Raw genomic sequence first — 144,179 nt, 5'->3', positions numbered from 1 at the left:
CAGGTGGCGTGGTGTATATAAACCTTTGTGAGTAAATGTATGTGTTGTTGAGCGTTAGATGTATCTAATTGTTGTAATCATATCAGTGTGATAGATGATTGTGAGTCTGTGTGATTTATATGTGGCTTGAGTTGTTGAAGCCAAGTTCGGACCAAGTAAAGATCAACAAGGTATATTCTCATAAATCCCCAATACTCCGCAAAGTGTTTGTTATGCTAGCTTGTGCCTGGGTCACCTCTGGCTGGCTATGAGGCGAGTTGAAGAGAGGTGAAGCTCACTCGTGTAATACCCAGGAATGATTTGAGGTCATAAATAATATTTGATGAATGGTACAAGTGGAATTATCAAAAGAATAAGGCTTTAGGACACACTATTGCAGTCTTAAAAGACCAAAGTGGCTTGAGGGAGTACCCCGGACCTTAGATAGCCAAGGAAAATGGTATAATATCGACAGGTGATTCGAATTATGATTTTTAGTGATGAAATAAATTGGATCAGGAAAAGTTTTCGGTACAGCTGTTGACCGGGCTGAGGAAAACCAAATCGACGTAGGAGACATCCGAAAAGTCAACGGAGCATGTTGAGGACTAATATTTTATGTATAGAACAACCCTTAAGAGATTTCGGGTTAAATTGAATAGATTTAAGGTCAAATCAATCAGTCGGGCCTAAGTGCAGTTTTCTAAATTTACCCGAGGGAGGTCAAAACAGTAATTTTTCAGAAGTTTCAAGGACCAAATGAAGAGTGCTAGTCTTGAGGGTCTTAATGGTGTAGTTGGATTTATCAGGGGTATCATGGAAAGAAGAAAAATGGCATTTGATGAAAGTAGGGGGTGGAAGTGTAATAAATCAAAAATGTAATAGTGTGAACGCAGCAAAACGGCCGCCGCAAATCTTCGCACGTGGAGGCCGAATCCGGCGATGGGACGGCCGGGGAGGAGCTGGGGGAGGTCGTATACGGCGGTGGGTTGCTTGTAGGCCAAGTTGTGGCCGGTGATTGGCCGGATTTTGGCTGGATTTCGAGTATAAAAGGAGGCCGCGGGTTTTAATTTTTGGGCTTCAAATCGATCGAGTTTTTGAATGGTTTCGGGAGAGTGAATAAGGGGCTTTTGGTCGCGAGGCATCAAGGAAGATTTTGGGAGGCTTTAGAAGCATTTTCGTCAAGTGTAGAGGCCGATTGAAGCTTGGCCGAGGGTTGGAGGCGGTCCGCCACCGTCGACCTGCAACTGGCCGTTTGGGCCACTTTCCGGTGGCCTTTCGGCCTAAAAATGGTACCATCTGGATCGATTCTCCAAGGGCTTCAAGGGGGTACCGGTTTTGCAGCCATCGGAGCAACCGCCGGTGACCGGTCTTGAGGAGGAAGACGACGCGCGTGGCTGCACGCGCCAGCTTCCACGTGCAGACACGCGCCAGGCGCGTGAGGGCGCGTGTGATAGGGGCATTTGGGTATTTTTCTTTCAGTATTTTTGTTAATTTATTTTAGGAATTATTGTGTTGAAATATTTTGGAAAATAACTAAGGAAATAATTATTTTGGAATTATTGAAGTGAAAATTGGGAGAAAATAGAGGAAATTATGAAAAATTTGAGGAAAATAGATTTTAATGCTTCCTTAATTAAATATGATGTTTAGGAAGTATCTTGGCTTGAGGTTGAGCACAAGTTCAAGTATTTGGGGTTTGGCACGCAAATCGAGGTCGTGCACAAGGATCGAGGCAATCCAAATTCGTTCAAGGTGAGTGGTTTGATTCCAACTTTTCCTTGTTTGGAAGTGTTTTTTTAGGTGCTTGTGGTGAGTTCTAGTGAGCGGTTATACCCTCCTAGACATAAATTGTTTTACAAGGCTTTGCTTATGATCATTGTGTCGATATTTGCTACATTGCATTAACTGTTTTATTTTAAAATGTTGGTGCATGGCGTGTAAATTTTCATATCATGTGGGGGTCAAGTCTAATTGCATCGTTTGGTCCATATGGGGCGGTATGGGGTCTACTTGAGATTGGGACAATGTTAATCCAGGTGAACGGGTGTCACACTGGGGCACTCGAGGGAATAATGTTAAACCAGGTGAATGGGTGTCACGACGGTGCACCCGAGGGATTAACGTTGGACCAGGTGAACGTGTGCCACAGTGGGACATTCGAGGGATTAAGTATGTCAAGGTGATATCTCGAGTTAGACGTGTCTTGCATATTGTCGTATAGTATGTCATGTTCGTATGTCTTTCATGCATTGTATATTTGTTTTATGCCGTCACTTAGATGTTTATCATCTAACGTGGGCTATGCCCCTGGAACGTTTAATGTTCCAGCCAGGAACTGCTGCAAGGGCAAGGATGTGGCCGGTTGAGGGCCAATGGTGCTTAGTTTGTTAAGTCGCTGTAACGTTTGGAGGATTTAATATGCATTTCAAGTTGTAAATGAACAGTTGTATAAAAGCGATTTTATCATTTGATCTGTATTAAGTATTTTTGCTATGGAAATACAATGGTGTTTTGGTATTAGTGTATCCGCTGCGTTGTATTAAGACTCGTTTAGTTTAAGATTATTGATCTTGATAGTTAAACGGGCAAGACTGGGGTTCGCGGGGTTTTGTTTCTGCATGTGAAGATTGTTCTTGAAATACCGCGCGTGTGTAACTTAAAGAAAAAAAAAAAGAAATCCCGGGAATACCCTTATAGTGACACGCCTGGCGAGACGGGGTGTTACAATTGGTATCAGAGCCCTAGGTTAAAACCCTAGGACGATTTGGCTAGATTGTTGAACTTAGCATGGTTAGAACTATTAAATGAGAACTTAGAATTAAATGAGAACTTAGAACGGGATTATGGATTCTAGGAGACATTCGGAACATAGTCGAAATGGTATGGAGACTCTAGAAAGGTGAAATTTGAGGTTTTCAATTTAAATATACTTTCAGCGTCAAGGGAAGACGAACAAGTTCTATTCACATCTTTTGGAAATTAGGAAGCTAGTGAAGAGGGTCGTCAAAATGAAAGAGATATATGACCCAAAACCTTTGAGGAATAAATACTTTGGTGATTCTGATACAACTTGAAGTATAGTATAAATCTCTTTTGGAAGAATCTTAGTGAATTGTCTTAGTACCCTCCCGTTTGGGACATGTTAAATAATGGTGGTGTCATACCCTGACAAGATAAGCGAAACGATGGAGATTATTAGGAGAACCTGTTAAGGTCGTGGGAAGGAAAAACGACTTGAGGATCTTAAGGTTAAGTTAGATATCCAAATTGAGGACTTAAGAAGAACGGATTCAGTTAGGGCTAACTAGTGAAAATCTCGAACGGAGACTTAGGGGAAGGGAGCCGATAGGTCATAAAGACAAAATCCCTGCTTGGAGATTTGGGGGTTTATCGGTTGAAGTCTTTGAAATTATTAATTGGAGAATACTAGATTTATCTAAGTGATGGAACGTTGGATTGGGAGTTAGCATCCAACAATATGGGTCGAATGTAAGATTGGTTCGATAAACCATAACTGAGGATTCGTAAGATTTGGAAACCGTAGGTTAGAGATCATTAGTTAAAATCAATCTCACTAAATGTTGGGATAACTGGTGGTTATTAAGAAGAAACAAGTTGCGGACGATTAGTTTGATATAACATAACCTAATTGTAAGTCAGGTTTTGATCGAATGGTATAAGGATTCAAGGGAAATAATGACTTGGTATAGATCAAGAATCCTAAGGAACGACCCGATAAGAAACCTAGGATGATTCGATAAAAGCTTTTTGAAAGTAGAATTTGAGGATTTTAGGAATCCGAAATTGTTGATGGGGATATTGAGATAGAGAAACTGAAATTGATGACAATGGAAATAAGGAAATAATACCTTAAGAAAACAACTCATAGGGACGAGTCGTATGGTTTGATATGTTATTCAAGGACAAAGAGAGTTAAGGCGTAGATTTAAGTTTTATGGAAGTTTTGGGAGATGATAGAAAAAAAAAAAAAAGAAAAAGAAACTATATCGAGAAAATTAGTTTAGGATCAGACAAGAAAAACGAATCGGAACTAATTGAGGATCAAATCCTTGTTTGAGGTGTTTAGAAGTATTTCTCGATAGTAATCTTCTTGAATAAAAGGCTCTAGGTTATAATGAGAATTTTCCTGTTGAGTGAAATCTTGGTGATTTAGGATTTTGGAATTTTGAATAGTGACTACGAGACAAAGAGGGATCGACTGTAAATCAGCTATAGTTAGGATCAAGTTACGACCGAAAGCTATTAGGATGTAAAATGTAAAGTTTCGCATGTTTCGAGGACTAGAATTTTTCCTTGGAAGCTGAAAGAATCTTTGACTTATAGGGAATTTGCAGAATAAAATCTTATGTGAATATATGGGGTTTGCAAAAGATATAAAGATCACTGATAAAATAAAGATCGGTAATTTAGGACGAATCTTGGAGACTAGAAAACTTTTGATAAGAGAATTTCAAGTTTGATTTGATGTTAAATTTATGCGTACTGTATACACTTGGAGATAAAAAGATATTTTAACTTATGAAGACGATGCTATCTTAAAGCTTGAAATGACCCTAGTCGATTTAAGAAAGTCAAACTCAGAAGAAAATAATTAGCACGAAGATTATCAACGACTAGGGCGTAATCATAAAAGTCCTAACTTGGGTTTTTAGGCACCAAGTAATGAGATAGGTTTGCTAAAGCTTGATTAATCTCGTAAAGATGTCATGAGACATGATTAGATCCTAATACATTGAAGTTAATCCTAATTGGTTCAAAGAGGGAAATAGGATTGATGAATCCATAAAGTGAGGTGTCAAGTTGAAAGTCAGTCGCGAAATATGAGCATGAGGTTCCGTCACGTGCATGATAAATTTGGAAAGTAAAAGAGATTAAATTGTGGGAAAGAAATCCGAAGTCTTAGGAATGGTTAGGATAAGGGTGCTCGATACGATTGAGTGTTACTTTGGAAAAGAACATTAGGAATCCAAAAGATCAGGGAGTTGGATTAGTACCAATAGAACCACTGTAGCTCTCAGAGATGGAATGAGGAATTCTAAGCATAACAATAACACCATTGGTGTTGGTTTGTAACAATGGATCTGAGCCTAAGGACCAAGGCAGAGGACTGGTGGTTGGCTCACGGTTTGGGGTGTGATACCTACGAGTCAGAGCAACACAGTGAACTGTGGAGACGGTCAGGTGCCAAAGTTTGGGCGACACTGAGGATGTTATGTATGGTTTAGAGTCCAAGTTCCAAGGAACCAAAGCATCGTGGCAGGATCCCTAAATCATTATGGAAAGGTTGAAGGATTGGAGGATAACCTAAGCAGGTTAATTGCTATATGGAATATGGTAGTCGATAATTAAAGGAGAATCGAAAGAAGGAAAAGTAATCTCGAGTGACGAAACAATGTTGGGCAAGCTGTTAACAGAGATTTGTAAAGGATTCTTCTAGGATAATTACATCCATGATAGAAATTCGTGTCTAGGATAATTACATCCATGATAGAAATTCGTGAAGTTAAGGTTACTAAGAAGAGAGGAGAGCACTCGGGAAGTTCAGGAGTTGTGGTGAAACAGTAATAATGCTCCTAGGTCGAAGTAACTCCTAACTGGGAATGAAGTAATCCTTGGTATAAACAAGTGTCGTGAAGTTACCTAGGAAAATGTGGAATGATAGTTTCCTAGATATCGCTTCGAGAGGAATTTAATTATTGTTATCGACTTGGCTCTTAGTTTAGTGTATTTAATATTACACACCCTAGGAATTGTTAGCAGTTGGCTGCGATTTAGTTGTTTCAAACCTTGCCTTTGGTGATATTAAAAGGTTGGAGCAATGATAAGTATACCTAGGTACCCTTGAGAACATGAGTTGATGGATTGAAAGAGATAAAATCAACATAGGGATATGGTAATTGAAAGTGTTTTTCTTCCCGAGAGACATGTTGCAATTTTGAGAAAACATATGAGTGAGTTGTTATAAAAGAAGACGTGAGTTTCCAATTCCACTAAGGAAATTTTAGTTGGGTTAAAAGACAGTAGGCCAAGCTATTAAAGTTATGCTAAGTGTTGCTAAAGACTCGGTAAGAATCAAAGGTTATTCAATAAGGTTTTCATTTAAGGAAGTAGTATGAAAAATAGATCGCCTAGGAAGAAACGAGATTAAATCTATTCTAAGAATCAAGGATAAGAGGAATCTTGTTTAACTCAATAGAAAAATTGTTTTCTCATGTGGAAGAGTATGGAAAGCACCGTTTAGTTGAAGTAAAGCATTTGGCGGTACTAGGTTGAGGAGCCACAAGTGATGGACGTATATAAAAATGGAATGTTGACAACAAATTGAAACGACACGAGAATTTTGTGTTGAGACAAATGGATTTGATTGATGGATGGTGTTTGAAAGAGAAATAGTAACATGTCAGGATGTTAGGTTCCAGTAAAAGAAATTGTGTTTGAAAGACCTAAATGGATAATTTGCATGACCAGCTGTAAGAAGCTAAGAAGTTATTTTTAAAGTTAATATGCAACCAAGGTAATGATAATTGAGAAAGATACGTTGAGTTCGTTCAATGTTATCAATTTCTGTGCAATCATGACAGCTGGGTAAGTTCAATGTTATCAATTTCTGTGCAATGATGGCAGATGGGTAGGTTCAATGTTATCAATTTCTGTGCAATGATAGCAGTTGGGTAAGTTCAATGTTATCAAATTCTGTGCAAAAATGGCATCCAAGTTAGTTCAATCTTTGCATGATCATGACATATGCATTAACATAAGAGTGGTTGGGAGAATTATTAGTCAAATAAAATAGGTTTTGAGGACCCAGTTATAAGTGATATTGGATTTTATAAATTATTTTGGGATTCGTGTAGCCGTAGGTATAGAGCTACAACGGGATATTCTGGAAGATCAGAAATGAGTCTGGTAAACCCAAACCCTATGGAGATAAAAGTTATGAATGATTACTAGGAACTAGAAATGGTATATAAGGCATTACATTTGGGAGTCATTAACACCGGTGGTGATACAATCGTCACGGACAAAATTTCGAGGACGAAATTTCCTAAAGGGGGGAGAATGTAATACCCAGGAATGATTTGAGGTCATAAATAATATTTGATGAATGGTACAAGTGGAATTATCAAAAGAATAAGGCTTTAGGACACACTATTGCAGTCTTAAAAGACCAAAGTGGCTCGAGGGAGTACCCCGGACCTTAGATAGCCAAGGAAAATGGTATAATATCGACAGGTGATTCGAATTATGATTTTTAGTGATGAAATAAATTAGATCAGGAACAGTTTTCGGTACAGCTGTTGACCGGGCTGAGGAAAACCAAATCGACGTAGGAGACATCCGAAAAGTCAACGGAGCATGTTGAGGACTAATATTTTATGTATAGAACAACCCTTAAGAGATTTCGGGTTAAATTGAATAGATTTAAGGTCAAATCAATCAGTCGGGCCTAAGTGCAGTTTTCTAAATTTACCCGAGGGAGGTCAAAACAGTAATTTTTCAGAAGTTTCAAGGACCAAATGAAGAGTGCTAGTCTTGAGGGTCTTAATGGTGTAGTTGGATTTATCAGGGGTATCATGGAAAGAAGAAAAATGGCATTTGATGAAAGTAGGGGGTGGAAGTGTAATAAATCAAAAATGTAATAGTGTGAACGTAGCAAAACGGCCGCCGCAAATCTTCGCACGTGGAGGCCGAATCCGGCGATGGGACGGCCGGGGAGGAGCTGGGGGAGGTCGTATACGGCGGTGGGTTGCTTGTAGGCCAAGTTGTGGCCGGTGATTGGCCGGATTTTGGCCGGATTTCGAGTATAAAAGGAGGCCGCGGGTTTTGATTTTTGGGCTTCAAATCGATCGAGTTTTTGAATGGTTTCGGGAGAGTGAATAAGGGGCTTTTGGTCGCGAGGCATCAAGGAAGATTTTGGGAGGCTTTAGAAGCATTTTCGTCAAGTGTAGAGGCCGATTGAAGCTTGGCCGAGGGTTGGAGGCGGTCCGCCACCGTCGACCTGCAACTGGCCGTTTGGGCCACTTTCCGGTGGCCTTTCGGCCTAAAAATGGTACCATCTGGATCGATTCTCCAAGGGCTTCAAGGGGGTACCGGTTTTGCAGCCATCGGAGCAACTGCCGGTGACCGGTCTTGAGGAGGAAGACGACGCGCGTGGCTGCACGCGCCAGCTTCCACGCGCAGACACGCGCCAGGCACGTGAGGGAGCGTGTGATAGGGGCATTTGGGTATTTTTCTTTCAGTATTTTTGTTAATTTATTTTAGGAATTATTGTGTTGAAATATTTTGGAAAATAACTAAGGAAATAATTATTTTGGAATTATTGAAGTGAAAATTGGGAGAAAATAGAGGAAATTATGAAAAATTTGAGGAAAATAGATTTTAATGCTTCCTTAATTAAATATGATGTTTAGGAAGTATCTTGGCTTGAGGTTGAGCACAAGTTCAAGTATTTGGGGTTTGGCACGCAAATCGAGGCCGTGCACAAGGATCGAGGCAATCCAAATTCGTTCAAGGTGAGTGGTTTGATTCCAACTTTTCCTTGTTTGGAAGTGTTTTTTTAGGTGCTTGTGGTGAGTTCTAGTGAGCGGTTATACCCTCCTAGACATAAATTGTTTTACAAGGCTTTGCTTATGATCATTGTGTCGATATTTGCTACATTGCATTAACTGTTTTATTTTAAAATGTTGGTGCATGGCGTGTAAATTTTCATATCATGTGGGGGTCAAGTCTAATTGCATCGTTTGGTCCATATGGGGCGGTATGGGGTCTACTTGAGATTGGGACAATGTTAATCCAGGTGAACGGGTGTCACACTGGGGCACTCGAGGGAATAATGTTAAACCAGGTGAACGGGTGTCACGACGGTGCACCCGAGGGATTAACGTTGGACCAGGTGAACGTGTGCCACAGTGGGACATTCGAGGGATTAAGTATGTCAAGGTGATATCTCGAGTTAGACGTGTCTTGCATATTGTCGTATAGTATGTCATGTTCGTATGTCTTTCATGCATTGTATATCTGTTTTATGCCGTCACTTAGATGTTTATCATCTAACGTGGGCTATGCCCCTGGAACGTTTAATGTTCCAGCCAGGAACTGCTGCGAGGGCAAGGATGTGGCCGGTTGAGGGCCAATGGTGCTTAGTTTGTTAAGTCGCTGTAACGTTTGGAGGATTTAATATGCATTTCAAGTTGTAAATGAACAGTTGTATAAAAGCGATTTTATCATTTGATCTGTATTAAGTATTTTTGCTATGGAAATACAATGGTGTTTTGGTATTAGTGTATCCGCTGCGTTGTATTAAGACTCGTTTAGTTTAAGATTATTGATCTTGATAGTTAAACGGGCAAGACTGGGGTTCGCGGGGTTTTGTTTCTACATGTGAAGATTGTTCTTGAAATACCGCGCGTGTGTAACTTAAAGAAAAAAAAAAGAAATCCCGGGAATACCCTTATAGTGACACACCTGGCGAGACGGGGTGTTACAACTCGAGTTTCGAGTCTCGGTCCACTGAGAGTTTCTTGTTTGAGTTGGGACCGATTCCTGAGTGGAGCAAAGGGAAGGACGAAGCCTAGTTCCCACCTAGGGCATTTTCTGTTGAAACATAGTCCAACCCTTCAGTTGTGGTTCGTCGGGTAAGTAATTCAGTTAATTATTTACTGGTGGCGCCCGAAAGTGGGAACGGGTCATTACACGCATAGCGCCTCTTGGGGATATCCGAATTTTGCCCTCAGCCAACAACAAATAGGTATAATAGTATGGCCACACGAATTTTATAAATGCAACAGTTAAAAAGCCAACAGCATATATTTTCTAGAAAAAAAAAATATATTTTATATATGCAACATGATTTCACGTAAGAGAATAACAAGAGTCTACGTACAAGAACTTTACAAAACATGTCTCTGCAATAGAAGTCTCTCATGAGAGAATAAAAAAATAGAATTTGGAGGATAGGAGTTTCACCTTGTTGGTTTATCTCTTGGACGGTACGATTTCATTGCAAACGGCCTAGGTTTCTGCAGAAAACACATGTTTTGGTAAATCAACATCAAATATTTTTATATAGAGTTGAGGGGAATTAAATTAGGGACAAAACTAGAAAATTTGAAGAAAAATGGGACCCTAATGCGCCCTCATGCGCCATGGAAAGGTGGGACACGCGCCTTCACACGTAGCCACTTTCCGGCGCGTGTATCTCACGCGCGACCCAGCAGATTCGGACAGCTTCGCCTCATTTTCGTATTTTGACCATAACTTTCTCATTTTAACTCTGATTTGACCCCTGTTTGAACCTACGCGACCCTTTCTTCCCCTTCTATAGAATTATCAAAAAATGGGACTTACCTCACTTTTTTTCTGATTAATTTTGGCAAATTCCGGCCAAGATCCGTAACTCCGACGAAGCTCGTTCTCTGTCGCTTCTCTGCCGCTTATTAGAGTTATGCCCCACAAGCCAATTATATTTATATGTAATTTATCATACTTTACATTTTGATTCTTTAGGAACAATCAATTATTATTGCAAGGCATTTATGTTTTTATTTGTCATTGATGGTTGTCATTATTTATTGTAATCCATTCTTGACAAAGTCCATAGATCAAATAGGCTCATGAAATATGGTCGTGTATTGAGATGACAATCATGAAACATATTCCTTACAAGCCTTGATCTTAAATGTTCCTAGTCACAAAGTTATTAGGATTTGACACTAATAACTCGGATAGACTAGCACATATGATGCATGCTCAATTAGGAGAATGTCTCGTTTCATGGACATTGGTGTGGGGACACTAGTGCATATATGTGGGTTCTTATTATAAGAATAAGTACACTGAACTGACCCGCTACAGAATTCCTAGTGGTTATTTTTTAATGTCGAATTGGAATTTCTATGTTGCAATAGTGCAAGTTGATCCTTAGACTTGAGACATCATGGTAGTCTTATATTTGACTGGTTATGCTTTGGTTCTTTTTGGATTCTAATGGAGTCATCAACAAATTATCACTGGGCGTAACCTTATCACATATGAAGGCTTGTGAATGTCGAAATAGGATTCATCACTTATCGATAAGATGAGAAGATGTCCTATGTATTCTGATGATTTCATAATTGAGAAAATCCTTGGCCAAGGTGAGGTGGAAATCAAAAGGTGTTTTGATTTCACCTATCAAGTCATAAATCTGGAATGGATACATAGTTATTGAATGATTAAGGTTTCGTCATAAAACCATACCCTAAATTCAATCGGGACATAGATTGATGAAATGGATTTTACTGCACGGTATTTGCAATTGAAAAGGTCCGTGTTTTTTCATCGTTGGCTAGGTATTCATGGCATGTTTCTAGACGTTAACCATGATATGTAGGGTTTTAGAATTAATTTGATTAATTCTAAAACTATTAATTAAAGAGTTTAATTAAGAAGCCCATGAGATGTGCTAATTAAGAAGCCCATAAGTTTAATTAAAGAGTTTAATTAATCTAATGAGTTGGGCCTTCATATAGCCCAATAGAGTTGGCCTACATCTAGCCCAATGGTGGATCTAAGGGGTCACACACCTAGGTCGAGCCCGTTCCACAATTTAAAAGAGAGTTGGCCCAATGTGATTAAGGGCTGGGCCTAAATCGTTTAGGGGTTTTCCAAAGGCACAATTAGGGTTTTTAACTCTATAAATAGGCCATTTAAGAAGCTGGAAAATAAAGGAGAAATTTGGATCTCTCAAAGGCGCCTAGGGTTACTAGCATTACTTGAGGCGTTCGTGGAAACAGTCGATCGTGTGGACTGACTTGGAGGAGTTCGTGTTTGTGACTCTACGGATCAAACAAGGCAGAATCAAAGCTTCACGGTTGGCTGGTTTCTAACACCGCTTTCTTCTCGCCTTCTTGCAGAACTTCCTCCTTTCTCTCTAGAGCAAACTCTTCCACTTAGAATCCCTCAACTCTCAAACTTCCTTGGAATGATTTGAGATCAACTCATGGCCTCTATTTATAGATTTCTTGAACCAATCACATTATGCCACTTGTTACAAGCTTAGCCATGGACTCCAAAGACTCAAACCTATAATTGAATGGCTTTTCAAATCCAAAGGTAGAATGAATTTAACTTTTGAAATCCAAGCTAATACCCCAAATTTCTTCCAAATGACATTTTGGCCCTTATTTCAAGTTCTCAACTTTAATATTTTATCACATGAGCTTATAATTTCATTCATATTTTATTTGGATAATTCTCTAATTACAATTACACCCTCAAACATCAAATTTATCAAGATACTTAAAATCTCAAAATTAAAAACTCAAAATTACTCGATATGTACGATTTTCAGGAAGCCCTTACCATCATTTGATTTTTTTTTTAGGCTACAACTTAGCTTAACCGAAAATCGTCTCTTATTTTATTTCTTTCAGTGTCATAAATCTCATCTCGAGACGCTCGTCAAAGATATACCTTTGTCCTTAGGTATCTAAGCTCCAAGGCACTTCCTGTGACTGATTCGGTCACTTGTTGCCATTTCAAGCATATTTTTCGATATTTTAAACTCACTTAAAATACTTGACATCTTCACGAAAATATAGGGTATTATATTCTCCCTGCTTAAAAGAATTCCATCCTTGAAATTTGAAACATACTCGAAATTATTGAAGGTTAAATAATTATTGCATTCTGTAATACAATTTCTGGAAGAAAATATAAAAATTTCCTACTCTATTTCTATTTTCTCGAACAAATGAGGATATTTCTTCCTAATTGTTTCCTCAAGTTCCCACATTGCCTCGTCATCCGAGTGCTTTCCCCACTGAACCTTCACTAACGAGATCTCTTTATTTTGCAACACTAGAGTCCGATCTAAAATTGCTCCAGGTGACTCTAGGTAGGTCAAGCCATTCCTTAGCTCAATTGCCTCCACCGAAACTCCGAGGGTTGGATCTGGCACATGCCTTCAAAGTTGGGAGACGTGGAACACATTATGAATCCCGGATAAGTTAGGCGGAAGCTCCAATTGATAGGCCAAAGGTCCGACTCTTTCCACAATCGAATATGGTCCATATACCTTGGCTTCAGCTTTCCTTTACCACTTCCACGCGTCACCAAATGCTGGGGTGGTACCTTGAGATACACTAGATCCCCTACCTTGAACTCTAGATCCCTTCTTCTTTGATCAGCATAGGATTTTTATCGACTTTGAGCAGTTCAGATCCTCTCTTGGATTATTCGAATCTTATTGGTAGTTTGTTGCACAAGCTTGGGCCCTACGTTCCCGTACTTCGGTCCAATAGATAGGCGACCGACACTTTGTTCCATACAAAGCCTTATAAGGAGCCATCCTGATGCTACCGTGTTAACTATTGTTATACGCGAATTCTACCAATGGCAGATGCTCATCCCAATTTCCTCCAAAATCAAGGGCACAGGATCTTAACATATCTTCAAGCGTTTGAATTGTCCTCTCTGATTGCCCATTAGTCTGGGGGTGATAAGCCGTACTCAATTTCAGCTGGGTCCCCATGCATTCTTGCAAACTCTCCCAAAACCTCGAGGTGAACCTCGGGTCTTGATCTGAAACTATATTTACCGGTGCACCATGGAGTCGTACTATTTCCTTGACGTACTGCTCTACAAATTTTCGTACCGATTTATCCATCCTCGTAGGCAGGAGATGCGTGACTTTGTCAACCTGTCTACCACCACCCAAACGGCACCATAGTCCCTTCGACTATTCGGAAATCCTGTCATGAAATCCATCGTGATATGTTCCCATTTCCACTCAGGAACTTCCAAAGGTCTCATCAACCCTGCGGGTTTCTGGTGCTCAATCTTTACCCTTTAGCATATATCACATTGTGCCACCCTCCTAGCCACACTGGCCTTCATCCCAGGCTACCAGTAATTTCCCAAAGATTTCGATACATCTTCGTGGCTCTCGAGTGCTGGTATACTTAGGTCTGTAGGTTTCATCTAAAATTTTCTGCCTCAACTCCCGAAGGTTTGGCACGTACACTCTACCCCGAAACCTGAGAATGCCATTTCGCATCTCAAAATCGAAACTCTTGGGTTGGCCTTGCTCGTCTACCCATAGACGTATACGTCGGTCACTCCCACTAGCCTTCCGTATCTCAGTCTCTAGATCAAGTCAAACCGCCAGGACAGCTAATAGGATAGAAGATTCCTTCGGCACTACACTCATCGTCATCAGGCTAAAAGCCTCAATCAGCAGCCACTCTTGGCCCATCAACCCGGCCATAACAATAGGCACAATCCTACTCAAAGTGTCAGTCACCACGTTGGCACGCCCCGGGTGATACAAGATGGTGTAGTCGTAGTCCTTCAAAAACTCCATCCATCGTCGCTGCCTCATGTTCAACTCTTTCTGCGAGAACACACCTTAGACTTTTGTGGTCCGTGAATACATCAAACGTCTCTCCATATAGGTAGTGTCTCCATAGCTGTAACGCCCCGCTCCCACTTACGGGTGTTACTCGTGAACAATTACCCGAATTGTCCACCTGCTCGGTCTTTGATGAAGGGCGGACCATGTTTCAAGAAGAAACGCCCTAGGTGGGAACTAGACTCGTCCTTCCCTTCCCTTAAACCCCAGGATTTACTAGCAGAATTAGGCTTTAAACCACACCGCATTTGGTTAAAAAGAAACCTCGCGAAGACGCCCAACCATTATTTTCTCATTTGAATTTAATTCTTTTCCGACCAAGAATTTTACCGGGCTCCAAAAATCACCATTTAAACCAATCCATTGATGGATCACCAATTTTGGAGGAAAACTCAACATTTTCAAATTTTCAAAATTTCGACATTAATCTCCAAAATGCCCGAAAAATCCCTTTATTTTGAAAATTCCTCCGAGGCCCAAATTCAATTAAGAAATGCCCCAAAATTTCCCAATTTTTCCAATTTTTTTAAAAAAATTGGCCAGCGGGGCCCGCTGGCCGCGCGCGGCCTCCAGAGCGCGTGCGCCCGAGCGGCTGGCTGCGGACACAACCGCCTTGTGGCCTGCTGCAGCAGCCAGCTGCTGGCTGCTCCTTCACTTCCTTTTCTTTTTTTTTTTTTTTTTTTTTTCTTCTTGGGCTTCCTAACCCAAATTTTCCAAAATTTAAAATAAATAAATAAAATTCACATTCCTTCCATTTTAGCCTCTTTCCTCCAAGATTAAGGCTTAAACCATGCTCTTTGAATATTACACAACATACACTATAATCTCCTTCCATTTCACACATGAGCCTTACACAATCTATTGTTGCTCACATGACATCATTCATATATGAATACCACACATGATCAACAACAACAAATAGGCTTTCCTAAGCCATAAGGCCACAAATTAAGTACCACATGTCTAGGCTTCTCAAGCCATAAATTATATCAAAACAAAAGAAAAATACACCAAGAGCTTCCAACCACAAGCTTGCACTTTCCCTTTTCTTCTCTAATATAAGAACAACCTACAAGGGGAGGATAAAACCTCATGAGCCACAAAGCTCAGTAAGGGTGCATATGCAAGGTAAGTAAAAGCATAACAAGTCTATGTAATAACAAATGCATGCAAGTATGGTTAGGTCATTCCATCCTAACAACCCAACATGGTTTGAGGCATCAACCTACCACTTCTTTCCCACCCCCATGGCCATAGGTCTCATGTACAAGTAAACCATGCAAAAATATACATAAAGATTTATGCAACCTACTTACAATGCAATCCAAGGCCTCCACCACTTGGGGCCATCTCTTACCTCATTCTTGAACCTTTAAATCTTCATTTCAAGAGAGCTTCCATCTTCTTTTCTCCCATCTAAGATGGCATTCAAACAAGAGCTCACTTTACACTCAAGCACCCTTAAATAAAGAGAAGAAAGAATGAACTTACCTTGATTTCTTCTTCTTCTTCTTCTTCACTTTTCCCTCCATGGAAGACTTCTCTTTCACTTTCTTTCCTTCTTTGAAATGGCAAAACTTCAGACAAGGGCTTACTTTCCCTTTAAATACTACTCTAGTCTTGAAATCTCCATTTCAAGACTTCATCTTAGGCTTTGATTTCCAATTGCTTTTTGAGAGAAATTCCCAACCATCCATCTCTTTGGATTAAATACATCTCTCTTGGAAGAAACACAATCCATGCCATTTCCTTCCTTTAAATCTCACCCATTGGATTTACTTTGTCTTTACAAGACTTCATCTCCACCATTAAAAGAAAGCACACCTTTAATAGGTTGGCAATCCATGCCATTTCTTCTCTTTAAATCCCCACCATAGGATTTATTCTCTAATTCAAGAATACATCTCATCCATTGAATTTATATTTATTTCCCATTTAAATTAATGGGACTAATTTCCACCATCACATGAGAGACATAATTCCCTCATTTTTCATTTATATAAATCACCATATTTTCCAAGCATTAATGGGTGACCATTTTCCCATTTTCCATTCCATTTATTTAATTCACCATAATTTCAAACATTAATGGTGACTATTTTCCCATTTCATTTGGATTTTCTTTAATCCAACACCATAATGTCTCTCATTAAATGCTTGAAAGACCAATTATCCTTTCTTTTTGCATTTAATTAAATCTCCCATTTATACTTGAACCACAAAATGCCAAGTGTCACAACATGACACTAACCTTGGCTTCCAAGTTTAATCTTATCTCTCCAAGTGGCATTACCACATTAATTCACAACTTAGGGAAAATATAATTATTCTCCTCAAATAATTTAATATCCACCATTTTCCCTATTTCCAAAATTAAATTTCCTTTATGGAATTAAATTTCAAAATTCTCAAATACTCTTTGTGAATTTATTAATCCCATATATCTCCACATAAATATCAAATTGGGATTTTTATTCACTTACACACCTAATTCCACATAGGAATTATTTTTAATTTATCAAAATACCCTTTATTGGATTTCTCTATCCAAATTACCAAAATACCCTTCTCATGGGCATTCTCAATCTCAAGGATCATCACTTCCTCAAGGGCATTTTTGGAAGTTTACTTACTTCCTTTCCTGTTCTCTTAACACTGATTACACCGGGTGTTACATTCCACCCTCCTTAAAAGAATTTCGTCCTCGAAATTCACCTTACCATAATCTCCTGCCCAAGATAATCGCATCTCGGGCTACATGGCAAATTCTCGTGCTCGAGAACCTCATAGCCTAATCATTTCTCACATTTACCTTGGGTTACACCTACCTCAAGGCTTCGCTTTAGGATTTTGATCTTCCTACTCTCGAGGACATTCACCAATCGAATACCGCTTTGGCCTCTCGCCAAACCGCACCTTTGGTCGCTGGTCTCGCTTATTGCAACGCTGTCCATCTACAGATGGATTTTCTCTGCCCCGAAGCATCACCTTGCTGTCCACTTCCCATTTTCCATCAATCAAACAACTCTCGCTAATATTGCATCACTGATCAGTCTACCACAATTTTACGTCGATCACACATGGCAACGTTTCACACTGCCAAACTCACATGGTCATGATTTTACGCTGGTCCAACCAGCAACGTCTTAGCACTGATCATCCATCGCAATGTTTCCTTTAGTGCCCATAAGACACTCGGACACCCATTCGCCATGGCATACCGCCATTAATCACACGCATGCATAGCTTAAGTTGATCCTCATGGCAACCTCTCATTACCGATCAACTTATCGTGCTAGCACTACACGGGAAGCACCCATTTGGCCCACCTCGCCAACTTCGACCATTTCATACATGGTCTTCTACCTTGACCAGCCGACCCTCATTTATCGATACGATTACACAAAATTGACATACCTAACACCATGCCAGGTACTTACACATTTTAATCGTACATGCATTAACTCGAGTTTGGCGATGCACGCACCATTTCAATCTCACCTCGAGCTTAACCATGCTCGGGCCACATCCTTCTCCCAACCAGGAGTTCTTCGCATTAAGCACACAAGGTACTTTCTAGCCGATATCACATGCCAGTAGGGGTCTCATACCCATACCAGGGAACTCTTCGTTGAGCAACCCCCCTTCGATACCTTACCCAATTCAACTTTTACAATTATGTCCCCATGTTAGGCCTTACCTTGGCTATTTACCCTACCACGAGTCCAGGATCCTACCATTGCGCTTTAGGTCGCAGGACCATTAATCGGCCCTCGTCATCACCCACGGTGCGTGGCACAAGTGAATGGCTTGTTACCATCTGCACAATCACTTATGCATCGCACCTGTAGGATGACTCGTGCCTTTGGTCCACCACAACAAGCTATCATGGTTACACCCCCACTCTTGTAGCGGTCTTCAGCCAAAATCATTCACCCAGCCTCATTTTCGTTGGGACTTACAAACCTCAACATTTCTCAATAGAGCTTTTTACTCTTGAGGTATGACACTTCCAGCCCTCCTAAATCAGGTTCATTTCCAATCCACAATAGACACCTGATTTAAACCATGCATAATGGTTCCTTTTGTCCTCCTCGGCAAGGACATCACCATAACAGCAACGAATTCTCCCCCCCATGGTCGTTGCATCTCAAACTTCATAGGCACCAGCCTTCATGGCAATTCACACTCGGCCTTGAGGTCCTACCATGCACAATGGCTACCTTTGACCTTCATGATAACATCTTTTCCCTAATCACGTCGATGACACCACCAGGTCATCTCAAAAGACTCGCTGCTCCATGAATCTCACTGGTCATCGCAACCAGCACGACCCCACTCTTAGGTCACCTTTCTCATATCACTTTCTATACTTATAGCTGCTATCTAAATCCCTAAGAGACTCTGGCGTCTCTCGAATTTCTTATACACTTTGTTACAGCCAGCTCACACCACTTGGCGAGCGACCACATGGCTCTAATACCTCAACAGCTTCACTAACCGATTTCCTTTCACAACCGTTAACCTTAGACACGAGGTTAACTCTCATCAATTGCCCACACACTAAGGCATCCCTCTAGCTGTATCACTCACAGCCATTAGGTGATTTCATCACCTTAACACCATTCCTGGAAATCAATCTCGTCCCATAAGCTCTTCCTTCAAGCTCTCGTCACCCATTGGAGACATCTTAAATTCACCCTCATCTTTCGACTAACCAACTAGATTAGCATCTGCCGGATCGCCCGACTTACAACTAGCACAACCTTTCTCCAAGCACTACTCTTGCACTAATCGACTATCGCTTCGATATAAACTACACCCATTGGAAATCACCCCTGCCACTCATGTGGAATTCACACTTCCACTTGATGCCGTAGGACTCACCTTCCTACTCAGGCACTCGCCATTACATTGGCTTTTCCCCGGGTGATCTCTCAAGATAAAATTATAGTTCCTTAAGAAGTTTATCCCACATGTTGCCTCATGCTTAACTTCTCTTAGGAGAACATCTCAAGTTCTTCCCAAGACACATTTCACACTACCATTAATAGCTCTCACTCCTAAGCCACACTCCCTTAAGCGGCACAAATTTGCCTTGACCAACCATCTTTTTTTTCACCCTGTATCTCTTTCTCAAAATTCACCTGGTCTAACCACCAGGACCCGCTGAACCTTTATGTTGCATACACGGCAACCAACAAGGCTTTACCTCATGGTCCTTGAGCCTCACGCTCCCAATCATTGTCATCAAGTGCTACCACCTGGCAACTGATCATGTGTCGTCAACTGGAAACCTTCCAGTGCCACATGAGAACACTTTCTCATTTCACATCGACACGACCCAGACTGACACCAGTCTGTGCAATTGCGAACCTTCGCAAATTTTGAATCGTGCCTTAGCCACTCGTTCATCCTGCCACAACTCACTTCACTGGATTAGAGATCCCTTTACTCGAAGCCTCCTCACGCTTCAATATTCCCGTCTCATGGTTGGCTTCCAACTTGTCTCGCCCTCCACGGCACTTACTTTACATTTCTGGAGCCGTTTACTGACTCCACCAGTCAATCTCGTCTTCATGCATTACTGCAAGATCACACTGGGTCCATCATCCCAATTTACTAGATCAACCTCGATCAAATTAAGCACAACTACGTTAGCAATCCTTTAACAAGGAGCCTTATCACACATCTTGTTATCACACTATAAGATATCAACCCCCTTAGTTCACAAACCTTCTCGCTGCCTTGACACCAAAAGCACTACCACCACACTTCAACCCTTATGGAATTTTAGGTCTGGCCCAGGCATAACCCACAGCATACCCCAAGTCTTCGGCGTCTAATCGTCTCCACCGTAGACAAGTTACTCCATATAGAGGGCTGCAGTCCCTCCTGTGAACTAACCATCTATATCCAGTGGTCCTTAGCATTAGACCCGTCAACAACAGGCATCAACCGTAGCGTTATTCCCACGTTAGACCCGTTCCTTTTCCCCGAGTTTATTTCTCGAACACCTCATAGATCTTTAGTCCCTGACCATCTGTATAGTCACTGTGTTGCCCTGTGCTTTAGGCGAGCCAACACTTGGTCATCATCCTCGTGTCACTCCCATACACTGGCCCAACACTGGTTCCCCATCGTGTTGCCCTGTGCTTCAGAGAGTCAATACCCAATCACGTGTCACTCCCATACACTGGCCCAACACTGGTTCCCCATCGTGTTGCCCTGTGCTTCAGAGAGCCAACACCCAACCATTTCACTGTGTTGCTCCCTTACACTAGCCCAACAACAGTTTCCAACAGCATGACTCAGGTCCAACTTTGATCTGTTCGCATCCTGTAGTGTGATTTTCAGCCTTTCAGTCACACCTCTGATATCGAACTTGACATGACTACCTCGCCACGCTCGCAGCCACTATTCTTACCAGGCGTCCTACTCGACAACAAATCTATCAGATCCCTAACGCGCTCCGCGATTTCTCCTTAGGACTACTCTAAATATCGTATCCTTTACAGGAGATTCTCGGTCTCACCTGACCAAATTTCCTAAGGTGCTGCTCCAGATCTTTGACATCCGACCGTCACCTGCAGTTCACTAAATCGCTCAGGCCCACGGGCCACTTGCCCTCAACACAAGCCAACTCATTAGTCCTCTGCCACACGGTCCATAGTATCAGATCCGTCACACCGAGCTTTGCACCCATAGCATCAAAGCTATTTAAAGCCTCCCGAGCTACGATGGTTCCGCCACCACCTTACCCGAGCCATCTCGCTTGGTTATCCTTGCCTTGATAACCTCAAGCTCGTACCATGAGCCCCGCTCCTCAGGATTCTACATCTCTTATCACTTAAGAGACTCTCAACCCACTTCACATCTTGAGGCCTCATGATCTTACCCCACAAGATCATACATCACAGCTCTCATTCAACCTTTGAAAGCTCCAACTTTCCATGACAATGGATCCAAACCCATCATGACTCATTTTACCACCTAACTCATTCCAAAAGCTTGGTTGTCAATGATCTCTCAGTCTGCATCCAACATGCTGAACCTACCTCAGGCTCTGGCACCCATAACCATAGAGTACCCACCATTACCCTCCAGGTAAATTGAGACCTCTCGTCTCTCCTTGTACACTCATGCACACATTCAGTCACTACGCCCGGCCTGGCTTTCCACACGCCTCGCTCGGGCTTCCTTGACTTGGAATTAAAATTCCCGGGCTTTCACCTTGCTCACATGCCCCTACCCACTTGGCATCCAAAGTTGGCATTTCTTATGCGCGCATAACCCACGGATGTCCTGTTGCCAATATTTACTACCCTCGGCCCACTCACCGTTCATACCCTTCATTGGGTGACCTCCGCGTCTCCCATCAAGGGTCTCATAACCTTAGGCGTCATCTTAACCCCAGGCATCAAAGTGAGGGTCTAATCACCTCTCATCTCTCGACTTTAGGCATCTCGCCTGACCCCACGAGTCAATGAGAGTTTAGATTGGCCCATCATCCATCAATCACATGAATGGTTACATGACCTTTCCCAATCAAGACTTTCAATCCCATGGCTTCCACACGCACATCTACGCAAGCCCAACTCCTTTATCCCAATCCTGGATTCCCCTGGATTCCAGCTCGACTGACTTGGGATTTCCATCTCATACAAACACCCATTAGGGTCCATTGCCACACACCTATCATTTCTTAGGATATATACTGTTTCCTCATGAAACCAACTAGGGTCCACTCATACCCTAGGCACATCCCAACCAGGATCTCCATAACCATACTATCACCTCGGACCATATGCATCCCTCATGCATAACACACACCCGACTCCCCTCGGAGTCTTTTAGCAAGCCATCAACATCACGCCTACTCTGGCCATGACCGGCATATATTTCACATGCTTGCTCCACTTAGAGCCTTACTGGAAGCAACCTTAGCTTACTCCCTTCCCGGATTTCGTCACACAATCCTGTTGACGACTTCTTTGTTTGGGCTTCGAGCTAATCTCAGCCTTAGTTCACCCTAGATCAAGCACACAACCCTTAGCACACCCTCTCTATGGGAACAACTTCATTTCCTTCATACCTGCTTGATCATCTTCCCCAACATAGGAATACTCCGCTAACCCCCTTCACGGATTAGCTATACTTTGGGCTCTCCTTGTCCTTTCATGACTCTTGTCATGACTCAGCTTCGTGTCCCTGCACGAGCCTCAACTCTTTAATCACAAGGAAATCTCATCCTTATAATGCCTCATATACTCCCAAATTTCTGCATTCGGGTCATCGATACCAATCCCACACTTGGGCATTTGACTCTTCTTTGCTCAACCCGTATATCTCTTACGGTATATCATCTCGACCCATGATATTTTCCTATTCCTATAGCAAGAATATCCGAGCATTCCATTCACATTGCCACAAGCCTCAATACCCCGACCCAACTCCTAGGGTCCTCGGTCATTTGTGGTCCTACTTCCAAGGCCTTTCGATCAACCTTCAACCACATTTCTCCAAGCATCCTCTACTTGATGCTCCAACCATGCTCTGATACCAATCTGTAACGCCCCGCTCCCACTTACGGGTGTTACTCGTGAACAATTACCCGAATTGTCCACCTGCCCGGTCTTTGATGAAGGGCGGACCATGTTTCAAGAAGAAACGCCCTAGGTGGGAACTAGGCTCGTCCTTCCCTTCCCTTAAACCCCAGGATTTACTAGTAGAATTGGGCTTTAAACCACACCACGTTTGGTTAAAAAGAAACCTCGCGAAGACGCCCAATCATTATTTTCTCATTTGAATTTAATTCTTTTCCGACCAAGAATTTTACCAGGCTCCAAAAATCACCATTTAAACCAATCCATTGATGGATCACCAATTTTGGAGGAAAACTCATCATTTTCAAATTTTCAAATTTTCAAAATTTCGACATTAATCTCCAAAATGCCCGAAAAATCCCTTTATTTTGAAAATTCCTCCGGGGCCCAAATTTAATTAAGAAATGCCCCAAAATTTCCCAATTTTTCCAATTTTTTTAAAAAAAATTAGCCGGTTGGGCCCGCTGGCCGCTGGCTGCGCGGGCTAGCCGCCCGCGGCCGCCCGCGCAAGAGGCTTCCCGCGCACACGGCCTCCCGCTCGCGCGCGCGTCCGCGCGGCTGGCCGCTGGCTGCTCCTTCACTTCCTTTTCTTTTCTTTTTTTTTTTTTTTTTTCTTCTTGGGCTTCCTAACCCAAATTTTCCAGAATTTAAAATAAATAAATAAAATTCACATTCCTTCCATTTTAGCCTCTTTCCTCCAAGATTAAGGCTTAAACCATGCTCTTTGAATATTACACAACATACACTATAATCTCCTTCCATTTCACACATGAGCCTTACACAATCTATTGTTTCTCACATGACATCATTCATATATGAATACCACACATGATCAACAACAACAAATAGGCTTTCCTAAGCCATAAGGCCACAAATTAAGTACCACATGTCTAGGCTTCTCAAGCCATAAATTACATCAAAACAAAAGAAAAATACACCAAGAGCTTCCAACCACAAGCTTGCACTTTCCCTTTTCTTCTCTAATATAAGAACAACCTACAAGGGGAGGATAAAACCTCATGAGCCACAAAGCTCAGTAAGGGTGCATATGCAAGGTAAGTAAAAGCATAACAAGTCTATGTAATAACAAATGCATGCAAGTATGGTTAGGTCATTCCATCCTCACAACCCAACATGGTTTGAGGCATCAACCTACCACTTCTTTCCCACCCCCATGGCCATAGGTCTCATGTACAAGTAAACCATGCAAAAAGATACATAAAGATTTATGCAACCTACTTACAATGCAATCCAAGGCCTCCACCACTTGGGGCCATCCCTTACCTCATTCTTGAACCTTTAAATCTTCATTTCAAGAGAGCTTCCATCTTCTTTTCTCCCATCTAAGATGGCATTCAAACAAGAGCTCACTTTACACTCAAGCACCCTTAAATAAAGAGAAGAAAGAATGAACTTACCTTGATTTCTTCTTCTTCTTCTTCTTCACTTTTCCCTCCATGGAAGACTTCTCTTTCACTTTCTTTCCTTCTTTGAAATGGCAAAACTTCAGACAAGGGCTTACTTTCCCTTTAAATACTACTCTAGTCTTGAAATCTCCATTTCAAGACTTCATCTTAGCCTTTGATTTCCAATTGCTTTTTGAGAGAAAATCCCAACCATCCATCTCTTTGGATTAAATACATCTCTCTTGGAAGAAACACAATCCATGCCATTTCCTAACTTTAAATCTCACCCATTGGATTTACTTTGTCTTTACAAGACTTCATCTCCACCATTAAAAGAAAGCACACCTTTAATAGGTTGGCAATCCATGCCATTTCTTCTCTTTAAATCCCCACCATAGGATTTATTCTCTAATTCAAGAATACATCTCATCCATTGAATTTATATTTATTTCCAATTTAAATTAATGGGACTAATTTCCACCATCACATGAGAGACATAATTCCCTCATTTTTCATTTATATAAATCACCATATTTTCCAAGCATTAATGGGTGACCATTTTCCCATTTTCCATTCCATTTATTTAATTCACCATAATTTCAAACATTAATGGTGACTATTTTCTCATTTCATTTGAATTTTCTTTAATCCAACACCATAATGTCTCTCATTAAATGCTTGAAAGACCAATTATCCTTTCTTTTTGCATTTAATTAAATCTCCCATTTATACTTGAACCACAAAATGCCAAGTGTCACAACATGACACTAACCTTGGCTTCCAAGTTTAATCTCATCTCTCCAAGTGGCATTACCACATTAATTCACAACTTAGGGAAAATATAATTATTCTCCTCAAATAATTTAATATCCACCATTTTCCCTATTTCCAAAATTAAATTTCCTTTATGGAATTAAATTCCAAAATTTTCAAATACTCTTTGTGAATTTATTAATCCCATATATCTCCACATAAATATCAAATTGGGATTTTTATTCACTTACACACCTAATTCCACATAGGAATTATTTTTAATTTATCAAAATACGCTTTATTGGATTTCTCTATCCAAATTACCAAAATACCCTTCTCATGGGCATTCTCAATCTCAAGGATCATCACTTCCTCAAGGGCATTTTTGAAAGTTTACTTACTTCCTTTCATGTTCTCTTAACACCGGTTACACCGGGTGTTACAATAGCTTTAGAGCATATACCACTACTGCCAGCTCCAAGTCATGAGTTGGGTAGTTCACTTCGTGCCTCTTCAACTGGCGTGATCCATATGCTATCACCCGACCATGCTGCATCAATACACAACTTAAACCAACCTTTGAGGCATCAGTGTATACAACATATCCACCGGGCCCACTAGGCATTGCCAGAATAGGTGCCGAGGTCAGTCTGCCCTTGAGCTCTTGAAAGCTTTCCTCGCACTTGGCAGTCCATTCAAACTTGACCTCCTTCCGTATGAGCTTCGTCATAGGTGCAGCTATCTTCGAAAACCCTTCCACGAATTTTTGATAGTAGCCTACCAATCCCAAAAAGCTTCGCACTTCAGTCACACACGTCGGTTGCTTCCATCTCTGAATAGCTTCAATCTTGGTTGGATCCACTGAGATTCCTTTGGCCGAGACTACATGACCAAGAAACGTAACTTGGGATAGCCAGAACTCATACTTCGAGAACTTGGCATACAATTGGTGTTTCCTAAGAGTTCCTAGCACTATTCTCAAGTGCTTCTCATGCTTACTCTCATTCGAAGAATACACCAATATATCATCTATGAAAACGATCACAAACCGATTCAGGTAGGGCTTGAACACCCTATTCATAAGATCCACAAACGCTGCTGGAGCGTTAGTTAATCTGAATGGCATTACAAAATACTCAAAATGGCCATACCTCGACCGAAATGCCGTCTTCAAAATATCATCTGGCTTAATTCTCAACTGATAATAATCAGATCTCAAATCGATCTTCGAGAACACCTTCGCTCCCTACAGTTGATCAAACAACTCATCTATCCTTAGGAGCAGATACTTATTCTTTATCGTGGCCTTATTTAGCTGACGGTAGTCAATGCACATCCTTATACTCTCGTCTTTCTTCTTTACAAATAGCACTGGTGCGCCCCATGGCGACATGCTTGGTCTAATGAACCCCTTATTAGTCAACTCCTGTAGCAAACTCTTTAATTCTTTCATCTCTGCCGGAGCCATTCGGTATGGCGAAATTGATATCGGTTGCGTTCCTAGCACTAACTCAATTGAGAACTCAATTTCCCGCGGTGGAGGTAGTCCTGGAAATTCTTTCGGAAACACGTCCTCATATTCTCGTACCACTCGCACCTCATTGAGCTTTGGTACCTCTCTTTCTTCTAACTGAGCATAAGCTATGAATCCATGAGCTCCTTGGCTCAGCAACTTCGCTGCCTTAATTGCTAAAATCATCTTTCCAATCTTGGGGTTGCCTTGCCCTTGAAATTTGGCCCACCCTCCCTTGGGTTTTCTTATGGTCATTATCTTCCTACAACAGTCTATATTGGCGTCGTGCTTGGACAAGAAGTCCATCCCTAAGATTATGTCGAAGTCATATAGTTCTAATAGAATCAGATCAGCTTGGAATCGAACATTACTCAAGTTAATTTTGCATCCCCTCACCATTTCTGAGGACTTCATACTCTTACCCATAGGTGTCGAAATCACCATCAGACACCCCATAGACTCGGTTTCTACTCTCAAACTCCCAGCCAATGCATGTGATATAAAAGAATGAGTAAACTCTGGATCTATCAATGTATGCACAAGAGTATCCAAAATGATGAGAGTACCTTGGATAATTGCAGGATTCGCCTCTACATCCTCCTTGGTCAAATTCTAGACTCGCCCTTGTTTGGTCCATTTTCCTTCTTCAATCTTTAGCGGTTGCTCTTTCTTCTTCGGGTAATTCCTCAAGATAGGCCCGTGTTGGTTGCAATTGTAGCAAATCAGGCTCACTAATGTTACTGCTATGGCCTTACCTTCTTGGACCGTTCCCTTCGAGCAATTTCTAGAAGTATGCCTGGGCTATCCATAGGTAAAATAGATAATGCTCCAGCCATCACACCTCTTGCCAGGGTGCTTTTTTTTGCATTTAAAGCATGCCTTGCCCTTTTTCACAATCTTCCTATCCCGAGGTTCCATAGTCGAGTGGGATTTCTCTAATTATCCTCCGGTTTGAATAGTCGTGGCCTTTAGTTTTGCCACCCACGTTATACTCTCCTCGGTTGTCATAGCTTTGAAAACTATATCCGCGTAAGACTCCATGTGGACCAAGCTCATCAGCTATTAAAATTCGATTCTCAAGCCTTGTAATAATTTTTGTACCTTCTCCACATCGTCCATCCCGTACAGCAGCATAAACTTGATCAACCGCAAAATTTTAGCCTCGTATTAGGCCACAGGCATATTTGGCCCATAGCGTAAGTTCATAAACTCTCAAGCTCTAGCCAACTTCCAGCAAGTGGGAAAGAATTTCCAGTTGAACAGTTCCTTAAACCCTTCCCATGACATTTGGGGTGCCTCCCCCAATTCTACGTCTGTCGTCGACCCCTAAGATCCTGTTCGGTTAGGTATCGCTCGCTACATAGACCTCCACCATTGGGCTGCTTCCTCTTCCAGCATATAAGTCGCACACTCGACCTTATCCTCATTCAAGATTCTCAATCTTTGTAGGATTTTCTCAGTCTGGTCTAACTAGTATTCACTGATTGCGGGCTCATCTGCTGGTTTTCCTCGAAACACTGGCGGGTTTTGTTGTAGATACCTCTCTAAAGAATCTACTCTTCTTTGCTCAGACTGCAACTCTAAAATTCGTCCAGTCATACCTTCTAGGATTCACTCGATCCTATCAATACGGCCTTCACCGAGGTCAACTCGTGCATCTTTTTGTCCTGCCATACCACCTCCTGGGTGCGGGTTGGTGTTGCTTTCTTCTCCATTGCCTCTCTCGGGCTTGTTCCTTCTTGTATTCACCATCTGGCAAGAAAACAAGATGATCTATTAAATCATCACGGCATGACACAATTTAATAAGCAACAAGAGTATGCCACTAAATATTTTAAAAATACTAACCTAATTCCCAAAACTTACGGTGGCTTTGCTCATCTAGCCACATACGAAATTTTCCTTAGGTTCACTCTGATACCAACTGTAACACCCCAAATTTTTTGGGGGTGTTATAACTTAGAATTTCGGGAATATAAAAATTTTTCCATATCATAATCACTGACGTACATCACCCAAATTCCCAAAAACCCTAATTTTCACCTTCTCAACCTAACAAACCCAATAATCGAATAGTTAAGACAGGTGTTAAAATTTCAAATGCGAAAGCTAGATCGAACCTGATATGATTCACAATCATAATACTTTATTTATCATAAATAAAATCGTTACGATGTCTACAAAATGCATTACATGGAACTCATCTCTAGCAAGTGATAACTGAACGTCTTAAACATATCTAAAATTACATAGGTTCGCACATAAACATAGATATGCTAAACATGCTATAGGCAGCAAATTAAGCTTATTCTTCAGCTATCTCCTTTCCCTTAGAGCTGCTTGTCGAACCTGGAATGTTTGAATATTCTAGGGACATACTCCAATTAGAAGATGAATCTTCTAGTGAGAAAATCCAAAAGAATAGTTTATATCAATGCATGAACAAGAATAAAACGTATGAGGAAAATAACGAGAACTACTCTTAAGTGCCTCATGAACATGTCAGCCTCATCCAATGAGAGTTTTCTTAATAGCGCACGCATAGCGCCTCTCGGGATGTCCCTAATCATGTCACCTTGGCCCGACCTCATAGAACTCATGCAAGCACCACATCTGTTGTCCCTTAGGCTCACGATCTTCCCCACGAGAGCTTTCTTGATGGCGCACGCATAGCGCCTCTTGGGGGATATCCGACTTTTTCCCTCAGCCAATAACAAATAGGTACAACAGTATGGCCACACGAATTTTATAAATGCAACAGTTAAAAAGTCAACACCATATATTTTCTAGAAAAAAAATACATTTTATATATGCAACATGATTTCACGTGAGAGAATAACAAGAGTCTACATACAAGAACTTCACAAAACACGTCTCATGCAATAGAAGTCTCTCATAAGAGAATAAGAAAATAGATTTTGGAGGATAGGAGTCTCACCTTGTTGTTTTATCTCTTGGACAGTATGATTTCACTGCAAACGACCTAGGTTTCTGTAGAAAACACATGTTTTGATAAATCTAACCTTAAATATTTTATATAGAGTTGAGGGGCATTAAATTAGGGACAAAACAGGAAAAGTTGAAGAAAAATGGGACCCCCACGCGCCCTCACGAGCCATGGAAAGGTGGACCACGCACCTTCATGCGCAGCCACTTTCCTGCGCGTGTAACTCACGCGCGGCCCAGCAGATTTAGATAACTTCACCTCGTTTTCATATTTCAGCCATAACTTCCTCATTTTAATTCCGATTCAACCCCCGTTTGAACCTACGAGACCCTTTCTTCCCCCTCTATAGGATTATAAAAAAAGGGGACTTACCTATCTTTTTCTTTTTTTTACTGATTTTGGGTAATTCCGGCGAAGACCCGCAACTCCAACGAAGCTCGTTCTTCGCCGCTTTCTTCCTGCCTTCTTGTAGAACTTCCTCCCCTCTCTCTAAATCAAGCTCCTCCACTTAGAATATCTCAACTCTCAAACTTCCTTGAAATGATTTTAGATAAACTCATGGCCTCTATTTATAAATTTCTTGAACCAATCACATTATGCCACTTGTCACAAGCTTAGCCATGGACTCCAAAGACTCAAGCCTATAATTGAATGGCTTTTCAAATCCAAAGGTAGAATGAATTTAACTTTTGAAATCCAAGCTAATACCCCAAACTTCTTTCAAATGACATTTTGACCCTTATTTCAAGTTCTCAACTTTAATATTTTACCACATAAGCTTATAATTTCATCCTTATTTCATTTGGATAATTCTCTAATTACAATTACACCCTCAAACATCAAATTTATCGAGATACTTAAAATCTCAAAATTAAAAACTCAAAATTACTCGATATGTACAATTTTTGGGAAGCCATTACCATCATTTGATTTTTTTTTTAGGCTACAACTTAGCTTAACCGAAAATCGTCTCTTATTTTATTTCTTTCAGTATCATAAATCTCACCTCAGGACGCTCATCAAAGATATACCTTTGTCCTTAGGTATCTAAGCTCCAAGGCACTTCCTACGACCGATTCGGTCACTTGTTGCCATTTTAAGCATATTTTTAGGTATTTTAAACTCACTTAAAATACGTGACATCTTCACGAAAATATGGGGTATTATAATGGACATATCTTGATTGATGCATTTTGGACATTATTTGGGGAAACTGCCATGATAAGGGTTCATTCGCTAGTTTGGGCATGTGTTGCAGTTGTAATTACAAGTAATGAGTTGCGTATTTTGGGTTTATTGAAAGTTATATGCATTTTCTGTACATATAAAGCAAATATAGTGGAAACCCCTTTATTTAGCTTTGGTTAAGCTTTCAGGTTCAATCTAGTGTTTCCGTTGGCAAGGGTTTTCACAATGCCTGGGGGGTGATGTTAGCTTATATTATGCATCATTGTGTAATTTAGAAAAGCGGGGCGTTACAGCGGGTGTCCCTTTCCACTACTGGTTTGGATAATGCATCAACATAATGATTAAAGGCATGATTGATTTGGACTAACTGGAAGCCATGAAAAGAATGTGCCATGTCCCGTAACTTCTGTAGGTACCGAGTAAGTGTAGGGTCTCTGGTTTCATAAGTACCTTGAAATTGTTGTACCACAAGTTGAGAATGACTATGGGCCACCACATTTTTTACTTCCAATTTTTGGGCAATGGCTAAACTAGCAATGAGGGCTTTGTACTTTGTGACATTATTTCAACTGAGGAAGGTGAATCATAGAAAGTACCTTAAAATTGTATCTTCAGGAGAGATTAATATGATACTAGCTCCACTTCCTTATACATTTGAGGCTCCATGAGGATTCCCTCTCAGGCTCGGGAGAATGAGTGCATTCTACGATAAAATCGGCTAATGCTTAACCCTTGATCACCCTTCCTGGCTCGTATTAAGATCATACTCATTAAGCTCAATGACCCATTTGGTTAATCTTCTTGAGTGTTCTGGATGTTGGAGAATTTGCCATAGGGGTTGGTAAGTGAGAAACACATTGGTATGAGCTTGGAAATAGGGTATGAGCTTCCATGCTTCCATAACCAAAGCGAATGCCACTTTCTCAACATAAGGATAACGAATTTCAACCCCACAAAGCACTCAGCTGACATAGTGCATTGACCTGTCCACATGGTCAATCTTTCTTAGGAGTACTGCACTGGTTGCGACTTGGCTGACTCCAAGGAAGAGATATAACACTTCTCCTTCCTCTAGTCGGGTAAGGAGTGGTATTTCATGGAGGTAATCTTTTAATGCTTGAAATGCTTATTCACACATATTGTCCCATTGGAAGTTCTTTCCTCCTTTTAGTATATGTAAAAATAGGTAAACTTCTTTCTGCGAACTTGTAAAGGAAGCGATTGAGGGCTACACCATGACCAGTCAGGTGTTAGACCTCCTTTAAATTAGAAAGAGATTGCATATCTAGAATGGCTTGAATCTTCTCAAGGTTAGCTTCTATGCCACGCTATCTAATGAGGTAACCTAGGAATTTTCCCAATTTGACACCAAAAGTGCATTTATTGGGATTAACATTACAAAAAAATCAGATTTTAGTGGAATTTTTTTTATCATTTTGCAGCGATTTTCAAAACCACTACAGATACAATCGTCACAAAGCATTTAGCGGCGATTTTCAACAATTGTTGGAGTAATTGCTGCAAAGTTATATTTTTTGTGGCAGTTTAAGAACTGCCACGAAATAATAGATTTTGCGATGGTTGGTAACATTTAGTGGCGATTTCAGAACCGTCGCTAAAATCAACTAAAATCATTGAACTTTAGCGGTGGCTCCAGCTCGTGCAAGTGAGCATGGCTTTCGGCCATGCCCTGTTGTGCACCCACACGAGCCATGTCGCTCGTGCGCCTATAGCTGCTCGCCACGTGGCAATGCTGGAATTTAATTCTAGCCGCTGCCTTCCCCAATTTCGATCTTAGGACCTCCCGTATGCTTGTGCGTGCGCAAAGCTAGCCGATTTACAAAGCCTCCTTATTATATACTTGCACATATTAATTATATACTAATCCAACCACCATTTCTCATAATTACATTTTATATATTTTTTTAATATAAATTAAAAAAATAAAAAAAATCAATTGATTAAATTAAAATAATGTTTTTTAAAAGAATAATGGAATAAATTAAATTAATTAAATTAAATTAGTTAATTGATTAAAAATATAAAAAGAAGAGTTAACATATTTTTTAAAATTTTATATATTTTTTATATTGAAATACCCTGAAAATTGCATCTATATCTGGTTGAGGGGTGGGTCCAAGCGTTGGAGCAGAAATGGGACCGAACTAAGAAAAAGGACAAAAGAAGACGCTCAAAGCACAAGTAGAAGAAGACCCACTCGGTCATGACCGAGTAGGTAGGGGACCAACCCCTTCTCTTTTTATTACTCACTCGGTCATCACCGACTGAGTAGGGAGACTCTTCTCCCCCTCTTGTTGCCTCATGAAGTGACCCAAGACGTGAAGCACTCACTCGGTCATGACCGAGTAAGTATCACTCGCCCCTTCTCGGATGGGCCGCAAAATCTACAGATGGGTCGCGAGACTCTTGGCGCAGTTGCCATGCATCTCCCCTCTCTCTCCTCTACAAATAGGAGGCCACACCTCCGACAAAAGGCACGCACTCTTGAGCACTCTCAGTACGTCTTTGCTCTCTTACTCTCAAGAATTGACTTAGGCATCGGAAGGTTTGCATAGGGACACCCACATGTGCCCATAACAGTGTTCTCATTTTGCAGACTCACTCGGTCATCATAATCTCTCATTCATCAGACTCTCTCGATCACCAAGACTCTCAACACATATTGGTGATGAGACTCTTAGTGGACTATTGGTGACCAGACTCTCAACGCACTCTCAGTGCATTATTAGTGACGAGACTCTCAGTGCATGTTGGTGACGAGACTCTAAGCGTACTTTAGTGACGAGACTCTCAGTGCACATTGGTGCCAAGACTCTCAAAACACTCACAAGGCTGGAACCAGATTCCCGTGATCAACCATGCACCCTGTATTCTCCCATGATTAAAAATAGATTGTGATATTTTAGCGCCAAAAAATTATCGCCTTTTGTGGAAAGAATGACAAAAGGTCAACTTAAGATATGGAAAACACCCATGGACATTGACGAACTCTCTCTCAAGGCGTAGAAACACGCCCACCTCCGCGGGACTCTCAACAACTGGGAGAACATCCATCTCCACGGGACTCTTACCAACAGGGAGCACCTTTACCTCCTCCAAACTCTCAACCATAGGTAGGTGCTCACTTTGCTTCCCCGAATTCGTAGGTGGGGTGCCAGCCAACCCTACCTCCACTTAACATTGGCTTACGAGCACCCCCCCACCAATCAAGTTGGGACTTCAGAACAGCCACCGCGTATGGTCCCGTGGGAAGAGTATGAAGCGTTGAGACAACAACATGTTGAGGGTACGCAGGCACTTCGAGACATGGCTGGGATACTCCAAGGCATGATTCCTGGAGGGACACTACCTGACACCTTAAGAAAGTTTATGCCAGAATCTATGCTGCCGCATGAATCTCATCCTAATGCGGGAGCCAATTCCTATCAGGAAGCCACTACCGATTCTCATTCTCAGTACTGTCCTCGTCAGAAAGGTAGGACGAAATCACCACCACCAAGAAAGAATCCTTACATTACTCCCAAAAGAAATAAAAACCCATGAATGGAGAACAGGGCTATAAGCCCACAAAGATAGAGGTACCATGAAACAGTGACCAGCATGCCAACAAGACAGGATAAGCAAATAGCAGCAAGTATACGTGATGACATGAAAAGGGTCGTTTAAGAGGTACTTGAACAAAATAAATTAATCTTGGTCGCAAAGGAACAACAACACAGAAAATGTCCCTTCACTGCATATATATTAGAGAAGCCGCTGCCCAAAAAATTCAAAATGCCCCAAATCACCCCTTATTCTGGCAAGGATGATCCTTATGATCACATTCAAAACTATGAGTCTTTGATGATATTGCATGGATGGGACGGCGATATAATGTGCTGGGCCTTCTCCCTAACTCTGTCGGGGCATGCTTGGACATGGTTTAAAAGTTTACCTAAAGCCTCTATTTCTTCATTTGGGTAGCTTAAAATAGAATTTGTTAAGGCCTTTGTGATTAATAATAAAAGAAAAAAGGACGCCACATACTTGCTTAGTATTCAGTAGGGGAATAAAGAAACTCTATGTCAGTTTGTGGACAGATTTCGCAATTCCACTCTCGAAGTTCCTGACTTATCGGTCTAGGTGGCAGTGTCTGCCATGCTCCAAGGGAAACGAATTGCCTCACTTTAATAGTCACTTTCCCTGGATCCTCCCACATCCCTAGAAGACTTGTTCGTTAAAGCGAATAGATATATCCTTCACATTGAGATCATGAGAAATGTCGGGGGAAACGAAGACAGGAAATGAAAGAGAAAGGAACGTGAATGAGAAGAAGATTCTATTCGACAACAGGAGAGGGTTAGGAGAGCAGATGCACCTAAACCTTAATTTAATCACTACACCAGGCTTTTACAGTCTCGATCAACCATACTCGCAACAATATAAGGGGTGGGTCTCCTCAAGCTGTCTCGAAGAGTTGATAGACCCATGGGAAAAAAACAAGAAGAGTATTGTAGGTACCACCGAGCTTTGGGACATTCTACGGATCATTGTATGGAATTGAAGAATCAGATTAAAATGCTCATTCAAGAAGGACATCTGCAAAGATATGTGCGGAATGAAGAAGAGGAAGGTTGGGAACCCCGACGAAGGGAAGACAGGCATGAAGGGCTTGAAAGACAAAACCAACGACAACAAGAGAGGGAAATGGATCATAGACAAGACCCCCCTCTAGATAACGAACTGACCCACCAAGCCATCCATGTCATTTTAGGCAGTGAAACTCTGGCTGGAGACGTTTCAGCCTCACGAAATGCCTATGCCCATCAGGCTTACCGGGTTAATTCAGTAATGGAGGTTAAAGATGATGAGGAGCCAATTATGTTCAATCCAGCTGACGGAGGTGATATGATAGTTCCACATGACTATCCAATGGTAATCTCTGCAGTTGCTGTTAAACACCCCATTAGTAGAATCTTGGTGGATAACAACAACTTTGTTAATCTAATTTATTAGAACTGCTTTGAGAAAATGCATATATCTCATGACCAATTAAGGAAAGTGTCCTCTCCCCTGTACAGTTTCACTAGGGAGGTTGTCCTAGTGGCAAGATTTATTCAGCTACCAATCACATTGGTCTCAGACCCCTAAAGTGTGACTTGACAAATGCACTTTATAGTGGTCAAAGCCCCTTCAGTAGCATACAATATGATTTTAGGCCGACCTCTACTCAATGATATGAGGGTCGTAGTGTCGTCTTGCTACCTATTGATGAAATTCCCCACACTCGCAGGAGTGGGACAGGTTCGAGGGGATCAGAAGAAGGCATGGACTTATTATGTGTCATCTATAAAGGGAAAAAGGACTGAGGAGACTCTATCTATTGTTGAGAAGGCCATACATAAATCTTTGGCAGAAGAGACCGCCCACAAACCCCAACCCGTTGAAAAGTTGGAAGCAATACACTTGAGCGAGACCGATCTCAAGAAATTGGCATATGTTGGCTCACAGCTTCCAAAACCTGTAAAAGAAGAGATTGTGAAGTGTCTTTGAGAAAAATTGGATGTCAAATGACATGCTCGGGATTAGCACAGATGTGATATGTCACCATCTGAATGTAGATTCCCACTTCAAGCCTATCCAGCAGAAGAAGCAGAATATTACCCCAAATAGGCTGTCGGCATTAGAAGAGGAAATCGATAAATTACTAAGGGCAGGGTTCATTCGAGAAGTGGTGTATCTTGAATGGCTAGCAAATGTTGTCATGGTCAAGAAACCCAATAGAAAATGGCGCGTGTGTGTGGACTTCACCAACATCAACAAGGCATGTCCCAAAGATTCTTACTTGCTACCTCGTATTGATTGTTTAATAGATGAAACATCTGGGAATCAACTATTGAGCTTCTTGGACGCATTCTCAAGGTATCATCAAATAATGATGTATCCTTCTGATCAAGAGAAAACATTGTTTATTACAAAGAAAGGGACGTATTGCTACCAAGTCATGCCCTTTGAGCTTAAGAACGTCGGGGCCACTTATCAGTGCATAGTGAATAAAGTTCTTAAGAAGTTGTTGGGTGATACAATGGAAGCATATGTTAATGACATGATTGTGAAAAGTCAGGAGAAGGAATCACACGTAAAAAAGCTAGCATAAGTGCTCGAAGTCTTCAGATAATACAAAATGCGGCTAAACCCAGCAAAATGTGCCTTTGGAGTACAGTCCAAAAAATTATTGGGGTATCAAAGTGAACCCCAAAAAAATTCAAGCAATACTGGATATGGAGCCCCCGACATCAATTAAGGACATGCAGCGACTAATGAGTCAGATGGCAGCTCTAAGACGGTTCATTTCCAAGTCAGCCGAGAGAGAACTCCCGTTTCTTTAGACACTAATGGTCGGGAAAAAGTTTGAGTGGACAGATCAATGCCAGAAGTCATTTGAAGAATTAAAGGAGTACTTGAAAGAGGTTCCCCTATTGACACGTTTGAAAATTGGGGAGACATTATATTTGTACTTGGGCATAAGCGACAAAGCAGTAAGTGCAGTATTGATTAGAAAAGAGGCACTGGTGGATCGACTAGTATACTATGTCAGCAAGGTTTTACAGGGTCCAGAGACACGTTATCCCTTCACTGAAAAGGTGTCGCTAGCTCTACTGAACGCTTCCATAAAATTGAAGCCGTACTTCCAAGCTTATTCTGTCATTATACTGGCAAACCAACCATAACAGAGTATCTTGCAGAAGCCCGAATGTTCCAGTTGCCTCACCAAATGGTCCATTGAATTGAACGAGTATGATATATAGTTTCAACCCCAACAAGCCATAAAAGGACAAGCTCTGGTGGACTTTATTGTAGAATGTACACCTTCTAGTGAGATGGGGGAAGACAAGAGGACTGAATGGCTACTATTTGTGGATTGGGCGTCTAGCTCACAAGGAAGTGGGGCCGGGACAGTACTTGTACCACCCGATAGGGAACACTAGAATACTCTCTGCTATTCGCTTTCCCAAGCTCCAACAATGTAGCAAAATATGAGGGACTGATCACTAGAATGAGGTTAACACGAAAAATGGAAATAACATAGTTGATTGCCCATAGCTATTCCCAATTGATTATTCAGCAGTTCCACGGACAGTACAAGACCAAAGAACAAGTAATGGCACAATACTTACAAAAGGTAAAAGACATGGCACAAATGTTTTAGAATTTTCAGTTGGTACAAATAAATCGATCACTCAACGGGCATGCTGATGCTTTGTTTATGTTGGAGTCGACTAAAGAAACTACAGGACGAACAATATTTGTTGAGGTGATTCATCGAACGAGCATTGAAGAGAATGAAGTGACATGTGTTGAAATAGGAGTTGATTGTCGAACGCCTTTCTATCAATATCTGACTAGCAGTGAACTACCTAATGATCCACTATAAGCAAGAAGACTTAGAATACGGGCTGTAAGGTTTACCATTATAGATGGGGTATTGTACAAGCGAGCCTTCACTATGCCACTTCTCAAGTGTTTAGGCCCTTAGGAATCCGAATACACACTAGCATAAATCCATAGTAGGGTGTGTGGTGAGCATCTGAGAGCAAGAGCCCTGACAGCTAAAGTTTTACGGGCAGGGTTCTTTTAGCCCACATTAAAGTCAGATGCATTAAAGAAAGTCAAATCATGTCATAAGAGTCAGTGACATGCTCCAATCCAGTCCGCACCAATATCTCAGTTACAACCTGTATTCTAGCCTATACCATTCGCCCAGTAGGGTCTAGACATTTTGGGTCCATTCCAATAAGCACCAGGACAAAGGAAATTCTTACTAGTAGCCACTGACTATTTCACTAAGTGGATTGAGGCTGAGGCATTAGCCACCATTATAGCTAGAAAAGTAGAAGCAATGATATGGAAAGACATCGTCACAAATCATGGAAAACAGTTTGATTGTGACTCATTCAGAAAAGTTTGTGATAACTTAGGGATTCAACTACAATTTGCTTCAGTAGCATATCCACAGGGCGATGGGCAAGCAGAGGTTAGCAACCGTACCATATTACATGGCCTAAAAACCCATCTTGAAGGAGCCAAGGGAACATGGGTTGATGAACTATCGTTCATTTTGTGAGCTTATAGAACAACTAGTCGAGTCGTTATCGGTGAAACTCCATTCAATCTGGTTTATGGAATGGAAGCCTTGATTCCCATTGAAATTTCAGCTAAATCTCCCAGGCTGATGGCGTATGAGAAAGATAATGGCTTGGGGAATTTGGAGGCGTTGCATGAGAACTTGGATTTGATCGAGAAGCAGCGAGACTACACTGCCATGAGGATGGCTGCCTATTATAGAAGAATTGCTTGTTATTATAACTCCCAAGTAAGGAATAGGCCCATGGAAGAAAGCGATCTAGTACTCAAAAGGTCCATCGTAACCAATGCGCTCAAGGATGATGGGAAGCTACGAGCCAATTGGGAGGGACCATACCACATACATAAATTGATTGGACCTAACACGTGTATTTTACAAACCCTTTTAGGGGAAACCCTCGAGAAGATGTGGAATTTGAATTTTCTCAAAATGTACATGAATGCTGCATCTGACAAAGAATTAGCAATAATATAAGCCCTAATTAGGGTCGTGAACGTAGGCACATTTGGCCGAACCACGTAAAAAATGCTTATGTGTTCATTACTCTTATTTTGTTTGCCATAAATTTGCGTGATTTACTTATAGAAAGGAAACCAAAATATATTCAAGCTCATTGCCCTACTCATGACCTAACAATGAGGGAAAAATAATTTCACTCCCGTTGCCTTGCTCACGGCCAGGCAAGAAGGGAAAAATAAATTCAAGCCTGTTGCCCTGCTCACAGCCCAACAACGAGGGAAAAATAAATTCACGACCGTTGCCTTGCTCATGGCCCGACATTGAAGGAAAAACCTAATTCAAGCCCGTTGCCCCGCATACAGCCTGACAACGAGGAAAAATAAACTCAAACTCGTTGCGCCGCCCACTACCCGGTAATGAGGAAAAAATAAACTCAAGCCCATTGCCCTGCTTACAGCCCGATAACAAGGAAAAAAATGAATTCAATCCCGTTGTCCCACTTACAGCTTGGCAATGAGGGAAAAACATATTCAACCCCGTTGCCCGACTCATGGCCCGGCAACGAGGGAAAAACAAACTCAAACCCATTATCTCACTCACAGCCCTACAATAAGGGAAAATCGAACTCAAACCCGTTGCCTCGCTTACGACCCGACAATGAGGGAAAAATAAATTCATTCCTATTGCCCTGCTAGTAGCCCGACAATGAGGAAAAAAACCCAAACTTATTGCCCAAGACAAGGCCCGACATTGAAAAATAAATCCAGACCCTTCGTCCTGCTCATAGCCAGACATTAAATATAAACCTAAGGCATGAATCCTATTAGGAAAATTGAGGAAGACGAATACCAAGAATAAAACGACACCAAAAGTAAAACTCTTATTATTGAAAGAAAAGTAAAAATGTACAAGATACATAAAAAATGGGGGGAGAAGATGGAAAAGTCTATTCACAGGAGCGGGATCTTCGAGATGAGTGCCTAGTAGACCCAAAGGACGCGGCAGGAATCTCTATAGGCCCCATTGGAAGCTCCCCTTCTTTAGCCTCAACTGTATCAGGCACACCTTTAGTAGCCTTATCGAAAGCCTCCTCAATCGCTCCAAGGTCTTGCAGAACGTCTACCGTCTCATCGCCTCATGGGCTCCCATGGGCCCGATAGATTTTCCAAATCATCCACCATGAAAGAATCCAAATATGAAGAAGGACTCATGGTAGCATCTAGTTCAAACTGATGCTAGTCCACGTGGGTAGAGTCCTCAACCTTTGGAGTAAGCAGAAGTTTGGGAAAAGTTTCCCTGGGGCGCTGGGATTCCAGATGGGTGCGGGTCATGTAAAAGCCATACTTTAAGAAGCCTGTAGCGCACCTCCCCTTCCTGTCTTGGCAGTCGGTTGAAAGGCGATACCCCTTCACTGCTTCAGCTCAAATGGTGCTGGCTTGCCTGCGATTAATCTCTAACTCAGCCAAGCGTAAGGAGTGTTCTTGCAAAAGTTCTTCATGCGTTTCCATTAGCTCGACATTCTTTTGCTCTGCAACCTCCATCTTGGAGCTCAAATCCCAAATTTCTCCTTGGAGACCCGAGGTGCCAACTTCAACCTCGGATAGCTGGGCACGCATCCCTTCTAGTTTTGCCTCGACGTTTTGCTTCCATGTGTCTGCCCAACGAGTGTGACACATTAGTTCTTGACGTTCTTCATTCCAAGCAGATTGGCAGTCCCTCCACTCCGACATCTGGGCATCCACTTGCTCATGATATGCCCAATCTCTTGCGTTAGAGGCAATGATCCCCTGCACCAGGTATTACTCGGCTTCATCCCTAGCCTGACCATGGTTACTGCAATAAATCATCACTTATGTCGAGGGAGAATGGTGGAGTAGATGACACGAGCATCGATCCCAAGTTCGGAAACATAATCTGTCGCTTACATCATGGGTTGGAATGACATCATCGCTTACACCATGGGTTGGAATGATGTTATCGCTTATATCAAGTCATGAAATTTCAAGAACTACACATTGACCCGAACTTTTTAAGTAATTAGATATTTTATTTATCTTTGTATTTTTAAATTAGGTATTTTATTTTTCTTTGTATCTTTGCATCCTTTAGCCTATAAATAGAGCACTTGTGGTGCATTTGTAACCATTCAATTTTCCTATAATGAAAGTATAGTTGTGTTCTTAAGATTTCTCTCTCAAATTTTTCACTTTAGTTTTTATATAGTTTCGTTCTTAGAATTTTCCTCTCAAATCTTCAACTTTTGTTTCCATATAGTTATATTATGTTATTCATATTGTCTTTTTATTATATACCCCCTATATGGTCGGTTGAATATTATCTTTTTATTATATACTGTCTATATGGTCGGTTGAATATTGTCTTTTTATTACATACCGCCTATATGGTCGGTTGAATATTGTCTTTTAATTATACATTGCCTATATGGTCGGTTAAAAAATTATCTTTTAATTTTCGTCATTTAAATTCCTACCAATTTATTTAAAAATAAAGATAAGTAACTAAATCCAATTTTAGGTTAAAACAAGGACAGTGTCCAACGCCAATGATTCTCAAAGAAAGCTACGCTTCAAGTATGTAATATTAATCTGATTTAATTTGAGCAGTGTGCGTATAGTGTACCTTTGAGTTTGGATTGGAGCATAAGCCTAATTTAGAATTTTCATGCCACGTATGGAGATTGCTAGACCTGGAAATGTTTTCATACCCAAGCCCAAATGATTAATCTGTATCTATAAATTCTGTCTGTGGAATATAATTCAATTTATGGTAATTGCTTAACTTAGAATTTTCATGCCATGTATGGAGATTGCTTAAACAAGAATTACCATTATCTTGAACTAAAATTACTGACAGATCTGCAAAACTCAAATCAGATGAATATTACTGATCTTTTCTATTAAATCGGGAATTAATTGGTTTTGGTACTGAAATTGTCTTGACCCAAGCTGCTTAAATTAAGTATTAGTTTAGTTTTAATTCTTACATTTAAATCATCTTAATCACCTCCTAAACTCAAATATTTTGTGATCTTTGTTTTCATCCATAAATAATCTCCCTGTGAATCGACTCGGACTCACCGAAATATAAATTTAAAATTATACTACACGCACACTAGCGAGTATAATCGCCCTACACCTGCTTTAATAAAAGGATTAACGTCTGATAAATTTGGTTGTAATTTTGATAAATAAATGTGCATGGTAGCGTAGCAGTCAGTTTTTGGCGCCGTTGCCGGGGAGATTAAATTTGGTTAAATTTTGTTGTTGTTTTAAAAAAAATAATAATTAAAAAAAAATATTTTCAAAATATATATATATATAAAATACATATTTGAAAAAAAAAACTAAAAAAATAAAATAAAATAATATAAATTAAAAAATAATTAAAAAATTAAATTTAAAAAAAAATATTTAGATAACTTTTAGTTATTAAACAGTGCAAGAGACTACGGTCAGATATGATTATTGAAACATTAATTGATTCATTAGCATCATTATCTGCCGTTGAACTGTCATTCCATATTCTCTATGTCTCAGTATTTTAGCATGTCTATGACTTCTAATGCATTTGGCTATCCCGATCCCAGTGAGGGGAGGTTTTCTTTTAACCAAAGTCAGAGGGAGAATTCTTATCTGTCGGGCTACAACCCAAATCTTTACACTGATTACCCCAGTTCCTATGATCATTGGAATTATCCTTGGAACAATGACTCTGTGTTCCAATCTCATGAGCCTTTTTCTCCACCATCTTACCAATTTGATTTAGAACAAGAGGTTAGATCTAATGCTTATCAACCTCATGATGAAAAATTTTTAAAGGACACCCTTCAGGAGTTTATGCAAAGTCAAATGAGTTTTAATGCACAAGTGGTTGAACTTCAAGAACAAACCACTAGGGCCATAAGTGACATTTTTAAACAACTAACCGAGTTTACACAGACCTTGAGCGTGAGTGAAGCTGGCGAGTTTCCAAACCAACCCAATCAAAATTTCACAGGTCAATGTCTTAGGGAGGAATCGTTATTTAATGCACCCATAGGTCAAGAGTCGGTCCAATCTATACCCATCCCTAGGAATGATGAACTAATTGAGAGACTTGATGACCCTAGAATGGTACGGGAAATCATAGAAGAAAAATTGGGCCAAAATGATGTGAGAAAAGAAGAAGCTTGGGAGAAAGAAAAGGATAAAACCCAAGAGCTCAAATGTGAAGATACCATGGGCCTAGCCAAACTTAAGCCTAAATTTATGTCTTTTAGGCTAGTCTATATTATTGGGGATCAAATTAAACCAGACATGTGTGAGGTGTTTGAGCAAATTGATGTGTCGTACTCTAATGTAATAAAACCAACACCTTCGGATGACATATTTTCAAAATATGTATGTGCATTCATGAGAAAAATCAATTTACATAATTTTGAAAATAACTTTAAAATAGGTGTAATGAAAGAGAGTTATTATACGATTAGGAGGGTAACCTCTCATTTGATCCTTAACTGGAAGAAAAGAAAAAAACTCAAAAAAAAAATAAAATATATAATAAAATAAATATTTTTTTAAATAAATATATATATATATATACAAAAAAAAAGAGAGATAGAGAAAAGAGGTAGACAGACTTATCGCTGATGGCAACCACTTTTTTGGAGCAGTGCAATCACACTTCCCTATAAAGAAAAAAGACACAATACCCTATAAAGAAAAAAAAAACGTCAAGTGTTGAAAAAGAAACGCCGAAAGTTGAAAAAAGAAACGTCAAGCGTTGAAAAAGAAATGTCAAACATTGAAAAATGAGACGCCAGATGTGACCCTACACTTGTGGCATGCCTCGAGCCAAGTGTGGTTGTTGAAATGGTGACTTCCACAGCCTTATAAGAGACCCTATATCTGCATGAGGCAAGCCACACTTCTTTGAGCTTAGTCGTCTCTCCTTTGTGTTGTTCTCCGATCAGGTACTCTCGTCCCTTTTGTAAGATTTATAGTTTTGTTTTACTTTTCTTTTACTATAATTGTGTTTTAAAAAAATGGATCTTCAGCTCTCGAAAATTCACAAGTACTATCCATCTCTCCCACAAAATGACTTAAAAAAGATTTATGCCACTATGTGTGAAAGACTTAGGATGTTGATGTATAAAAATATCCCTGAGGATATTCACTGGTTGATTGAAGCAAAAGTTCGATTTCTTGGCAAAACTTCATCTAGTTTTAAGCACTTTTCAGGATTGGGAAAGAGTAGTTTTTTGAAAAAATGAAGAGCAAAAAGATTAAATGGTTGTCACAAATGTGCTCAATGAATTTGTAACACACGATGCAAATCTATGGGGTTTACTTCCATAAATCGAGATGATAAAATTAGTTTCATAAAGGATGGGCTGAGTAAGGAGTCTTTGGATGATATTCGATTGACTCTTGAGAGGCATCCATGTGGAACAGTGCAACGAGAAATTCTTGCTTTATGGACCTAGTTTAGAAGTGACCACCAACGCTATAATCTTAGGAATTTGACTATAATTGACCCTGTTTGCCAATCTATAAGAAAATTGGATGGGAAGGCTATCCCCACTTCATAGAAGGTGTTTAAGCCATTTCTGGACGTAAAACCAGTTGAAGATGTGAGCCACAATCACAACTACTTGTATATACGCATGATTTTTGTTTATGTTTATTTATTGTTGAATTTCTATGTAGTTACTTTTGATTGCCAAACCTCTTTAACCAGTTTTACTTTTAGGGCATACATAAAGAACTAACATAAATGGAAGGCCAGCCAGTTCGTCGAATCAATACCATATGTGTACTATGTGGCTCACAACTTGGGAGCGATATTTGTTACACACTTGCAACAAGCGAACTTGGTATAAAATTGGGAGAGAGGAAAATTAATTTGGTCTATGGAGGGGGAAGTCATGGATTGAATGGATGTGTTTCACAAGCTACACATCTTGGGCAATCATATGTGGTAGGTGTTATGCCAATCCCTTTGGCTAATCCACAAATTTCTGGGTATACACGAGGTCAACTTATAAGAACGACTTCTATGTCTAAGCGCATGGCTTGTAAGATTTATTAGTCAGACGCCTTCATTGCTTTGCCGGGAGGTTTTGGTATACTTGAAGAAATCTTTTGTATAATCTCTTGGGCTAAAAGCAATCTCTATACCAAACCCATTGGACTTTTAAATATTAACCATTTTTTTAATGGGTTGCTTTCTTTTCTTGATCAGGCTGTGGAACAAAAGTTCATTTCTCTTTCAACAAGAAAGATTCTCATTTCCGTATCCACTATTGAGGAGCTGCTAGAGAAATTACACGCTTATGTTCCATAGCACGATTCTTACGAGTCTCGGATAGACTGGTCTAAGGCAATTGGAAGCAAGCGTCAAAGGGGTCCGATTAATTTAGATTTATCCCTGTAAGGCAAGTCTATGATAAGATGGCTGAGTAACGAGTATTTTTTTATACTCTTGAGATACATCTCTTTATTATATGACTTGCACGAATTTTTCTTATTTCGGTGTGAAAAAAAATATAAAAAAAATATATGTAAGGTATTCTCACTTGTTTGTTGAAGATTTAGTAGTTCACAATAAACTTACAGACTTGTGGAGTTACAGGTATTCCTAACAACCCTATTTTATTACTGTAATTCAAGTTGGGGGAAGTAAGGTATATTTATGAATTATCTGGTCTATGTTTAACTGTGAATTTGTAATTGCATGCTTGTAATTTTTTCTGAATTGTTTATTTTTATCTCTTCCTACTAAAAATTAAAAAAATTATGTGTGCTTTAAATAACACTATCTCTAAAGCTTTGGAGTTATACACTGATAGCCAGTTGAATTTGCAGTATAAACCTGAATGCATTAATTTCTTATTTGAAAACGTACATGTATGGGATTAGAATAAGTGATTTGCATGCATCGGGAATTCAATAATTAGAAATTGGTTTATCAGTCATAAAGTCAAAGGCAGTGGTAATTAGCTGATTAGCACACTGCATAATCCCTTAACTAAAGTGGAGACTATTATCTGAGTAAGTGTTTGAGCCTAATAATTGTTAATTCTAAGTGAAATAACACTTACTTTAAATGCGCTTTATTGTTTATCTCATCTTTTCAATAGCTTTAAAACATCAATTTGCTTTGAATGTCTAGTATGATAGCGGATGAATTTGGCTGGTTTCAAACTCTGAATTAGTTAACTGAGTAACATCGTTTTGTAGAAGCATGATAGGGGGATCAATTTCTTTTAATTTGGGCCTATTAACATTTTTCTTTCTTTACATTAACTTCCCTTACTAGCACATTTGAGCTGTTCTTAGCATAATTCCATTCCTTTCCTTACCCTCGTCTAACCTATAACCATATGAAGTTTGTCTAACTTGGTGTGTTTTTAGGAATCAGTTTATCTGGGTATTTTCATATTAAAAAAAAAAAGAAACAAAAAAGTCATAAAAAAAAGAAGAAAAAAAACAAGGAAATTCTCTTAGATATTCAGCACAAGTGTTTCAAAATAAATGCTAAAGAAAACATTACATCTAGTTTGAGATTAGTGTAAAAAAAAAAATTCGACACACCCTTTGCACACTTTACCATCTTCTTTGACAACCTGTATTAACCTCATAGCCCTATTACAACCCGGTCTGGTCCCTCTTGATGCTATAAATCATGTGATCTCAGGATTCGAGTTCGGAGTAGGGAATTTTATTTAAATTCAAAAGTTATTTATCTATGGCATTATTCCAGTCATGAAGTTATGTCAAGTTCCTAGTTCTTTCATGAAAATACATTCTTTGTATTTGGGATGACACCGAGTTTGAACTTATTTTGCATTTACTCTCAAAACGGTGCACCCCTTTGTGTGTACACTAGAGGAATCATTTTTTTTATTAGAGGAAAAATCCATAGTAAGGTTTGAAGTCGAAACTTCGAGGAAGTAAGGTAGAATGATGGTCATCCTAATTGTCGTTCCTAAGATTGTATGACCTTTGATCGAAATCTGATTTAGAATATTCGACTGTATGTCAGATAACTTGTTTTGTTCTATGCATTTTGGTTTTGAATTTGAAATTTTTATATTCATGTGATTATTGTGAATAAATCAGGCCAGTGTAAAGTCTAATTGCTATGGGACTAGCAATGTTTAAGTTGGAGGTGTGATTAGTGATCAATTTTGTTATAATTTCACTCTTATTTTGATCTTAAAATGGTTTAAATTGAATATTATTATGCATTTTGTGATTTTGTGCGTGTTTAAAAATATTAATATAAAACTATATATAAAATATAAAAAAATAAATATAATATATATAATATTATGGATTCCAAGCCCAACACAAGAAAGGCCCAAGCCCAAAAATATGAAAAGCCCAAGTCCCACAAATTGATGACATCATCGCTTACATCATGGGTTGGAATGACATCATCGCTTACATCATAGGTTGGAATGACATCATCTCTTACATCATGGGTTAGAATGATGTCATCGCTTACATCAAGTCACGAAATTTCAAGAACTACATTTTGGCCCGAACTTTTTTTCTTTAGATATTTTGTATTATTAAATTATATAATTGAGTGGTCTCCATTGCATCCTTTAGCCTATAAATAGAGCACTTGGGGTGCATTTGTAACCATTCAATTTTCCTATAATGAAAGCATAGTTGTGTTCTTAAAATTTCTCTCTCAAATTTTTCACTTTAGTTTTTATATAGTTTCGTTCTTAGAATTTCCCTCTCAAATCTTCAACTTTTGTTTCCATATAGTTGTATTATGTTATTCATATTGTCTTTTTATTATATACCGCCTATATGGTCGGTTGAATATTGTCTTTTTATTACATACCGCCTATATGGTCGGTTGAATATTGTCTTTTAATTATACACCGCCTATATGGTCGGTTAAAAAATTATCTTTTAAATATTATCTTTTAATTTCCGTCATTTAAATTGCTGCCAATTTATTTAAAAATGAAGATAAGTAGCTAAATCGAATCTTAGGTTAAGGCAAGGACAGTGTCCAACGCCAATGATTCCCAAAGAAAGCTACGCTTCAAGTATGTAATATTAATCTAATTTAATTTGAGCAGTGTGCGTATAGTGTATCTTTGAGTTTGGATTGGAACATAAGCCTAACTTAGAATTTTCATGCCATGTATGGAGATTGCTAAACCTAGAAATGTTTTCATACCCAAGCCCAAATGATTAATCTGTATCTATAAATTCTGTCTGTGGAATATAATTCAATTTATGGTAATTGCTTAATTTAGAATTTTCATGTCATGTATGGAGATTGCTTAAACAAGAATTATCATTATCTTGAACTAAAATTACTGACAGATTTGCAAAACTCAAATCAGATGAATATTACTGATCTTTTCTATTAAATCGAGAATTAATTGGTTTTGGCACTGAAATTGTCTTGACCCAAGCTGCTTAAATTCAGTATTAGTTTAGTTTTAATTCTTACATTTAAATCATCTTAATCACCTCCTAAACTCAAATATTTTGTGATCTTTGTTTTCATCCATAAATAATCTCCCTGTGAATCAACTCGGACTCATCGAAATATAAATTTAACATTATACTACACGCACACTCGCACACTGGCGAGTATAATTGCCGTACACCTGCTTTAATAAAAGGTTTAACGTCTGATGAATTTGGTTGTAGTTTTGATAAATAAATATACAGGGTAACGTAGCAATCACCTAGCAATACTGAGAAGAATCTAAGGGAGCATGTAAAATCCATCACTTTGCGAAGTGGAAAAGAATTGGAAAGTAAAGAAAAACATGAAGAACATTCAAAAGAGGAAGAAAGCCAAGAGCTTAACGCTAAAGAAGAGGATCGTGAGTTATCAACGGAGAAAAAGGAAAGTTTTTCTTCACTTAATTTAAAATCTTACAAACCGCCTCTTCCTTTTCCTAAAAGATTTCTGAAGGCTAACTTGGATAAACAATTTGCTAAATTTTTAGAGGTGTTTAAAAAGTTGCATATTAACATCCCTCTCCTTGATGCTATATCATAGATGCCACTGCCAAATTTTTGAAAGACATAATTGCAAACAAAAGAAAGTTGGAGGAATTTGAGATGGTGAAACTTAATGAAGAATGCTCTGCCATTCTACAAAATAAATTGCCTCCAAAACTTAAGAATCCAGGGAGCTTTTCTATTCCTTGCACTATGGTGAAATTAAATTTGATAAAGTTTTATGTGACCTTGGTGCAAGTATTAATTTGATGCATTTTTTTGTTTTCAGGAAGCTTGGCTTAAAAGAATCAACACCCACCATTATTTCTCTTCAATTGGCTAATAGAAGTATAAAATACCCAAGGGGAGTAGTGGAAGATGTCCTGGTACAAGTAGATAAATTCATTTTTCCTGTTGACTTCATTGTTCTGGACATAGAAGAAGATTATGATATGCCCCTAATTTTAAGGAGACCTTTTCTTGACACAGGGAGAGCTTTGATTGATGTCCAACACGGAACACTTAGCCTTAGAATTTATGATGAGACAGTTACTTTCAATGTGTTTAAGGCTACGAAACATTCTAATGACAATGAAAAATAAGTCTTAAGGATATATGGCATTAATGATTTGGTAGAGAGATTAGATGAGCCTATAGAAAATTACATTGTTAACTTTTTTTATGAACAGGAACTAATTTTAAATGCCAAGAACAAGGCCGTGGTTGTGGGCTATTTGAAAAAAAAGCAAAAATGTTATCCATTCAAAAGGGACAAGTTGTTACCTTTGGATGTTTCTTCTTCTTCAAAAGCCAAGCCACCAAGTCATGAAAAAGAAAAGTTGATAAAGGTGTTGAGGGAGTGATTGATGCTCAAAAATGTCAAAATTTTATTATATTTATACCCCTAGTTTAATCTTAAAATTAGTTTTAATTGAATATTTATATGCAATTTGTGGTTATATGCAGGTTTAAAAAATTAATATAAAAATATATATAATATCTATAATATAAAAAAATAGTAAAAATAAAATAAATATAATATAATATAATATATAATATATGATATATAATATATAATATATGAATATAATACATATATATATATTCTATATTCATGCGTGACATACATATATATAATATATAATATATCAATAACATATATTCTTTGTATGTAGCGTGAACCAGTGGACGTGAAGTAAGGCTAATTGCAATTTAACTTGGAGATTAAATTAAGAAGTCCAAACTAGGACCCACGCATGTGCACATTGAAAGCGAAACTGAAGCCCAGCTCGTGAAATCAACAGGCGCACAGCAGCTTCACCATGTGATCTTCTGTCAGAGCATGCGCAAATGACCATGGTGGCACGCGATGTAATTTCTTCTTTGACCAGGGCCATTTGCAGAATATGTACATATATATATTCATCGTCGACTTCAGCACAAAGAAGATCCCCATCCGCCATTTTAACTAGAATAAGGGGAAAAGCACACTGTTCTATTCCTTTCTTTTTGTTCTTAAATTCCAGTAGTTTTTATTTCTTCATGTTGTTCCAGTGTTCTTCATTTCAGTTACTTATATTCTGTAGTTTTCGTTCTGTTCTTTTTATTCTGTAACTTTAATTCATTGTTCATCTACATTTCTCTAATTTTAATTCCAGTATTTACATTCCAGAACTTTAATTCATGTCTCTTTAATTTTTTCTTTGGAGATGTGTGGCTAAGCTTAAACTTGGGCCAAGGCGCGGACAGTGTCCAATGCCATAGATTTTCCAAGATAGTCGAACTTCGAATGCATTACCAGAAACCTGATTTAATTTGAGTATTGCGCATTCATTGAATTTTTGAATTTGGAGTGGAGCATAAGCCAAACTTAGAGTCTCCATGCCATGTATGGAGGTTACTTAAACTGGAGATGCTATCATATCCAAATCCAAATGGGTTATCTGATTACTGCATATTAACTGTATTTTAATTTATGGTAGTTGCTTAACGTAGAATCTCTCATGCCATGTATGGAGATTGCTAGACCAAGAACTACCATCATCTTGAGATGCATTTTAATATCAAAACCTCAAATTAATTCAGACATGTGTTTTTGGTACCTATCTATCTGTTGGGAAGTTATGGAACTGGCACTGAACATTGCCTTGACTCAAGACTTCTTACAGTTACAGTACTTCATTTTTGTTCACTTAAAATCAAATGAATTGGCCTGACAACCCAATTTACATCGCGGCTCTATTTTCATTTTATTAACGATCTCCCAGTGAATCGACCTGGACTTTCCCAGAAAATTAAATTGTGCTACAGCGCACACTCGTACACTGGCGAGTATAAACGCCTTGTGCTTGCATGCTTGTTTCTTCTTTGTTTATTTTGTATGTGTTTGTTTGAAATAAATGCACAAGGTTAAGCGCAGCCAATTTTGGCGCCGTTGCCGGGGAGATCGATGATGGAATTAGTGCTGCAAAAAAAAATACAGTAACTTAGTTTCTGTTAATTCTGTTATTATGTTATTAATACATGAGACATAGGTTAGGTAAGATTCATTGTTAGAATTCTTATCTGCATTTTCATGTTCAGATTCCATTATGTCTCAGTATTTTGATTACATGTCTGTGTTTGGAAATTCTTTTGGTTATCATGATCCCATTGAGCAAACTGTTTCTAGACCCTTTGAGGATTACCCAAACCTTCCTAGGCATCCAACTCCATCCTACACCACACTTCCTGTTATTCCCCACGATTTTAATGACGACCCTAGTGCAACATTGGATTATTTAACTCGGAAGGTGGAGTGGTTAGAGTTTCAAAATTTTCAAAATTTAAGTGAGGTTAGATGCTCGGTGTGCGAGTCTTCAAATCATCAAAAAGATGATTGTCCTACCATACCTGTTCTCAAGAAATTTTTGAATAGGCAGTCATCTGATTTTCAATCACACCATAGTGAGGAGAGGTTTTCTTTTAACCATTTGAATCATCCATGGAACAATGACTCTGTGTTCCAATCTCATGAAGTTTTTCCTCCATCACCTCACAAATTTGAATTAGAGCAAGGGTTTGCATCTGATGTTTATCAGTCTCCATATGAGAAATCTTTAGAGGATACCCTTCAGGAGTTCATGGAAGGTCAAAAAGTTTTTGAGCAAATGGCTGAACTTCAAGAACAAACCATTAGGGCTACAAGTGACATTTTAGAACAATTGACCTTGTTAACACAGTCCTTGGGCATGAGTGATCCGGGTGAGTTTCCAACCCAACCTAATCAAGATTCTATAGGTCAATGTGTTTGGGAGGAACTTTCGTCCAGTGATACCATTTTAGAAGAAGAAGTCTGGGAGGAGGATGAGGATAAGATCCAGAAGTTGAAATTTCAAGATGACATAGGTCTATCCACATTTGAGCCTAACTTTCTGTCCTTTAGGTTGGTCTATGTAGGGGATCAAATTAAACCAGACATGTGTGAGGTGTTTGTGCAAATTAATATGCCATATTCTGATGTAATAGATCCAACGCCTCTGAATGAAACATTTTCAAAAGATGGTCGTGCTTTTATAAGAAAAATCCAATTGCATCATTTTGAAAATAATGTTATAAGTGGTTTAAAGCATGTAATGATTGTTGAGATTCGAAGTGCAACCACTTATTTGATCCTTAACTGGAAGAAGAGGAAAAAGCAATAGAAAAAAAAAAAAGAAAGAATAAAAGGCTATTAGTTCTGCCTTCATGTAGTTGTTTTTAATTTTGAATGTGTTTTTTTAGTTCTTCTATAAGTTTGGCATTTCTCTTTAACGTTCACCAGTTTATGTTTCCTTTTTAGTTCAGATTTTGAAATCCACAATGAGCATATGGATTTTTTTTTTTTCTGCATTGAAGACACCGGGTACTCCTAAATCTCAACTTCTTACTGTGTCTAAAGGTATTTCACCATCCAGGTATTTCTAATTTTTTTTTATTAAGTGTTATTGTGTTTAAGGACAATACATAATTCAAGTTGGGGGGTGAGGTACAATTGATTCATGCTTAATTGTGGTTGTTTGTTTGATTTGTTTTTGAAAAAAAAAAAAAAAAAAAAAAGAAAGAAGGGATTTTGATGTTTAAATAATATATTCTAAAGACCTTTGCAACATTCGAATGATCTCAGGAACATTCGAATGACCCATAGTCCTCAGTGCGCATATTGCCAAAACCATTCGAATACTCTCAAAGTTATTCGAATGTTCATGAAATTCATTCGAATGAAAGTACTGTTGCATTCGAATGACCGGCCAAATTCCTTCACAAATGAGATTACTGTTTAAAATTCATTCGAATGAAGGTAAAATTCATTTGAATTCATTCGAATGAATTTGTCATTTCTTTTAAAAGCTGCAGCCGACATTCGAATACCCTCAAGGTCATTCGAATAACCTGACTTTCATTCGAATCCATCTCAAGCATCCGAATGTGACTTTGTTTGTTTGATTTGTTTTTGTTATCAGAATTAAAAAAATAAAAAAATATAAAAAAAATATAAAAAAAAATAAAAAAAATAATATATATATATATTTGCTATTTACTGTTTGTTTGATTTGTTTATTTTACTTAATATTATGAGTCTCTGTTAATTAGGCTTCAACAGTTCCAATATTTTTTAAAAAAAAAAAAATGCGACCCTATTTCATGTTTACCCATGAGCATGCTTGACTCTATTTTGATTTTGTTTAATTGTGTGGTCGTGTTATTTTAAAAAAAAAATGTATAATAATAATAATAATTAAAAAAAATAGTTTTTCTTTAATTTTGTTTGTGTGACTTTCTGTTTGTATTATAAAAACATTCGAATGCAAGTTTTTGTTTATGTATTTTTGTTTTTATTTGAGTTTTTGTTTGTGTTATATAATAATAAATAAAAAAAAAAAAAATTCCGTTGTGTTTTAGTGTCTCAATTTGAGTGTTTAATTTTATTTGTTTATGTGTTTTTTTTGTTTGTGTTATGTAAAAAAAACAAAAACAAAAAAAATTAAAAAATTAAAAAAAAAAAAATTTTGGCTGACATTCGAATGAGTTGCTGCTACATTCGAATGACTCAAGGAAACCAAGAAGGAAATGTACAGAAAAAGAAAAATCATTCGAATATCTCCATTTTCATTCGAATATGCATGAAATTCATTCGAATGAAAACACTGTTTCATTCGAATGACTTGTGAAAACTCTTTACAAATTGAATTACTATTTGAAATTCATTTGAATGAATTTTGCATTCATTCGAATGATTTAAAAAAAAAAATTAAATTAATTTAAAAAAAAATAATAGTAATAATAAATAAATTAAGATAAAAAAAATAAAAAGTTTGAACAAATGCATTCGAATGTTGTCCATCACCATTCGAATGCATCACTTAAAATTAAAAATATTAAAAAAAAATAATATTAAAATAATAAAATAAAAAAATAATAAAAAATATTTTTAAAATATTGAAAAAAATCAATTTGAATGTTATTCCTGTAGCAAATGAAATACTTAAAAAAAATTAAAAACTAATTAAATAAATAAATAAAATATTTAAAAAAAAATAATTAAAAAAATTAACAAATTCATTCAAACGTTATTCATCTAACATTCGAATGAATCCTTTAAAAAAATTAAAAAAAAATAATAAAATAATAAAAAACAAATGAAAAATCAATTCGGATGAGCTTCTTAGCATCCGAATACATTAATTTAAAAATAAAAAAATAGTAAAAAATAAAAAAATTAATTAAAAAATTTAAAAAAAAAAATTGGGATTCTTTTGCTCCTTTTTACTCCTACAATTATCCTGCATACGTATATATTTTTTCTGTTTGAGGATTAATATACTTTCATTGATGCTTATTCTATCGCATTAGATTTTTATGCTGTTAGCTAATTTGAGTTTGTAATTTGAGGCATGAGTGTGATGATTTTTTTTATTTGAACACATGAATGTATAGGATTTAGAATGAGTGATCTATATGCATAGATTGTTCTTTGATTGGAAATTTGTCTGTCGGGTATGAAAATCTATTGAAATAGTAATTAATTGGTTAATGCACTGCATGACTCCTCAACTTAAGTGGAGACTGTTACCTAGTGTGAGAAATTGAGCCTATTAAATGTTCTTTCTGAGTGAATAAATGCTTACTCTAGTTGCAGTTTTTCTTGCCTCTCATGTTTTTCAGTAGCTTCATTACACTACTTTGCTTTGAATGCCAAAAATGTCAATGAAAGAATTAAACTAGTTTCAAATTCTAAATTTGATGATTGAGTGAAAGTGTGTCGTAGAAGGTGTCAGTGGGATTCCTTTGTTGAAATGTTGAGCCTGTTAACCAATTTCCTTTTTCTATTATTTTCTCTTATTAGCCTCATTGAGCCCATTAAATTATTTCTTTTCTTATTACCCTCATTTTATCCTAAACCATGTAAATATTTGCCCCACCTAATGTGTACGGGAAATAGTCTATCTTAGTACTGAAAATTGAAAAGAAAAAAAAAATGATGAAAAAAAAAACAAAAAAAAAAAAAACTCGTAGCTATTCAATAAAAAGCTGATGAGAAGATGTATGCTTTCATTGTGTTGATTCATTTTTTTTGTTAACATCAAATTCAAAAAAAAAAAAAATAGAAAAAAAAAGAAAAAAAAAAAGAAGAAAAAGAAAAAAAATGAGTATCTGCTTAGATAAGAATATTTCCCGGGGCACATTTCTTTGAATTCTTTACCCTTTTCTTTGTTTACCCATCCACCCCTAAGCCCCGTTACAATTCTTATGCAATCCCTCTACATCCTATGACACATGGAAGCTTGAGATTTGAATTTTAGAATTGAAATTTTGTTTAATATCTGAAGTTGTGCATTTGTGCATTATTCCGATCATGAAGTTATGTCAAAATCCCTTTTCTTTCATTGAAGTCCATTTTTCACTTTAGGATGACACCGATTTGAATTTGTTTTGCATTTACTCTTATTACGGTGTATCCCAGAGAGTAGCCATGAGGGATCATTTTTCTTGGAGTGTACACCTGAGAGAGTTTGAAGTCAAAGCTTAGAGGTTGTAATGCGGGTGTGCTAATTTATTTGATTTGCTTTTTTCTATGATTGAGTGTCCCATGACGAAAATCTGACAAAGAATGGTCAATTGCGTGTTAAGAGTAGCTTATTCTTGTTTTATACATTTTGGTTTCAGATTTGAAATTTAAACATTAATGTTGATATTGTGAATGAAAATTGGCCAGTATAAAATCTGATTACTATGGGACTAGCAATGTTTAAGTTGGGGGGTGTGATTGATGCTCAAAAATGTCAAAATTTTATTATATTTATACCCCTAGTTTAATCTTAAAATTAGTTTTAATTGAATATTTATATGCAATTTGTGGTTATATGCAGGTTTAAAAAATTAATATAAAAATATATATAAAATCTATAATATAAAAAAATAGTAAAAATAAAATAAATATAATATAATATAATATATAATATATGATATATAATATATAATATATAAATATAATACATATATATATATTCTATATTCATGCGTGACATACATATATATAATATATAATATATCAATAACATATATTCTTTGTATGTAGCGTGAACCAATGGACGTGAAGTAAGGCTAATTGCAATTTAACTTGGAGATTAAATTAAGAAGTCCAAACTAGGACCCACGCATGTGCACATTGAAAGCGAAACTGAAGCCCAGCTCGTGAAATCAACAGGCGCACAGCAGCTTCACCATGTGATCTTCTGTCAGAGCATGCGCAAATGACCATGGTGGCACGCGATGTAATTTCTTCTTTGACCAGGGCCATTTGCAGAATATGTACATATATATATTCATCGTCGACTTTAGCACAAAGAAGATCCCCATCCGCCATTTTAACTAGAATAAGGGGAAAAGCACACTGTTCTATTCCTTTCTTTTTGTTCTTAAATTCCAGTAGTTTTTATTTCTTCATGTTGTTCCAGTGTTCTTCATTTCAGTTACTTACATTCTGTAGTTTTCGTTTTGTTCTTTTTATTCTGTAACTTTAATTCATTGTTCATCTACATTTCTCTAATTTTAATTCCAGTATTTACATTCCAGAACTTTAATTCATGTCTCTTTAATTTTTTCTTTGGAGATGTGTGGCTAAGCTCAAACTTGGGCCAAGGCGCGAACAGTGTCCAATGCCATAGATTTCCCAAGATAGTCGAACTTCGAATGCATTACCAGAAACCTGATTTAATTTGAGTATTGCGCGTTCATTGAATTTTTGAATTTGGAGTGGAGCATAAGCCAAACTTAGAGTCTCCATGCCATGTATGGAGGTTACTTAAACTGGAGATGCTATCATATCCAAATCCAAATGGGTTATCTGATTACTGCATATTAACTGTGTTTTAATTTATGGTAGTTGCTTAACGTAGAATCTCTCATGCCATGTATGGAGATTGCTAGACCAAGAACTACCATCATCTTGAGATGCATTTTAATATCAAAACCTCAAATTAATTCAGACATGTGTTTTTGGTACCTATCTATCTGTTGGGAAGTTATGGAACTGGCACTGAACATTGCCTTGACTCAAGACTTCTTACAGTTACAGTACTTCATTTTTGTTCACTTAAAATCAAATGAATTGGCCTGACAACCCAATTTACATCGCGGCTCTATTTTCATTTTATTAACGATCTCCCAGTGAATCGACCTGGACTTTCCCAGAAAATTAAATTGTGCTACAGCGCACACTCGTACACTGGCGAGTATAAACGTCTTGTGCTTGCATGCTTGTTTCTTCTTTGTTTATTTTGTATGTGTTTGTTTGAAATAAATGCACAAGGTTAAGCGCAGCCAGGGAGCAAAAGAAGGGGATTGGATTGAGAGTTGTTAGCATTCAAGGAATAAATGTATCAATTGGCGTAAACAAAGTTTTAATGGAAGAATGATCCAAGCCTCCGTGAAAACGGAAACTTAGTTAAGCTAATGACTATAAAGAAGCGCTTAATGGGAGACAAACCATTCGAAATATTATTTATTTTTCTTTTATTTTATTTCTCTTAACTTTTAGAATATTCTTGGATTGATTTCTTATTTCATTTTTTTTTTCTTGTTTTTAGGACTTGTTGAATCTAGAAATCCGGCCTCTTTTCTTCAAAAGAATAAGTCCAACAATCTTCAAGCATCACAAGAAGGTCTACATCAGGGGAGTATTACTTTTCTTTTCTTCTTTTTTTATTTTTAAACATTGGGGGACAATGTTTAATTTAAGTGTGGGGGTGGGAAATTCAATCATTCTCAATTTTTTTTGGATTACCAAAGAAAAATGAAGAAATATATAATGTGCATAAATGATGATTTTCTTTATAAAAAAATGTTTTATTTTCATGTTTAGGCTAATTTCATGTTTCCTATATTAGCTTTGGTTCAATGCATAATTAATTCAAAATTGGGAATTGTTCTATTTGATTATTGATTCTAGGTTTAACTTAGCTAAGGAAAAGGAATTGATTATGTCAAATTATCAAGATTGTTGAAATATATGCTTCTTAATAAAATTCATGGGATTTTGTGGTTATGCATGATTGATTATGTGAGAATAATATTGTGATTACTTCTCGAAACTAGGCCTAAACAGAGTTGAAGTAAAATGGGATGATGAAAAAAAAAAAAAAAAAAAAAATTTGTTATTGCTATTTATCTACTCTTATATTTTGAGCTGCTTAGTAATAACTAGGGGTTGACAGTGTGCTCCTGCATCATCCTTCACGTCAAACGGTAGTTCAAAATATGAGTATGTAAATGCATTCTAAGCAATTATTTAGAGGAATAACTGGGTCTCTTCATCACAAAATGTCGACATTCGCATCAAAAGCCAAGTAATGCTTAGGAAAGATTGATTAAAAAAAAAAATCATCCCTCTTACTCCTTATGTTTGTAGTAGTGGAGAGAAGTGATTGCAAGAAGGCTATTGCATGATTCAATTGTGTTGGTTGCAAGATTTCATAAATTAATTTTGAAGTATGTATGGCATCAAAAGTGATGATTTTGCATGACTAATTCTTTCAATTAATACTTTTAGATTTAGAGTTGATATGATAATATGGAGAGTAATCAATTTCGAGATTAATTATTCATTAATATGTTATTAGATTCTTGATTTTGGCCTAGCATGACAATGAAATGTTTATTTTGTATTTCTTTTCTACTTTGCTTGAGGACAAGCAAAATGTTAAGTGTGGGTGTATTTGATAGGGCTTAATTGTATATATATTTTTATCTATTTTTTTATCTTAATCTTGTGCTAATTTTCCTACATAAATGTGTGTTTATATGGATTTTACATTATTTTAATCTCTTTTTGTAGGAACCCGGCAAAGGACATTAATTGAAGATTTGGGCATAAAAAATGATACTATAAAGTTAATTTTAAAAGTAATATAATTAATAATATATTATATTATTTATATATATTATATTATATTAAGGCATTCCATGTGCACATTTATGTATAATATATTATAAGATAGGCTTAATACATCTTAAAGTTCTTAAACTATTAAAAAATATGATATTCAGTCCTTCACCTAAAAAACCTCAAGATTGGGTCTCTAAATAATTAAAAAGTTACATATTTAGTCATTGCCGTCAATGCGAGTAAACGGCTCTGTTATGTTCATCTCAAACCATGTTGAATAGGAACAAAGTTGCCACGTCATGAAGTAAAACGACATCGCAAGTTGAAAAGTCCCCAAACGATGTCGTTCCTTCATAAGTCATCTTCTCCATAGTTCGATCTGCTTCTCCAGCGCTCGTCCCTGGTTCTTCTCCAGCATTCGTCCTTCTTCTCCAGCGTTCGGCTTCAGTCTTCTCTCGTCAATGAAATCTGTAAGCCTTTTTCTTTGATTTTTCTTCTCCACCATTTCTTTCTTATTTGATTGATGCTTTTTGGGGAAAAAAATCTAGGGTTTGTAATATTTTTCAAGAACCCATTTGTTGAAATGAGCAATTTTGAGATATGACAGCAGAGACCTGTCCAAAAATCATCCAATACCCACCAGAAAAAGAGGGATTTTTTCAAGGTAAAACCAAACACCGAATACAGATAACCAAAAAAATAAAAACTAAAAAAACGTTCAAGATAATCGTGAACACGATCCTATGATCAAAGATCAGCGGAGAAAGGAAAGAATTAAGAACCCACCAGGCGAGCGACAGAGGATTAGGCGGCAGATCTGCAGTGAAGACGTGAAAACCAGAGGTTTAACGGAAGATTTTCAAGAAATGATTGAAGGAAAGAAACACGGGATGGCTATCCCTCTTTCTCTCTCTAGAAAAAGAAGCAACAGAAAAAGAGAGAGAGAGAGAGATAGGAAGAAGAGATAAGAACAAGAAATGGGCGTTGTTGGGAACAAGAAAGAAGGCAGATTAAAGAAGGCAGCACAGCAAAGCAACAATCTATAATTTACAAAATCGAAAAAAAAGTGCAGCAATCTATACGTGGCATCTCACGCGCCTTAAAAGGCGCGTGATATCATGCACAAACGGATGTAGACGGCAAAGACTAAAAATGTAGTTTTTTAATTATTTAAAGACCGAATCTTGAAATTTTTTAGGTGAGGGACTGAATGACATATTTTTTAGTAGTTTAAGGACTTTAAGATGTTTTAAGCCTATAAGATATTAATATAAGATAAATATTATATTAAGATATATTATAAGATATTGATTATATTATATATAGAATATAATATTATTATTATTATAAAGTAAAAGTGAAGTCCATGTTGAGGAAGAATTGAAGCAGCGCACCGAGTCCAAATTGGAAGCCAGGGCCACGCGTATATATATAAAATAATATATGAAAAAGGGAATTGAAGAGATTTGAGGCGTCAGCGAAAGAAGGCTTCTGGATGACGTAGAGAGGAAAATATTGAAGAAGAGAAACAGCGAACACAAGAAAGAGAAATTAAAGTCACGAACAACACAGAGATTGGAGCCAGTAGCGGCAAGCACGCAGCATCAATTGCGACCTAGATCTATTTCAGATCTGGGCAGAAAGCATTCTTTTCTTTTTCTTCAATTTTTAATGTTTATTTTTATTTTAATAATGTTTAGTTAAATTATTTTAGCTAAGGTTTGGATGGATTTTAATTATGAAATTATGTGATTATTTGTTTAGTTTGATTCAAAACTCGATTATTATTTGCATGAGGATTTTATATTGTTGTCTTTAATGTTTTAAAAAATTGACCACCTTTTAATGATTTAATGATTTATGGATGACTGACTAAATAATTGTTATAAATTAGATCCATAGGCAATATAAATCACATGCTTGACTATGAGATCGAAAGACGATTAGCTTATGTGTGGGAATCGATGAAGCTTAGTGAGTTAAATTCTCTTCGGAGATTAGAGGTTTCCAAAGAACTTAATACTTATTTATTTTGTTGATATCTGCTTAGAAATTTGAGAGTGAAATTGAATTAATAAATGATTAATATGATTTGAGAAAGCTTATTAATTAATTGAGGGAAATCTACCATCACATGTAAATAATTATAAAATACTATAAGGGTATTTTCGATTTTGAATCGGGATTGAATAAATAATTACATAACCCAGATTAAATGAAATCTAAACCCTAGTGCATTCATTAATTAATTTTTCTCATAAAGAATTTAGTTTTTCATTTATTTTTTCTTTTTATTTATCCGATTAATTAATTAGTTCAACTTAGACTAATTAAAATTGCTTTGGTATTGTGTTCTAGTACTCGTGGGATCGACACTCTTTTTATTACTATATGCATATTTGACTATGGTACACTTATCCGAATTAATTGTGCATAAATCACACATCAATGTTTCTTCTTGTCTAGGAACAAAAACCCTCTATCCATTAAGTTCGAATCACTTTTGTCTAGCACGAATTTATCACAACTTTGAATGAGAAACTTTGGCCATGAGCACACTATTTATAGTGCTAGGATCTTGTAGTAATTATATTAAATCTTATTCTTAAAGTTATCATGAGACTTCATCTTTATCTCTAAAGTCATCATGAAGGTTTATCTTTATCACCAAGGTCATTACGAGGCTTTTCTTGAATCTCCCAAATGCCTCTAGGAAAAATGTTTTAAGAATTACACATTGACCCAAACTTTTTGAGTAATTGCACTTAGACCCCTTTGAACTTGGTCTTTAGGCCTTTTTTTAATTACACTTATGTCCTTGGAGAAATGATTTATTACGCTAATACCCCAAGATTTTAGGTAAATTACACTTTGACCTGAACTCTAATATTTATGATTTTGCCCCTGGCTTAGAAACTGAACTTTTGTCTCAAGACTTCTACAATACCTTGAAATGTTCTATTAAGTATTTGAATATAAAAATATCGGGTATTACATCCTTTATGATCATTCGGTTTTCCAAGTTGAAATTAGCTGTACTGAAAACTATCTCTATTCCGATTGTTTTTTTGTCATAAATCCTGTCTCAAGACACTCATCAATAGCATATATTTTTCATTAGATATTTACATTTCGAGGTACTCCCTTCCATCGATTCGACAATTACTTAACTAAATTCTCAAATTGATTTCCAGTACCTTGAACTTACTTAACACTACGTAATATGGGATATTACACAGCTATTAAATCAGATAGGCATAGAAGGAATCCTATTTGAAGGATTTCAAACCTAGGGAATCCTCCAGGTGAAGGCGAGTCTCATGCTTGCTTCCCCAAGGGCAGTGTCATGTGCATACGTTTACTTTCTCTTGGAGGAATGACGCAATTGTTTTCATCTTTGCTCTTGGTGAATTCCACTCAGGGCACAATCTAATTCTACTTGGGGCATGGCCTGATTCCACTTAAGGTAAGATCTAATTCCACCATAGGCACGGTCTGATTCCACCCTAGGCATATCTCTATTTGGGTAGATGTTCTACCGAAAGTACCGAAAGACTTGGAACCTTGGCAAGTTCACTCGAGTGGATGTTCCGGGTGGAAAATATTTCCACCTAGGGGATTTGGCACAACATAGATAGTTTCAAGTATATGGTGGTGATGGTTTAATTATGGTTTATGAGATAAGCAAATCCAAAATAAGGTGGTTTGAATAACACATTTCAAGTTGTCCAAATTTTAAACCCAAATTGGTTATTGCATTCCGCCAAAAAAAGGAAGGGCAAAGAAAATAATAATAAAATAGTTATTTATACTTCATAAAAATATATTTACTCAAATGTCCTTGTATATTTTTTATTAAAATGGAATGTGAAATTATTTAAATAGTCATATATAATAGAAGAAATTTAATTAATTTCGCATCATATCTCTTATCCTCTCATACTTATTTTTATAATTATAGAAGAGGTGTTAGTTATTTTTAAAATGTATAAAATCGCCTACATGGTTAGACAAAGATCATAAATGAATATTATAATATACTTAATTGATTGATTCACTGTAGGAAAAAAAAAACTAAAAGATAAAAGAGAACAACGAGCGAATTCACACTTCATCTTCGGTTTTTGGATCGTTGAACCAAAATAAGGGGAAAAGCTCCTGTACTGGCGGCAGAGGAGAAGGAGAACGAGATCGATCGTACAGAGAGAGAGGGAGAGAGAGAAAGGGGGGCGGGGGGGAATGGAGCAGGCCTCTGGTTCTGGGAATGCCGTAGAAGAAATGTCGAAGACGACGCAGCAGCAGCAGAAAGAAGAGAAATCATGGCATTCCTACATATCGGAGGATCTGCCGCGAACTGTCGTCCAGTCCACCGACTCCGCCATTCGTTCCGCCCGTTCTCTCCAGCATAACTCCTCTACTCATCTTCGAACCCTACGGGTAAATATAATCTTTTTCTTGTTCGATATTCCCTTTTTCAGTCCAGCTGAAATTTCACTTCCTGACAACCTTATCCTGTTCATGCAGTGAAACTTTACTAATCATAGATGTCGTTTTTTTTTTTTTTTTCGGATTTCTTACTTTTACTATTTATATGATCTGAGCGCACCATTTTTCTTTTCATCCATGTTTCATGGACTGGGATATGATTATTGGCTCCTACTATAGGAGCATAAGTGGAACCCTTTCAAATTGCTATCTTTGAACACTGGAATATGCATCCGAAAGTTGAATATTGGATATATATTCAAATTAGGAACATTAAATATAATATGCATTGTGCAATATTCGAAACTAAAATGGTAAATAGTATTTGACTTATAAAAAAAAAAAAAATTTTATTGTTTAAAATGTATTTAAAGTTCAATGAAATTTGGAGGAAAACTGAAATTTCTCTCTCTTATTCCCTTTAGCGAATTAAACATCTAGAATTTTGAAAAGGCAACAATCTAATTTCTGAAGGGACTACTATTTTACCTTGAAATAATATAAACATATTCGTGGCTTTATCTTGTCGTACCACCCCTCCAAAGCTTTTAGTCTTTAAAATCCTTTGTAAACTATTTTTTTGGTTAAGTCTTGAAATTTTTGTTCCTCGTCTATAGTCATTTACTTCGGAGTTGCAAATTGCAGCACTATTGGAAGAGATTAGTATTCTTGATGAGGGGAGGGGAGCTTTGGTTGTATTGACAAGAAATCAAAAGTTATACTCTTTATGGTAAAATGTAAGGCTCTATAGTTTAGAGAGAGAAGAGGGGGGTAGGGGGAGATTATAATGCAAAGTTCTTCATTTGCTTCTTTAGTTTATGAGATTTCTTTATGTAACTCTGAAGCACCAGATAGGTAATGATGATCTCTTACATGCTCAAAAACACCTCAATTCTCTCACAACCAGAAGCACTACATGTAAGTCTCAGAACTCTAATAGCAAGCTTTTGCAAGTTTGGAGTTGGTGATCTACATAAACTCCACTATTCAGCAGTTTATTAAATAATCTGTAAGTACTTGCTAGATATATATTATTTTGCAAAAAAAAAAAGAAATAGTTACAAAACCAATTTAGAAATTACTTGTACTTTTTTGTTCCTTTGCCTTCTATACATCTTCATTCCTAAAAGGTCTTCTGCATTCCTAAAAGGTCTTCTGCATTCTTATACAAGGCCAATTCATCAGTAATTTTATCTTGCAATTCTACACTTGGCACTGGTCTTTCGATACAATCATACAAGCCCTTTGTGACTTTTTCATCTTACTCTATGTTGGATTTGAATAAAAGAATTCTAGATTTAATAAGGGTCCAACTACATGTAAAGGATGATGATATTGGAAAGACCACCTATCATCAATGATTTACAAAATATGTCCATACTTCTCCTCATTCGCATTAAAGGACCTTGTAGTGTCTTCTTTAGCTCTATCCAATGCTTCATAAACATAACCCGTAATAGGTTTCTACCAATTAATGATTTTAAGGAGTTTAATGATATTTTTCAAAAATGTAGGCATTAGTATTAATACAATACTTGTAGGTCATTTACTTGATTGTTTCTTTGCCCACTTACTTTTGCTCCATTATTTTGAAGCAAACATTTCCTCAAGTTGCTTTTTTTGAAGATGCAATGATTAAAGTGTTGGAAAGGTTGTTGCAACTTGCTAACTTGGTAAGTGCAAAACTTATCAATTTCCCACCTTTAGTGAATAGACCACCCCAAAGATAAATATTAGGGTAAATTTGACCTTAACCCTGTGGCTTGGACCATTTTCATGTAGACCCCTTGTGATTTACTTTTAGCATTCATGATCCTTGCAGCTTAATTTTTTTTTTCAAGGACCTCTGTTGAATTAGAGAGAGAGAAACCCTAGTTGGAGGAAATAAATTCCCCACTCAAACAATAGATTATACACCTATATAAACTAATATTAAATGGGTTAAGACATAAGCTAATCCTAATGACATAAGCCATGACATAAAGATAAATCTCACACTCTCCCTCAAACTAGAACATATATATTATATAGGCCAAGCTTGTTACAAATGTAGTTTACCAAGGAAGCATGGGGCGTTGTTGTAGAAAACCGCGAGCAAGGAGGCGACGATGACAGATCGATGATACAGCAACGACGCGAGATCTATGCGATGCACAAGATTCGAAGAAGAGGCTGTGAGATCTGAGAGCCGCGTTGGAAAGAGAAATAGGCGCGAGATCTTAGGGTGCACTGGAAGAAGGCGGCGACGATGGTAGATCAATGATACAACAACAACGCGAGATCTGTGTGATGCACAAGATCCAGAGAAGAGGCCGCGAGATCTGAGAGCCGCGAGGACAATGGCGATGCTCTGACGTTGAAGAGAGGCCATTGATCGACCAAGGAGATGACGCCGACAAAGAAGAGGCAACCTGGCGATGGAAAGAAAGGTCCGACAACGGTGTTAGAGGGACAAATCGACGGCAAGAGGTCACGAGCAGTTGACGAGATCTGAAACCAGATCTGACATAGCAAATCGGATATGAGATTATAAAACTTAGATATGAGGAACGATGGCCAGATCTGAGGGATTGACAGCTGGATCTAAGAAATGAAGGCTTGATCTGATTGGATCTTAGGGATTGACGACTGAATCTGAGGTCTGACAGCCAGATCTAACCTGATCTAAGGGATTGTCGGCCGGATCTAATAGAATGATGGCCAGATTTGAAGACCGATGGTCAAATATGAGGTTTGACAGCTAGATTTGATCGGATTTGAGGGATTAACAGCCGGATTTGACGGAATGATGGCCAGATTTGAAGAGCGATGGACGGATCTAAGGCGAGTCGCAGATCTAGGTGGGTTAGACTAGATTTAGGCTGAGATTTGGGTCTTGGCTGTGTAGCTTGATAAAAATTAGATCTAGATGAGAAAGGCTAAGATCTGGGCAGCAACTTGGAAGTGCTGGATGAGTCATGATGACGACGACGAGGGACAGACGGCCGGTGACGCGAGATCGGTCGACAAAGAGGCGATCGATAGAGGCAAGGCAACGTTATTGGTTGCAGAAGCGGTCACGATGCAGTTCATGAGATCTGAAATGGTCGGAGGAGAAAGGCCGACAGTCTCGCGATACGTTTCAGATTTGGTGGATGAACGGTCGCGGAGGTTGAGGTCGACGATGGCTAGCGGCGGTAAGGAGGAAGGCCAGCGGTCGCGTGATGTGTTTGAGATGGAGGAGATGACTGTCGATGATGATGAAGACGGCGACCGAAGGTTGCGGTCACAACAGAGACAACCAGAATTGGGTGGATCTAGGTGAATCTAGTCGTATTTGGGTGGTGCGCGGAGGAAGCCGTGGCCAACAACGGCGGTGGCTATGGAGGCGAGATCTCTCCCATATCTGAGAAATGGCCGCGAGATCTGAGAGATCGGAGGTTGAGATCTACTGACCGACGATGGTGATGACGATCGGAGAAGGGAGATTGAGCGGCAGCTGCGATGGTGTGAAGGCCGACAATAATGACGTTGACGGTGACGACTGGAGGCTGTAGATTTGGAGGCAGCGGGGAGGTCGCGATGGAGCTGCGAATTTAGAGGCCATAATGGAGCTGGAGTCAGCAGCGGAGTTGAGGTAGTAGAGGTGCGATGGAGTTGCGGATTTGGAGGCGTTGTCGATGGATAGAGTGGTCGGCGGTAGTGGTGTCCGTGGGCGGTAGCGATAGCAATGGCGGCGGAATAGCGGCTGGAGCTGCAAGGAGGCCGTGATTGCAACTAGGGTTTGGCTCTGATACCATGTTGAATCAGAGAAAGAGAAACCCTAATTGGAGGAAATAAATTTCTCACTCAAACAATAGATTGTACACCTATATACACTAATACTGAATGAGTCATGACATAAGCTGTGGAAATATAGAAGTTGCTGATTTGCTAAATATAAAGAAGGCGAAATTCTAGGAAGGATAAAGAGATAAAAAGAGAAGAAGATAAGTTAATTTGAATATGATTAACTTTAAAATTGTATTCCTAAAAATTAGAGAGAGAGTTTGTATTTTAAATAGTTTAAGTATCTTGTAAATAGAGTAGACTTCTATAGAGAGTAAGTGTCTTGTATTCATGTATTTATACACCTTTTTGTCGAGAGATAAAGTTAAGTTCCTCCTTTCTCTCAAATATTTTCTACATGGTATCAGAGTAGGATTATTTTTCCTCCTAATTACCAAACCTTAAAGGATTAACAGCCGTGAACCAGCCACCCTTTACCTGAAACTGCAGACTCGTTGGTACTCACAATGGCTGGCAGAAGCAATAGCCAAACCTCCTGCCAATCTTCCGAGATTATACCCCTATTGTAACACCCCGCTTTTCCTGAGCGTGTCACTATGCTGGGGCTTAACATAAAAATATACATTCTCTTCATACGATACATTTCTTAACACCTCAAGTGCCATATTCCAAAGAAAATCCCTCAACACATCATTACAAATGCGGAAGCTAAAATCGAAACCTGATATGGTACATAACCGAATTCACTTTATTCATAACATGAAAATCGTACCATAGTTTAAACATCACCATATTCTAAACTAAATACATGGAAACTCATTTCTCAAAGATAACAACGAATTACCTCAACATAATCAAATGATACCTCAAATAACATCAAATCATAATAGTATTACATGATCAATTTCTCAAACATCATTCGCAATACATAGCATTCTTACATTTACAAGGCTGATCCTCAATGGGACATAAGTTTCCCAACATGACTAAACAAATCCGAATCTTCAAGAAGCAAAACTCCAGAATAACTTGCCAATCCCATCGGACACATCATTTCATTCTGTTACATCTCAATTACTTCCTTGCCTTGGCACTGCAAGTCCCAACTGGAACTTTTGAATATTCCAGGGACATAGCCTAATTAGAAGATAAACCTTTTAGTGAGGGTTTAAAAACAGTTACATGAATGTATGATGCAAAGACATGAACAAACATATGCCCTAGTATAACTTCCCTGGCTAACTAGCCCGGTACGGAGCCCTAGGCAGTAGTCCCGACATGCACACATGGCAACGAAAAACCCCTTACGTTATTCTAATAATACCCTTGGGAATTACGACTACACTATTAGGGTGACATCCCATCCCATGCACAAGTATCAATATGTCAATAATATCATGCTGTGACAATCCAGAATTTTCCTACAATTTAAATTACAATTCACTAATAATCATACAACACACCACAACAGCGAAAGCTAAATGAATATGAAATAAACCACTCAGGGGCTTAATCATACATAATAACACGATAACCAGATAAACCAGACAAGCCACAATGTCCGAGCCCTCGATCATAACTCGCCCCCTCATGGATCTTTTTAGTTAAGATTGCCCTGTACACACAGTTATTTGCGACTGACACGCCAAATGGTCTAGCCACTGTGTCAGCTCCTACACCTGGAATGATGGTAAAAACAAGATGTGCCACAAAGGCTCAGCAAGCATAATAAAAGAATGGAGGTAAGGCTAGGCACAGATCTCCCATACCAGAGGTCCAGAACACATCCCACCATCAACAGGTAAAATAGACCAAAACCAGAAATAGCCATACTCGACACATGCCTACTAGACAAAGCTAATCCAGAAATAAACTACAATCGAGTACACCTCACTACATAACAATAACAAGTTGGGAATACAACCCTCTCCCATAATACACCCGCACAAAGTGTAATGTAGCATATGAACATGCCATGCCATGCCATACCGTGCAATAGAGAATCTAGTAATCCACATAAATATAACAATGCACGTAACAGTCCTTGGGGCCCACATAAGAAATGCACATCCTGGCACCCAAGTCCTGGCATACAAACCTGCCACAGCTATGAACTGGCTGGCATAAACCCTATGAGCCCGAGTCTCCCACAACACGATCCACACAAACCCGAAGCTCACTTCACAATCACATACTGGACTCCCCATGTCATAGCTATCTGGAGCCCAACTCACACTCATAACTATTGAGGGTCAACTCCGTACCACAAACCACAATCATATACCAAATCAAACGGTAACCACGCAATGCAACAGATAATAAATGCAATGGCTCTTGCAGCATTAACGTGATGACAAAGCCCCATAAGCCAAGCATTAGGCCATGCTACGCCCATACAAGATCCTACACAAACAAAATGCTCTAAATGCACATGCTCGCCTACCGTACCCAAATTGGCACTCAACAGGCCAACCGGGTTATGCCAACGAGCATACTTCCCCATACATACAAAGCATGACCCCCAATGAATGTAAGCCCAATCCTATGCACTGTAATATCACGCAATATGCCACATAATGGCAGAGTCGGTCGACAGTGACCAGGTACCGGTCGACAATCTGTGACTAGGAACAACCGGTCTACAGCCGCCCTCGGCCCGATGACGGTTCGCTCTAGTGTCACCAAACAGTCAACACGTTACCTCACCGGTTGACAGCTCACGTCGCCTATTATTACCACTCACGCCTAAAGGAAACCATAACCACATCATGATAGGCACCACATTAAAGGTGGGTGTCCGGCGGTACCAGCTTGCCTGACCCGTCTATAGTCTATCATAACAGCTGATAACCAGCGCCCATACATCCAGCCATCAACTGCCACGACCTAACGATCGACGGTCAGTAGCAGTATATCCTACACCCTACAACTCACACAAGTAAATCCCAAGACTCTCGGTTACAACAACTCACTCCGGAGGGTATCCACAACCACCACTGACTCACTAAGAGCCTAACCCCAACCAGGTTCGGCATCATTCCCAAGGAAGTAGGGGCGATACAATACCCCGTAAGCATTTACCGAATTAAACCACAGAAGTCTCCTACTTAATTTAATTTAATAAAATTCGCATAATAATTAACTATAATGTTCACAATTAATTTCTATAACCAAATCGGGTTAAGGGAGGATATAGAAGTCATAAATCGAATGAGAATCACGCAGGGAGTAAAGAGCTTGCCTTAAATTAACTGTTTCCGATGTTTATACGCTAACACGCCGCTAAATTAATACACGCTGCATAATAATTCAATTCAACCAGAAGTTAATAAAATTGCACCCCAATTTAAATTTCAACCGTACAAATTTATTTACACAATTTACTCAACTTACCTGTATAATTAAACTTTAATTAAATGGCATTTTTCTCATTTTTCCTTGAATTTCTCCCCCCTATTTTCATGGCTGTGCGCTGCTGCTTCTTCTCCAATTTTTCCTCTTCCATTTGTTGCCTAAATCTTTTGATTTTGCTGCCAAAATCGTGGCTTAAAAGCCACAAAAAGAGAGCACTAGAGACTGCCGCGTGGCAGTCCAGTGCAAGCCACCGCCTTCAAGCCAAAACGACGTTGTTTTGGCATCCTTGGCTTTGGAAAATCAAATGAATTTCTCTCCCAGCGCGCGCATCACCTGAAGCTCGATCCTGCGACCTGTTGCATAACCCTCGCACGTGTGACCGTCCGTGCTACCTACTCTCTCAGCGTATATACGCACACCATTATATTTAAAGTAACTCTTTGCCACTTCCAGAATTTACACTTAACCCCATTACTTTCAAAAATTGCCACAAACACCCCTCACTTATTAATACTCTTATACCCCAAATTTTCAACAATTAATTACCCATCTCTTTAACATAAATAAATTAATATTTCCCTAAAAATCAAAAGTATTCGATAATTACAATAAATACGATAATTAATAATTACCTTAATTACAATAATTAATAATTAATTAACCATTCCTTATTTAAATTGCTAAATATTTCATATTCTCGATTAAATTAATAATTATTAATTATTCTCAAATTACCGAGATGTTACACATGCCATGTAAAAAATCACGACTATCGGTGCAACAATACATGCACAGATATGACAATATGTGCATAAATTACAAATAATTTGACAACTTTCATGAATATCATGCTCAACATAGGCAAAACATAACACGTATGAGTTTTCAGAAAAACCATTCACAAAACTAGTATTCGGATAGAACCACTCACAAAACTAATATTTGGATAGAACCACTCACCCTAACTTAGCCTCTCAGGCTTCTTTAATATGCGTGCTTTGATCTCGAAACGCGAGCCTAGATAATTTCCTGGCTTCGGCATGCTCCTTTAGCTCCAAATTAATTCTTAAAATTTTTCTAGAATTTTTTGGAATCTTTTCCCTATTTTTTCATATTTTTCCTTTTTTTCCCTATTTTACTTTTTCTTTTTCTTTCTTTCTTTCTTTCTTCTTCTTCTTCTCCTTCTCCCCTGCTTCTCATGTGCGCGAACAGCCTCGTGGCCACCCCCTTGCTAGCACCAGTCGCCAACCACTGTCGCCCTCGCCAGCCTTCCCCAACCTCGTCGGTCGCCGTCACACACCCTTGCGGCGATCATTGTGGCCGCCGCTGTTGCTGCCCAGTCGCTGCAAGCTTGCGGCTATGGTTACCTGCTTGCTGTGCAGTCAACTCTGGCTGCCTTCGGCGTTCGCCGCGACCACCACCGGCTGCCCCTAGTTGCTGCATGGCAGCCTCTGCTGTTGGTGTAGCAACCAGTCGCTGCTGCCATGGCCGATCAATGCCTTCGCTTGCTACCATCTTCCTTTCTCTTCTAGATTTCCATTTTTCTTCCAAATGCTTCCTATTTATAGGCTATGCACCGACTTAATCTGCCTTGGCCATCACTTTAGAGCAAACTTAGCCATGAAGCTCTTGCTTCCCAGCCATCACTCCTTCATCCCACTTGCACAAGACTTAGACATTAAGTCTTCACAGAGAAACTGGCCTCCACGCGCACAGATATATATATATATATATCACATTATATAATACACTGTGATATAGGGGAATTACACATTTAAACCCAAATTTCATCCTTATTTATTTGGATAATTCTCTAATTGCAATTACATCCTCAAACATCAAATTAATTTGCATTATGACACTTAAAATGCAAAAATAATAACTCAACGCTTACTCGATAAGGACGATTTCGTCCCTGCGCCCTCATAGGACCTTTGTTTAATTCTGAAACCACTACAGGGTTGATCCTTACGTAAAACCAAAGCCCTCTCAGGGTTTCGTTGTTTCCCAAAGGTCCCCTATGATAATTCAATTTTTCTGTCTGAATCACAACTGAAACAAGACTTTGAAAAATAATCCAATAGCTTGCTTGAATTAAATCTCAGAGTAGCAGAAAATATATATACAAACTGCTGCTATATCACTTTCCTAGAAAGTAGGAAAGGATTTGGTACTCCTAAAAAATAGAGATGACTATCTCCTAAAACTTAGGAGATAAAGAAGATGTAAAATACAAAAGATTATAACAATTATCTACTACTAACAAACATAAATTTAAATAATCTAAAGATAATCTTGGTTTCCAGCAGATATTATCAGCTTCTAGAGTCCTTCTCCACTTATACTTCTAACATAAATTGATCTCATCCAACACTCCCCCTCAAGCTGGAGAATAGATGGAAGTCATTCCCAGCTTGCTAATTAGAGCCTCAAAAACTGGTCTTGCAACCGTCTTTGTTAAAACATCAGCCACTTGATCATTAGATGGTATATAGGTTAAGATTATTCCTCCTTCCTCAATTTCTCTTTTTATTAAATGTCTATCAATCCTCACATGTTTCATCCGGTCATGTTGCACTGGATTTTTAACAATGCTGATAGCTGATTTGCTATCACTAAATATTTTTGTTGGTTGAGATAAGGGAATCTTCAAGTCCTCCATGAGCCTTTCTAGCCGGATTACTTCACATATCCCATGAGCAATTGCTCGAAACTCGGCTTCAGCACTGCTGCGAGCCACAATTGACTGCTTCTTGCTTCTCCAAGTAACAATATTCCCAAATACCTTAGTGCAATACCCTGAAGTTGAACGACTATCTTCTCTAGAACCAGCCCAGTCTGCATCTACATAGCCTTCAATGCTCCTATTTTCAGTTTTCTTGAACATTATTCCTTTTGCAGGAGTTCCCTTTAGGTATCTTAGAACATGTTGAACTGCTCTCATGTGTCTTTCTGTGGGTGAATGCATATATTGGCTGATTACACTCACTGAATAGGCTATATCTGGCCTAGTTAATGACAAGTAAATCAACCTCCCTACCAACCTTTGATACTTTTCTTTGTTCACGGGAGCATCATCACCTTTTTCTTCGAGTTTCCAGCCCTTTTCCAAGGGTGTTCCAGCTGGTTTGCAAGCTGTCATTCCGGTATCTTTAAGCAAATCCAAGGTATACTTCCGTTGTGAGATGAACAAACCCTCTTTGCTTCGAGCTACTTCCATGCCTAGGAAATATCTCATAGTTCCTAGGTCTTTAACTTCAAACTTAGCCTTCAATTGCTGCTTTAGATTATCAATTTCTTGCAAATCATCACCTGTTACAATAATATCATCAACATAAACAATCAATACAGCCCTTTTTCCATTTTTGTTGAGTTTAATGAACAAAGTATGCTCAGATTGGCCTTGTTTATACCCTAGCTGCTTGAGGGTCATGCTGAATTTGTGAAACCAAGCCCTTGGTCACTGTTTTAGACCATAGAGTGACTTTTTCAGCTTGCACACACTACCACTTCCAACCTTTTGCTCAAAACCGGGGGGAACTTTCATATAAATCTCTTCCTCCAAATCACCATTAAGAAAAGCATTCTTAATGTCGAATTGAAAGAGAGGCCAATCAAAATTCACAGCAATAGATAATAGTACTCGAATGGAATTTAGTTTGGCAACCGGGGCAAATGTCTCCTCATAGTCGATTCCAAAGGTTTGGGTAAAACCTTATGCAACCAACCTAGCTTTGTATCGCTCAATGCTCCCATCAGCCCTGTATTTGACTGTAAATACCCACCTACATCCAACCACTTTCTTGTTAGGAGGCAATGGAACTATCTCCCATGTCTTATTTCCCACTAATGCATTCATTTCTTCCATTATAGCTATTCTCCACTTAGGATCTTCCATAGCAGCCTAAATATTTTTGGGAATATTAATGCTGTCAATCTGAGCCAAATACCCTCTGAACTGTGGAGCCAATTTCACATAGGTTAGATGATTAGATATTGGGTACTTAACACATGATCTTACCCCTTTTCTCAATGCTATTGGAACAGCCCAATCTAAGCCATCTTCTTCTTTAATTCTGCTGTCATTTTCTAGTGCAGCTGTCCCCTCATTGCTACCCTTTTTTGCTGAAGGATCGGTCTCTGAATATGGATGGTTTTGCTTTAGTTCTGTATGACCTTTAGATTTTCTTTATTAGACAAATAGAGGAGGATTTTTGGCTGCTGTAGGACTAGGTTTTTCTTGCTCAAAATGATGACAGGACTCAGAATTTGCAGGATCTTTGGTGCTAGGTTCAGAATTTTTAGAATTTCCAGCACCTTCAGAATTTTCAGAATTTCCAGCACCAAACAGTATGTTGTCATGAGGGACTAAGAATTCTCCCCCTTGAGAACATACTGGTAGATTTGGATCAAAGGAAAATAAGGGAGAAATGGACTTGTTGGAACTGTTTTGGTGGCCTGTGAGGGAATAATAGGGAAGATCTTCATAGAATGTCACATCGGTGGAAACCAGAAATTTGTGACTGGCAGGACAATAGCATTTGTAACCCTTTTGAGAGGGGGAATATCCAACAAAAATGCACTTGGTGGCTTTAGGATCCAACTTGGTTCGAGAAGGGGCATTGTTGTAAACATAGACAATGCAACCAAAAACCTTAGGAGCAATAGACAAGATGGTAGAGATGGTTGGATACATAGTACATAGAATGCTGAGAGGAGTTTGGAATTGCAAGGTTTTGGATGGAAGACGGTTAATTAGGTAGGCAGCAGTGAGAACTGCTTCTCCCCAATAAGAATGAGGCACATTCATAGTGATCATCATAGCTCTAGCCACTTCTAGGAGGTGTCGATTTTTTCGTTCAGCCACTCCATTTTGTTGGGGTGTATATGGACAAGAACTTTGGTGAAAAATACCATGCTCGCCCAAGTAATGAGAGATCATTTGAAAAATATTCTCGGCCATTATCAGTGCGAATTATTTTGATGGAAGTTTGGAACATATTCAAAATTAATTTGTGGAATCGTTTGAATATATTACCAGCTTCAGATTTTTCCTTCATCAAGTACACCCAACAAGCCCTAGAATGATCATCGATAAATGTAATAAACCATCTAGAACCAGTGATATTAGGGCATTTAGAGGGTCCCCAAATATCACTATGAATTAATTGGAATGGAGTAGAAGGCTTATACATTTGAGTAGGATGATGAGATCTATGTTGCTTAGCAAGAGTACACTGTTCACATGAAAGAAATTGCTCTTTATTATCAAACATATCAGGATATAAAGATTTAAGGTAAGGAAAGCTAGGATGTCCTAAGTGTTTATGCCATAACAGGACATTGGCATTGGTTTTTACACTTAGAACAGCTTTATTAGAGGAAAAACTAGAAGGGAAACAAGGATCTACTGCAAGACAATAAAGGCCATCCATTACTTTAGCATTGCCAATCATCTTCCCCGAGACTCGATCCTGAAAAACACAATAAGAAGGGTAGAACATTACAGTGCAATTCATATCTTTAGTGATCCGGCTCACTGATAATAAATTATGTTGCAGTCCAGGAACATGTAATGCAAAATTCAGCTTTAGATTAGAAATATATGCAGTCCCCATACCCAAAACTGGTGAAGTGGTTCCATCAGCCATAGATATATTGAGAGATGAGTCACATAAGGTATAATCAGTCAAAGACCATGCTGAATTTGTCATATGGTCTGATGCTCCCGTGTCAATCACCCATATATTCTTAGAAAGACATTTAGAAACCAAGGAGTAGGGCTGGAAATTACCTTGCAGTGCTAGAGAAGTAGAGGGCTGAGGATTTGTTTGGATGGACTGATCTGTACCTTGGTTTAGAAGCCTATACAAGGCTTGAACTTGCTCTTCTGATAGATTCAGATTGGACTTATTTTCTGTTGGAGCCTCGACATTATAGGCTGTTGCTTTGGGATTATCTTTCCTCGGCCGTTGCTTCCAATTTGCTGGTTTTCTATGGATTTTCCAGCAATTTTCCTTAGTATGGTTGGGCCGCTTGCAATGGTCACACCATAACTTGTCCCTTGCTTGGCTCTTTGCAAAAACATCCCCCTGTTTAATAGAGGCAAGAGCTGAATGCTGGTGAGGTAAGACTGAATCTGATGGGTTTTGAAGCATTACTTTTCTCCTGCTTTCTTCCCTTCTTACTTCTGAAAAAACTTCCTTGAGTGATAGAAGAGGCTTTGTACCCAAAATCCTACCCCGAACTTCATCCAAATCAGGGTTAAGACCATATAGGAAGTCAAAAATTCGCTCTCTTTCTACCATCTTATTATATTGTGTGCTATCAGTTGGAGACTCCCAAGTTATTGCATAGAACATATCCATCTCATGCCATAATCCAACCAAAACATTAAAGTACTCGGTCACATTGTTCATACCTTGTTTAGTGTTCCTGATGGCTGATCGAACTTCAAAACATTGAGAGAAATCTTCCAAATCTGAATACATCTCTTGGGCTGATTCCCAAACTTCCTTGGCCGTTTTGTAAAACAGGTATGTTCTCCCTATTTTTGGCTCCATGGAGTTGATTAACCAAGCCATGATGGTAGAATTTTCAGCCTCCCAAAGGCCATAGTTGGCTGCTGTAGCAGGCGGAGCAGGGATGGATCCGGTTAAATATCCGGATTTTCCTTTGCCTTTTATCACTAACATCACCGATCGAGACCATTCCCTAAAATTACTCCCATTAAGTTTGTGTTGAGTAATTTATAGGGGATGGTTATCAATAGGTGTTGCAGTGAGGTGTGAGGGAGACGGAGATGGAAGAGAAGCATTTGGAGATGAAGTGGCTGAGGCTTCGGTTAGGGTTGGGTTGAGAGTGGCGTCGGCCATGAATGAAATCGAGAGAAGTCACTGCCGTTCTTCCTTGATCGAACAGTGCTCTGATACCATGAAACAAGACTTTGAAAAATAATCCAATAGCTTGCTTGAATTAAATCTCAGAGTAGCAGAAAATATATATACAAACTGCTGCTATATCACTTTCCTAGAAAGTAGGAAAGGATTTGGTACTCCTAAAAAATAGAGATGACTATCTCCTAAAACTTAAGAGATAAAGAAGATGTAAAATACAAAAGATTATAACAATTATCTACTACTAACAAACATAAATTTAAATAATCTAAAGATAATCTTGGTTTCCAGCAGATATTATCAGCTTCTAGAGTCCTTCTCCACTTATACTTCTAACATAAATTGATCTCATCCAACAACAACTATACTGAAAACTGTCTCTGATTCAATTTCTTTTGATGTCATAAATCATGTCTTGGAATGCTCATCAATACCATATTATTTTTCTTAGGTATCTAGGCTCCAGGGCACTCCTTGTAGTCGATTCGGTATTGGTAACTATAAGAAATTATACTTAAGTCCCAAATCTTTTGAAAATTTTACCTATAGCCCAAGTTAAAATTACTCTTGAGTCATTTGAAAATTCTCGGGTGTTACACCTACCGAATAGCAATCCTGTAACTATTTACAACAACAACATGTTCGCCATTACAGGACACAAACTTAATGGTCATAACTATCTTCAATGGTCACAATCAGTATTAATGTTCATATGCAACATGGGAAAGGATGACTACTTGACTAGAAGCACAACAAAATCCGGAGAAACAGAACCAGGGTTCAAGGCTTGGAAGTCTGAAAATAATATGGTGATGTCTTGGCTCATCAACTCTATGACAATCGAAATAGGTGAGAATTTCCTTCTTTATGACTTTGCACAAGAAATTTGGGAGGCTGCTAAGGAAGCGTACTCTCATATTGAGAATATTTTTGAATTATTTGAGATAGAGAGCATGTTTAATGATCTAAAATAAGGAGATTCTCATGTTACACAGTACTTTAACTCCCTAAACAAGTTTTGGCTTCAATTGGATAAGTGTGATACTGTCCAATGGAAGTGTACAGATGATTCAGCAGGATACAAGCAGATTGTGGAAAAGATGAGACTATACAAGTTTCTTATAGGTTTGAATAATACCTAGATGGAGTAAAAGGAAGAATTCTTGGTACAAAGCCCTTGCCTAGTCTTAGAGAGGCGTTTGCAGAAGTACGAAGGGAGGAAAGCTGGATGAAGGTCATGCTGAAAACTTCGAACCTAGCCTTGGAGCAATTAGCCTTAATCACCCGAGGGAGCCATCAAACTTTATTTAAACAAAAAAAGGGGCGTCCTTGGTGTGATCATTGTCACAAGACAGGACACACCATAGATACTTGTTGGGAAATTCATGGGAAGCCACCTGATTGGAAGTCGGCCTATGAAAGGAGTAAAGGAACCTTAGCCTCTACCGAAGAAACCACATTAGTTCATCAATCAATGTTTTCAGCAAAGAACAAATGGAGTGGCTTCAAGATATGTTTGGCATATCTCAGATTACTCAGTCTCTTACTTTGGCATCCAGTTCTATAGCTCATAAAGGTAACTCCCTCCATGCCTTGGCTGCTGAGGGTGATTTTTCTACTGTTTGGGTTATTGATTTAGGGGCTTCGGATCATATGATTGGAAATACCAACCTTATGGATTTCAACCATGCCAACAAGATTGGGTGGTAAAAATTGTTGATGGATCACTATCACAGGTTGCTGGAGTAGGTTCAGTGGCTGTATCTACAAATCTAACCTTACATTCAGTACTTTTGGTGCCAAATTTAGATTGAAACCTATTATCAATTAGTAAACTGTCAGCTGATCATAATTGTGTGGTTAAATTCTCACAAACTCAGTGTGAATTTTAGGATTAGATTTCAGGGAAGTCAATTGGCAGTACTAAGGCATGTTTAGGACTATATATCATTTAAGGGACTACTTCTAGCAATAAACTTGCTCCGATCAGCAAGCGTTCCTCCTCTAGACCCTCTGGTTGTCTCTTTAATTTTTATTCTAGCAATAATAATGCAATTATGTTATGGCACTATCGAATTGGACACCCAAATTTTGTTTATCTTCGAATGTTATTTCCCTCATTATTTGAGAATCAAGATCCACATATGTTGCAATGTGAAGTTTGTCAATTCTCTAAACATATTCGAAATACTTATCCTAGACAATCCTATACTCTATCTTACCCTTTTTCCTTGATTCATACTGATGTGTGGGGGCCTTCTAGGGTTAAAAACATTACTGGGGCTCGGTGGTTCATCTCCTTTGTTGATGATCATACTCGTCTTACTTGTGTATTTCTCATGAAAGATAAATTTGAAGCTGGTTCTATCTTCCAAATGTTTCATTCAATGGTGCAACGACAAATTCAGATCCTGAGGATTGATAATGACAAAGAATATTTCAACTCTATTCTTGGTCATTATCTCTCCCAACAAGGCATTATACATCAAATCTCATGTGTCGATACCCCTCAACAAAATGGGGTTGCTGAACGGAAGAATCAACACCTTTTAAAAGTGGCAAGATCCCTATTGTTCTCTACCAATGTTCCTAAACATTTTTGGGGTGAAGCCATTCTTACGGCCACCTACCTTATTAATAGAATGCCCTCACGCATCCTAAAGCATCAAACTCCTAGCCAACTTCTCCTAACCACCTTTCCTCACACTCGTGTTCTTTCACAACTTTCGCTAAAAATCTTTGGTTGTTGTGCATTTGTCCATGTTCACAACCACCTTTGGAGCAAGCTTGATCCTAGGTCTATCAAATGCTTCTTCCTACGTTACTCTCCTCATCAAAAAGGTTACAAATGCTATTCTTCCGAATTTCAGAAATTCTTCACTTCTATGGATGTAACCTTTGCTGAAAATCAGTCTTATAAGGGGAGAACAATCAAAATAACTCCTTGGACTATCAGTTTTGGGATATCCCATCCTTACCTACTGAAAATCAACAACCTACCAGTAACCAGGAGTCCCAAGAACTAGCCTAACCAGCCCCTAATTCCTCAATCAGCCACTCTCCCACCAAGGAATTTCAAGTTTATTCTCGGAGACAGTCTAACTGGAAGGAGAGTAAGGACCAAACATGCCCTAGGCCTGATCAAAAGGCTGACCTAAATTCAGATCCTGCAACTGGTCAGAATTCGGACACTACCTCTTTTGACGATGAGGATTTATATTGACCTATTGCTTTGAGAAATGGAGTAAGATCATGCACACAACATCCTATACAAAACTATATTTCATACAAGGGTCTCTCACCCAAATTCAATGCATTTGTTTCAAATATGGATAAAGTGCAGGTTCCACACACTGTTCAAGAGGCCTTTCAACACCCTAAGTGGAGGAATGCTGTTCTTGAGGAAATCAAGGCGTTGAAGGAGACTAAGACATGGGATATCACTGATTTACCTATCGGAAAGAACCCTGTGGGCTGCAAATGGATTTTTACAGTAAAATACAAGGAGGATGAAAGGATTGACAGGCACAAGGCCCGACTAATAGCGAAGGGAGTCACCCAATCCTATGGTATTAACTACCAAGAAATATTTGCTCCTGTGGCAAAACTAAATACCATTAGGGTTTTGTTGTCCCTAGCAACAAACTTGGGATGACGTCCCCTTGTGGACGCCTCGCCACCGCACCCCTTTAGTGACGAGGAGATAAACCCGGGTATTATCCACTAGCTACTGCGCTGGGGGAGGATTCGAACTTGGAGATTAGGCAAGCCCACCTCCCCCAGCTGACTGCTGAGGCCACCCCGTGGGGTCCCTAGCAGCAAACTTGGATTGGCCCTTAACATTAGTTAGATATAAAAAATGTGTTTCTAAATGGTGATTTAGAAGAGGAAGTCTACATGGAAATTCCACATGGATTTGAAACGAAGCTTACAAGAAACAAAGTATGTAAGCTAAGGAGATCACTTTATGGACTTAAACAGTCCTCGAGAGCTTGGTTTAAGAGATTTACAAGGGTAGTTAAGAAATATGAATATAATCAATGCCAAGCAAACCACACCTTATTTATCAAGCACTCGAAGGAAGGTAAAATTTCCATTCTTATTGTCTATGTGAATGATATTATTGTTATAGGAAATGATATCATTGAAATCAAAAGCCTTAAGGAAGTCCTTGCAAGGGAATTTGAAATTAAGGATCTAGGAAGTCTGCGATACTTCTTAGGTATGGAGGTTGCAAGGTCAAAAGAAGGGATTTCAGTCTCCCAAAGAAAGTATGTTCTTTGTAACATCCCGCATCGAGCGATAGGAAGGATCAGAACAACTTACCCTAATGGGCCTACGTGGACTTCCCAGGGGGTCACCCATTCTTGAGTTTCCCCAGTTCAAGCACGCTTAACCCGGGAGTTCCTTGCCTACATTCAGGCCAAAAGGTATCCAGCTGGTGTTGTTTCATTCCTTATTTATTCTCGATATATACTATCATTCTCTGAGCTCTTGGGGTGTTACATTCTCCCTCCCTTGAGCACATGATGTCATCGTCATGCGACCTTACAACTGGTCCTAGATTTTCTCCCATTTAAAGGCTACCATCCTAAAAGCCTGCCAGAAGCCGTTTCTTGTACAGGCCCTTGAGCCTCGGAGCCACTCCCCGCCCTCATCGGACCGCCTTCACCAAGGGTCGGTTCTGATACCACCTGTAACATCCCGCATCGAGCGATAGGAAGGACCAGAACAACTTATCCTAATGGGCCTACGCGAACTTTCTAAGGGGTTACCCATCCTTGAGCTTCCCCAGTTCAGGCACATTTAACTCGGGAGTTCCTTACCTACATTCAGCCCAAAAGGTATTCAGTTGGTGTTGTTTCATTCTTTACTTATCCTTGATATATACTACCCTTCTCTGGGCTCTTGGGGTATTACATTTTTGATCTCCTAAATGAAACAGGGATGGTTGGTTGCAAACCAGTAGATGCTCCTATGGAATCTACGGCATCTACGGCAAAATTAGATATTGGCAAAGAAAGCACACCAGTTGACAAAGGGAGATATCAAAGGTTGGTGGGAAAACTTATATACCTATCACATACTAGGCCAGTATAGGCTTTTTTGTGAGTATTGTAAGTTAATTCATGAATGATCCCAAAGAAGAGCACCTAGAAGCAGTTTATCGCATCCTCAGGTACTTAAAATTAACTCTAAGCAAGGGATTTATGTTTAGGAAAACAACAAATTGAGGGATCAAGGTCTATAGTGATGCTAATTGGGATGGATCAATTCTAGATAGAAGATCAACCTCTAGATATTGTGCGTTTGTGTGGGGAAATCTAGTCACTTGGTGTAGCAAGAAACAATCTGTTGTCTCTATAAGCAGTGAAGAGGTTGAGTTTAGAGCCATGGCTCAAGGATTTTGTGAAGGAATATGGCTAAGAAGACTACTTCATGAATTACAAGTAATCGTGACAGAGCCAGTTCAAGTATTATGTGATAACCAATTGGCCATCATTATTACAAAAAACTTGGTCTGTTATGACCGGACAAAACATGTAGAGATTGATAGGCATTTTATCAAAGAGAAGATAGAAGGAGTATTTAAGCTATTCTACACTCTTACAAATAATCAAGTAGTTGACATTCTCACCAAGGCCCTACCAAGAAGACTATTTGACGAATTAAGCTGCAAGCTTGGCCTGAATAACATATTTAGCCCAGCTTGAGGGGGAGTGTGGAAATATAGAAGCTGCCGATTTGCTGAAGATAAGGAAGGCGAAATTCTAGGAAGGATAAAGAGATAAAAGGAGAAGAAGATAAGTCAATTTGAATATGATTAAGTTTAAAATTGTATTCCTAGAAATTAGAGAGAGATAGTTTGTATTTTAAATAGTTTTAAGTATCTTGTAAATAGAGTAGACTTCTATAGAGAGTAAGTGTCTTGTATTCATGTATTTATACACCATTTTTGCCGAGAGATAAAGTTAAGTTCCTCCTTTCTCTCGAACATTTTTTACATAAGCTAATCCTAATGACATAAGCCATGACGTAAAGATAAATCTCACAACCTCCTCCATTAAGTCAATTGCCTAAATGAGTTGTCTTTGATATTGAATTTAAATTATGAAAACTAAAGTAATTCATAGGGGCCTGATGTACAAAAAGTAAAACTATAGGGACCCAATGGGCATTTTTGACTTAGTTGAAGGGAGCCTTTGAAAAAAAGTAAACCACAAGACTAATATGGTTCGATATCCCCATCTTGTTTTCATTTCTCTACTTGTACAGCTTTGTTGCTCCCTTATGTATTAGTTGGAGATTGCTAGTTTTCTATATTAAATAAAGGAACCTAGATTCTACAATTCTATGCGGCACTATACAACTTGGTACTAGAATTAGTTCATATTTTCTTTGAGACTAGAGATTAGGAGGCTGTCTCAAGTATATCGGATTAGCGAGAATTGAGTGATGGAGTCCATTCTCTGAATTATTTTTATAGATTCCTTCACCAGAAAAGGGATGCATACTTTCCTTGGAAAGAGATTCGGCATACAAACTCTTCTTTATGTTGGTTTCTTTTGTTGGTTGTGGCATGGAGTTAATACTGATGCTAGAAAACTTGAAGAAGAATTTATTACAATGGATTGGTGTTAGATGTGCAAGTGCAGTGGAAAGAGTGACCACCTTCTATTACATTGTTTTTGCAACAAAAATTCAAATCTTGATTATGTTGCCTATTGGGATGGAGTTAGCGATACTAAGATTAGTATTGTGGATCTTCATAGAGTTGTTGTAAGAAGGTTTATGGGGTTGCAGTGCTCTTTACAACAGGAACAGAATTGATATTCATTTTATTCTATGGAATCCACAATGCATTTCTTCAAAGGAGTTAGGAGTGATGTTGGTCTCTTCTGTTTTAGCTCTGGGGCATTGGTTTTCCCTTGGATTCTTTTATAGAGTTTTTTTGGGTGATCTTCATATCCCATTTGTTGCCTATGTTTTTCTTTTTTACAGGGGGTGTTTTATATCACATTTATTCTTTTCAAGTCCTATAGTTTGTGTATAGTGTTGCACCCCCCCTTGGCGCACTTATTTATAGGATTCCTCACCAAAGAAATTTGCCACATATATTTTTTTGTTTATTTCTATGAATTAGTTGGACAGGAGTAAATATTTATATGTACACCATGTAATTGTTTGTAATAATTTATATGAGTGGTATGATTGTGTGCCTTGTGGACGTTTTTGGCATCATATTGAGAGGTTTGTCAACATTAGATTAAAATCTTTTGTGATACTGATGTTCACTTTCTTTGTTGATTATTATGATGCATGTGTGCTCATTCTCTTTTTCTTGGACATTAATTACGTCTTAAATTTAGAAGTGGTCACATGTTTCACTTTCTTGCTGTGCTGTTTATACTGTTCATTCTACATTTTACCTTTTGTTCTTCATGTTACTTAAACATGTATTGAAAGTTGTCTTGCAGGATTTTTTTCCAAAAATTAAATCCCATTATAATGCTTTTGAAGATGCTTTCTTCAGCAAGGTTAAAGGTAACAATCTATAACTTCGAATGAAAAATAAACACATATGAACTATAGTTCTCTTTCAAATAGATGGTTGCTGTAGCTTTAGATGCGGCTTAGGCCCGTTTGGGATTTTGAGGTGAGGTGAGTTTGATTTAAAAAAACTGTTTGATAAATTTATCAAGTTGAGTTGGGGTTGAGTTTAATTAGAATGTTAAATGACTAAAAAGAACATATAATTTACAGTGTTGCAATGTAATATTTTTCTAAATATGATTAAAAAATAAATTAGAAAAAATGCCAAGTTCCAAATATAATTATAAACTAAAATAGAAAATATAAACTTAAACTAATTTTATATATGCTTAAATAAACAAAATTTGCACACACGCACACACATATATAAGTGGAATTTAAAAAAAAAAACCATCACTGTGTTCAATTCTGAACACAACCTCAACAGAATGATGAGGTTGAGTTTGAGTGCTGAAGTGCACCCAAACTGAGTTGCGTTCTTGTAATTTGCCACCCACACTGTACTGCATTTCAGTCTGAACTTACCTCACCGCTGCCTTCAACTCAATCCCAAACACATCCTTAGTAATAAATAATTGTCTTGTACCTAAGATTTTGATAGGAAATTGGAAGAAATGGAGGAGGAATTAGACTAAAAGGGAGATACAACAAGAATTGGGGAAGGAATATAGACCGAACAGCAAGGAGGGGGAGATTAGAGAGAAATCAGAGGAATTGAGAGAGAGAGAGATCAGAGGGAAATTGAGAGAGAATTGATGAGAGGGAAATGACTGAATTCAATTATCATTCAAAAACATTTTCTCCAAAACAGTCTTCAGTAGCTTTATATAGCTGCTCTAAAGAAAATAACAAACTAACGGCAAAATACAACTAGAGGAAAATACAAGTAAAATGTAAAATAGGCTAATTACTATTTTAGCCCTAGTTAAGCCCTTGGGTCTTGACAATTCCCCCCGCCTTAAAACATTTATTGTCCCCAAGAAATGCCCCAAACCTCCACAGCTACCAATATGCTTTTTCCTTTTCTTCCATAGCTTGGATGGAGAAATTTTGAAAAACCTCTGTATGCATAACAAATTTGCAGTAGCTCTCATGTACACCTTGACTGGAACACAACCAGAATCAATCACTCTCCGTTGGTAATAGTGAGCAGCTGAAACCTGCAGACCACTGTCCTCACTCACTTTCCCCATCACAGCTCCTTCGATGTACTAACTGTGACCCCAACTTCCTTTAATGTTTCGTCACCGTCTAGTGAAATTAAGGATGACAGACATGCATCCTCAGTGGAAGTTAATGGATTCCAGACAGACCACTGCCATTCTCACTTGCAAAAATATTTGCAATAACCTTTAAATGCAGCAAGGGAGAAATGTGGACTCGCCTCGGATACTCAGACAAACGTCGCCTGGGAGCATCAGAACTAGGAGTTGCTGCAACACAAATTCCAGTCATTAGTCTCTCCTTCAACAGGGGTGACAGAACTCCTAATTGGCCAGCTGGAGTAAGAACAAACAAAGCAGCAGCAGCTTTGTTCTTCACAGCAAAACTTTGGACTTTTGCAGCTATCTTCCTTAGCTTTCCTCCAGCTACAAATGGTCTCCAAAATTCCTCACAACTTTGAATCTGCTGTCTCCAAAATTCCTTAGAACTTTGAATAGCGCTTTAAAAGCCCTATTTCGAAATAGGAAAATCCTATTTTGAAATAGGTTTTTATGTCAAAATACCATGTACTCATTTCCAAATAAACTTTTCAGAATGTTAACTTCAGTACTCTTTCAAAATAACTCTTCTTTATTTCAAAATATACTCTTCCTGATTTGTGAAAACAGTGTTGAAACCCGCTATTCTATTTCGAAATAACCCAAGCCTATTCTGAAATAGCCCCCTTCCATATTTGATTTTTTTTTGATTTTCAATCTTAAAACATTTAACCATTGGTTTTTTTGCTTCATTAACAGCCTTCTCATGGTGCTTAGGATTTATTTAGTCTGTTTACAAGCCACATGACCATTCTAAAACATTCAATCATTTGAAAATATCGATTTTTTGTCCAATTTTACTATATAATGCAATATAGTTCAGAATAACCAGAAATTATCAAAAAAATCATTGAAATAAGTTTACCATCTCTTGCCAAACCACAAAAACAGAGGGTTTAGGCCTTCCTGAAGCCCATATCAATTCATACAAACCATTGTAAATAGCATCCATGATTTCCATTCTGCATAAAATATCACGTATATGATAGCAGGCACCCGGACTCTTCCTTATACCACGTTCCAATCCCAGCTAAAGCAACAGACCCTCCTTTGACATTTTTCATCTTAGGATCCTCATGTAGAGCCCACATATGCCCATATAGCTTGACATTTATCAAGCATAAATAACAATGCATCAAATCAACATGCATTCTCAATCCATGCCTTGTTCTATCAATGTTATGCAATGCTTACAAACAATGACTATTAGAAGCTGAATGGCCTTCCAAACAGTGCACTCTCGGCCCGCTCAAGAGTTAAGGATCCAGACAAAACATATATACTGGCTACCAATCCATTAGTGTAAATTAATGCTGGGTAGAGATCAATAAAGCCTCTTACTTTAGTGAAGAACTTCTCCAAATCAGTGGCTATCCTCAACAAAGAGGCAAAGATTTCCTCACCCAACAAGGTCCATACAAAAACCATGAGAGCAATCAAGCTCTTAATGGATCTACATTCGCCTAGAGTCAAACGTCGAGGAGTTACCCACTTAACTTGTGGTGAAACCCTCCAAATAACACAAAAATGGCCCCAAAACCTCTTAGGAACTCTCTCAACTCTCCTCTTCTTCAAGCACGAATTTTGCATGCAAGTATAAAGGAGAATGCTTTCTCTAGGGTTAAAATCTGGTTTGGGAACAAAAGAGACTCTTTTACCACTTCTTCCCCTTCTTTTTGCTTGCTTTGAGGGCAATTAGGTCATTAGCCAAAAGACTCCCACTCTTCAGATTTGTCATCTTCTTTAGAGGTCATATCAGCCTCTTTTTTTTTTTTCTTTTTTTCAGGGAATCATACCCTTTGCAAGTCAATTTTGCAGCCACACATAGCTTTGTAAGAAAAGAGGTTGGTCCCCACATTTTTGTCTCTTCTTGCAAGCTTGTATTTGGCCAAAATTTATGCTAGGGTTTGTACATTTTTCCCTTTCAATGGCATGACTTGAGGGATTACCTAGGGTTAAAACCCAGCCCAAGTCGGGTTGGTTTGGCCTCTGTCAGATCTAGGGATCTGACTGGGCTTATTTCTGGAATTTTAGGAAAGGAAGTGGCGGAAAGAAGGAAGTGTGAGTGAGAGGGAGAGAGAATGAGAGAGAGAGAGATAGAGAATTGAGATTGAATTGGAGGGAAAGGACTTGTGGAATAATCTTCACATCCCCATCCTCATGAACAGCTTCTTATTTATAGGAGTTGGTTACAATAGAGGCTTCTTCTAACTAACTCTCTAGAATCTCCAAGTAGCCATGTGCCAACTAGGCTGCCATGTGCCAAGTGGATTATTACAGTTATAACAGCCTGTAATGGCCGGTTATACCCTTCTAATACCCTTCTAATTACATACTAGCCCTTGGGCTGTGACAGCCTCTTGGTTGCAAGTTATTTCTCCTTGTCCAATTTCACTCTTAAGCAAAAAATACCCACTTTAAACAATAATTAGACCCACCAAATGATCAATTTTTTTCCACTTTAATACCACCTTATGGCTAATATCATGGTATATCTATGTTTAAAAGTTTGTGGCCAAACTCAAAGAATTGAGCCTCCACTTGTGATTTCAGTTGAAAAATTGCAATCTGTCTAGCAGCTAGCAGGGCTCTATTTCGAAATAGCCTGATTCTTATTTCAAATAGGCCATCTGTTTCGAAATAACCACTTCTTAGTTCGAAATATATGCCTGTTTTAGCCCTTTCAATATCTGGACTTTTTATTTTGAAATAACCCATTTGTATTTAGAAGCATGACCCCGAGACTTGGATTTTTCATGAATCCAATGCTCTATTTTGAAAGAGTCCATCCCTATTTTGAAATGCAAGTATCAATATTAGATTTTCATTCCTTTTAATCCATTTTATTCGACCATGGCCCACCCAGGCCACCCTTCTATCCTCAAATCACCAAACAAGTTGGTTTGACTCATTATAAAGCTAATTTCAGTGATTTTCTAGCCTCAAGTTATTGTTCTCATTTTCCTCCGACCCAGAAAATTCTCCAATTTATTTATTTATTCCCAAAATTGGAAATAAAATTACAGGTAGTTACAACACCTAATATCTCGTTATATTCATGTAGAATGTGACTTATTTTCATGTCCTTATAAAATTTACACAGTATTATTTAATTCCCTACCATGTTGTCTGAGCTTTTTTGAAAATTACTATTTTTGGGTGTTAATGTTCTAGTATATATGTCTTTTTTTTTCTCCCGAGGTTTGAAATTTGGGAACTTGTTCATCAATGATGTTCTCAAGTGTTCATCGGTATGGAATAATTGTTTCTTTGGCCAATTTTTTATGGCATGTGAATTAGTTTAAACTGATGTACAGTTTATTGTCTTAATTTATTTTCTCTGCTCTTAACTCTTTTTACAGCTGAGTTGATAGGAGCAAGAGAACACCCATTTGTGGCGGGAGGAGTTGCTATTACAACTAGCATTCTGCTTATGCGAGGTATCAATTATTATCCGATGTCTTTGATCCTCCACCTATTGACCACCTAATATGTAATAATGCAGTTGATACTTGTCAAAGTAGACTCTGTTAAATCATGCATCTGATAAAATTTAAGCTTCATAATATACCCTGGAGGATGAAGCACTTCTTGCTGCCTCCCCACCTTTGTATAAGGAAGCTTGAAGAAGGAAGATTCTGCTTCACTATGGTAGCAGGTTTTGCGCCTGTTTATCTTGATGTTTTTCAAATGTTCTATAAATGAATCCAAGTTGTTTCTAATCTCAATTTGATGATGAAGATAGAAAGCAATTAGTGGATCCATGTTGCCACTAGAAATACTGACTTCTTTGGATCAAGGCTTTATTGGATGGAGTTGATGTGTGTTGTTGGACTAGAGATTGCACTAGTGAAGTGGCACCGTGCAAAACCTTTTTTAAGTTGGACCAGTAGCTTGTGGCTTCAAATCAATGAGAATGGAGTTAGTGACAGCTCTTAGGAACCAAAGAAACAACCATTCTTCACTGCTGGTCCTCAATGAGAGTGTTCAGAGTGGACCACATATTGACCCAATTATGTCATAATGTGTGCAGAGTGGCTGGTTACTCTTATCTCTCTTCTCATGTTTAATAGACTTATGCTTACTACCACATCAAACAATGGTATAGACTACTTAGAACCAATAAACTAATATATTATTTTGCCTTAGAAAAAAAATGGCCAAGCAAGAAGGTTTTTGTAACAATCTAAGGAGGAAACCAAAGAAATGATAAATGATTGATGGGGATTTACATGATTTTAGGGTGGTTCCTAATGGTGACATGTGGTGTAAGTTCTTAGCAATCCTCTAGGCGATTGATTCTCCACCTTTTCTTGTTGACATACAAGACAAGTCTTCACATAAAGTTCGACCTCGTTCCTCATTTGCGGTCAGTAATAAGCGGCTTCCAACAAAGCAAGGGTGCGTCTTTACCTTGGATGACCAGCCCATTTGGAGTCATGATACTCCTTAATGAGCTCTCTTCTCAAGTTCTCCCATTTAGGGACAAAGACCCTTCTTCGAATGGTGTAGAGAAGTCCATCCTCGATCCAAAACCTCTTTGTCTTCCCTTGGCCATTTCCACTAGTTGTCTCGCCACGGGGTCATGATTCATCCTTTCTATGATTTTTGCCATCAAGTCACCCTTGGCTTGACTCATGGCCGCTAACTCGGCCTTTCGGCTCAATGCGTTTACCACTACATTGGTCGTACTGGGTTTGTACTCCAACACATAGTCAAACTTGGCTAGGAAATCTTGCCAACAGGCTTGCTTGGGCGTCAACTTCTTTTGGGATTGGAAGTAGCTAGTCCCTACATTGTCGGTCTTGATCACAAACCGCGACCCCAACAAGTAATGTCTCCATGTGCGCAAACAATGCACCATGGATGTCATCTCCTTCTCTTGTATCGTGTAGCATCGCTTGGTGTCATTGATCTTGTGACTTTCAAAAGCAATTGGGTGCCTTTCTTGCATTAGCACCACACCAATAGTAAAGTCAGATGCATCGGTGTGCACCTCAAACGTGTCAAACCTTCGATCTGACAAGGGAGAAACCTTGGGTTCTGAGAAGAAGAATAGAGAGTTTAGGGGGGAAGAAGGGGTAAGAGAGAATTCAGAATTGAGAAGGAAGAGAGTTTGGAGGGAAACTAATTTCCAATTCAATTAACATACTGGACATAGGTGTAGATCAGCGCAATATATATTGATCTATCACCAACTTTAGGCGCCAAAAATGGCCTTAGTCCACTTGCCTTTACATTCTTCACACCTGTCACGTGCATGCTGGAACTCTCCTCCAGCTATGCCCGAATGCTACTTATTTTTCTAATCAAAAGGCAACCATATCTACTAGGCCCAATAGCCCATTAGTTAGTTATACTAACGTAACAATCCCCCCCCCCACCCCCCCCACCCCCTTAAAGCATTTATTGTCCCCAAAAAATATGCAGCAAGCCGGTTGAATTTGGAAATTGCTGAAGTAGGTTTGGCAGATATTCTCATGTGTTGTTGTCCTCATGGAGTGAGGACCATTTAACCAACACTTGGGTGAGTGGGGCGCCTTGTCTGTGTATGACTCGTTTGTCTAGGATAGTTGCAGGGATTGGTACTTCTATCTCGTCTTCTCTCATTAGGGGGAGTGTAGTCAAGAATCTTTGTGTTCCAATGGCCTTCGTGAGAAGGGAAACGTGGAACACGGGGTGGATGCGCGATTCCTCCGGCAATTGCAGCTTGTATGCCACTGCTCCTATCTTCTCCATTATGGGAAATGGCCCATAATATTTAGGACTCAACTTAGATAATGGCTGGGGACTTAATGACTTGAGATGTTGTGGGTTTAGCTTTAGGTAGACATTCTCCCCAACTGAAAAATGTCCCTCGCCTCCTCTCTATTAGCCATTTGCTTCATTCGGTTTTGAGCCTTAGTTAGCTCCTTTTTTACCATTTGAATTACGTCTTGCCTCTGCTGCAAATAGGTCTCCACTGCTGCTACTGTAGATTGACTCCCAATTGCTGGTAACAATTGAGGTTTGTAGCCATAGAGGGCCTCAAAGGAGTCATTTTAATTGAGCTATGGAAGCTCGAATTATACCACCATTGAGCAAGTGCTAACCATTTATGCCACCCTCGAGGTTAAAGAAAACTAAAGCACCGTAAGTATGCTTCCAAGCATTGATTCACCCTTTTTGATTGGCCGTCCGTTTTAGGGTGATATGGAATGGACATGAACAGCTTGGTGCTGAGGGATTTCATCTGTTCTTGCCAAAATATGCTTGCGAATATCTTGTCCTTGTTTGAGACTATAGATTGTGAAATCCCGTGTAGCTTCACTACATTATCCATGAAAATTCGAGCTACTTCTTGTGCTGAAAATGGGTGAGATAAGCCAATGAAATGGCTGAACTTGGAGAATCTGTCAACCACCACCATTATGCAGTCTTTTCATTCTGATCTTGGAAGTCCTCCTATGAAATCTATGGTTAGATGGGTCCATGCTTGGCCGGGAACAACCAAGGGTTGCAGTAACCCCGGGTGGGCTATTGTCTCATGTTTACATCTTCTGCACACATCACAACCCAACACGTAATCCCACACACATTTTTTAAGTTTAGGGTAGAAGAATACCTGCTGCACTTTGCGGTAAGTGTTTTGTATTCCAGGATGGCCTCTGATAGGGGACTCATGTAATGTTTGTAAGATTCTGCCTTTCAACTCATCATTGTCCCCGATCACCAACCTGCCTTTGTACCTTATCACTCCATTGTTGAATGAGTAATTCGGTTTGCTGTTAGCATCTACACTTAGCTACTCCAAAAGTCCCTTGATCCACTCTCCTTGCTGGTAACTGTGAGTAACTTCTTGTAGCCAATCAGGCACTATTGCTGAAATGGTTGTATTCTCCCCTTCCTCTTGGTGGCGTGACAAAGCATCAGCTGCTGCATTGTCCTTCCCTCTCCTGAACTGAATCACGTAGTCCATTCCCATGAGTTTGGTCATCCCTTTCTTTTGCAATTGAGTGTGTAATCTTTGCTGCATTAGGAACTTCAGGCTTTCATGGTTTGTTTGGATAATAAACCTACCTCCTTCTAGGTAGTATCGCCATTTCTCGATTGCCATGAGGACTGCCATCAATTCTTTCTCATAAATACTAAGGCCTTGGTGTCTTGGGGCTAGGGATTAACTTAGGAAAGCTAAAGGCCTGCCTTCCTGTGAGAGAATTTCCCCTATACCATAGTTGCTAGCTTCGGTCTCTAGCACGAATGGTTTGCTGAAGTCGGTCAGACCCAGCATGGGCACTTCACTAAGAGCCTTCTTCAGCTGCTCAAAGGCTTTGTCTGCCTTGGGGTTCCACTTGAAGCCTTTTTTCTTCAATAACTCCATTAAGGGCTTACTGATCAGGCCGTAGTTCTTTACAAACCTTCAGTAATACTTGGTGAGCCCTATTGTCACAACCCTGTTGTGACTACTGCAGCCTTACCACAATCTTGAGGGGATTGATAGAGAAATTCAGAACTCCACTTGATAATGGAGTCGTCAAAAAGAAGAAGAACAAGAAATTCGGAGAGAAGAGAGAGAAGAGAGTGAGGTAGACGAGAGTAATAGAGAGAGAGAAGGACCAGCTAGAGAATATAATCTTCTTGATTGTTAGCATGACCTCTCCATCGCATGGAAGGTACCTTTATAAGGTCGTTGGAGGGTATATTCCCCTGATAGGGGGGGCCCTCACTCTTAACCTCATAACAACTTTAATTCTAACCAACTTACTAGACCACCTAGCGTGCTAAGGCTATAGCTGAAATGAAAACATACAACTGAAGATCTTAATTAGCAAAAATTTAAAGAAACGACTCTTAATAGACTGCCTCCGTGACAATGCTCCTCTCTTGAATGCTTCCTAGTCCTCAAGGAAGATTGAGTAGGCTAACCGCGCGGGGAAACTTCTTGAGCAATTCTAGAAGGTATTCCCCTGTGTTGCCATCCGCAGTGTTTCCTTGCCATTTAACCAAAACCTGGATTAAGGGAACCCCTCCTTGCTGGATCACTCGTCTCTCGAGTATGGCCTATGGCTCCACAGCTTGTTCACTTCCTTTGGCCAGAGATGGCAGCGTGGGACTTACTGGCTGCCCCCCAATTGATTTCTTCAGTAATGAAACATGAAACATAGGGTTGATGTGAGTGTCGGCTGGCAATTGCAATCGGTAAGCCACTCTTCCCACCTTGTCAGTTATAGGAAAAGGTCCGAAGTACCTGGGGCTAAGCTTGGTAGCGTTCCCCTGTGTCAGTGACTTCAGATGTGGCTGTTTCGGCCTTAGGTACACCTCCTCTCCAACCTCAAAACTCCTTTTCCGTCCTCTTCTTGTCCGCATACTGCTTCATGCGGTGCTGGGCAGAGGCCAGCTCTTGTTTCATTTGCTGAGTCACTTCCCTCTTCTTCTGTAAGTACTCTTCCACCATGGCTACCTCTGATCCCCCTCCTACTGCTGGTAGCGCGGGTTGTACCCACAGAGCTTCGAAGGGGGTTACTTTAATAGCTGAATGTAAGGTGGTGTTGTACCACCACTGGGCCAAAGATAACCGCCTATGCTATTCTTTGGGATGCATTAGGCATATACACCTTAGATAGTTTTCAAGACATTGATTCACCCTCTCGGTTTGGCCATCCGTTTGAGAATGGTATGCCGTGGATAACCTTAGGTCCATGCCCAATGATTTCATCAACTCTTTCCATAACAAACTGGTAAAAATGCTATTTCTATCCGAGATTATATTCTGGGGGACCCCATGTAGCTTGACTACCCGATCTAGGAATACCCTTGCTACCTCTTGAGCCGTATAGGGACAGGACAATCCAATGAAGTGGGCGAATTTGGTAAACCGATCCACCACCACCAAAACACTATCCTTGCCCTCTGATTTAGGTAATGCATTTACGAAATCCATCGACACACTCGACCAGGCTTGTTCTGGGATAGGCAGGGGTTGCAGTAATCTCGGGTAGGGTACCAGCTCCATTTTACACCTTTTGCATACATCACATCCCCGCACAAACTTCTTGACCTCCGCCTTCATCCTTGGCCAGTAGAATATTCCCTTAACTCTCACATATGTATTATGTTCACCCGAATGGCCCCCTAAGGGCGACTCATGCAAGGCCTGCATAATCTTTCTTTTTAGTTCAGCCTTGTCCCTAATCACTATAAGACCTTGGAATCTCAACATTCTTTCCTTCAAAGTATATCCCTCCACCTCTTTTTCCCTCTCAGTCACTGTCAGTTTTTCCAGCAAGGCCGTAATTCTTTGGTCTCCAACATAACTACTAATCACTTCCTCATACCACTGTGGAGTCACCACTATGACTGTTGCAAGGCTTCCCTCTTCATGGCATTGGGAAAGGGCATCCGTTGCAATGTTTTCTTTTCCTTTTCTATATTGTATCATGTGATCTAATCCCATGAGCTTGGCTATTCCCTTGCGCTGAAGTTGTGTTTGAAGCTTTTGCTGCAATAAGTACTTCAGACTTTCGTGATCCGTTTTGATGATAAATCGCCTCCCTTCCAAGTAATGCCTCCATCTATCCACGGCCATTAGGACTGCCAAGAATTCCTTCTCATAGATGCTTAACCCAGAATGCCTAGGGCCTAGCACTTGACTTAGGAAAGTGATAGGCCTTCCTTCTTGTGCCAGCACAACCCCAATACCAGTGCCACTCGCATCAGTTTCCAGGGTAAAAGGCTTGTTAAAATCCGGTAGCTTCAATTCAGGCACCCGATTCATGGTCCCCTTCACCTCTTCAAATGCCTTTTCTGCCTTGGGACCCCAATTAAATTCTCCCTTTTTCAGCAACTCGGTTAAGGGACGGCTAATCACTCCATAGTTCTTAACAAATCGCCGATAGTAACCTGTTAGCCCAAGAAATCCTCTTAAGGCCCTCACTGTTGTTGGTCTTGGCCAAGACACCATAGCCTCGATCTTTTTTGGGTCAGTGCTCACTTTTCCCTTAGAGATTGTGTGCCCCAAATACTCCACCTGCCCCTGACCAAACTCACATTTGGATTTCTTAATGAATAATTGGTGGGACCGGAGGATGTCTAGGGTGGTTTGCAAGTGCAACAGGTGTTGTTCGAAGGTGGAGCTATAGATAAGGATATCATCAAAGAAAACTAAAATAAATTTCCGTAAGTGGGGTTCAAAGATTCGGTTCATGAGTGATTGAAATGTAGCTGGGGCGTTGGTAAGCCCAAATGGCATTACCAAAAATTAGAAGTGTCCATGGTGGGTTTTGAATGCAGTTTTAGGAGTATCCTCGGGTTTCATGCTAATTTGATGATAACTTGAGTGCAAATTGAGTTTGGAAAAGAATTGGGCATTGTGGAGTTCATCCAAAAGATCTTCCACCAAAGGTATGTGGCTAGATGTTAGTTGAACATTTATTGAATGTAATGCAAGTAACATATAACATGGCTGAGAGAATTAATGATCTGTTAACGGCTTCGATCGTGTTACTAGTTCTTGGACCGGAGGCAACACAATTGTCTTGTACATTGGCATCAGAGATTTTTTGTTGCGCATAACCTCCCGAGTATGAGGTGGGAATGTTCTCTGTGTGGTCTCTGTTCAGTGGCTTATGGAGGCAAGTGGTTTAAGACTAAAGAACGAAGGTAGGCTAAGTAATAGAAGTGGGTCGAGTGATTAAAGTGGGCTAAGTAATTAAAATAGGCTAAAGGGCTAAGGCAAAAATGGCCAAGGTAAGGAAATGACTGAGTAAAGGTCATTTAGTGGTCACAAGGTCACTTAGTGGCCATAGTGCTATGCGGCCAAAGGGCTATGCAGTGGCCATGCAGAATGCGCAAGGCGAGCAGATGGCCAAGTGGGCCGCAAGAGGCATGCAACTAGGAGGGAACATGGCACAACCGAGAGACTCTCGGTTAAACGAGAGATTTGCATAACTGAGAGAATTGCGAGCCGTGTGCAGGAGAATCGAGAGACTTAGACCAACTGAAGGACTGTTGACCATGTGGGCTGGGAGATGTGCATGGGACATGGCACAAGACTACGCTATTGAATGTGATCAAATGATCAAGCAAGATGCCAAGATATGACCAAATGACCCCCTAGGAGCCTCTTTTGAAATATCACCAAGAGACCCTTCTAGGACACCTCACAAGTCACTTGCCTCCCCAAAAGACATACGAGAGACTCTCTAGGGCCATCCAAACACTAGGAACCACTCTCCAAGCCATGCAAGAGACCCTCTCGGGAGCCTAAACCCCGAGGGACCCAATCTCCCCAATCTCCCATTGTGAGACTTGATTAAAATTGCCTCTGAGAAACCTATCGATATATTTGGATGAGCCAAATATGCCTGCGCGACAAACGTGACCCATCTGTTACTCTTCTCTCTATAAATAAGAGTCACCCTCCTCATTCAGGTACGCTCACAACAGTACTCAAACACTCTTTTCTTTCAAGCATTCTATACTCATCTGGAGACTGATTTGAGCATCAGAGGGTTTGCGCGGGGGACACTCATTCGTGTCCCCTAACCAATTCCTTTTTCAGCAGGACTCTCGTCATAAGGAGGGTCACTCGTCATCCTAAGAGTCACTCGCACACCTCATCGAGACAGTTTCCTACACCATAAATTAATTGTTGTAGTTAGGCAGCAACAATACAAATTATCAATGCAACTAAACCTTTCTTGTATGCAACTTGGAAGGATTCGATGTTATCGTTTACTTAGTCTAACTGTTCTAATGTATGGGACTAGAGTGCACTCATGTTATGTGCCATCCTTTTGAGCTTTTTTGTCATCCCTGCCAACATGTTCTCAAGCAACATTATCTTTCCTTCTAAGGAGTTAACTTTCTCCCTCCTTAGTTTGCTGATGCCCTGAGCCTTATTGCCTATTTTGATGGGAGGTAAGGGTCCCATCCCTACACCTTCTCTTCCCCATGAACATCCTTTGTCACACTCAATACAATGCTCATGAGTCATGACAATCACACACTTGTTAGTGAGGCCTACTTTGATACCAACTTGCCAAAAACTTGCCTCTTCCAAGGTGATGGTTTAGTCAGCCTCTTAAGCAATACACCTAGACGCACATTGGCACATATATATATATATATATAAAGAGAGAGAGAGATAATAAGGCTCGTATTGCTCACGGGGATATGGGTACAACTGAGAGGTCCTTTATATGTAGGACCTTCCACCTTTTATATCAATTACTAAGATCATATTGATCTGACAACCTATAAAACGTGACCCTCATATACTTATCTCTTAGGCATTCTCGTCCTTAACCCTTCATATTACATAACCTTTCTATGATAAAAGCTACTAGAGTATTCTTGAATATTCAAGAAAGTAGAAGACAACTCTAGAAATATTTTGCAAAACTAGGCTAGGGTCCATGCAGTTCATGTAGATACTAATGCAAACAATGATGATCTTACAAACTAATTGCATTGACTGGTTATGGAACATTCTGGAATTGTCTTGTATTTTCTTGAATATTCTACAATAATCTAGGAACTTTTATAATAAGAAATGTCATGTAATATAAAGGGTCAAGTATGCATGTGGAGGGTCTTGTTTTCTAAGCCATGGATCAATATGATTTCTATCGTTGGTTTAGGAAGTGGAAGGCCTTTATATAGAGGACAAATACTCTTAAGAACTTTTATAATAAGAAATGTCATGTAATATGAAGGGTTAAGTATGCATGTGGAGGGTCTTGTTTTCTAAGCTGTGGATCAATATGATTTCAACCATTGGTATAGGAAGTGGAAGGCCTTTATATAGAGGACCTCTTAGTTAGTTATAACGACTGACTTAGCCCACACCAAGAGGGTGATTTTTTGCAAAGTGCCAACACAATTGTCTTGGAAAACCCAAGTTCATGGCAACTTGGTCTTAGATAAGGCTTCACAACGGTGATTGTTGCAAGCACTATATTAGGTGTGACATAGGATGTTTGTGGGAAAGAGAATGTGAGGAAATGGGATGCTAAACCTCTCATCCAATGTAACAAGTAGGCTTGTGGCATTAGCAAGTTGAGGGAGGAAGTCAGCTCCTTGGAGGGAAAGGTAATTGTTAAAATGCATTTGTACTAGATTAGGGTTTGTAATGTAATAAAGATGTCGAGGTTTATTTTCTGTATTAATTCTTCTAGAAGGGAATGTTTCTAGAAGGCTGACCGGGTCCGTTGTAACTGCCATTTAGAGGTAGTTGGTTACTCTCGCCTCTATAGCTTATAAATAGGGGTTGGGAGGTAGGCTTTTCAGAGAGCTTTTCAGTTTTGTTTTCAATCTATCTTGTGTGAGTATGTGCTATGTGTGAAAGAGTGTATATCTTTCGGTTCCAACTCTGTATAGCTTTCAGGTTTATGGGCTGTGAGAGAATTGGGTTTTGGGGCACATGTAATCGTGTACCATCATTCAAAGATAGTGGAGAAAGCTAAGGGCAAAGCCAATCTAGATGTAGGTCTCATTCGAGATTGAACCAGGATAAATTCTTGTGTTCTTTTCTGTTCTTGCATAAATTCTTGTGTAGTTTCTGTTTTACTTTTGTGTTTCGGAAGTGAGAGATTGTTTGGGAGTGTTTTGAGTATTGAGCGATCAGATTGAGAGGTGAGATCTAGGTTAACAACTTGGTATCAGAGCTGGTTGTCTCTGGAATTGATTAAGAATTCAAGAATCTCAAGACAGGGGAGACGATTCAAGGGAAACAGGATGGTGCCAATTGCCTCACGATCAAACATTGACAAGTTTGTTGGGAACAACGATTTCGGGCTATGGAGGATCAAGATGGAGGCACTCATCTGTAGTCTCGGTTTGGAGGGGGGGCTGGAACAAGAAGATACGTCCAGGAGGTTCCAACTGGGAAAAAACCACAAGTTCTAACCGCCGAACAAAAGGAGGCTCGGGTGGAGATTAATAAGAAGGCTTACAGCCTTCTTATTCTGAGCCTTAGAGACAAAGTGCTCAGGGAAGTGTCAAGATTGAAGTTTGCGGTAGAAATCTAGAAAAGGTTGGAAGACTTGTATCTCAAGAAGACACTCTCTAGTCGGTTATTCCTCAAGGCCAGGTTCTTTAATTTCAAAATGCATGGTCATTAGAAACTTCAGGATCATTTAGATGACTTTACTAAACTATGTTTAGATTTAGAAAACATAGATGTAAAATATGAGGATGAAGACAAAGCCTTAGTCCTTCTCTATTCATTGCCCAAAACCTATGAGAATTTAGTAGATATTTTCCAGCATGGTAGGGTTAAACTCTCTTTAGAAGATGTAATAGGGGCATTAAATTTTAAAGAATTGAGAATTAAAATGGACAGTAAATCTTCCCCTGGTGATGCGTTAACAGCAAGATCAAGAAGTTTTAAGAAAGATTTTAAGAATAGAGGTAAATCAAGGTCTAAGTCTAAGAATGGGAAAGGCCAAATAAAATGCTATTACTGTTAACAAGGTCACATTAAGCGGTACTATCCTAAGAGGAAGAAAGACCATGCTGATAAAGAAAATTCTGATGGAGGGGTTAATATATGTAACATTTGGTATGATAGTGTAGATGCCCTAATTGTGAGTGACAAAACAGATAGGCAAGAATGGGTTATGGACTCAGGTTGTTCCTTCCACATGACCCCAAGGAAGCATTGGATCCAAAACTTTAAGGAAATTAATGGGGGGAAAGGTTTTATTAGAAAATAACTATGAATGTAAGGTGCAAGGGGTAGGGGATGTTAGATTAAAAATGCATGATGGAACCTTTAGGACCCTCACAGCCGTGAGATATGTCCTTGAACTCAAGAGGAATTTGATTTCTCTCGGGGAATTGGATAGGAGCGGATTTAAATTTAAAGGTGAGGGTAGAGTGTTGAAGATAAATAAAGGCTCCCTAGTATGCATGAAAGCTGTGTTAAGGAATGTAATTTATCTCTTGCAATCAACCACTTTATGTGGCGAAGCTGCAACTGTAAGTTCAACTTCCCATGATAAGGCAAGATTGTGGCATCTAAGAATGTCACACATTAGTGAGCAAGGGCTTAAGGAACTTGCTATAGGGGATATTGGAGTTAGGTCAATCCCTAGATCTAAGCAAGTGTGAATCTTGCATTTATGGGAAAACAGCTAAGGTAAAATTTAACAAGATAGCTATCCACTCATCAAAAGCACCCCTAGATTACATCCATTCAAATTTGTGGGGTCCAACCCAAACCATGACTCATGGGGCTCTTGGTACTTTCTGTCAATAATAGATGACTTCTCAAGAATGCAATGGGTATATGTTCTAAAGACTAAGGATAACACCTTCGAAACTTTCAGGACTTGGAAGAAAATGGTAGAGAACCAAATAGGCACACGAAGGTTATTAGGACAGATAATGGGTTAGAGTTTTGTAATAGGTATTTTAATCAAATGTGTAAGGAGGGAGGCATAGTTAGACATTTAATAGCCCCCGAGAACCCTAAGCAAAACGGGTTGGTTGAGAGGATGAACCGGACTCTCTTGGAGAGGGTAAGATGCATGCTCTTTCATGCAAACTTACCCAAATCCTTTTGGGGGGAGGCTGTTTCTACAGCAGCCCATATTATTAATAGATCACCCTCTATGGCAATTAATTTTTAGACCCCATATGAAAGGTGGATTGGGCATAAACCAAGCCTATCACACCTTAGAATATTTGGATGCCTAGCCTATGCTCATGTGAAGTAAAGCAACTTAGAGCCTAGAGCCAAGAAATTCCTATTTATAGGTTACCCCTCAGGTGTTAAAGGTTATAAGTTTTGGAACCTAGAATCAGAGGGACCTAGGACTATAGTCACAAGAGATGTGACATTTGATGAGTCCTCTACTCTAAAATCAGATATCCATCAAACCCAGCATAGCTTAAGAGAGGAAAAAGAATCTGTTCATGTAGAGATAACAAGCATTCACCCAGCCAATACCTCAGAACTGCCTGAAACTGCATATGAGTTTCATGGCAGTCATCATGAAGATGATCATGCTCAAGACCCAAGAATCTTCTCACTATAAAGAAGATGAAGTAGGTAGTGATGCAGATTCCAGCCTAGAAGATAATCCAAATTTGGATAGGTATAGTGTTGCAAGGGACAAACAACCGAGGGTCCGCAAACCACCCTAGAGATTCGGTTATTCTAATCTAGTGGCCTATGCTTTTACTAGTGCAACTGAAATAGGGGGGGGGGGGGGGGGGGGGGGAAGAACCACTTACCTATGAAGAAGCCATGTCCTCTAAGGATGCTGGAAAATGGCCAGAAGCCATGAAGTTTGAAATAGAATCCTTATAGAAAAATCAGACTTGGGAATTGGTTGAAAGGCCAAAAGGGCAACGCATTGTGGGCTGCAAGTGGCTGTTTAAGATCAAGGAAGGGGTAGGAATTAACCCTAAGCCTAGATATAAGTCTAGGTTGGTTGCTAGGGGGTTTACCCAAGTTCAAGGCATTGATTTCAATGAGGTTGTGAAGCTTAGGAAGAAAACCTTAGCAGTTAATATATATATACAAACTTAATTAATCTCATAGACTATACACCTATATATATATACAAAATACAACAGGCCATGGGTCACGGGCTCTAACATAAGATTAACACTAGGTGTACTATATAAATATAACAATATAACTCAACACTTCCGCCCAAGCTGAAGCATATATATCATATGCACCAAGCTTGTTACAAATATACCCAATTCGAGAACCCCTGAGAGATTCAGTGAAAATATCTGCTAACTGGTCATTGGAATTGACAAAATCTGTGATAATACAGCCAGATAAAATCTTCTCTCGGATGAAATGACAATCAATCTCGATATGTTTGGTTCTCTCATGAAAGACTAGATTGGAAGCAATATGTAATGCAACTTGATTGTCACAAATTAATCTCATCTGTGATATCTCCCCAAACTTGAGCTCCTGAAGCAATTGTTTTAGCCAGATAAATTCACACGTTGCCAAGGCCATAGCACAATATTCTGCTTCTGCACTCGATCTAGCAACAACCTCCTGCTTCTTACTTTTCCAAGATACTAGGTTTCCTCCAACCAGAACATAATATCTTGAAGTAAATCGTCTATCAGAAGGAGAACTTGCCCAATCAGCATCAGAATATCTGACTACTTGAATATGACCTCTGTTCTCATACAACAATCCTTTACTTGGAGCTCCCTTAATATACCTGAGAATCTAAACTACCGCATCCCAGTGGCTATTGCAAGGAGACTGTAAAAATTGACTGACAACACTAATTGAGAAAGAAATGTTTGAGCGAGTGATAGTGAGAGAATTAAGTTTTCTGACTAGCCTGCGGTATCTTCCAGGATCAGGAAGAGGCTCCCCCTGCCTTGGTAAGAGCTTTACATTAGGGTTCATAGGAGAACCTATAGGTTTACGATCAAGCATCCCAGTTTCTTCCAGAATGTCTAACACATATTTTCGTTGAGAGATAACAATACCAGAACTGGACTGAGCAACTTCTATGCCAAGAAAGTATTTAAGTAACCCCAAGTCCTTAGTCTGAAAATGATGGAAAAGATATTTCTTCAACTGAACAGTACCATCCTGATCATTACCTGTAACAACAATATCATCCATATAGACAACCAAGTATATTCACCTCCCCTGTGATGTGTGTTTATAAAAAATCGAATGATTAGAGCCACTACGAGTCATACCAAAGTCTTGAATGACAGCATTGAATCGACCAAATCAGGCTCGAAGAGACTGCTTCAACCCATATAGTGAGCGACGGAGTTTACAAACCAGCCGAAACTCCCCCTGAATAACAAACCCAGGAGGTTGCTCCATATAAATCTCCTCCTGAAGCTCACCATGTAAGAAGGCATTCTTAATGTCCAGCTGATATAATGGCCAGTGGCACATAGCTACCATAGAGAGACAAATGCATAGAGGACATCTTAGAAACAGGAGAAAAAGTGTCACCATAGTCAATACCATAGACCTGAGTATACCCCTTGGTATCCAAACGGTCCTTAAGGCGATCAATCTGCCCATCAAGACCCACCTTGACAGTATAGATCCACCGACAACCAACAAGAGATTTCCCTAGGGGTAAAGGAACCAAATCCCAAGTACCATTGGAATGCAAAACAGTCATCTCATCTACCATTGCTTGTCGCCATCCCGGATCAGAAAGTGCCTCACTAACAGTCTTAGGTATTGAAACAGAGGATAAGGAATACACAAAAGCACAAAAAGGAGATGAGAGACGGTAATAGCTAAGAAAATTATAAATGGGGTGAGGATTGCGAGAAGAACGGGTACCTTTCCGAAGGGCAATAGGAAGCAGATCCTCAGAAGGCAGGACAGTAGCAGGTGGAGAGACTGGAGCAGGATGTGAGGCAAAAGGAGTCGTGGAAGTAGTAGGAAACACTAGAAGGCGCAGGAACAACATCGCCACCAGGAGGAGATTGAGGTTGATGACGCCGATGATAAAATTGCAATGGGGTAGAGGAAGGAACAGGGAGAATAGGAGCAGGAGGACTCGAGGAAAAAGTGATTGCCTTAGAAATGGGTTGACACTTCGAATGAGGCGAAGAGTAGAAAGGAGACGACTCAAAGAATGTAACATTTACCGAAAGAAAATAGCGGCGGGTGTCAGGAGAATAACACCGATAACCCTTCTGAAGGCGAGAGTAACCAAGAAAAATGCATTTGCTGGACCGAGCAGACAATTTATCTTGACTTGGAGATAGGTTATGGACAAAGCAACCAAAGACACAGGGATGAAGAATATATAATGGTTGACCAGGAAACAAGAGAGAGTGAGGAATCTGGTGCTGAAGAACCGAGGAGGGCATCCTGTTAATGAGATAGCAAGGACAGCTTCAGCCCAAAAGCGAAAGGGGACATGATGATGTACAAGAAGAGTGCGAGCAGTTTCAATCAAATGTCTATTTTTACGCTCAACAACACCATTCTGTTGTGGTGTATAGGCACAAGACGACTGATGCAATATCCCTTGAGAAGACATAAAGGTAGTAAAGGGAATAGAAAAATATTCAGGGGTATTGTCACTGTGCAATACTTGAACAAAGGTATGAAACTACGTTTTGATTTCAGCACAAAAGGATTCAAAAATTGAGAATAACTCTGAACAATTTCTCATTAAATATAACATTGTGCAACGAGAATAATCGTTGATAAACGTTACAAAATATTGAAAACCCAAAATAGACATGACACGACTAGGACCCCAGACATCGGAATGAACTAAAGCAAACGGGGACACAGTCCGATTATTGACACACTTTGGAAAAGAAGTGCGAGACTGTTTTCCGAGTTGACAAGACTCACAATGAAAAGACAACAAACTAGACAAATTGGGGACCATCTTTTGAAACTTAGCCAAGCTAGGATGTCCCAAGCAATTGTGGAGAAGAGCAGGAGACTCAGTCACTGAGCAAGCAACAGGAGATGTAGGAAGGTTGACCCTACGACTCACATCCGACGCCAATCATCTGTCCCGTACCACGATCCTGGATAGTAACAGAATGATCATCAAAGGTGATAGAACAATTTAAGGCACGCATAAGTTTACTAACAGAGACAAGATTAAAGGGATAATGAGGAAGATAAATGACATAATCTAAAGGCAAAGAAGGTAAGGGTTTGGCAGTGCCAACAACTTTAGCAACCGCTTTGGACCCATTGGCTAATGTTACAAAAAGTAAAGAAATAGAATTAGTAAAATGAGAGAACAAATGGGGAATGCCAGAGATATGGTTAGAAACACCTGAGTCCAAGACCCATGGTCCTAAAGAGGATGATTGAGCGAGACAGGTAGTGGAATCACCAAAGTGGGCGATATAAGCAACTGTGGATGAGGATTGCTGAGACGTCTTGTACTTGAGATACTCATCATAGTCAGCCCTAGTGAGAAGGACAGATTGCGGTGGATAACCATGAAAGGACTCAGATCGAGAACCATCAACATGAGCAACATTAACACGAGGAGGGCGGCCATGCAATTTATAACACTATTCCTTAGTATGCCCCCACTTGTGACAGTAGTTACACTTGGGGCGTTTGGCCCGACTACCACGATCTCATCCCTATTCGCCACTACTCTGAACCTGTGAAGCCATGACTGAATGATCACCTGCAGAAGATGGAGGCACTGTAGGAACAGATGAAACCCGAAGAAGACGAGAATACACTTACACTTCATCCATAGTAGGTACAGTAGGACTAGCAAGAATTTGATCACGAACAAGAGCAAGCTCAGGACCAATAGAAGCAAGAGTACACACCATGAAGAATTTATCCCGCTAAGCTAGATCTTATGCAGCAATCTTACTAGTAGGTAACAAGGAGTTAAATTCAGCTTTAATAGAGGCCATCCGACTAAGAAAATTAGGAAGAGTCAAACCCTGCTGTCATAAACTGAGCATATTAGATACCATTGAATAAAGGCGTTGAATGTCATTAGTGTATAACGCCTTGGCCTGAGCCCACAATTCATAGCACGTGGTATAGTTAGTATAGATCGGATGAAGAGAATGATCAATTGACTGTCACAGGAGACTGCACAACAGAGCATCAACTCTTTGCCACTCAAGTTTATTTGTGGTCACATTCTTGGCCTTGGTAGTTAGATGATCCTGTAAACCTTGACCCATACACCATAGTTCAACTGCCTTGGACCAAGAGATATAATTGGAACTGTCTATTAACTTCTCAGTAGCAATAGCTGGAGATGGAAACAAAATACCAAAGAAGGAGCCAAATTTACTAGTACCAGCCATGTTGGACAAAAGGGAGCCCTATAAGATCAATAGATCTGAAACAAAAGGGGTTAAATAAGTCAAAAATAAAGGCTGGATGATCTAGCACAGAGAATGAGGTGTGGAGGCGCGTTGGAGTGATGGCGGATGCCGGTGACCGGTGGCGGCGGATGGTAGCGGATGGCGACGATGGGCTGGAATGGACTGAAGGAGGTGAGTCCAATGGTGAAGACGGCGTTGCGATCGGAGCACTTGAGAGAGAGATCGGAGCAAAAATGTCTCTGTGAACAGTGCTAGAGAGGCAGTGCGTGGTGGCGGCAACGTCGATGAGCTTCTGGGGTTGATAGATTGAAGGTTGGCGAACGCAATGGCGGCGACTGTGCGCGTGATCGGTGTCTAGACAGTGAAGAACCGCTGCAGACCAGTAGCCCAAGCGGCAGGAATGCAGTTGGCAGTGATGGCGATGGCACAACAGGTTGCGGCGGCCAGTGGTGACGCGACCGATGGTGTTCGTCTGTGATGTGGGCGGCGACAGCGACGACAGCTAGGGTTTGTATGGTGGTGGCTAGGGTTTCTATTTTGACTCTGATACCATGTGAAGCTTAGGAAGAAAACCCTGGCTGTTAATATGTATATACAAACTTAATTAATCTCATAGACTATAAACCTATATATATATACAAAATATAACGGGCCATTGGCCACGGGCTCTAACATAAGATTAACCCTAGGAGTACTATATAAATATAACCATATAACTCAATAGAGGTATTCTCCCCAGTAGTGAGACATACATCTATAAGGGTTCTATTAGCCATAACAGCTCATTTAGATCTAAAACTAGAGCAGATGGATGTTACAACTGTTTTCCTTCATGGGGACCTAGTGGAGAAAATTCTAATGGATCGACCAAGGGGATTTGAAGCTAAGGGAGAGGTGGAGAATGTATGCTTGCTTAAAAGGTCCCTATATGGGCTTAAGCAGTCCCTAAGGCAATGGTACCAAAAATTTGATACGGTTATGGTAAGCCAAGGGTATTCTAGAAGTTCCTATGATAGTTGTGTGTATTACAAGCATGTTACACCTAGCATTTCAGTATACTTACTATTGTATGTGGATGACATGCTTATTGTAAGTTAATCCCATCAGGAGATACAGCTTCTCAAGCAAAAGCTAAAAGCTGAATTTGAAATGAAAGAGTTAGGTGAAGCTAAGAAAATTCTAGGAATAGAAATTTCTAGAGATACACAACATAGAGGATATACCTATCTCAAAAGTCCTACTTAGCTAAGGTTTTATGCAAGTTTAGAATGTTAAATGCAAAGGCAGTTAGTGTGCCTTTTGCACCACACTTTAAGCTGTCCTCTGTCCAATCCCCTAAAAATGAGGAAGAAAGGAAGGAAATGAATCATATTCCATACTCAAGTGTGATAGGAAGTCTAATGTATAGTATGGTGTGCACCCGACCAGATCTAGCTCATACTATGAGTGTTGTGAGCCTTTTTATGGAAAATCCAGGGAAAGACCACTGGTCAGCAGTCAAACGGATGTTTAGATATTTAAATGGACCCTTAAGTCATGTCCTAACCTATGGTGGTGCTAAGATAGGAGTTAAGCCTAGTATTCTCGGGTATTCGGAAGCAGACTATGCTGCTGATATAGACAAAAGAAGATCCACAACCGGATGGGTATTTAGGTTATGGAACTTTACAATTAGTTGGAAATCAAGTCTCTAACATGTAGTAGCATTATCTACAACTGAGGCTGAATACATAACAATTTTAGAAGCTTTGAAAGAGGCTATGTGGCTTAAGGGTCTAGTGAGTGAACTCCTAGGTTTAGAGGATAAGGCCACTTTGTTATGTGATAGTCAAAGTGCCATACACCTATCTAAAAATCAGGCACATCATAAGAGGACAAAACATATAGAGAGTTGGGTTTTGGGGCCCATGTAATCGTGTATCATCATTCAAAGATAGTGGAGAAAGCTAAGGGCAAAGCCAATCTAGATGTAGGTCTCATTCGAGACTGAACTAGGATAAATTCTTGTGTTCTTTTCTGTTCTTGCATAAATTCTTGTGTAGTTTTTGTTTTACTTTTGTGTTTCGAAAGTGAGATTGTTTGGGAGTGTTTTGAGTATTGAGCGATTAGATTGATAGGTGAGATCTAGGTTAACAGTAACTTTAGGAAATTTCTAATTCTCTCTTTCCCATTTACAAAATAGGTTTACAATGAGATTTTAAGGTTAATCCCGAAACCTCCATAAGGAAATTAACTACAAAGTCAACAAACTTCTAAGGAAACTATACAAAAGGAAATTGATAAAAAGGAAACATTATCTATACAATGAATGTTGTCATGACCCTAGGAGTAATAAATGAGTAATATTGTAATAGGGTTATAATAGTTTGTTATGAGATATTTTACAATTTTCTAAGAGCACATGGGTGCTGTTAGGAATTCAGTTAGCAGCTGGCTTTGCATATAAAGGGTTACTTGTAAGAGGATGGGATATCATGTGTAATGAGATTGAAATCCTATCTTCCTAATTCTCTCTATCCCTCTTCAGTTTTCTCTAATTCCCTCTCCTTTCCTGCTAATTTCTCTCCTCCTTCAATTTTATCATTATGATTTCTTCCCTAATTCCAATCACAACCCTAGATAATCCTAGGAATGTGACAAATGGTATCAGAGCCGACGATTCTTGGCCGTGATTTCGACAAAAGCAATTAGTTTGATCACTGTAAATTGATCATTGGAAGCAAATTCCGACGGTGCTTCTCGGCTAGTGAGAGGTGATTGTTTCTGATTCGAATTCAAAGACCGAGAGTAATTGAGAGAGAGCAAAGCAGTTATTGGCTTGAATTTTGAAGGCGAACTCGGAGGTGGAACTCTAGTGATCAATGGTAATTGATGACTGTCGTTTCTCAACAAAGTCAATCAACAGGTTGTCGAAGTCAAAGTGTGGTGGGACCATAACCCAGAAGACCTAGGAGTAGAGTCGATTTCAAAAGAATAGTGAAGCAGAGCCAGGCGGTCATGAGCCTGAGACAGAATTATGGGCAAACGAATTGAACACCAACTCAATCGAGTTGGGAAGGAGTTCGACTGACGAACACAGGTAAAACCGAAGGCAGTGAATCAAGCAGTCCGAGTTATCCGATTTATCACAATCGCTATTGGACTGTGGGTGATCGGCAATTGAGATTGGGTCAGACAAGGAAGTGGGTGTTGTGGTCAAAAGCAAATCTAGGCTTAGATTTGATGACAAAGCATATCAAGGAAGTCTTGGAACTAATCTAGGTCGTTGCATGTTATAGAGGCAAGGAGGGCGTGGTCAGAAGCAGATCCTTGAGCGATTGATTGACCATCGGCGATTGCTGATTGATCTAGACCAATCAATCTTAATCCTAGCTGTATTAGAAGGCGGGTTAGTGACGAACTCAGATCTTAGTGTTGACTAATTTCGAAAATGGTTTCAGATTAGATTGATACTCTAGTGATTTCCAAGATTTCAAGCGGTTGGGTTTAGTTTATTGAATCGGATAGTAGGCGACTGAGGAAACTACAACTGAGTCGATCAGGTTTAGGAGGTATCAAGGTTGCACAGCGGATTAGGTTTACTAAAATTGAAGTAGCGATTGTGGCGGAATAGGCGAGTAGTAGCAGCTGCTTTAGAATCAATCGGTTTTCAAGAGATTGTTCAGAGCTTATCCTAAGCCACAAAAATCTGTTCTTGTGAAAATTTCTGCCATGGCTAATAGAACAGGCATGAAACAGTTCGAAGCACAATTGCAGCAGAAGAATGCTACAGTTTCAGATATGTAAGTTCAAGTGGCAACCAACTAGAATTATGAGTCGATTTTGGCATTGATTAGTAAGTGTAAGGCCTATGCAGACAAAATTATCATAAGGTTGGACGGAATTAACGGAAAATTGGAAGGCCTATCAAGGAAATTTAATGAATCTTCGATGATGTTTTCTAAGTTGGATCAGGTTGGAGGTGAGAGTTACAAAGAGGAGCTCAACAAGCTGAAACAAAAAGGCTCGGTTATGGAGTACTTGGTCAGGTTTGAGAAATTGAGAGCATTTGTGCTCAATTTCCATCTAACCTCGACCGAGTCTTAATTTGTATCAAGTTTTATTAGTGGACTTGACGATGCGTTGCAGCCTATTGTGAAAATGATGTGTCCTGCCACAGTAGAGCAAGCAGTTGAGAGGGTGAGGCTTCATGAAACGACGCTAGAAGCCATTTCTAGAAAGCATAGGTGGCAACCTAACAATTAGACTAAGAGCAGCCAATAGATTTGAGGTATTCCTAAGATTGCTGAGACCTTAAAGATTCAGACTGGTTGTTGCAAGAAGTGAGGAAAGACCTGAAATGGAGTAGGCCATTCAAGATGACAAGGGAGGAAGGGCAACTACTGGAGTAATTATTGAGGCTCCAACGCAGGAGAAATCCGTTGAAATGAATCTTGTTACAATTGCCAAGAAATCTGAAGGACAACCAATAAATCATGATGAAGTATCGTGGGAACAAAACATTGATTCATTGGCGATGCCGGCTAACAACCAAGACGAAGATGAGGTGAGCCAAGATCCAAATCTAACAAAAAAGGATGGAGTTTCTTTAGATCATACTGACCAAGTTGGTACCTACTTTTTCTCTGCACCAGAAATTGATGATGAGTGGTCAAAGATTGATGAAAAGGTTGACAGGTACAACTTAAGGCTTGTCTTATTTCCATAGCTAAATAGGGGTACTATGGGGAGACAAGATTGAGTTTGGCCACAAGCTACAATTACCCTTTGTGAATTGGTTTGTTGCAACCAAAAATCTTCTTCCAAACGTTATGAAATATCATATGTTTATTGGAGAGCAATTTGGTATGGGGTAGGAATAAAGGTAAAGCATAAGCAGAAGGTGGCAGTGCTTTTGTCTTGGCTAGGTTCTTTGCATCCTCCGTCATCTAAAAGAAAGTCAAAAAGGGTGGTAATAAAACGACAACTTTGGTAGGAACTCAATCTTACAGAAACGGTTGTAAATAGGTTGTAGGGAGAAGGACTTAGGTTATGTGCAGTTGCAGACAAGGACATTCCTAGGCTGCTAAGTACCCTTCTTACTAACAGCCTTACACGCAAGGCACTTGATGAATTGCCAGAGCTCTTCAGCTATTTAAGAGTGTGGAAAATTGAGAACTATGTGTTTGTTGATGCTCTAATGCCACCAACTAGGGGATATCATAGTGATTACCAATCAATTCCTTCAAGTATTGTTGGGGTCAGCCTTATCCTGGAGATAATAGTTCAACATTCTCCTGTGGATATCATACCATTTAGATATGATAAAAGTACTAGTGTACTAGTTTGTCTAGAGGAGGAGCTGACTTACTGGAAGAATGCATAGAACTAGTCATTGAGTTGTGGGTGCAGAACATTAGGGCTGAACCAAGGAACTGGCATGCAGTCGGGAAGATGTTGAGAGAAAAGGTTGCTGCCAGACTGCTAATTGCTACAATGTACTAGCATAGTTCATGTAGACCCAAAACATTGCTGGGAGCCTGGGACATACAAATCAGTGGGAAAATAGAGCCTCTGCATGGCGATCTGCGAAGACAACATTTTACAAGTACATGAAAAGCAAAAGAGAAGGAACATAAAGGCAAAGAGGAATGGGCCTAGAAGGAGAAAGAGAGATTAAACAGATAGTGAGAATGAGAATTGGATGAAGAAACAGCGGCTCAGCGGTAATAAGTTTCTTGGGGCAAGAAACCTCTCAAGGAGGGAGGAATTGTCATGACCCTAGGAGCAATAGAGGGGTAATATTGTAATAGGGTTATAATAGTTTGTTAGGAGATATTCTGCAATTTGTTAGGAGCACATGGGTGCTGTTAGGAATTCAGTTAACAACTGGCTATGCCTATAAAGTGCTACTTGTAAGAGGATGGGATATCATGTGTAATGAGATTGAAATCCTATCTTCCTAATTCTCTCTATCCCTCTCTTGGTTCTCTCTAAGTCCCCCTTCCTTCCTGGTAATTTCTCTCCCTCCTTCAATTCTATCATTCTGATTTCTTCCCTAATTCCAATCACAACCCTAAGTAACCCTAGGAATGTGACAAATGTCTCTATGATAGGAAATTGGAATCAAGAGGCTACATAATTTTCTCTATTTAAACAACCTAATCGAGTAAGTCTGCCAGCTATTGGAATGAGCTATTAGATTATTTGAGTAGGTTGTTATTTACTCGAGCAAGAAGCTTACTCGAGTAAGCTATCATAACTTTAGTTTTTCACTTCAACACTCCCCCTCCAACTAGCATGAATATGTCTTCCATTGACAGCTTGTCTACTAAATTGTCAAATTGTGTCTTGTTGTCATGTACCTAGGGTTTATCTAGGGTTTTGATAGGAAATTGGAAGAAATTGAGGGGGAATTAGACTGAAAGGAGGGAAATGCAATAAGAAATGGGGAAGGATTACAGACAGAACAACAAGGAGGGGGAGATTAGAGGGATCGAGAGAGAGTTCAGAGGGAAAATGAGAGGGAAATGAGAGAATTCAATTATCATCCAAAACATGCCTTCCCATCCTCTTGTTGTGACTTATATATAGTCTAACAGCCTCCCACTTGCACCTGTGTGCAGTACAACGATGAGCATAACTGGTTATAGCTAAGGAAAAATATCTATAACATAAAAGGAAAGAAAATTATAATTACTGCCCTAGTAAACCCTCAGAAGAGTTGTACAATATAGTAATGCATGTAAGCTAACTATTATTATATTTACTAATCTATCCTTGGGTATCCGTGGGGTCGTGACACTTGTGTAATCCTTTGGTCAAAATATCTACCATTTGATTGGAGGTAGGAATGTATGGCATGCTTTTATTTGCAACTAGTCTCATTTCTTGAAATATAATCCTTTACCTAGAGTACCCTTCAGGTATTTGAGGATTCTATACAACTTTAAAATGATCTTGACCAGAAAATGCATAAATTGATTTACCACACTTATAGCAACAGGTTGAAGCTTCAAATTCTGTTCAATTGGAGTTTCAGCTGCCTTGCATCCCATCATCCCGGTTTCATCAAGTAAGTCCAACACATACTTACATTGATTAACAAAGATACCTTCTTTGGACCTAGCAAATTCAATCCCAAGGAAATACTTCAACACTCCTAGATCCTTGATCTCAAAATCCTCAGCAAGTTTTCTCTTCAAATTTTTCATTCTTATAGTGTCATCACCTTTATGATGATATCATCAACATACACTATTAAAATAACTATTTTACCTTCCTTTTGAGTGCTTGTAAAATAATGTATGATCTGTTTGACTTTGGATATACCCTGGATATACTCGTGGTTCTTTAATACTCTCCCAAAACGTTCAAACCGGGCTTTAGGGGATTGTTTAAGACCATATAATGACTTTTTCAACCTACAAACCTTTTCTTTGCCAAGTGTTCCCTCGAAAAGTAAGGGAAGATCCATGAAGACTTCTTCCTCCAAATCCCTATTTAAAAATGCATTGTTAACATCTAATTGGTTTAATGTGTAAAATAAGCTAGGGTAGAGAATAGAACGCAAACAATGAGGAGAAGAAATGCTCTGAATATTCCGATCAATGATTGAATAATAGAAAACAAGACTAGGCTGATTATATACTTACTCAGCCAAGTCTAAAACTACCGACATAATAAAGGAAATAACAAGAAGCGCAAATAAGAAGTGCAAGTTTAAAATACTGTTGCTACAATAGAAAGCAACATATACAATATAAATGAATAACAGCAAAATCAAAAACAGCTTATGTGATATTTCCTTTAACATTTCCCCTCAATGAGAACTCCCTTCTGACCAGCTGCTTTCCTGAAACCTTTTGAAAAGTTGAGATTGTTTAAATAGGTGACTCTTTGAGACTGATCTTGGAACACAAAGCCTGAAACCTGCTTCTTGGCAAACTCTTAGTAAAAATATCAGCTAGCTGATGTAAAGTAGGCACATACCGAATTTCAACCTCCCCATTTTCAATCTTTTCTCGCACAAAATGAACAATCAATCTCAATATGTTTAGTACGAGAATGGAAAACCGGATTTTCAGCAATACTTTTTGTAGCTAGGTTATCACTCCACACTATAGGTTTTGAACCACTCTTATAACCCAGGTCTGAAAACAGAGATTGCAACCATAAAATTTCAGTCACCCCTTGAGCAACAGCTCTATATTCTGCTTCTCCAACTGATCGAGCAACCACAGATTGCTTTCTTGAACTCCAAACAATCAAATTTTGACCAAGAAAGACACAAATCCCACTAGTAGAGCGTCTGCTAACTTTGCAGCCAGCAAAATTAGCATCAGTATACACAATTAGAGGTATATCAAGAGGTGCTGGTGAGAAAAAGAGACCTAGACCAAGAGTATCCTTTAGATATCTAAGCAACCGCTTACAAGCTGTCCAATGTTGTTGTTTAGGAGAGGACAAGAATTGACTAAGCTTATTTACTGCAAAGGAAATATCAGGTTTGGTATAGGTGAGGTATTGCAAAGAGCCAATGATGGTACGATACAGAGATGGATTTTCAAAAGAATCACCTTCATATGTTAGTGACACAGCAGAATTCATAGGAGTGTCACATGATTTACAGTCTTGCATATCAGCTTTCTTCAATAAATCCAAAGTGTTGAGTTATACAATTATAGTCTAGGGTTAATCCTATGATAGAGCCCATGGCCTATGGCCCATTGTATTTGTATATATATATAGATGTATAGTCTATGAATTGAATTAAGTGGTTTTATACATATTAAAAAAGCTAGGTTTACTTCCTAAGCTTTACATGGTATTAGAGCCAAAATACAAACCCTAGTTATAATACAAACCCTAGCAGCCACCATATAAACCCTAGCCGCCGCCGCTGCCGCCCACATCATCGATGAACACCATCAGTCATGTCGCCACTGACCGCCGTAGCCTGCCGTGCCACCGTCGTCGCCGCCCACTGCGTTTCCATCCCCCGCGCGCTACTGGTTAGCTGCGGGTCTTCACCACCCGGCCACTGATCACGCACACCACCACCGCCGTTGCGTTCGCCGGCCTCCGATCTGTTGACCCCCGGAGGATCGTCGCTGTTGCCTCTGCCATGCGCCGCCTCTCTCGCACTGTTCACGGAGACATTTTTGCTCCGATCTCTCTCACCAGTGCTCCGATCGCAACGCCATCTTCACCATTGGACTCGCCTCCTTTAGTCCATCCCAGCCCCGGTGGTTTTGTCATCATCCGCGGCTGCCTATCACTGGCATCCGCCATCTTCCGTCGCTCCAGCGCGCTTGTTCTTTGTGCTGGATCATCCAGCCTTTATTTTTGGCTTATTTAACCCTTTTGTTTCAGATCTATTGATCTTGTAGGGCTCCCTTTTATCCAACATGGCTGGTACTAGTAAATCCGGCTCCTTTTCTGGTATTTTGTCTCCCTCTCCAGCCATTGCTACTGAGAAGTTGATGGGTAGTTCCAATTATATCTCTTGGTTTAAGGCGGTTGAACTATGGTGTATGGGTCAAGGCTTACAAGATCATCTAACTACCAAGGCCGAGAATGTGACCACAAACAAACCTGAGTAGCAGAGAGTTGATGCTCTGTTGTGCAGTCTCCTGTGACAGTCAATTGATTCCTCTCTTCATCCGATCTATACTAACTATACCACGTGCTGTGAATTGTGGGCTCAGGCCAAGGCGTTATACACTAATGACATTCAACGCTTGTATTCAGTAGTGTCTAATTTGCTTAGTTTATGACAACAGGGTTTGACTCTTCCTGATTTTCTTGGTCTAATGGCCTCTATTAAAGCTGAATTTAACTCCTTGTTACCTGCTGGTAAGACTGCTGCAAAGGATCTAGCTCAGCGGGATAAGTTCTTCATGGTGTGTACTCTTGCTGCCATTGGTCCTGAGCTTGCTCCTATTCGTGATTAGATTCTTGCTAGTCCTACTGTACCTACTATGGATGAAGTGTATTCTTGTCTTCTTCGGGTTTCATCTGTTCCTATGGTGCCTCCCTCTTCTGCAAGTGATCATTCAGTCATGGCTTCACAGGTTCAGAGTAGTGGCGAACAGGGAGGAGATTGTGGTAATCAGGACAAACGCCCCAAGTGTAACTATTGTCACAAGTGGGGGCATACTAAGGAACAATGTTATAAGTTGTATGGCCGCCCTCCTCGTGTTAATGTTGCTCATGCTGATGGTTCTCGATCTGAGTTCTTTAATGGTTATCCACCGCAATTTGTCCTTCTCACTGGGGTTTACTATGATGAGTATCTCAAGTACAAGACGTTCCAACAAACCTCATCCACAGTTGCTTCTGTCTCCCACTCTGGTGATTCCACTGCCTGTCTCGCTCAGTCATCCTCTTTGGGACCATGGGTCCTAGACTCAGGTGCTTTTAACCATATCTCTGGTAATCCCTATTTGTTATCTCATTTTACTAATTCTATTTCTTTACCTTCTGTAACATTAGCCAATGGGTTCAAAGTGATTGCTAAAGCTATTGGCACTACCAAACCCTTACCTTCTCTGCCTTTAGATTTTGTCCTTTATCTTCCTCATTGTCTTTTTAATCTTGTCTCTGTTAGTAAACTTACGCGTGCCTTAAATTGTTCTATCACCTTTGATGATCATTTTGTTACTATCCAGGATTGCGGTACGGGACAGATGATTGGCGTCGGATGTGAGTCGCAGGGTCTCTATCATCTCAACCTTCCTACATCGCTTATTGCTTGCTCGGTGACTGAGTCTCCTACTCTTCTCCACAATCGTTTGGAACATCCTAGTTTAGCTAAGTTTCAGAAGATATCCCCAGTTTATCTAGTTTGTCGTCTTTTCATTGTGAGTCTTGTCAACTTGGAAAACAGTTTCGCACTTCTTTTCCAAAGCGTGTCAATAATCGGGCTGTGTCCCCGTTTGCTTTAGTTTATTCCAATGTCTGGGGTCCTAGTCGTGTCGTGTCTGTTTTGGGTTTTCAATATTTTGTAACGTTTATCGACGATTATTCTCGTTGCACATGGTTATATTTAATGAAAAATCGTTTTGAGTTATTCTCAATTTTTGAATCCTTTTGTGTTGAAATCAAAATACAATTTCATATCTCTGTCTAAGTATTGCGCAGTGACAATGCCCCTGAGTATTTTTCTATTCCCTTTACTACCTTTATGTCTTCTCAGGGGATATTGCATTAGTCGTCTTGTGCATATACACCACAGCAGAATGGGGTTGCTGGCGTAAAAACAAACATTTGATTGAAACTGCTCGCACTCTTATTCTACATCATCATGTCCCCTTTTGTTTTTGGGCTGAAGCTGTCCTTGCTGCTTGCTATCTCATTAATATGATGCCATCATCGGTTTTTCAGCACCAAATTCCTCACTCTCTCTTGTTTCCTGATCAACCATTATATATTCTTCCTCCCCGTGTCTTTGGTTGCACCTGTTTTGTCCATAACCTGTCTCCTAGTCAAGATAAATTGTCTGCTTGGTCCATCAAGTGCATTTTTCTTGGTTACTCTTGCCTTCAGAACCGTTTAAAATTACAATAGGATTGCATCAAGGTTCTGCATTAAGTCCATACTTATTTGCTTTAGTAATGGATGAACTCACTAAAGATATTCAGACAGATGTGCCATGGTGTATGCTATTTGCAGACGACATAGTGTTGGTGGATGAAACAAAAGAAGGAGTGAACACTAAGTTTGAGTTATGGAGAAACAATTTAGAATCTAAGGGATTTAAATTAAGCAGAAAGAAAACAGAATATATGGAATGTAAATTTAGTAAGAATGCAAGAGTGGAGAATGTTATAATAAAATTGGAAGACCAAATCTTACAAAGAAAATACCATTTTCGATATTTGGGATTAGTGATTCAAAAAGATGGAGAAATTCACGAGGATGTCACACATAGAATTAAGACAGGTTGGCTAAAATGGAGAAATGCATCGGGGGGTGTTATGTGATGATAAAATCCCATTAAAATTGAAAGGAAAATTCTATAGGACAGCTATAAGACCAGTTTTGTTGTACGGCTCAGAATGTTGGGCAGTCAAATACCAACATGAGCAAAAGACGAGTGTAGCGGAGATGAGGATGTTAAGATGGATGTGCGGCCATACAAGAAAAGATAAAATTAGAAATGAAGTTATTCGTAATAAGATAGGAGTAGTGCCAATAGAGGAGAAGATGAGAGAGACTAGACTAAGATGGTTTGATCATGTGAGAAGGAGACCAAGAGACGCTCCTGTGAGGAGAGTTGATGAAATGGAATAATTAATCAAAAAAAGAGGTAGAGGCAGACCTAAGAAGACTTTGAGGGAGACATTAAAGTTTGATATGAAGTGTATGGATCTCAATGAAGATATGACAAAAGATAGAAATACATGGAAGTCTAGAATTCATGTAGCCGACCCCACATAGTGGGATAAAGGCTGGATATGTTGTACTCTTGCCTTCAGAAGGGTTATCGGTGTTATTCTCCTGACACCCGCCGCTATTTTCTTTCGGCAGATGTTACCTTCTTTGAGTCATCTCCTTTCTGCTCTTCGCCTCATCCCGAGTGTCAACCCATTTCTGAGGCCATCCCTCTTCCCGCGAGTCCTCCTGCTTCTATTCTCCCTGTTCCTTCTTCTACACCATTGCAGGTTTATCATCGGCGTCATCAGCCTTGGTCTCCTCCCGATGGAGATGTTGTTCCTGCGCCTTCTCCCATATCTCCTACTACTTCAGCGACTCCTGCTGCCTCACATCCTGCTCCAGTCTCTCCCCCTGTCGAGGTCTTGCCTTCTGAGGATCTACTTCCTATTACTCTTCGGAAAGGTACCCGTTCTTCTCGCAATCCTCACCCCATTTATAATTTTCTTAGCTATCACCGTCTCTTGTCTCCTTTTTGTGCTTTTGTGTCTTCCTTATCCTCTATTTAAGTACCTAAGACTGTTAGTGAGGCGCTTTCTGATTCGGGGTAGCGATAAGCAATGGTGGATGATTGCTTTGCATTCCAATGGTACTTGGGATTTGGTTCCTTTACCTCCAGGGAAATCTCTTGTCGGCTGTTGGTGGATCTATATTGTCAAGGTGGGTCCTGATGGGTAGGTTGATCGCCTCAAGGCTCATTTGGCTGCCAAAGGGTATACTCAAGTTTATGGCCTTGATTATGGTGACACTTTTTTTCCTGTTGCTAAGATGTCCTTTGTGCGTTTGTTTCTCTATAGTAGCTATGCGCCACTGGCCGTTGTATCAACTGGACATTAAGAATGCCTTCTTACATGGTGAGTTTCAGGAGGAGATTTATATGGAGCAATCTCTTGGGTTTGTTGCTCAGGGGGAGTCTGGGTAGGTTTGTAAACTCCGTCGCTCATTATATGGGTTGAAGCAATCTCTTTGAGCTTGGTTTAGTCGTTTCAGTGCTGTCATTCAAGACTTTGGTATGACTCGTAGTGAGTCTGATCATTCAGATTTTTATAAACACACATCACAGGGGAGGTGTATATACTTGGTTGTCTATGTGGATGATATTGTTATTACCAGTGATGATCAGGATGATATTATTCAATTGAAGAAACATCTTTTCCATCATTTTCAGACTAAGGACTTGGGGTTACTTAAATACTTTCTTGGCATAGAAGTTGCTTAGTCCAGTTCTGGTATTATTATCTCTCAACGGAAGTATGTGTTAGACATTCTGGAAGAAACTAGGATGCTTGATTGTAAATCTATAGATTCTCCTATGGACCCTAATGTAAAGCTCTTACCAGGATAGGGGGAGCCTTTTGCTGATCCTGGAAGATATCGCAGGCTAGTCGAAAAACTTAATTATCTCACTATCACTCGCCCAGATATTTCTTTCTCAGTCAGTGTTGTCAGTCAGTTTTTACAGTCTCCTTGTGATAGCCACTGGGATACGGCAGTCCGGATTCTCAGGTATATTAAGGGAGCTCAAAGTAGATGACTATTGTATGAGGATAGAGGTCATACTCAAGTAGTCGGATATTCTGATACTGATTGGGCAGGTTCTCCTTCTGATAGACGGTCTACTTCAGGATATTATGTTCTGGTTGGAGGTAACCTAATATCTTGGAAAAGTAAGAAACGGGAGGTTGTTACTAGGTCAAGTGCCGAAGCAGAATATCATGTTATGGCCTTGGCAACGTGTAAATTTATTTGGTTAAAACAATTACTTCAGGAGCTCAAGTTTGGGGAGATATCACAGATGAGATTAATTTGCGACAATCAAGCTGCATTAGATATTGTTTCCAATTCAGTCTTTCATGAGAGGACCAAACATATCGAGATAGATTGTCACTTCATCCGAGAGAAGATTTTATCTGGCTGTATTACCATAGATTTTGTCAATTCCAATGACCAGTTAGCAGATGTCTTCACTAACTCTGTCAGGGGTCTTCGAATTGAGTATATTTGTAGCAAGTTTGGTGCATATGATATATATGTTCCAGCTTGAGGGGGAGTGTTGAGTTATATGGTTATAGTCTAGGGTTAATCCTATGATAGAGCCCATGGCTCATGGCTCATTGTATTTGTATATATATATATATATATAGATATATAGTCTATGAATTGAATTAAGTGGTTTTATACATATTAAAAAAGCTAGGTTTACTTCCTAAGCTTCACATAAAGCATATTTAGACTACGTAAGAGAAATTCCAGATTTATTTCTATGAGCTTCGAAGCCAAGAAAATAGTGCCCTGATCCAAGCGTTTTTAGAGCAAAGTTTGTATCAAAATCATGAATAAACTCTTTAAGAGCTGCTAGATTAGAACCAGTGATTAAAATGTCATCAACATATACCAAAGCAAACAAAACAAATTGAGAAGTTCTTTTAATGAACAACGAGGCATCTGAAAAGCTCTTTTAAATCCCCATGATTGTAAAGCTTCTCTCAACTTAGTGTACCATGCTCGAGGCGCCTGTTTAAGGCCATAGAGAGATTTTCGGAGCTTACAAACATAAGAGGGACATCGAGAATCAAGGCTATAACCCATTTGCAGTACATTGCAACCATTGATTATACATTCTCTCAGTTTGAGCTAGATGAACATTAGGTGACAGTCCAGAACAGAATGGAAGCTGTCCCTTGCATTTATTTGAATGAAAAACATTAGAATCAGAAAGAGATGTACTGTTAGAAGTAGAATTAGACTCAATAGGCTGGGCTGAAGCACAAGTAATAGCAGAATTAGTTGCTGAACTTAGTTGATATAACCCATCCTTAAGGCATCCTTTGAGTAGCACCTCCTCGGTATTCTTGTCCTTAATCAAACAAGAACTAGAGTTAAATTCTGTCACGAGATCATGATCTCTTGTAAGTTGTGAGACACTAATGAGATTCTTTTTCGTGGAAGGAACATGTAAAACATTTGACAAAGAAATATTTGAAATAGGTGCAATTTTTTGTAAACAAATGTCCAAGACCAATATTAGAAATTGGAAGTTGCTTACCATTACCAACGGAGACTTTGTCATTCCCGTTGTAAGGAGCATAAAGTGAGAGATTATTAAGGTTTGAGGTTATGTGATTTGTGGCTCCTGAGTCAACAAACCAAGCTGGATCTTGAAAGGAAGGCTGTGACAAAGGTGTATAATAAGTTCTTTGAAAATTTGAACCTAGATCACTCATGTAAGCCTTGTTAGAATCATTAAGGGAAGCTACAAAGGCTCTTGAATCTGGTTGTTAAGAAATCATAGGTGGCTGTCCAAAATTTGAACTCGACATAGGAGAACTTCTTTGAAAATTTCTATCAAACCGATGATAACATTTATCAACAAAATGCCCTGGCTTGCCACAAAGCTGACAGTAAAATCTTTTTCCCTATCTACCTCTGCCTCTACCTCCTCGATTTACAAAACCTCCTCTGTTTTGAGAAAAACCTCCTCTAGTATTAACAGAATTTCCAGAGTTCTTTTGTATATAAGCAGCCATGTTTACTTGCATAGCAAATGGCATAACTAACTCAACATTTACAGTTGACGTTTGTGCCAAATTTTTAGAGTTTAATCTTTGTTCATGCATCAATAGCAAGTATTGAACCTTCTCAAGATCTATATCATCCATTTGATATGTAATGAGACTGACTACTGTCTCATAATCATAATCCAGTCCATTTAGAATTGCTAGAAGCAAATCTTTGTCTCTTAGAGGTTCTCCAATAGCTGCAAGAGAGTGACCTATAGCTTTGATCTTAAGAATATAGTCATTTATAAACAAAGAGTCTTTCTTAATTGACCTAAGCTGCTGCTTCAATTGGAAAGACTTGGCAATTGTTTGACGAGAGTATAAATTTTCAAGTGCCAACCATACTTCAGCAGATGATTCATAGTGAATCACCTGCGCCAAGACTTCTTTGTCAATTGTCGAGAAAAGCCAACCAAGCAACGGCTGATCCGATCGCATCCAACTCAGAAATTTAGGATTCAACACAGGTGCTCTGTCTTCATTAGCATTCGGATCTGTGATATACTTAGAAGGAGGGGGAGATTTATTGAGGAAGGATTGAAGATCAAATGCTCGAATTGTAGCAGAAATCTGCGCCTTCTAGAAAATCTGGTTGTTCGGATCTAGTTTGATAGGTATATAGCTAAAAGCTTTTGCCATTGCTGAAAAGTCAGATTGCGAGGCAGAAGATAAGGCTGAAAGAGATCGAGGAGGAAGAAAGGAAGAAGCACTGTGATCCGAATTGAACGCCATTGACCTTAGTCGTTTGGCTCTGAAACCATGTAAAATAAGCTAGGGCAGAGAATAGAACGCAAACAATGAGGAGAAGAAATGCTCTGGATATTCCGATCAATGATTGAACAACAGAAAACAAGACTAGGCTGATTATATACTTACTCAACCAAGTCTAAAACTACCGACATAATAAAGGAAATAACAAGAAGCGCAAATAAGAAGCGCAAGTTTAAAATACTGTTGCTACAATAGAAAGCAACATATACAATATAAATGAATAACAACAAAATCAAAAACAACTTATGTGATATTTCCTTTAACACAATGGCCAATTGAAATTTATAGCTAAGGACAGTAATATTCGGATATAATTTATTTTTTCCATAGGAGCAAAGAGATCTCTTGATAATCTATCCCATAGGTTTGTGTAAAGCTTTTTGCCACAAGTCTTGCTTTGTAGCATTCAACACTCCCATCAGCCCTACATTTAACAGTAAAAATCCACTTGCACCCTATTGTTTTCTTATCTTTGGTTAACTATTTCCCATGTACCACTCTTCTTTAAGGCATTCATTTCTTCCATCACTGCTAATTTCCAATCCAGATAATCAAGTGCTTCCTGAATAGTCTTTGGAACAAACAAATTAGAAATCCTAGAGGTAAATGCTCTATAATTGGGGGACAATTTGTTTTATGACAAGTATTTGGCAATAGGATGATGGGTACATGACCAAACTCCTCTTCGGTGAGCTATAGGAATATTTAAATCACAAGATTTAGAACTAGGTGATTCACTAGAGGAAGGTAATGAATCAAGAGTAGGATTGGAATTAGAATTTATACCTTCATTCGAGGATTGTGACTGATCTTATGCTTGAGAGATAGGCAAACATGTAGTATTTTGTTGAGTTTTTCTCCTAGTATAAACCTAAAGCTCAAGATTTGGATGAGATTGACTCGATTGTAGATTTTCTCTCCCTATTTGTGATATTATAATACTAGGCATTGGTTGACATGGAACTTCCTGATTTCCATCCTTAGAATCATGTTCTTTCCCTAAATAAGGATATGAAAAAACTGGAGTTGGGGTTGCAAATGCAGATGTTGTGTCCCAAAAATTATCTTCCTTCCTATTATTGTCCCTCTAAAGATGATTTTTAAAATAGGGTTGATTATCCAGAAAAGAGATATTCATGCTGACATGGCTCTTTTAGTAATTGGGTTAAAACACTTATAACCTTTTTGATTTGGAGCATACCCAATGAAAACACAATTTTGCAATTCTAGGATCCAATTTGGATCAAGAAACAGTAGGTATGTGGACAAAACATGTACATCCAAATACTTTTAAAGGTAAATTGGAGTACAATCTAGTAGTTGGAAAAATTGATTTAAAACAATTTAGAGGAGTTTCAAAATTTAAAATCTTAGTAGGCATTCTATTAATCAAGTATGATGTAGTCAAAATAGTTTCTTCCCAAAGATTTTGTGGAATATGCATAGAAAACATGGTAGCTCATGCTACTTCAAGCAAGTGTTTGTTTTTTCTTTTAGCAATACCATTTTATTGAGGGGTTTCATGACAGGAAGACTGGTGGATTATATCTTTTTCTTTCAAAAATACTCCCAAACAATCGTTGAAATATTCAGTACCATTGTCAGAACGTAGAATGCAGATTTTTATTTTTGAACCATGTGGTAAAAATCTTTGAACAATTTTTCCACTTTAGATTTTTTATGTATCAAATACACCCAACACAGTCTTGTATGATTATCAATAAATATGACAAACCATTTTTTTCCCAACAAGGTATTAACCTATGAGGACCCCAAACATCACTATGTATTAAATAAAATGGTTTTGATGCACAATAAGGTTTTGACAAAAAACTTGCGCAGTGATCTTTAGAAAAATGACAACTTTCACATTGAAACTGTGAGTAGTTCAATCCTTGAAACAAATTAGGAAACAACTGTTTAAGATAGGAAAAAATTAGGATGTCCAAGTTCAAAATGCCATAGCATTATTTCATCACAAATAGGATTTGAATGAACACTACTAAGTCTTTGAGGTTTTTTACTGTTAGGGAAAAACTTCTCAAAGTAGTACAGTTCGTCTATCATCCTAGCACTACCAATCATCCGCCCCAATTTTCGGTCCTAAAAAATATAGTGAGAATCATAAAAGATGACATGACAGTTTTAATATTGTGATACTTTGCTAATAGAAAGAACATTGCAAGTAAGCTGAGGAACATGAAGGACAAATTTAAGTTTAATATTTTTGGAAATTTTGATTTGGCCTTGCCTGCAATATGTGAGAAACTATCATTTGCTATTCAAATTTTTTTCATGACGAGAACAAGGAAAGTAGGTACTAAACAGATGGGAAGTACTTATCATGTGACCAGATGCTCTTGAATCAATGATCCAAGGAGCAGATATTAAAACTAGATAGAGTAATGGGATTACTACCTGTATGTGCCAAAGATCCACTAGGAATACCCGATATCGAATTGTTCTTTAGCAATTGTAGAAGCTGATCCACCTGCTCTTTACTGAAACAGCTTGATGTGGCTTCAACTGCTGAAGGGGATTCACGATAGGCCCTATCACGAGTCATATTGTTCTTTCCAGTCGCTGGTTTTCCATGTAGTTTACAAGTAGTTTCATAGGTATGATGTGGTTTGTTGCAAAAGACACACCATACATGAGGTCTATCACCTTCCCGATATTGATTTGGGGTGTTTTTTTTTACTGGCATTTGCCTTATATCCAGTAAGGGTAAATGATCCAATGAGCCACCTGTATTAGTTTTCTTACCCAACATAACATGTCGATAGCTTTCTGTGCTGCGAACTTCTGCAAACACCTCATTAATAGTAGGATGAGGTGATCTTCCAATAATCCTTCCCCTAACTTCATCAAACTCAACATTTAATCCAGCAAGGAATTTGAAAATACAATTAGCATCAACCATCCTTTTATAATGGTTGAAATCTTCAACTGACTTCCATTCATAATCATTAAAAAGATCAAGATCTTACCACAATCTTTTTAAAGAATGGAAATACTTAGTGACACTATCCTCACCTTGAGTAATCTCACCAAGTTTTAAAGTTAGTTCATATACCTGGGATTGATTGCCAACATTAGAGGGCATTTGGGTGACATTATCACAGAGTTCTTTTACAGTTGAGTAATTGGATTGAATATCTTCTTCCATAGAGTTGACCAGCTAAGTCATAATCATGGAATTTTGACGTTCCAATTTACACACGTGTTGCCCTTTGGGTCAGGTTCCTTAGTGCCTCCAATCGGGTAAGCGATTTTGCCTCGCCCTTTGATATGCATTCTAATGAACTAGGACCAACGTAAGAAGTTTTCTCCATTAAGCTTAAGGGAAATTCTATTCACAGCCACACTATTTGCTCTTCACAGCCACTCCCGCCAAAATTCACCCAACATCTTTCAAAAATCTTATTTTACCCTTCAGAGCCACCCACAACTCCTTCCCTTTTACTCTCCACAGCCACAGCGCAGCCACTATCTTCTCCATCTCTCATTGCACCCATCTCTTTTTGATGTGGTCACCAATCAAGACTCAGCCCAAGGCCGACCCAACCAAACCGGGACAGTATCACCAAAATAGTAGTGCCATAATGTTATTTTAATACTTCTTAAGTTTTAGAATTCTACTTGATTTAGGATTCTACTTCATGTTTCTACTTGATTTAGGATTCTACTTCATCTTTGATTAGGGTTTTATTTTTATTAGGATTCTAGTTGACTTTTATTTAGAATTTATTTCTATTAGAATTCTAGTTGGATTTTGTTTTCCAAATATTAGATGGATTTGGATTAGCCAAATACCGTAAATATGCTTAGGATCTAGAGTTTATAATCAAGTTTTTCTTAATCAAATTTCAGCAACGTATTTGGGTTTTCTTAGCAAAACAGTCTTGTTTTTGTGTCTTCTTGAAAGCCAAGCTTCGGCCATTGAAGTTTGCTCTTTCAAGGGTTTATTTTGGTGTGTTTTCTTCACACTTACGCTACACGCTGCGTTAGGTGGTATCAAGGGGTGTTGGATCTCCTAGGCTAGTTAATTCAACTGCTGCTATAGCTGATCAAGTGCTTAGACCAAAGGAGGATTCAAGCATCAATATTTTAAGTGATGGAGAGACTGCTGGTAGTCATGGAATAAGCTTTTATTCGAATCAATTGTAAAAGAATGCTTCTCCTGGCAAGAAAAATCTACGAATGAATTTAGAAGCCGTTGAGGAGTCAAAATCAAGAAAACTAATGAGAGGAGAAAAACTTGTGATAAGATCTACCAAATTAGAGAAGCGCTCAAGATGGAATGCTCAACATCCTTAATCTAACAGTAATAATACAATGGAGGTAGAGGGCAACAAACATAGCAATGGTTGGACCCATGCCAACCCAGATATGGTTAAGAAGGGGAGGAATGTCTTTGCTCATGTTCCCTTAGCAAAAAAGTTCAAGCGATTCAGGAAAATGTCAAGCAACAGTTGCACAAATAAGAAGTACAAGGCGACAACTGATAAGCATAGGAAGCACAAGTTATTTGAGGTTGAGGATGAAGTTATGATATTCTTGAAGAAGGAACGGATTCCAACAGGAAAGCAAAACAAGTTCAAATCAAAGAAATATGGTCATTACAAGATTACGAAAAAGACCAATGATAATGCTTATGTTGTGGATTTGCCTAATCATATGGGTATTTCCAAACATTCAATGTGGCTAATCTCTCTTTGTACTTACCGGTTGTGGATTTGTCCAAACAGAATCAAAATTCGAGATCGAATTTTTTCTCAAGTGAAGGTGAATGATGCGGTCATCAATCAAGACTCAGCCCAAGGCCGACCCAACCAAACCGGGACAATATCACCAAAATAGTAGTGCCATAATGTTATTTTAATACTTCTTAAGTTTTAGAATTCTACTTGATTTAGGATTCTACTTCATGTTTCTACTTGATTTAGGATTCTAATTCATGATTCTACTTGATTTAGGATTCTACTTCATGTTTCTATTTGATTTAGGATTCTACTTTATCTTTGATTAGGGTTTTATTTTTATTAGGATTCTAGTTAACTTTTATTTAGAATTTATTTCTATTAGAATTCTAGTTGGATTTTGTTTTCCGAATATTAGATGGATTTGGATTAGTCAAATACTATAAATATGCTTAGGATTTAGAGTTTGTAATCAAGTTTTTCTTAATTAAATTTCAGCAACGTATTTGGGTTTTCTTAGCAAAACAGTCTTGTTTTTGCGTCTTCTTGAAAGCCAAGTTTCGGCTATTGAAGTTTGCTCTTTCAAGGGTTTATTTTGGTGTGTTTTCTTCACACTTACGCTACACGCTGCGTCACTCTATTACTCTCACACACCCATCTCTTCATCTCTCTCTTTCTCTCTCCCCCAAATACACACACACACAGATATATATATATGCACACACTCACACACACCTATATATATATATACACACACACACACACATATGAAAACGTATGTGTGTGTATATATATATAGGTGTGAGTGTATATATATATATATATAGGAACCAGGTTCTATGGCCGCGACTATGCGTTTTCGTGTGTGTGTGTGTATTCGAGGGAGAAAGAGAGAGAGAGTGATGGAGAGATGGGTGTGTGAGAGAGAGAGAGAGAAAGAGAGATGGAGAAGATGGTGGCTGCACTGTGGCTGTGGAGAGTAAAAGGGAAGGAGTTGTGGGTGGCTCTGAAGGGTGAAATAGAATTTTTGAAAGATATTGGGTGAATTTTGGCAGGAGCGGCTGTGAAGAGCAATAGGGTGGCTGTGAATAGAATTTCCCTAAGCTTAATAGTTGTGATCTGCAAGGTGTGGGCTTCAGAAATACATCCAGTGGTGCTGGTGGAGTTTTGATGATCCTATTGGGACGAGTTGTAGAATTGGAGCAGATTTCTGTCATGGTTATGGAGACAGGAAGCCAAAGAATAGAACAGAAAATGGAGAAGAGAAGGAGAGAGATAATGGCTAGGGTTCTATTGAGGTTGAACGAATCCTAGCTCTGATACCACGTAGGAAATTTTTTGTTCTCTCTTTCTCATTTACAAAATAGCTTTACAATGAGTTTTTAAGGTTAATCATGGAACCTCCATAAGGAAAACCTCCATAGGGAAATTAACTACAAAGTCAACAAACTTCTAAGGCAACTATACAAAAGGAAACTGACAAAAAGGAAACATTATCTGTACAATGAATGTCTCTGCAATAGGAAATTGGAATCAAAGGGCTACAGAATTTTCTCTATTTAAACAACCTAATCGAGTAAATCTTCCAGCTATTGGAATGAGCTGTCAGATTATTCGAGTAGATTGTTATTTACTCTAGTAAGATTCTTACTCGAGTAAGCTATCATATCTTCAGTTGACATGACCACTAGACCAAGTGAATGATGCCATTTAGCGCCTTCAAGCTATAGGTAAGAAAAGGTCGAATTGTATTGATAATTTATAGGAACGAGTAATGGGTGCCATTAGTGTTGTGAGCATTTCTACTTAAAAGCCTCCAAGTTGCATATAGGAAACTGGAGGGTGAGTAACATTTGGTGTGAGTTCAAGTGAGGCTCGAAATTTCCCGAAGGTTAACTTGTGTAAGACAAAGGAGTTAAAAGGATTTGTAGGATGCCAGTGAGGTGAAAAACTTCCCTTGGCAAGTACTTTGAGGGCTTGGATATTGAGGATGATCAAGCCAAGGTACGCATTGGTACCTACTTTCTTATTGATACTATCACATCATCGAGAAAGAGATGTGCACCTTAGTAAAAAGGGATATGCTGAGAATGTGGTTGATGAGACATGGAAGAAGTTGTCAGACCTCAACTATAAAACTTTGATTCATGACTATGTGAAGAAGTTATTCATTGAAGGTGGAGAAATAAGTGCTTTCTTAGGGTATCTTTGTAACTCTGAAGAAGTTAGAAACTATATGTTCTATAGATTTATATATCCAAATGAAATAAAGCAAGCATTAAAAAATATGAATAATAATAAAGTAGATTGACCAAATAATATACTAATAGAAGAATGGAAACGGATGGGATAAGAGGGCTTTTTTGGTTAACAAAATTATTTAACATGGTCTGTAATTGAAAATGATGCCTGACGAGTGGATGAAGCACAATTTAGTGCCTACCTACTAGAATAAAAGGATAAGTTCAAAGTTGTGGAAATCATGATGGAATCAAGCTAATGAGCCACACTATGAGAGACAGTGATTAGTAAAAATTAAGAAAAGAAACAAGGTTCTGAAAACAAAATTAGTTTCTTGGTTGGTAGGTTAACAATGGAAGCTATATATTTGTTGAGGCATTTAATGGAAAGATATAGAGATAAACAAAAGGATTTACATATGGTGTTTATAAATTTAAGAAAAATTTGTGACAAAGTTCTAGGTGAAGTTTTATGGAACACTTTAGATAAGAAAGTAGTCCAAATTGCTTATGTACTTTTTACTAAAGATAATATCATGGAGCAAAAACATGTGTTAAAACTTGTTTGGGGGGGGGGGGGGGTAGTTGAAGCTTTCACAATTAGTGGGATTACATCTAGGATTTGCATCAAGTTTTTACCTGTTTGCCCTAGTAATGATGAACTCACCGCATGTCCTAGTATGCTGTGGTATATGTTGTTTGCTGATGACATTGCAGTAGTGGATAAGATCAAAGAAGAAATGAATACTAAGCTCAAGATATAGAAAAATATTTTTGAATCTAGAGATTTTAAGTTGAGTAGAGTAAAACCCAAATGTAAAGAATGTAAGTTCCGTTAAAATATAAGTGGATGATGTTATGGTAGAATTAGAACATTAAGTCATACATACCAAGAAAAAGTTACTTGAGATATTTTGGATCAATCATCCATAAGGATGGGGAGATTAATAAAGGATGTTACCTATAGAATTAAGGTAGAATGGTTAAATTGGAAAAATGCATCCAACCTTTTATGTGGTAGTAAAATTCCGTTAAAGGTAAAAGAAATATTTTGTAAGATAACTGTAAGATCAATTTTATTGTATGGCAGAAAATGTAGGTCAATAAAGCACTGATGTGTGTAAACTATGAGTATAATGAGAAATGAGAATGTTAAGATAGATGTGTGATTATACAAAAAATAAAAAAAATAGACAGCTATAGATGAAATTATTTGTAAAAAGGTTAGAGTGGTTTTTGTTGATGATAAGATGTGTGGTCGCAATTAAAATAGTTTGGTTATGTAAAAAGAAAATAAATAGAGGTTCCTATGGATGGAATTGAACAAGTTTTTAGCAAAAAAAGTAGAAGACCAAGAAAAACTTGGTCAGGGACTCTTGTCTATAAGGGCCTTACAGAAGATATGCCCATAAATAGAAATGATTAGCAAGCTATAATTTATATAGCCAACTCCAATGTATATGTTGTTAAATGTAAAGTAGTTTGTCTTAAATGTTGAACTCAACAAGTTTAAACCCATAAATAATTGGCTTGAGCATCTTTTTGTTCTCAATGTTTTTATGCACTTTTGCACATTTTTAGGGCCTATAGATTTTATCTCAGTTGCATCTTTGTTCAAAGCCTTGAAAGAATCCTTATTGATTGGATTTGTGATCCTCTTGTCAAGAATTCAGTCAAGAATAAAGAATGCACCTATTGGTTGTTGATTGACTTAGATTTTCTCTGTTTCTGAAGCCTAAGAGCTTTGTTTATCTGTAGGTTCAAGAAGATTCTTGTTTCGGCATACCTTTGGTCGGTTCCAGAGTGAGGAGGTATTCTCCTCATAACCTAGAAGTGTCTTAGTGAGATTTGGAATGGTGGTCTTGGGTTTTAACAATCAAGCTTTTCATTGATGATAGCATGTAGCACAAGGACAGAATATTGTTGTATTCCTCATGTATCATCACTTCAAATTTTATTCCAGTCACAGATAATTAAAGCTGAGAAGAATGTCAAAGAGCTGAATCTTTCTGTTGATTTGATGAAGAAGGAGAGTCGAAAACTGCTTGAAAGGGCTGCTCTTGCCGAAAAGGATATGAAACAGGGCCATTTTGAGCTAATGTAGATATTTCTGTAACTGTTTTAATGTGTCACTATACAATTGGATCTAGCTGATTATTTTTTTTGTAATATCAACAGGAATGCTGGATCTCAGATCCAACGTCGGGCAAAATCTGCATACAAGGTTGAAGTCCAAGCTTCTGGTGCGTACTGTTTATGTTAACATTTTTGTCTTGCAGTAGGACCCTTTTGCCATGGCTAATGGTTTGTGAAGGCTGACATGTTCTATGTATCAAAACTAGGAAAACATAGGCTATTATGCAGTAGGAGAATTTTCAAACTAGATATCACTGCTGACTAAAGATGACGTAGAAGATGATTGTAAAGGTTCTGTTGGCCTACTGTACCATTGTGAAAGTGAACTTTTTGCTTACTACTCTTGCATGGAAAAAGTAGAAGGAAAAAGCTGAGTACTAGCTTAAAATATTATAATATGCTATATATGATGAAAGATTCTGGTTACTCTAAAAGATGTAAAATAAAACATATACATAAACAAGTAGGGAAAAGAGGAAGAAATATTAGTTAATGCTTAACGCATTTATAGGCGAGGGGTGTGGGTGAAACTCTGTTGCAGCATGCTTGATTTGTGTGACTTGGAGTAGGGTTATCTCCTCGTCATTTTTCACTCAAAAAGTTTTGGTTGTTTGGCATATTTTCGTGTACGTGCATCCTATATATTGTTTCTGGTTCTCATTTCAGCAATGTTACGTACAAAATACTGATATTCTTATATATATATATGTATATATATTTGGGGCAGAACTGATGGAAGGATTGCGAGAAATCCCTGGGAGGGAGGCTTTGAGGCTTAGAGCAGAGGCAAGTTCATTATGAACATTAATTAATTTAATGTCATTCTCTTATTTTGGACTCATATTGCTTGGTGTTACTCAAGTCTTTGTGTTTTATTATTAGGTTGCTTCAATGACATCAATTCTACGACAGCAGAGGGTTGCCATGAACAAAAGGATAATGAAGATTTCAGAATTGGGCATACCTGTTTGATTTGATTTTTGAGTGAAGTTTGCATTTGCATCATGGACTCTGTAATCTGTCTGTAGAGAGCATTAGCTGCTCAAGGAAATTAATCCATGTTTAAGTTGCACACCAAACCAATTACTAACACCAGAATTAGGCAGCAGGATGTGCAGCTGACGCTGGAAAATGATCAATTTTTAAATGGGTAAATTACACTTTTTGAGTATTTGATGTGTTTTAGCAAAAATATTAAAAAAAAAAAGGGAACCATTTCTTGAGAATAAGTTTTGAATGAGTCTTTATTGTACACTAGCTTGATGAAAAATAAGATCCATTTCTTAAAGTTTTAGTTGTTGACTTGTCTCTATCCTTTAATTTAGTTAGCCACGTGCTCATGGAGTCCAAAATTAAATATGTATTTCAATTCACATGATTGGTGGATAGAGATTTTGGAGCCAGCCAATGTTCAATTCATGTGTGCTTTGACAGTCAAAAAATTAATTCTTTCTTACCAAATGTGAGCCACAAGAAGTAGAACTGTGATCTGGAAAATTTCTTATATTAGATGATGGAGTCTGTCATATTCTTGAAATAAGAAAAAAAATTTAATTAGAGCATGTTTATTAATTCAACTGGGTGGGTTATAGAGTCATTTTTTAATCCAATGGAGTTGTGAGATGGAATTTTCTGTTGTTAGAAGAGGTCATTTATGGGATGCTCTGTTTAAGCTTAATGTAATTCCTTCTAATCATTCTTTGTCAATTGGAGATATGCAATCTTCTGTTATGTATATTTGGCACAGTAGAAGACTTGGGCATGTTCATTTCTATCAATTAAAACAATAATGAAATTAGATCTTATTCCAAAATCTAGGGTTATTACAAAAGGAAAATGTGATCTTTTTTAAGCAGGTTAAACAACTTAGAAAAAGGTTTTAAATCAGTAGAAAAAAGAAACAAAATTATTACAATTGATTAGTAGTGACATATGTGATTATAATAGTGTTTCGACACTGAGATGATTTCTTTGAAATATTGTTATGTTTATTTTATTAACGTTAAAATTAAATTATTTGATAAGTTTAGAAATTATAAGAGTAAGGTTGAAAATCAATTAGAAAAGAAATTAAAATTTTGCAATCTAATAAAGGAGGTGAATGTGCTTATGTGGTGGGGTTGTTAGGAAATTCAAAACTAAAAATCTTAAAATTTATAAAAATATTCCAAATAGATTAAAGACTCGAATGATCCTAAAGAGTCTTTCGAGACAAGAGTCTCTCATAGCCTTCAGAAAGTTTCCAAGATGGTCTAGCCTTAGCATTTTCCAAGGCCCAATACTCATTTAGAATCTCCCAAGCCCAAGTCATTCGATGGCTCCGAAGGATATTCATCAAGAGACTTTGATTCTGAATGTACCTTCAAGCCCTCCAACTTTATTCGATCCAACTTTATTCGACCCCATCATCAAGTGTCTATAAATACTCGTTCATTCCACAACAAATATACCTTTTTGGATCCTTTGAGACCTCTCTCTCACACACAGACTCTAAACCCGAAGACTTATACCCTGAACCACACAAAACCCTTCGGGAGACAACTATTTAGAAGATTCATTCATAACGTACATACAACATACAATATACATACATTCACACTTTTGCTTCAAGATACTATTGTTTGATTTAGGCATCGGAGGGCCCGTGTAAGGAGTGTCCCTCTAATTGTTTCTATGTTCCAGACGCTTCCAATGCCACCTTGGGGAAGATCAGCCATCCAAAAACTCTTCGGGGAGCAAGGCCCTCGGAGACCATCAGTAGCCACCCAGAGACTCCCAACCTTCTAGCTCTCTCAGACAATGAATTGAGCTTGTCACCTACTAACCCTCCTATGGTGCCTTGGACCTTGTGACTCTACATGGACTTTGTTTGACCTATTCGTTAAGAGAAATAAATTTTATTGTTGTAACCAAGTAACAACAACTTCCAATGAATTTTGTGAAATGAATGGTATTATTCATCAACAAACACCTCCCTAGCTATATACACCCAAGTCTAAGGGAATATTAGACAAAAAAAAAAAAAAAATAGAACATTATAGATATGATTCGTAATTTGCCTAAGAATTAAACTTATGGGTGATGCTTTGTATTCAACATCATATGTTCTAAATAGAATTCCATACAAAAAATCAGATAAAGCCCCTTATAAATTGTGGAAAAATAAAAGGCTAACCTTAAATATTTCAAGGTGCAGGGGTGTTTAGCTAAGGAGAATTTTGTTATTAATTAAAAAAAAAGGCCTTAAAACAACTGGTTTTGCTTTTATGGGTTATTCATTAAATAATGTTACTTATAGATTTTTGGTGTTGCATAATTGTTGTTGGAATATAACAATTAAATTTATTTCCTAAGAAACAACTTGGCAGAGCCCGATGAAGAGATGGGGAGTAAGATCCATGCCGACAAAGGGGAATAACGGACGCATGAATGGAATGTGGCTCGATCCGTTGTTAGAGCAAAATTCTCAAGGTGAGACTTGATCTGTTGTCTGAGAGAGCAAAGATGATGGCCTAAGTCTTCAAGAGACTTTATCCCCAAAGACTTAGGTCTTCAGTTAGATAGTCTTCGAATGGGTTTACAACACAAGCACAGTCAGAAGGCACATGAGGAGCTCCCCTACGCAGGTCCTCCGATGCCTAAGTCAGATGATGTCATGATACATAGTGACGTATGGATGTATGTATGTTATGTGAAGCTTTGGGTGAGTATCTCCAAATGGGAATCTTCAGATAAGTTTAGTATCGAACTTGGGTCTGAGTTTTTGGGTTTTGGATCTAGGTCCTCTTTCTCATTATGCTTTTTGGAGTGTACCCGAGGGTATTTATGGGTGTTGATGGTAGGGGCCACAGACACATGGCATGCAAGTGTAACTCGACTATTCGGGGAAAAATGAAGCGAATGAGGGATGAAGGGCCTGAAGGTACCTTTGGGGATGAGATGCCCTATAAAAGAATCATTCAGATGAGGTCTTTTCGAAGACTCTAGGTCATCAGGAGACCTAGGCTTGGAAGACTCTTTGGATGAGTCTTGGGCTTAAGAACGAGGGCTTGGTTGGTCCGAAGACTTTTCGAATTCTTCGGGAGACTCTTGCTTGGAAGGCTTTTCAGGGTCATCTAGGTCTTAGGCCTTTTTTAGAAATTGTTGTGTCATGAAAGCTCAAAATAATTTTTTTGGGCTAAAAGGTATAAATTTTCCATATGTTATGGGTCCCACACAAACGCGCAAACTAGATAACTGTGACATTCAAAAATTCCTTTGAATATTCCAAGAAAAGAACAAATAATTATCCATAAAGAATTCTAATTCAAAGAGGATTTTAGAATATTGGGATAAACATTAACCATAAGAAATTGTATCCCTAAAGAGGGCAAGATAAATGTTATCTACAAGAGATAGACGTCATCCATAACAATGGGTTCCAAAATATAAGAACCCTAATTCTAACAAGATTAGAAAAAGTCAAGATAAACGCTATCTACAATACTCCTAATCTCGTATTAATTAAGATTAATTCATATTCTATAAATAAGCAGGCACTTATTCTTGAAAAGGAACACCTTTGATACTAGTTCCAATATAGTTTTAATTATTTTTAATGTCTGACTTAAGCATCAAAATGCTTGCACATGGACCTTCTCGCGCTCTCTTATTGTTTTTTTTTCTTTTAGGCAAGCTTAAGCAGCTTAACGATGACGTTTCAATTCAAACAAATTTATTATTATATCTATGCAACAACAAATAGCACCGTCTGTGAGAAATGTCCAAAAAGCCTATGATAACGGCTCTCACACAATCTCAAGCCACACAAAGCCTAATCAAATCAATTGAGAAAGAAGACATTACACGTATGTGATAATCTCATTAATGGTATGATTTTTTGTTTAATATTTAAGTACCTACCACCGTTTTGTTCTTCAATTATTGCTTTATGTGAAAAAAATGAAAAAAATGCCAGAGGCAATTACGTATATATACATATATATATATATATACGTGCGTGTGTGTTGTTTGAAAATTCTCTTGTGGAAACCTGGCGGAGTATGTAAAAAAAGAACTCTCAATGTTATATTATATATATATATATGTAAGGGTGTGCAATTGGTTATAATCCAACCGAACTGACTAAAAATCATGAACCGAACCAAACCGAGCCATCTGTAATAATCGAATTGAACCGATCGACTAATCCCAACAAATCAAACTAACCGAAACCTAAACCGTGATAACCAAACCGAGCCAAAAATCGAACTGAAACACAAAATAACCAAGAGACCAAACATTAGTCCAGCCTTGCTATTGCTGCCGGCCCTCTTAACTGATCATCAGATTCCCCAACCACTATGATCCACATACCTAAAAATCAAAAGCATCTAATAGTTGGATTTTAGTAAGATCTAGGTTTCAATGTAAAATATAAATAACCGAAAAACTTACTGAATGGACCATTGGTGTCGTCTTCGTCTTCATCTCTGGCCTTTGTCTTCATCTTCGCCATCAGCGAGGGATGGTGGAGGGAGAGAGAAGGGACAAAGAGACGAGGCATTGTGGCCAATGGTTGTAGTGCCTAATCTACAACAACCACCAATACGAGGATTGGAGTACATATGTCAGAGGAGCTATCCTTAACGGTGCCGGACGAGGAGAAAGGATGAAATGGCAAAAGAGAGAGAGAGAGAGAGAGAGAGAGAGAGAGATAGAAGGGACGAAGAGAAGACCGATACCATTGTGAGGCGAGGGATGGAGAAGGCTATCGATTCAGGTGTCATGTGGGGGGTGTACGGTTCGGTTGGGGTGTCGCGCCCGCGTGAGAGTGTGGCTAGTTCGGTTTGGTAGGGGGGGTTATAGCTACACAATTCAGTTTGGTTCGATTTTTTGATTATTTATATCAAAATAATCGAACCGAACTGAATAACCAATTTTTAGGAAAAGAGATAACCGAACCAAACCGCTTCCTTTAAAAAATTGAATCAAACTAACCAAACTTGTCGGTTCAGTTCAATTTACCAAAACTTTTGCTCACCCCTATATATAGGTAATATTAAATGGGAAGCTTTTGCAAGCTTCCCTGGAAAAAAGGGGGCAAATTCCAGAAGCCCCAAATGGATGATACGAGAGGCGATGTCCGTAGAAGACCAAACGAAAATGAAGCAACAGTTATGATGAAGCAACGAGAGGTGAGGGCGGTAACGATGGAGAAGCCGATGGCAAACCTGGCTGAGGCAAAAGCAAAAGACGGTCGTCAGCGAGGACCATCCCTTCTCGGCCATAACTTCGCCATCTGTCGGTGTGCGTCGATCCATTGGCTTCTTTGCCCAGATTGCCTCTCTGTTGCCGGATTTAGGCAATGCATCACCGTCTTACAATAGCATCCTGTCCCTTTCGGTTGAGATCCACCTCGCCAAACAACACACACAGGAGATCATTGCCCAACAACACTGAAGCTAAGACTCCTACAGTTGAGAATGATCGTAGGGGGTTTGATTCCATTGATATTGCAGGATAGAAGCCTTTGATTTCAAGCATGGCTCCCTCATCAATACCAGTTCCATATGGTTATCAGGGAACAAGCAAAAAGATTGATATACCTAATAACAAGGTTGGTCTGGTAATTGGTAAAGGAGGAATTGTGATGTGATTCTTGCAGAGATTTCAGAGAATATCTTCGGTGACTCGTGGGGAAAAAATTTCGATCAGTCAATTAGTAAGTGTTTTCAAGGGTTTAATTGATCAGAAGTGTTCAACGCGCCTAAAAAGGGTCTTATATCTATTGGGAGTTTGGATTTTTTACATTTTTGGAGACATGTACCTAGAGGAAAGTCCACAAGTTACTAGAAGAATGACAAGATTATCCACTTCGTCCAGCCCCAATTTGAATACTCTTTGTAATGACCCGTTAGAGGGCCTAGAGTTTTTATTGAAGTTTGTTTACATGTGTTTGGAATTTTTTGTTTAAGTAGAATTTTAGATTATGCAAAAATTTTGAAAGAGTATAAGAAGGGTAATTTTGAGAATTAGAAAAAAGAGGAATATGCATGTGATATAATAAGGGTATATTTGGAAAGATAAATAATGGGCCGAATACATGAGAGATTAGGATTGTTGAAAAACAAATTATTTACAATTGAGATTAGGATTGGAAACCAATATGAGATGAGATTAGGATTTATGTGGAAAAGCCAAAGTAATATGGGATTATTATTCAAGTTGAAAGGCCAAATTAAGATGGGATTATGATTTATGTTAGAAACCAAACCAATATGGGATTATGATTTATGTTGGAAAGGCAAAGTAAGATGGGATTAAGATTTATGTTGAAAAGTCAAAGTAAGATAGGATTAGGATTTATGTTGCAAATCAAAGTAAGATGGGATTAGGATTTATGTTGAAAAGTCAAAGTAAGATGGGATTATGATTTATGTTGCAAATCAAAATAAGATGGAATTGTGATTTATTTTAAGAAGCCAAGGTAAGATGAGATTATGATTTATGTTGAGAAGTTAAAGTAAGATGGGAGTATGATTTGTATTGAAAAGGTATTTATATATAGATATATGTTAGATGTTGTATGATAGCAAAATGAGGATTATTACATGTATACATATTGGATAACGATTAAGGTGTTAAGTAGAAGATTGGATTGGGAGAGGTGAATTACAATTGAAGTTGGAGAATGGACAACTATATATATTTTACATGTAAAATAATGAGCAAATATAAATTTCAATTAGAGTTGGAGTCCGAATTGGACGAGGACTTGGGTGCATATAATTTTAAATTGTGAGGATAGTATTAAATGGGATTTAGATTATGTGGAATTTTGGATTTTAGGAAATAATAAATGGGAAGATAATTAAGAAAAAAATAAGAGGATTTGAAGATAAATTCGTGCGAGAGGATATTAACAGTTTGAAATTGTGAAGTTGATAAAAGATTAGGAGTTTGAAATTGATAAAGGATTAGGAGTTGAAATTGATAAAGGATTAGGACTTATGGATTTCTCCTCTATATATATACCCATAGAGCTTATATTTTTCTTCACGCCACAAGAAAAAGAAGAGAGCCCAAGAAGTTGTAGGAGAAGTTGTTTTGCAAAATTCGAGTCCAATCAAGAATTATAAGGCAAGTTTTATTACTCATTCTTCATTTTGGATTGCAAGTTCCATTACTCCTTCCTTCTCTATTTTGGATTGCAAATTCTATTACTCCTTCTCCCTTTTGGATTGCAAGTTCTATTATTCTTTCTCCCATTTAGAGTGCAAGTCCTATTATTTCTTCTTTCTTTTGGGTTGCAAGTTCCTACAACCTCTTTTTCTTTTAGAGGCAAGTTCTCAGATTTTTATCGCAGTCAATATATATATGTATATGTGTCCAGTGAGTTCTTGTTTTATTGGGCAAGTCTTGTATTTTTCCTTACAACGATTTGTTCCAATACGATCTTTGAATCATTCTTGAGATTGTTTCATATCGATTGGGATTTGTTTTCTCAAGTTTCTTTCAGAATGGTGTAGCTATGGTAGGTTTGTATCAGAACAAGAATGCTAATATCATATGTTTTATTTAATAAGATGGTTCAGGTATCCGAATGAAATGCCCCACATCTGGATGGTTTTGTTTGATAATTGTGTCTGATATCCGAATGCATCTGCCAATATTCAAATATGCAAATATATGTGATATCCAAATGTCATATACAATATCCTAATGCTTTCCCTTATATCTGAACACAAGATAATGATATCCGAATATGTCTCATAATATGGAGCATTTCACATCCGAATGACTTGAATCATATCCGAATATGTGAGCCTAATATCCGAATGCTAGCATATGATATTCGAATACCCTCGTATCTAAAAGCCTCATATCCGAATACTCTATCTAATATTCAAATGTGATCCTAAGTATATCCAAATGCAAGTTATTATACGAATGCAAGTCATTATTTGAATGCAAGGATAAATATTCATAAATATTGAAATCCCACATCAGAATATGATAAATCTCTCATGCTTATGCCATTAATCAAGAGTCCTAATAGTTATACAATCCAATAGTTTGATGAATCCAATAGTTTGATGAAGGTTATATCTTGTGCTTAGCATTGTTATGTCGCATGCATGATTTTATGTGCATATATCTTGGTATGAGCATGGAGCACGACTTTATGTGGAGAACTTCATATTGTGTGCAAGCATGTCTATGTGCATTGCGTTGTATGAGGCAGCTTAGTCCGCGGGGCGCAAGGCTCACAGTTCAGTTTCAGATTCAGTTTTAGATTCGCTCGCCTGGTGTCAACCAGGGGGCTAGGGGCGCAAGGCCCACAGTACAGTTACAGTTCAATTTTAGTTTTAGATTATGTGCATTAACATTTATCATATATGTGTAGCTATACAGTTGATGAATAATCCCTCAGTGCAAGATCAATTAATACTTCATGAGTATCGATATTCCTTGATTCAGCTACAGTTTTATTTCATGATTATTACTTGCTAAGCCTTGTGGGTCACCTTGTATTCTTCACCATTCCAGGGCGGTTCTAGACGTTGGGTCTAGCAGTGTCAGGCAGTAGGGTGTGTACAGGTAGCTGCTCAAAAACAAAAGATTTCTGGGAGTTGTTCATGTCTTGAGATTTCTAGAATATGTTTAGATGAGGGATTTTTAGCCAGTATTTATTGTTTCAGTTTATGACAGTTCATAGTTGTTACAGTACGACTGAGATGTTCTCAGTTAGGATGTGTTCAGTTAGTCAATTTTATTAATGATTCCAGATTTTCAAATTTTTAGTGAGTATTTATTTTGTCTCTCTTCTAGTAGCACCTCTTCGGCGACAGTTCTAGAAGAGGGGGTGTTACACTCTTGCTAGATCCATAAAAACTAGGGCATGCAGATTCTTGAATTTATAGGCCCTCTGGGTCTCGTGAATTCCCCATTAATTCCTCTGTTTATATATGGAAGTGCTTCAAGGGGAAAACATGTCCAGTTTTTCAAATTTTTAGACACTTGAAAAGGCCCTTCATGTACCTAAGTTGTCACTCTTGCTACAATCCTGGGATTTTGTTTGAATCCATATTGAATCAACTGTTGCTTTAGAAGAAAGTTAAAGGAAACGGTTATTCAAGTGCAAAGTGTTGTGATAGGCCATCTGATTTTGTTAATTTTTCAACGGGTGCTTTGTTGAGTGTTGTAAACAGTCTCCTGGGGTGTATTGGAAACCAAACTCAAAGAAGATAACATGAGAGATTAATGGAAATATGGATTCATTTCTAATTACGGACGTAGGCATTATGCCAAATTGTGAAAACAAAAAATATGGATGCCCTTTAATTGCGAACGTAGGCATCACATCGAACCATGAAAACAGACTATTAATGTTCTATTTGTGGACCTAGGCATTACGCCGAACTGCAAAACCAAAAAATGAATATTCTTTC

At 38.7% G+C, this 144,179-nt stretch overlaps 1 protein-coding gene across 1 annotated transcript; it reads left to right on the top strand.

Annotated features, from left to right (window-relative positions):
- The first annotated feature begins 63,911 nt into the window (after positions 1-63,911).
- On the top strand, positions 63,912-134,917 carry LOC127801347 (RGS1-HXK1-interacting protein 1). Its single transcript, XM_052336364.1, has 8 exons — positions 63,912-64,244; positions 85,789-85,855; positions 90,489-90,566; positions 133,369-133,421; positions 133,574-133,710; positions 133,789-133,853; positions 134,474-134,532; positions 134,629-134,917. The coding sequence occupies exons 1-8, from the start codon at positions 64,047-64,049 to the stop codon at positions 134,716-134,718; spliced, it is 747 nt and encodes a 248-aa protein (XP_052192324.1). The 5' UTR covers positions 63,912-64,046; the 3' UTR covers positions 134,719-134,917.
- The last annotated feature ends 9,262 nt before the right edge of the window (positions 134,918-144,179 follow it).

Source organism: Diospyros lotus, chromosome 1, assembly GCF_014633365.1.
Source record: "Diospyros lotus cultivar Yz01 chromosome 1, ASM1463336v1, whole genome shotgun sequence".
Lineage (NCBI taxonomy): Eukaryota > Viridiplantae > Streptophyta > Magnoliopsida > Ericales > Ebenaceae > Diospyros > Diospyros lotus.
This window is presented reverse-complemented; position numbering and strand designations above follow the sequence as displayed.

What these genes read in the sequence shown, in the direction of transcription:
- LOC127801347 (XM_052336364.1), top strand. Translation starts at nt 64,047, where the DNA reads ATGGAGCAGGCCTCTGGTTCTGGGAATGCCGTAGAAGAAATGTCGAAG. An exon ending in TTTCTTCAGCAAGGTTAAAG is followed by an intron (nt 85,856 to 90,488) that starts GTAACAATCTAT and finishes CTCTTTTTACAG; the next exon opens with CTGAGTTGATAGGAGCAAGA. An exon ending in GTCGGTTCCAGAGTGAGGAG is followed by an intron (nt 133,422 to 133,573) that starts GTATTCTCCTCA and finishes ATTTTATTCCAG; the next exon opens with TCACAGATAATTAAAGCTGA.